Below are 140,276 nucleotides of genomic sequence, written 5' to 3' on the forward strand. Positions count from 1 at the left end.
ACTTTAACCCCCCGAGTGCTTTTTTGTTCCGGGGTAGGTGGGGGCATTTTTTTTGTTTTAAAAAAAAAGGGTTTTGCCTTTCCCCCAAAACCCTCATAAAAATCAAGTTTCGACCTCCCCAACCCCCTCCGGGGCCCCCCCAGGGCCCCCGCCCACCCAAAATGGGCCGAAATCCCGCTAAATCCCGACTTTTTAAAAACTTTACCCCTGAAATGCTTTTATGTTCCCCCGGGGAGGGGACAAGTTTTTAATTTTTAAAAAGGGTTCTGCCTGTCCCAAACCAAAATAAAAATAAGTTTCGACCTCCAACCCCCCTCGGGGCCCCTCCCAGGGGGCCCCGCCCCTCCCAAAAAAGACCGAAACCAGCTAAATCCAAATTTAAAAAACTTTACCCCCGTATTTCTTTTTTTTTAAAGTTCCGGGGTAGGTGGGGGGGCAAGTTTTTTTTTGGTTTTAAAAAAAAGGGTTTTCTGCCTGGGCCCAAAACCCTCATAAAAATCAAATTTTTTGACCCCTCAACCCACTCGGCCCCTCCCCGGGGCCACGGGCCCCTTTCCCCAAAAAGACCGAAATCCAGCTAAATCCAGGGCTTTAAAAACTTACCCCCCTATGCTTTATTTCCGGGGTTTGGGGGGACATTTTTTTTGTTTAAAAAAGGGTTTCCCCGCCCCGTCCCCCAAAACCCTCATAAAATCAATTTTTGCCCCCTCAACCCACCGGGGCCCCCTCCCAGGGGCCACGCCCCTCCCAAAAAAAAACCGAAATCCCAGCTAAAAACCAGACTTTAAAATTTTTTAAACCCCTGTTGTGGTCTTTAAATTTTTCCGGGTTTGTGGGCCAAAGTTTTTAGTTTAAAATGGGTTTTTGGGCCGTCCCCAAAACCCCTCAAAAAAATCAAGTTTCCCACCTCCCCAACCCACCGGGGGCCAAAATCCCCCCGGGGGCCCCGCCCATCCCAAAATGACCGAAATCCCCCTAAAATCCAGCTTTTAAAACTTACCCCGTTTGTGCTTTTTTTTTCCGGGGAAAGGGGGGACTTTTTTTTAGTTTTAAAATGGGTTTTTGCCTGTCCCCCCAAAAACCCTCATAAAAAAACAAAATTTCGACCCTCAACCCACTCGGGGGCCCCCCCAGGGGCCACGCCCCTCCCAAAAAGACCGAAATCCACAAAAAACCCAAAATTTAAAATCTTTTACCCCTGTATTTCTTTTTTTGTTCCCGGTAGTTTTGGGGCATGTTTTTTGTTTAAAAATGGCCCTTTTGCCGTCCCAAACCATCAAAAAAATCAAATTTTCGAAACCCCTCAAAACCCCCTCGGGCCCCCTCCCAAAGGGGCCCCGCCCAAACCCAAAAAAAAACCCCAAAATTCCCCTAAATCCAGACTTTTAAAAACTTTTCCCCTGTATGCTTTTAAAGTTCCGGGGGAGGTGGGGCAAATTTTTTGTTTAAAAAAAAGGCTTCTGCCAGGCCCCAAAACCCCCCCCTTTATAAAAACAAGTTTTTACCCCTCAACCCAATCGGCCACTCCCAGGGGCCCCGCCCCCCTCCCAAAAAGACCGAAAACCAGCTAAATCCAGACTTTAAAAAAACTTTACCCCTGTAGTGCTTTTATGTTTTCCGGGGGAGGGGGACATTTTTTTGTTTAAAAATGGGGGCTGCCCCGTCCCAAAAAACCCTCATAAAAATTCCCAATTTCCGACCCCTCCAAAAACCCCCTCGGGCCACCCCAGGGGGGCCCCGCCCATTCCCAAAAAAAAACCGAAAATCCCCGCTTAAAACCCAGAAATTTAAAAAACTTTAACCCCCGGTGCTTTTTTTTTTCCGGGTTAAGGGGGGAAAATGTTTTTTTTTAAAAAAAGGGGTTTTGGGCCCGGGTTCCCCCAAAAACCCTCATAAAAAACAAGTTTTGACCTCTCCCAAACCCCCCGGGCCCCTCCCAGGGGGGCCCCGCCCCTCCCAAAATGGAACCCAAAAAAAGCTAAAATCCAGACTTTTTAAAAACTTTACCCCTTTTAGTGCTTTTTTGTTTTCCGGGTAGGTGGGGCATGTTTTAGTTTAAAAAAGGGTTCGCCCGTCCCAAAAAACCCTCATAAAAATTCCCGTTTCGCCTCACAAAACCCCTCGGGCCACTTTCCCCGGGGCCACCCCATCCCAAAATACCGAAATCCACCCAAAATTCCAGACTTTAAAATCTTTTTCCCCTTTACTTCTTTTTTGTTCCGGGTAGGGGGGGACATGTTTTTTGTTTAAAAAAAGGGTTTTTGGGCCCGTCCCCAAACCCCTCATAAAAACAAGTTTCGACCTCTCAAAAACCCACTCGGGGCCCCCCCCCAGGGGCCACGCCCCCCCCAAAAAAGACCGGAAATTTCCCGCTAAATCCCCGACTTTAAAAAAACTTTAAAACCCCCGTAGTGCTTTTTTTGTTCCGGGGTAGGTGGGGCATGTTTTATAAAAAAAAATGGGTTTTTTGCCTGTCCCCAAACCATCAAAAATCAAGTTTTTGACCTCTCAACCCATCGGCCACCCAGGGGCCCCCGCCCATCCCCAAAATTTACCCAAAACCAGCTAAAAACCAGAAATTTAAAAAACTTTACCCCCCGTACGGGTTTTTTTTTTTCCGGGGGAGGGGGAAAATTTTTTTAGTTTTAAAAAAAGGCTTCTGCCTGTCCCAAACCCTCCCTAAAAAAATCAAGTTTTGACCCTCAACCAAACCCCCCTCCCGGGGCCCCTCCTCCAAGGGGGGGCCCCCGCCCATCCCAAAAAGACCGGGAAAACCAAACAAAAACCCAGAAATTTAAAAAAACTTTACCCCTGTAGTCTTTTATGTTCCGGGGAAAATTTGGGGCAGTTTTTTGTTTAAAAAAAAAGGGTTTTTTGCCTGTCCCAAAAAACCCCATAAAAATCCCAAATTTCGACCCCTCAAAAACCCCCCTCGGGCCCCTCCAGGGGCCACGCCCCATCCCCAAAAAGAAACCCAAATCCCCCCCAAAAAACCAGACTTTTAAAATCTTTACCCCTGTAGTGCCCTTTTTTTTTCCGGGGTAGGGGGGGACAGGGTTTTTTGTTTTTAAAAAAGGGTTCGCCTGTCCCCAAAACCCTCATAAAAATCAAATTTCACCCCTCACCCACTCGGGGGCCCCTCCCAGGGGGCCCCGCCCATCCCAAAATGACCGAAATCCCCAAAAACCAGACTTTTAAAAAAATTTTCCCCTGTAAATGCTTTAAAAATTTTCCCCGGGGAGGTGGGACCTGTTTTAGTTTAAAAAAAGGGTTCTGCCCTGTTCCCCAAAACCCTCATAAAAAACAAGTTTTCGACCTTTTCAAACCCCTCGGGGCCCCTCCCAGGGGGCCCCGCCCATTCCCAAAAAACCGAAATCCCCGCTAAATCCCGAATTTAAAATCCCTTTTCCCCTGTAGTGCTTTTTAATTCCGGGGTAGGTTGGGACATTTTTTAGTTTAAAAAAGGGGTTTATTTCCCTTCCAACCCTTAAAAAATCAAGTTTCGACCTCTTTAAAACCCCCTCGGGGCCACCCCAGGGGGCCCCGCCCATCCCAAATGGGCCGAAAACCCCCTAAATCCCAAATTTAAAAAAAACTTTACCCCTGTAGTGCTTTTTAAAGTTTCCCGGGGAGGTGGGACATGTTTTTAAATTTTTAAAAAAAAAGGGTTTCTGGGCCCCGTCCCAAAAACCCCAAAAAAATCAAGTTTTCGACCCCAACCCCCCACACGGGGGCCCCTCCCCGGGGGGCCCCGCCCAACCCAAAAAAGACCAAAAACCAGCTAAAATCCCCGACTTTAAAAAACTTTAAACCCCCGTAGTGCTTTTTTTTTCCGGGGTAGGTGGGACATGTTTTAAATTTAAAAAAAGGCTTTTCCTGGTTCCCCCCAAACCCTCAAAAAAACCCAAATTTTTGCCCCCCCAAAACCCCTCGGGCCACCCAGGGGCCAAAGCCCCATCCCAAAATGAAACCCAAACCCCCTAAAAACCAAACCTTTTAAAAACCCTTTTCCCCCCGTATGCTTTTTTTGTTCCGGGGAGGGGGACAAGTTTTAATTTAAAAATGGGTTCCCGCCATCCCAAACCATCATAAAAATCAAATTTCGACCCCCTCAACCCCCCTCGGGGCCCCCCCAGGGGCCACGGCCCCCTCCCAAAAAAGGGCCGGAAAACCAGTAAAACCAGACTTTAAAAAAAATTTTCCCCTGTAGTGCTTTTATGTTCCCGGGGGAGGTGGGGCATTTTTAGTTTAAAAAAGGGTTCGCCTTTTCCCCAAAACCCTCATAAAAATCAAGTTTTTGACCCCCCCTCAAAAACCCCCTCGGGCCCCCCCAGGGGGGACCCCAACCCCCAAAATGAAACCCAAATCCCGCCCAAAACCAGACTTTTAAAAATCTTTACCCCTGTAAATTTCTTTTTATTTTTTCCGGGGGGGGTGGGACATGTTTTTTGTTTTAAAAAAGGGTTCTGGCCCCGGGCCCAAACCATCAAAAAAAATTTCCCTTCGACCCTTTAACCCACTCGGGCCACCCCGGGGGCCCCGCCCCCCCCCCAAAAAGACCGAAATCCCGCTAAAATCCCGACTTTAAAATCTTTACCCCTGGTTTTGGCCTTTTTTTTTCCCGGGGGAGGGTGGGAAAATGTTTTGTTTTAAAAAAAAGGCTTCTGCCGGGCCCAAACCTCATAAAAAAACAAGTTTTTGACCTCTCAACCCACTCGGGGCAACCCCCCAGGGGGCCCCCCCATCCCCAAAAAAAAAAAAAAAAAAGAAAAAAAAAAAAAAAAAAAAAAAAAAAAAAAAAAAAAACCGGGAAAAAAAAAAAAAAACCCAGCTAAATCCAACTTTTAAAATCTTTTCCCCCCGAAATGCCTTTTATGTTCCCCGGGGTAGGTGGGCCCTGTTTTTTGTTTAAAAAAAAAGGGGTTTTGCCAGTCCCCAAAAACCCCATAAAAATCAAGTTTCGACCTCCAAACCCCCTCGGGCCACCCCCAAGGGGGGCCCCGCCCACCCAAAATGACCGAAATCAAGCTAAATCCAGACTTTAAAAACTTTACCCTTGTTTGGGTTTTTTTGTTTTTCCCGGGGGAGGGGGGACATGTTTTTTGGGGTTAAAAAAGGGGGTTTGCCTGTCCCCAAAACCCTCATAAAAAATCAAGTTTTGACCTCTCAACCCACTCGGGGAACTCCCAGGGGCCACGGGCCCCTCCAAAAAAGGGGCCGAAAAATCCAGCTTTAAAACCAGACTTTAAAAAACTTTTCCCCTGGTTTTCTTTTATTTTTTCCCGGGGAAAGGGGGGACTGTTTATAGTTTAAAAAAGGGTTTTTTGCCTGTTTCCCCCAAACCCCATAAAAAAACCAAATTTCGACCCCCTCAAAACCCCTCGGGGCCACTCCCAGGGCCACGCCCCCTCCCCAAAATACCGAAATCCAGCTAAATCCCCAACCCTTTTAAAATTTTTTACCCCGAAATGCTTTTAAGTTCCGGGGATGGGAAAATGTTTTTAGGTTAAAAAAGGGTTTTTTTTGCCTGTCCCAAACCATCTAAAAATCAAGTTTTCGGGCCTCCCCAAACCCCCTCGGGGGGCCCCTCCCAAGGGCCCCCCCACCCCCAAAAAGACCGAAAACCCCGCTAAATCCCCGAAAATTTTAAAAACTTTACCCCTGTAGTCTTTTAAGTTCCGGGGAGGTGGACCTGTTTTAGTTTAAAAAAAGGGTTCTGCCCTTTTCCCCCCCCATCATAAAAATCAAGGGTTTTGACCTCTTTAAAAAACCCCCGGGCCACTCCCAGGGCCCCCCCAACCCCAAAATACCCAAATTTCCCCCCTAAAATCCAGACTTAAAAATCTTTAAAAAACCCCCGGGAGGCTTTTTTTGTTTCCGGGGGAGGTGGGACATGTTTTATTTAAAAAAGGTTTTTCTGGGCCCGTCCCAAACCCCTCAAAAAAATCAAAATTTCGAAAAACCCCTCCCAAACCCCCCCGGGCAACTCCCAAAGGGGCCCCGCCCCCTCCCAAAAATTACCGGGAAAAACCCCTAAATCCAACTTTAAAAACTTTTTTCCCCTGTAAATGCTTTATTTTTCCGGGGTAGGTTTGGGGCCCGTTTTAGTTTAAAAATGGGGTTTGGGCCCTTCCCCCAAAACCCAAAAAAAAAATCAAGTTTCGACCTCTCAACCCACCGGGCCCCTCCCAGGGCCACGCCCCTCCCAAAATACCCAAAACCACTTTAAAACCAACTTTAAAATCTTTTCCCCCCGTATTTCTTTATGTTCCGGGGTTGGGGGGGGACATGTTTTTGTTTTAAAAAAGGGGGGCTTTCCCCTCCCCCCAAACCCCTTTAAAAAATCAAGTTTTTACCTCCCCAAACCCCTTCGGGGCCCCTCCCAGGGGCCACGGCCCCTCCAAAAAAGACCGAAATCCAACTTAATCCCGACTTTAAAATCTTTTCCCCCTGTAGTGCTTTTATGTTTTCCCGGGGAGGGTTGGGAACCCTGTTTTAGTTTTAAATGGGGTTTTGCCAGTCCCCCAAACCCAATTTATAAAAATCAAGTTTCGACCTCCAAACCCCCTTTTGGGGCCCCTCCCGGGGCCACGCCCCCCCCAAAATGGAAACCCAAATCCAGCAAAAACCAGACTTTAAAAAACTTACCCTTTTAGTGCCTTTTATGTTCCGGGGGAGGTTGGGGGCATGTTTTTGTTTAAAAATTTGGGTTTTTTCTTGGGCCCGTCCCCAAAACCCTCATAAAAAAAAAAAATTTTTGACCTCCAACCCCCCTCGGGGGGCCCCTCCCCGGGGGCCCCCGCCCCCTCCCAAAATTACCGAAATCCAGCTAAAAACCAGAAATTTAAAATCTTTTAAAACCCCTTACTGCCTTTTTTGTTCCGGGGGAGGGGGGACGTTTTTAGTTTAAAAAAGGGGCGCCCTGTCCCAAACCCTCCAAAAAAAAACAAGTTTCGACCCCTTTAAACCCCCTCGGGGGGCCCCTCCCAGGGCCCCCGCCCAACCCAAAAAGACCGAAAACCAGCTTTAAAAAAGACTTTTAAAACCCTTTTCCCCCGTAGTCTTTTATGTTCCCCGGGGGGGGTGGGGGCAAAGTTTTTTGTTTAAAAATGGGTTTCTGCCTGTCCCCAAAACCCCATAAAAATCCCAAATTTTTGCCCCCTCAAAACCCACTCGGGGGGCCCCTCCCAGGGGCCAAAGCCCCTCCCAAAAGACCGAAATCCCAGCAAAATCCAGACTTTAAAAAAACTTTAAACCCCCCTATGGGTTTTTTTTCCGGGGGGGGTGGGACCTTTTTTTAGTTTAAAAATGGGTTCTGCCTTCCCCCCAAAACCCTCATAAAAAATCAAGTTTTCGGCCTCTCAACCCACTCGGGGGCCCCTCCCAAAGGGGGGACGCCCAAACCCAAAAAACCCGAAATTTCCCGCTAAAAACCCCAAATTTAAAATCTTTACCCCCGTATTCTTTTTTTGTTCCGGGGGAGGTGGGACAGTTTTTGTTTAAAAAAAAGGCCTCTGCCTGTCCAAAACCCTCCCTAAAAAACAAGTTTCGACCTCCTTTAACCCCCTCCCGGGGCCCTCCCCCCGGGGGGGCCCCCCATCCCCAAAAAAACCCCCAAATTTCCCGCTAAAAACCCCGACTTTTAAAAAACTTTACCCCCCCGTAGTGCTTTTTTTTTTCCGGGGTAGGTGGGACATGGTTTTTTTGTTTAAAAATGTTTCTGCCCGTCCCCAAAACCCTCATAAAAATCAAATTTCCCACCCCTCAACCCCTCGGGGCCCTCCCAGGGGCCCCCGCCCCTCCCAAAATGAAACCCAAATCCAGCTAAAATCCAGAAATTTAAAATCTTTTCCCCTGTAGTGCTTTTATGTTTCCGGGGAGGTGGAGACATTTTTTTTGTTTTTAAAAAGGGTTCTTTCCTGTCCCCCCCCCATCATAAAAAAAACAAGTTTTTTTACCCTCTCAACCCCCCCGGCCACCCCAGGGCCACGCCCAACCCCAAAATGACCGAAATCCCGCTAAATCCAGAAATTTTAAAATTTTTTTCCCCGTAATGCCCTTTTTTTTCCGGGTAAAATGGGACATTTTTTAGTTTTAAAAAATTGTTCCCGCCCCGTCCCCAAAACCCTCATAAAAATCAGTTTCGACCTCTCAACCCACTCCCGGGCCCCCCCAGGGCCCAAAGCCCCTCCCAAAAAAGACCAAATCCACTAAAATCGAGACTTTTTAAAAACTTTACCCCCGGTTTGTTTCTTTTATTTTTCCGGGGTTTTTTGGGGGGGCATGGGTTTTTGGGTTTTAAAAATGGGGTTTCCCGCCCGTCCCCCAAAACCCCAAAAAAAACCAAGTTTTTTGACCTCTCCCCCACTCGGGCCACTCCCCCCGGGGCCACGGGCCCCTCCCAAAATACCGAAATCCAGCAAAAACCAGACTTTAAAAAACTTTACCCCCGGGAAGTGCTTTTTATGTTTTTTGGGGGAGGTGGACATTTTTAGTTTTAAAAAAGGGGTTTTCCTGCCCAAACCCTCCCTAAAAATCAAGTTTTTCCGGGCCTCTCAAAACCCACTCGGGGCCCCCCCAGGGGCCCCCCCCACCCAAAAGAAACCCAAATCCAGCTAAATCCAGGGCTTAAAATCTTTACCCCCCGTATGCTTTTAATTTTTCCCGGGTAGGGGGACATGTTTTTTGTTTTTTAAAAAGGTTTTCTGCCGTCCCAAACCTTTATAAAAACAAGTTTTCCCCCTCTCAAACCCCCTCGGGCCACTCCCCCGGGGCCACGCCCTTTCCCCAAAAAGACCCAAATCCCCCTAAAAACCAGACTTTAAAACTTAAACCCCCGTATACCCCCCTTTTTGTTTCCGGGTTTGGTGGGACATGTTTTAGTTTTAAAAAAGGGGCCCGGGCCCGTCCCCAAAACCCTCATAAAAAACAAGTTTTTGGGCCCTCCCAAAACCCCCTCGGGGGGCCCCTTTCCCCGGGGGCCCCCCCTTTCCCAAAAAAAGAAACCCAAATCCAGCTAAAATTTCCCGACTTTAAAAAACTTACCCCCCCTAGTGCTTTTTTTTCCGGGGGAGTGGGACAATTTTTAGTTTAAAAATTGGGTTTCTGCCTGCCCAAAAACCCCATAAAAATCAATTTTTTTACCTCCCCCAACCCACTTTTGGGGCCAAATCCCCGGGGCCCACGCCCATCCCAAAATTACCGAAATCCACAAATCCAGACTTTTAAAACTTTAAACCCCCGTAGTGGGTTTTATGTTCCCGGGGGAGGTTTTTGGGGTATTTTTAGTTTTTAAAAAAGGGTTTCTGGCCCGTCCCCCCCCATCATAAAAATCAAAATTTTGGGCCTCTCAACCCACTCGGGCCACTCCCGGGGCCCCCGCCCATCCCAAAATGACCGAAATTCCCCGCTAAAACCAACTTTTAAAAAACTTTACCCCCCCCCGTAGGCTTTTATGTTCCGGGGTAGGTTGGGGCATGTTTTTAGTTTAAAAAAGGGTTCTGCCTGCCCCCCCCACATAAAAAAACAAAATTTCCCAACCCTCCCCCAAAAAACCCCCGGGCCAAAAAACCCCCAGGGGGCCACCCCCCCCCCCCCCCCAAAAGGAAACCCAAATCCCGCTAAAATTCCCGACTTTTTTAAAACTTTTAAACCCCCCCGGGGAGTGCTTTTATGTTCCCCCGGGGTAGGGGGGACATGTTTTAGTTTAAAAAAGGGTTTCCGGCCCCGCCCAAACCAACATAAAAATCAAGTTTCGGAAAAACTTCAACCCAACGGCCCCCTTTCCCCGGGGCCCCGCCCCTCCCAAAATTTAAAACCCAAATCCGGGTAAAAAAATTTTCCCTTTTTTAAAACTTTAAAAACCCCTGTAGTCTTTTATTTTTCCGGGGGAGGGACCCTGTTTTAGTTTAAAAAAAAGGGTTCTGCCTGTCCCAAACCATCAAAAAAATCAAGTTTCGGTTCCTAAAAACCCCAAAAACCCACCCGGGGCCCCCTCCCAGGGGCCACGCCCATCCCAAAATGACAGAAAAACCCCCTAAATCCAGAAATTTTTAAAAACTTTTAAACCCCCCCCCCCGTAGCGCTTTTAAAAGTTCCGGGGTAGGTGGGGGCCAAAGTTTTTTGGTTTTAAAAAAGGGTTCTGCCTGTCCCCCCCCAACTAAAAATCAAATTTTCGAAACCTCCCAAACCCCCTCGGGCCACTCCCCGGGGGCCCCGCCCCTCCCAAAATTTTTCTTTAAAACCAGGTTTTATTTTTCGGGGGAAAAACAAAAATCCAGACAGAAGGGGAATCTTAAAAAAACCCGGAAGGGGTTTAATTTTTTCCGGGGATTCCTTTTTGGGATTACTTTTCTAACAACCCACTCAATTTGAGGGAAAAGGGTTCATTTTCCATTTTTTTTAAGAATAATTTATTTCATTTTTTTTTAGGGAAAGGGTTTATGAACGCATTTTAATTCCCATAGTTTAATAAACAATCGAGCCACATTTTTGGATCTAAATTTTGGGCCCTTTCCAAAAATTTCTTTTGATTTTGAAAAAATGAGGGGTTTTAGCCCTCAAAAGACCGAATTTCGAACATGAAAAGAGTTTAACCCCTTTGTTTTTTCGGTGATTCGATTACCTGTTCAGTGTTTAAAAGGGCCCCCCTCCAAAAAGCAAAGGGGAAACCCAAAATTTGGTGACCTATCACATAATCACCCTATCAATTTTGTTAACGAGATACATTAAATGCTTGATAACGTCGTCATTTCAAATACGTTTGGGCTCAATTTTTCAGATCAGATACAACAATTAATTATCTGCAGTAATCTGAAATAAATGGGCGTCTAGCATGTCCGGAAAGAACAATATAGGTGATTTAATATTATATGGGCGTAGTCTTTCAGAGGTACGTATCGAGAATGACTCGGACCGAAAATTTTCTAAGTCACAATTTTTCAAAGTTTTTCTGGAAACTACTTTTGTTCATGTTTCATGCTATCCTGATCATTCTGAGCCAAAAATATTTTTTTCGGTTTTCGAAGTTCGATATACGATTTTGGACTCGAGGGTCCCCTTTGTAATGCGATCTCGGAAGGCAGGCCTCCCGTTCGCAATACGAGCTCGGAAGCGGGAGCTCTGCTTTCAGAGGTACGTATCGAGAATGACTCGGACCGAAAATTTTCTAAGTCACAATTTTTCAAAGTTTTTCTGGAAACTACTTTTGTTCATGTTTCATGCTATCCTGATCATTCTGAGCCAAAAATATTTTTTTCGGTTTTCGAAGTTCGATATACGATTTTGGACTCGAGGGTCCCCTTTGTAATGCGATCTCGGAAGGCAGGCCTCCCGTTCGCAATACGAGCTCGGAAGCGGGAGCTCTGCTTTCAGAGGTACGTATCGAGAATGACTCGGACTTAAAATTTTCTAAGTCAAAATTTAAAAAAATTTTTTCTGTAAACTACTTTTGTTCATGTTTCATGCTATCCTGATCATTCTGAGCCAAAAATATTTATTTCGGTTTTCGAAGTTCGATATACGATTTTGGACTCGAGGGTCCCCTTTGTAATGCGATCTCGGAAGGCAGGCCTCCCGTTCGCAATACGAGCTCGGAAGCGGGAGCTCTGCTTTCAGAGGTACGTATCGAGAATGACTCGGACTTAAAATTTTCTAGGTCAAAATTTAAAAAATGTTTTTCTGGAAACTACTTTTGTTCATGTTTCATGCTATCCTGATCATTCTGAGCCAAAAATATTTATTTCGGTTTTCGAAGTTCGATATACGATTTTGGACTCGAGGGTCCCCTTTGTAATGCGATCTCGGAAGGCAGGCCTCCCGTTCGCAATACGAGCTCGGAAGCGGTAGCTCTGCTTTTAGAGGTACGTATCGAGAATGACTCGGACCGAAAATTTTCTAAGTCAAAATTTTTCAAAGTTTTCCTGGAAACTACTTTTGTTCATGTTTCATGCTATCCTGATCATTCTGAGCCAAAAATATTTTTTTCGGTTTTCGAAGTTCGATATACGATTTTGGACTCGAGGGTCCCCTTTGTAATGCGATCTCGGAAGGCAGGCCTCCCGTTCGCAATACGAGCTCGGAAGCGGGAGCTCTGCTTTCAGAGGTACGTATCGAGAATGACTCGGACCGAAAATTTTCTAAGTCAAAATTTTTCAAAGTTTTTCTGGAAACTACTTTTGTTCATGTTTCATGCTATCCTGATCATTCTGAGCCAAAAATATTTTTTTCGGTTTTCGAAGTTCGATATACGATTTTGGACTCGAGGGTCCCCTTTGTAATGCGATCTCGGAAGGCAGGCCTCCCGTTCGCAATACGAGCTCGGAAGCGGGAGCTCTGCTTTCAGAGGTACGTATCGAGAATGACTCGGACTTAAAATTTTCTAAGTCAAAATTTTTCAAAGTTTTCTGGAAACTACTTTTGTTCATGTTTCATGCTATCCTGATCATTCTGAGCCAAAAATATTTTTTTCGGTTTTCGAAGTTCGATATACGATTTTGGACTCGAGGGTCCCCTTTGTAATGCGATCTCGGAAGGCAGGCCTCCCGTTCGCAATACGAGCTCGGAAGCGGGAGCTCTGCTTTCAGAGGTACGTATCGAGAATGACTCGGACTTAAAATTTTCTAAGTCAAAATTTAAAAAAAGTTTTTCTGGAAACTACTTTTATTCATGTTTCATGCTACCCTGATCATTATGAGCCAAAAATATTTTTTTCGGTTTTCGAAGACCGCACCTACCCTTTCGATATACGATTTTGGACTCAAGAGTCCCCTTTGTAATGCGATCTCGGAAGGCAGGCCTCCCCTTCGCAATACGAGCTCGGAAGCAGTAGCTCTGCTTTTAGAGGTACGTATCAAGAATGACTCGGACCGAAAAGTCAAAATTTTTCAAAGTTTTTCAAAGTTTTTCTGGAAACTACTTTTGTTCATGTTTCATGCTACCCTGATCATTCTGAGCCGAAAATATATTTTTCGGTTTTTTGAAGTCCGTACCTACATTCGGAAGGTTGTGGATGTGAGTGGGTTGAGAGGTTGTGGAATATTGTGGATGTGAGTGGGTTGAGAGGTCGAAACTTGATTTTTATGATGGTTTGGGACAGGTAGAACCCCATTTTTAAACTAAAACATGTCCCACCTACCCCGGAACATAAAAGCACTACAGGGGTAAAGATTTTAAAGTCTGGATTTTAGCTGAATTTCGGTAATTTTGGGATGGGCGTGGCCCCTGGGAGTGGCCTGAGTGGGTTGAGAGGTCGAAACTTGATTTTTATGATGGTTTGGGACAGGTAGAACTCATTTTTAAACTAAAACATGTCCCACCTACCCCGGAACATAAAAGCACTTCAGGGGTAAAGATTTTAAAGTCTGGATTTTAGCTGGATTTCGGTAATTTTGGGATGGGCGTGGCCCCTGGGAGTGGCCTGAGTGGGTTGAGAGGTCGAAACTTGATTTTTATGATGGTTTGGGACAGGTAGAACCCATTTTTAAACTAAAACATGTCCCACCTACTCCGGAACATAAAAGCACTACAGGGGTAAAGATTTTAAAGTCTGGATTTGTCACAGATTTCAAGCTATTTGGGATGGGCAGCCTGAGTGGGGTGGATGTGTTACTTAGATTTTCATATCTTATAAGTGTCTTTAAAAGTATAAGTACGAGCAGTTTATTGAGACTTCTGACTGCTACCGTCGTACTACGACTCTACGACTCGTAGATTCTACAATGATAAATATTGTTAAGTACGTGCGGCGCGCAAAATCCACTACAAAATCCACTACAAAATTCAGGGAAACGTCTTCTGGTTGTTTAAGTACTAGTATACATTCTCCGAAATATAGAGATCTTAGCGCGTAAAACCTAATTACTGCGCGCCACGGCTGTTCAGAACGTCGATTTCTGCGATTCTAATTAGACAGGATTACCCTAGGATTTATCCTAGCGCGTCCGAGATCTCTCGGATTTTATCAATCCTAACGCCGATCCAGTCCCCCCAGGATACCTCCGATGAATTCCTATCGCCGAGCGGCGATAGGATGTGTAAGTTCCGAGAGGCGATAGGATTTGCTCTCGGACCCGATAGGAAATTAAAAACCTATCGGATCCGAGCGCTAATCCTAGCGGAGATAGGATTTAACAATTCCGAGTGCCGATAGGATTTGCTCTCGGACCCGATAGGATACTCAAATCCAATAGGATCCGAGAGCAAATCCGAGAGGCGATCAATTTTCAAATATCAGGACCGATATAATTGGAATACGACGCATATCTAACTGTAGGTTGAAACTTCATGCTTTCTGTCAGTTAACTTCAGGATCATATCATCGCTTTATCTTAAGTTGATCCACGGTTGCCTGCAGGTTACAACAACATGGAGGTTGTTTAGGTTAAATTAAGTAGATAAATGATAACTTGAAGCTAACTTGTAGTTCTCTATTGTTATGAATACTGAGATCAAACTATCAATCTACAGGCTATCGTCAAACATGTTGCAAGGCGTCATCTTCAGTGACATAAGCCCTCAATAAATGAGTTAAATCCAGGATACTTTGTAGTACTCTTCAAGTTAACTTCAAGATACCTTATAGCTAGTACTCTTCAAGTTAACTTCAGGTTACCTTGTAGTACTCTTCAAGTTAACTTCAGGATACCTTGTAGTACTCTTCAAGTTAAGTTCAGGATACCTTGTAGTACTCTTCAAGTTAACTTCAGGATATAACCTTGTAGTACTTTTTGAGTTAACTCTAGGATACCTTGTAGTACTCTTCAAGTTAACTTCAGGATACCTTGTAGTACTCTTCAAGTTAACTTCAGGTTACCTTGTAGTACTCTTCAAGTTAACTTCAGGATACCTTGTAGTACTCTTCAAGTTAACTTCAGGATATAACCTTGTAGTACTTTTTGAGTTAACTCTAGGATACCTTGTAGTACTCTTCAAGTTAAGTTCAGAATACCTTGTAGTACTCTTCAAGTTAACTTCAGGATATAACCTTGTAGTACCTTTTGAGTTAACTCTAGGATACCTTGTAGTACTCTTCAAGTCACCTTCAGGATAACTTGTAGTACTCTTCAAGTTAACTTCAGGATACCTTGTAGTACTCTTCAAGTTAACTTCAGGATACCTTGTAGTACTCTTCAAGTTAACTTCAGGATAACTTGTAGTACTTTTTGAGTTAACTCTAGGATACCTTGTAGTACTCTTCAAGTTAACTCTAGGATACCTTGTAGTACCCTTCAAGTTAACTTCAGGATACCTTGTAGTACTCTTCAAGTTAACTTCAGGATATAACCTTGTAGTACCTTTTGAGTTAACTCTAGGATACCTTGTAGTACTCTTCAAGTCACCTTCAGGATAACTTAAGTAGTACTCTTCAAGTTAAATCCAGGATACTTTGTAGTACTCTTCAAGTTAACTTCAGGTTACCTTGTAGTACTCTTCAACTTAACTTCAGGATACCTTGTAGTACTCTTCAAGTTAAGTTCAGGATACCTTGTAGTACTCTTCAAGTTAACTTCAGGATATAACCTTGTAGTACTCTTCAAGTTAACTTCAGGATAACTTGTAGTACTTTTTGAGTTAACTCTAGGATACCTTGTAGTACTCTTCAAGTTAACTTCAGGATACCTTGTAGTACTCTTCAAGTTAACTTAAGAATATATTCTAATCAATTTAGAGCAGATAAGAATGTTTCAGATAGATCTTAGAATGAAACAACAAAGCCCTTTCAGACAAAACTTTGTAGCTATTCTAAGCCATGTTATTCTGACATTTGGAAACATTTCCTTGCGTTTGAACATAGACTATATTGCTAAGGATAAAATGCTATTCTTAATAACAACTGCAATTCTGAAAAAGCCATTCACAATTTCTTCTGTTCAGTAAAACAATTCTTCGGAAATATAACAAAAGGATACGGCACCGGGAATTCCCAGGCGGTCACCCATCCAAGTACTAACCCGGCCTGCAGTTGCTAACTTCCCAGATCGAACGAGATGAGGTGTATTAAACCGAGTATGGCCGTATCCAATGATGATGAATTTTGCTTCTCTATATTTTCTCATTAATTTTACGGAAGAATGAAAACATACTAAAAGTTAATATTTTAAATTTTTTTTCATGTTTTCGATCTCGATGGAATTTTATTTGAGTTCGGAAACGCGCAACACGCATTTTATCTCCCGGAAATGATAAATCTGAGAGCACACCTCTCGGAAACGTAAAATCCTAGAGCTAGGCTCTCGGATTTTTTTATCCTATCGCCTCTCAAAAATAAAATCCGAGCGCCTAGCGATCAGGAGCGATCGGACGACGATCTGAAATGCGATCGGATCGCCCTAGGACAGCGAACGTCGTCCAACCAGGAATGGCGTAATCCTATCGGATTAGAATCCACGCTAGAACAGCCGTGGCGCGCGCATTCGGAATGTGGGCATAATATAACATTGAGCATGCTGATGATCGATCAGCTCATCCCGTCCAACATCAGACGTCACAGGAGAGAGAACTGTTTACTTGTTGATTTATAATGAGCCATTTTCCTTGTAATAATCTACTGATAATTATTTATCCCAGCTCGCCACACGAGAGCATCAAGAATCACTCTGGAGAAAACAGTTCAACAGAGGAAGACGAACTATTTTACCCTTCTGACGTACGTATTTTAATCATGATAATGGTATCTTACAGTGCTTTCAATTATCAAATTGTGTCAATAATGTTACATTTTGATAATTTACTGAGAAACTCAGGCAACGATGTTGACCATACCTTCATACTTATTGCCTGTAAGTGAATTGTGATACAGCCTTTTTCGCTAAACTTTTCTTAATGTCTTCTCCGGCTACCCTACCTATTCTAAGATAATATTTAGGGTGTATCTAACTTAATGTTTCAGCTTACTTTGTATTATCACCTCTTCTTGGGCTTCTATTTTTGGCTAATCTCTTCCAATTAAAATTGTTGCTTCTAATGATTTATCTCTAAAAAGTGAGAAATATTTCTCTCAACCTCATCATCCTCAAAAGTCAATGTTAAGGGTTCTTACTTCTTTGCAAATAAGACGATGTATTCAAAGAAGATCAAACAACCGTGATAACTTTGAAATTTTGAGCGAAGGTAGCCATAAGTAGCAAAACATTAAAACAAGAACATGTAAAGCTTAGCGAACGTTTATATTCTATTGATAAATCAGTTTGTTTATTTTGTTTTTCATTAAAATCGAATTAAAATTAATTTCCTCACTCTTCGTTACAGAGACTGAAGTCTAAAATGTCGTTCACTGAGCTTTTTAACTCGTTGAAAATAATGTTACGACTCTGCGTCCAATCCTCCGCCTCTTTCGATTAAACTTCACCGAGAATTTACCCGTCAGCATTTTCGTGTATCCAGCAAAACTCTTAATAGTCAGGAGGTATATCAGAGGATTGACCATAAAGTTGACGTTAGCAGCCTGAAGCGAGAACCGGAACAAGGCACTGAACCAGTAAGCTGATTTAGCGTCCTCGTCCAGCACTTCCTCCAGGAGATAGAACACACCTGTTGGCAGATAGGATAGAACAAAAGCTGCTGAGATTGCCATCAGTGTTATCACAGCCTGTCTGTGAATACCCCTAACTTTAGCAACGTAACAAATTATCCAGACAGTGGTAACCAGGATCACCAGCAGTGGTACTAGAAAGAAAATGATGGCCACCATTGGTGCGACTATACGTAGGGGACCTTTCTGGTAGAACTCTGTGAAGCATTTGAAGGAGGCTGAGGAGTACACTACGGTGAAGTTTCCTGGAATCAGAGCTGCTGCTAGGGTGACGGTTATAAACACCATCATCAGGATCCAGATACCATAGGAGATATGTCTCCCTCTCCGATACCGTCTCATGTTGGAGTGCAGCGGGAATATGAGTGAGCTTAGCTTGCTGGCCATGAGTGCACTTAGGAAGATACAGCTTGTCCCCATTAAGAAATGTGAGAGGGTAGAGAGGATGTAGCAAGCCAGATCTCCGTAAACATTTGTCTGTGTGATGATGAGAACGGGGGTTGTCATGATGTAGAGACCGTAAACCAGATCTGATGCAGCTAGATTCCTGATCAGGATTATAGATATCCGGTCTAGTCGTATTGCGTTGTACCTGATAGAGGACACCAGGATGAAGGTGTTACCTGTCACCGCGATGAGAGCCACTACCAGGGTCCAGGTCACCAGGACTGCTTGTTCAGGGGTCGTTAGGGGGTGGTGGAACCAGAATGAGGCATCAGAAGGGAGGTGGTTCGCCTGAGTGGTATCCTCCATTTGGAATGCTGTACTGAACAAGTTAGGAATATGGCTCCGGAATACTGTCGTGTTGTTGCCTTCCATTCTGTAAAGTAGATTTGTATTATTTTGGATTGAAATATGGAAATAAATCATTACCTTTGTAATGATAGAAGAACATAATCTTTCACAAACAGAAGATACAAGAAAGTAAAAATTGTTATCGAATGTAACATAGAACTTTGAAAAAAAATTGCCCATGAAATTATAAACTGCTTGGGGGGGGGGGGGGGGGGGGGGGGGGGGTCATGACTATTTTTGATAGTCCCGACGAAAATGCAAAATTCTCATTCTTGAGTATTTTTGAGGAAAGTTTCCTGGAGAGGCAAAAACTCATTCTCTAAAATTGATTTCGAGTATTTTTGGACCACATTGCACTGATATGAAGAATGATTTGGTATCACTATTTTTGAGTGGACAATTTTTGAATAAATGAGAAATCCATGCTGAATTTCTCAGATTCAAAAATAATTTTTGAGACATTTTTGAGTATTCCTGGCGAAAATGGTCAAATTCTCAGATTAACAAGAATTGCGCCCGTTGTTTCGTTTTGGCGGACGCTAGATTTCCATTTCACATTTACTATAAATTTAAGTATAAGCTCCAATCAGCTCACTTCAATCTTCATGATAATAATATTGATAAATTATCCATCAAATACGGGAAACACTTGAAATTCAGTTCCATTGCCGTAGAACTTAACTTGTATCTGTAATTCAAGAAATTATCAGCAAAGGTAAACTATACTCGTGTACACATCAATACACTACGCGTGCCACGTACAAATTGGCCGTATTACCTAATAGTAATATTATACATTACATGCATCATATACATTAAAACACAATCGCGCCGCGCATTCATAGATCACAGGCTATCTATACATCACATCTCCGCAAGCAATCCTCGCGCGCGCCCAACTTTTTCGTTGCATGGTAACGAACGGAAGGAAGGACACACGACATATTTAAACCCACATCCTGAAAAATCCTGAACATTTACATACAGCTCAGGAAATATTTTCCGATTGCAATATAGATATCAGAATAGATGGTCAAAGGCATTTAGGAGCTGTGCTGGGGACGCCTGAATTCAAGGATACCTACATTAACAACCTTGTAGTTGAGTGGAGTGATATGCTAAAAAAGTTAGTACAGTTTGCCAAATCACAGCCTCAGGCAGCCTATGCTTGTTTTACGCACGGTGTCCGCCACAAATTTACATATTTTATGAGGACATTATATATCAGCTCTTATATGGGCCCTCTTGACAAAATAATCACTCATGAGCTTATTCCAACTATATTTGGTTGTCCAGTATCTCCTATACACCGAGAGCTTATGTCATTACCATTAAAGAACGGAGGTATGGGAATGCCACAGTTGGAGTATCTAGCGAAAAGAGAACATGCTGCATCGCTTTTGGTAACCCGGGGACTGGTAAATTCCATGAAAGGAAAATCTCTTGCTACAACTGACACGGAATCGAGAGATGAGCTTCAAGATATGTTAAAACAGCGTGTTTTGGAATATAAAGAACAACAAGAGGAGATACTTAAAAAGGTTGACAAGAAGACTGCAAGGGTTTTGGAGCAGATTAGCGAACCAGGGAGCTCAAATTGGCTCTCATGTCTACCACTAAGAAAACATGGTTTCGTTCTAAATAAATCTGAATTTAGGGATTCTATCAGATTGCGGTATAACTTAGATCTGGATCGTTTACCTTCACACTGTCCATGTGGAAAAACGTTTGATGTGAACCATTCTCTAAATTGCCATCTTGGTGGCTACATCATTATCAGACACAACGAGATTAGGGATTTTTTAGCTGGCTTGCTGAAGAGTGTTTGCTCGGACGTGGAAGTTGAACCTCAGCTTCAAGAACTAGAAGGAGAGCAGTTCACGAGGTCATCAACACTTACGGGTGACCAGGCAAGACCCGATATAAGAGCTCGTGGTTTCTATAGGCCGGGCCAAATGGCTTTTTTCGATGTTAAGGTAATTAATCCTAATTCTAATTCCTACCTTCAACATTCGACAAAGAAGACCATGGAGAACGCCGAGAAACAGAAATCACGATGCTACAATGAGAGAATACTTAATGTAGAGCACGGATCATTCGCTCCATTAATTTATTCTGGTGGCATGGGACCCCAAGCCAGGACATTTGAAAAACTGCTTTGCAACAAACTTGCTTATAAGAAAAAGCAGAATTACAACGATATTATAAATTTTTATCGGTGTAAATTATCTTTTTTAATTAGGAAATTAATTTTATTGTGTATTAGAGGATCAAGAAATACCTCAAACAAAACTTACGAATTATCTAACATGGATGATTTAGAATTTAACTCTTTCGAATCGAAAGTCAACTAATTTTTTCAGTCCCATGGACTGGGTTTTATTTTTGCAATGATGATTTTCATAATATATAACCTCTGGTGGCAAGAGATTATTTGGTGGCAAGAGATTATTTTTAATCTCAGGGAATAGTGATCGTGTCACCTATAACCTCTCCTATTCCAATGACCATAGTGCGTGATGAAGAATCACATCCTTTTCGAGGTGCTACTATTAAGCTTTGTAATCTGTCCTGGGTGACTCCAGTTTAAACAGATGACGTGCAACAAAACACTATGGATCTAGACAGGCAAAGGTCGATAAAAAACCGGGTGCGAGATGCTGGCAACTTTTCCTCTCTAAACATTTGCTGCAGAAACATCACAAAGTAACAACAAGAAACGGTGTGTGGCTCCCTCTGCAAGGACGGATGATACCAGTATGAAGGTGGCGGGGCAAAGCCTAAGGGACCCCCGTGGCCAGATGAGTGTTGGGAGAACACGTCATTGTAGCAGATTTATTTCTCCACAGATCATCCATGTGGACTCCGACTCTAATAAGAAACAGCCAGCGAATTATTCTAAAACAGGTCTTACATTTGGGACATGGAATGTATTATCTCTGACAAGTAGTTCAAGTCAGTTGTTCCAGCTATCAGAGAATATCTCTGAGTATAAGTTGGACTTGCTGGGTATAACTGAGACCCATATGCCTGGTACAGGATCAGAGCTACTGGATAATGGCTCCTTACTTATTTATTCAGGGAGGACGGACGGTATAAGAAGGCGAGGTGTCGGTCTTACCCTTTCAAAGAGGACTAAAAATTCATTAATTTCCTATCTACCAATATCTGACCGTTTGTTGAGTGCAAGGCTGCATAGTCAACACCTGAACATCTCTGTTGTTGTGGCATATGCGCCAACTGAGGGGGCTTCAGATAATGATAAGGATGAATTCTACCAGCAGTTGTCAAGTGCATTCGATGAGCTACCCCGACATGATTTAAAATTACTGCTCGGTGATCTTAATGCTAAGGTCACATCGGACTGCAGTTCTATGTCAGGTGTCATTGGTGGACACTCGCTTCACAGCTCATCAAATGACAATGGTACCCGATTGTTGGACTTTTGCATTGCCCACCAACTTACCATCGGGGGCACTATGTTTCAGCAAAAGGATATACATAAAGGTACGTGGAGATCACCTGATGGTCGTACTGTAAACCAAATAGACCACATCTGTATCAGTAAGAAGTTTGGAGGCTCCTTGCTAAATGTAAAAGTTTGTAGGGGGGCTGACATTGGGTCTGATCACTATTTGGTAAGAGCACGACTGAGAATGAAGCTTATGTCAGTGAAAAAGAAGCAGGAACGTAAGCTTGAGATTCCTGCTATTGAGCATCTGCGTGATCATTCACTTGTTTCCGAATACAATATTGTTCTGAGAAACAAATTTGACTGTTTGGAACCTGAGGTTGACCTGGAATCAATGTGGGACAACTTCAAGACAACTGTCCAACAAGTTTCCATGGAAATCCTTGGGCAAAGACCTCGAAAAAAGAAGGACAGGCACCAATCTCAGAAGACAAAAGAATTATTGAAGAACCGTAAGGAATTTAAGCGTAAAGACCCTAATTCGAACGCTAACAGGTCAGAGTATTCTAGATTGAATAAGCTCTTTAAAAAAAGTAGCAAGGTGGACGATAACAACTGGGCACGTAGAATGGCCAATGACTTGGAAGAAGCTGCGAGAAAAGGTCAGCAACGTGAGGTATGGCAGAAGATCAATGTCATATCTGGAAAGAAGAAGAAGCAGTCAACTGCAGTTAGAGACGTATCTGGCCAGTTGATTGCCGACCCACATGCCCAGAAAGAAAGGTGGAAAGAGCACTTCTCTAGGCTATTGAACCCTCCCCCGCAAGAGGCCAATATTTCTGACCTAGACAACATCCCTCCGCAACCCAGTTTTGACGACCTTTCCGATTCGGATGAAGCTCCTACAAGAAACGAGATTGTTGATGCCCTCAAAAAACTCAAGAATCACAAAAGTCCAGGAGTGGATGGTATCACCAACGAGCAACTTAAGTATGGACAGGATGGGTTGGTCGATCAACTAGTTGTGTTGTTCAAGAAAGTGTGGGAAGATGAGAAGATTCCTGAGGATTGGTCCAAAGGTGTTATTATCATCGTTGGAAAGAAAGGTGACACCTCTCATTGCGCTAACAACAGAGGCATTACATTAAGATCCACAGCCTCGAAGCTCCTGCAGATGATACTCCTGCGGAGACTTAGCAATGGCATGGAAAGATTCCTCCGAGAAAATCAAAGTGGTTTTAGGCAGAATCGCTCATGTATTGACCAGGTTTATTCACTCCGCTGTATTATACACCAATGCATTGAGTATAATATCCCTCTGTATATTAATTTTGTTGATTTCAAAGCAGCTTTTGATTCAATTGACAGGCAGTTCATTTGGAGAAGTATGCAGCACTACGGCTTACCTGACAAGTACATTAGAATTATGAAGGCGTTCTTCACTCACACAGTTAGTGCTGTTAGGGTCAATGGAGAGGTTACAGGTTGCACAGTGGGGCTCGCGTAAAGGGCATGCTGACATTTGGTTTTTTTGCCCTTTTATGCCTCTGGCCACATCTTGGTGGTGTCAATTTGGATTAAATCGTCAATTATGACTTATTTCAGTGAAATTGGACAACTTTCACTACTTTTTTGGGCAAAAAATCAATTTTTTCGAAAATTTGGCACTTTCTGTCACACAAAAAGCATCTTTTTCGACTAGCAGTTTTAAGATTTCATCGAATTTTAAGCGGTTTCTGTCCCATTTTTCTGCTTTTTCGTATGGAAATGGTCATCAATCATGCTGATGTGATTGTTTAAGGGTATTTCAGAAAGGAGAACCATAAAAACTATGCAATATGACAAAAACATAAGAAAAATCCTATGAAATCAGAGTTGCCCCTGGATTTTCCGAGCTCAAATTGCCAGATTTTGGCTATTTTTGGCTCATATGCACTATTTTTCCATCCAAATATTGCTTATTCCAATTGAACTTTGCTGGTATTAGCATAAAATATCGAAGTGTGCACCAAAAAGCTATGAAATAAATGAAAAAATCAGTTTTTAATCTATCAGTTTTCATTTTTCGCGCTATTTTGACGCGATTTTTCACCTCAGGCTCGTACCAAAAATGGGTCATAATTTTTTTTCCGAAGCGTTCCGAAGCCAAATCTTCTGGGTTCTGCTAGAAAAATTATGGGAAAACATAGAAAACATAATGAAACCCGGGCCATATGGGGCCATTTATAACTTTACCACCCATTTGTGGTCAGCGAATGAAATTTTAAGGCCTATTTTTGAAAAATATTCTAATTTTAGCTACCAAAAATCCAAAATTGACCGAAATCATGGTTTTTTCTTCTTAAACAGTACTAAGAATGCTTATATCCATGTTCAATCAATCAAAAGTTGAAAAACATTGAAAACAAAAGGAACCTCAGCCTGACTCAAAAATGGCAGTGAAATTGAGTTTCTGGGCATGTGCAGGCAGGTTATTTTCAGGCGCGCTTTTCAAATGGTTGTAAATTTTGACCCAACCGAGATATTGAGCTAATTTAAAAAGCATTGAATCCGGTTATTTATTCTCTATCAGAATTTACAACAATCTAAAACATTAGGAAAACTCGTTTTTAGGCTAAATGTCAGCATGGAGCCCCACTGTGGGTTGGTTTGATGTCAACTCGGGTACTGGGCAAGGTGATATACAGGGACCACCAGTCTTCAACTTTTGTTTGAATTTTTCGGCATACCTTATGGAACTGAACAAGGTCATTAGCAAAGGGGCTTTATTACAGCTGCCAGCCCCCGGGGTAGAAGAGAAACATCTTTTGGACACTGATTACGCTGATGACATGGCTATGTTAGATAACTCAAAAGAGGGGCTGCAGGAAACCACTGACCTTCTCTGCAAATACAGTGCCTATGCGGGTCTGAAGATTAATGCTGGCAAGACACAGAGCATGGTTGTCAGCAAAAGTGCATCGCAGAGGCCGTATTCTAAAGACGACACTATGGACATCAATGTGGAAGGTCTCCCAATACAGCAGGTCAGCAATTTCACTTACTTGGGTGCAATCATCAGTGCGAATGGAACAATTGACAAAGAATTTTCAGCTCGAATTCAAAAGGCCTCTGGGGCATTCTATCAGCTCAGCAGTATATGGTACAGTCGCAACATCAAGACTCCAACGAAAATCAGGATTTACAAAGCGGCTGTTCTCACTATACTGCTTTATGGAAGTGAGGTATGGAATACCACACAGACGCAGATGAAAAGATTTGAGGTGTTCCATCATAGATGTCTCAGGAGAATCCTGAAAATAAAATGGTTTTATCATGTATCTAATGCTGATGTACTTAAGCGGGCTAACATCGCCCCTGTTGATACTTTCGTACGAGCAGCTAGACTCCGATGGTTTGGCCATGTGGTGAGGATGCCAGAAGAAAGAATACCCAACTATCTTCTGCACTGGATCCCAAAGCATGGTAAAAGGTCAAGAGGTAGACCTCGGAAAAACTGGTTGTCATGTGTCCGGGAGGATGCAGCGATCTTCACAGGTGTCGATAACATCACGATAGAAGATGCAGAACAACAAGCTACAGACAGGGTTCACTGGAGAGGTCTAATACACCGGAGAAAGGAGTTACTTTGTGGTGCAGGCCACTCCAACGACTAGGAGGAGACCTTTTCAAGTACAAGTACAAGTATAACCTGTAATACTATTTTGTATATATTTAATTTCGTTTTCCAAAAAAAACCTATCTCGTTCTCCAAAATCCACGTTTTTCTGCAAAAACCTCCATTCGTAACCTTTCACTATTGCCTTTTTTCAAAAGGGTGAAAAGGAAAAAATTCTCAAAAGTACTCATGACGTATCAGTTGAATTGCAGGCGGTGGCAAAGCTCCAGCACACTGCTTACATTACTTCGACTCTTACATTACTTCGACCAGTTCCAGAACTTGTCTTGACGGTTATATTTGTCCGGTAAATTTTGTCATAGCAATTGCCCTGTTTGATATGAGCCATGTATTATAGTCGTCTACTTTGATGAACTTCATGACACGATATCAACTCCACCTTTTTCCGCTTGCCAGGCTTAACTCGACGCCCCTTATTGATATTCATTCAACGTTCGGACTGACGAACTATGTATAAATAGAACGCCAATTTCAAATGTCATAGTACCTTAGTTTTATTTATCTAGTAGTATAATATACGTCCCAATTCCATTTCATATTTTCCATACTGATCTCATATAGCTAGAATGAAAGGTAAATATTAAAATGAATTAGCCCTAGCACTTAGCAACACCCGGAGGAGTTTATAACACAAAACCCCGGCACGCTTAAGGATGTATTGAAATAACCTCTCGTGCTAAAGCACGTCGGCGATATTTTTATGAACGGTAAGTTTTTGATCAAATGCGACCTTTTTAATATGTACGGCGTTTTGAAACAATAGAAGTTGTTCTGCAGTCGATAAAACCTCGATATAATGAACAAATGCACCCTCGTGATGCCAGATTGTAACTAATCATCATCTTGCGGCCTCTGTGTATCGTAATATCACGCACTACTCATACAAAATAACTGTGCAAAAAGATCCAATCACACCTTTTTAGAGCGGGTTCACAGGGTTTGGATAAAAGTCGAAGATGTAGTTCAAGTCAATTCCATCATTCGTGGTTAATTTGAGAATCTGAGAATCTGATCACGTCACTGATTGAGAACCTGTTAATGTATGGGAAATCTGCAGTCTTAAATTAGTCTGTAAGACATCTTCTTTCCTTCTAACGTCACCTAGATAACGGTCGAGAATTTAGTTAAAGTCCATCACATAGGCCATTTTAATCCGCAGTCTTAAATTAGTCTGCGAGAAATCTACTTTAATCACTGTATTGGTTAGATCAGAGTGCAATTTCTTAATTATCTTTATCGCCTATAGTAACTTAGTATGGGCTTTGATAGTTCTATGAGGCAAACCATACGAATTAAATAATGTGCCCTGAGCTCTCAATGCCAGATTAGAAGTTAAGTCAGCTGGTCAGATTAAGAAGTTAATCAAAGATAATTAAGTTCTTCAGTCTTTAAACTCTTTGAGTTGAAATAATAAAAGCCTGAAATGAGGCTGTTTCAGGAGGACCTGGACTCAGAAGGCGAGGAGCGCACGAAAAAGAAACCCAGTAAATTTAAAGACGATCTTAAGCTTAAGAAAAAATTCAATGCCCTCCTACGAAAGATGAAGCTGAATGATACGGACGAACCTATGATCGATGATGAGGTCGGTTTTGTAAGTTTGATAATATTATTATTTACTGACATCTTGAATAACCTGTAACTAATACAGGTAGCTTATAATCATCTAATTGAACAAGACGTCTAGTTGTTAGCATTCAATTTATGGATATCACGTTTAAATAAAGTTACCCAATGATAGTCCTTTTAAAGGAACAGACCCAAATGATAGTCATGTCGATTTAATTAATCAAAAACATAAGTTTGATCAAACAAAGATCCATTTACCAATGAGCAAGGTACACCATATTATAAATCATACGGCATATCCGATATCGTTCATATAGTGTAAACCCACGAGCCACCTCTACCATATACCCCCGAGAATTATTATTTACATAATATTGTAATAGAATAAATCACAACACCAGATTTCTGATTTACTGGATCTTTTCTCCAGTAAATCGGTGTTTTACAGTGTCTTGTTCAGGTAACACAGCCGGACCAGTATTCTGCCACCTTCAGCTCTATCATGAGGGACGACAGTGACGACAGTGTACATAGTGACAGTGATAGTGTTGGCACCCTGCCAAAACCTCATCTTCGGTAAGTAGTAGTTCTGGCACCCTGTCAAAACCTCATCTTAGGTAAGTAGTAGTGTTGGCACCCTGCCAAAACCTCATCTTAGGTAAGTAGTAGTGTTGGCACCCTGTCAAAACCTCATCTTAGGTAAGTAGTAGTGTTGGCACCCTGCCAAAACCTCATTTTAGGTAAGTAGTAGTGTAGGGACACTGCATAAACCCCATGGTGTGGAACTGAATTGCTTACCCTTATTATTCAATAAGGTTGATTATGAAAAACAAACTCCGTAATTTTGAAAATCCTGGCTACTGGGCTACGGAACACACCAGCTCGCAAAATTGAACACTAAATAGCTTTAGTTGAGGTCGATACTATTTATTCAAACGAAACCCAATTTTACGCCATAGCAATATCCCGCGTTTCTTTGACGCGTTTATCTGCATTTAGAGAAACAGCAACTTTTAAGATTTAAAGTCTAGCGACTCAAAGAAATATTACAAGTACCTACCACGCGGAGAAATTAATTACATGGTTCATTACAGTTTCCCCTCTTTATGATGTCCATAATATGAATATCCATAATATGATATATGGAAGATTGAAGTTATTTTTATAATACGTATTATTATGAAATAGAAGTGGCGAGTTTTGAGTTAAACAGTTTGTCTATGCCGACCATTATCAGATTATAAAATATTGTATATTAACACAAGTTTATTAAGTATCATATTAACAACACACAGGAGCTTGCATAACTGGCTCTGTCTACATGCTTGTAATAAAATAGTCTCGTCTGAAACTGGAACTGGCTTTTAAACCCACATATCAAGATGTAAATGAATGGAGCGATCCTAGCAAGCTTGTGGAGGAGGTACTGATCTCCTTTTCTTTTCCAGTATGGCCACAGCCCTTTCTGCACAGATTTCACTGCAGCATAGTCGGGACACAACCCCAGGCACAATGCATGATATGCACTCGTGTTATGCCGCTCTAATGGAAGGCTTTGTGAGTGACGTCACATCTGCCCTACAGTTTTGAGATCTAATCGGGATTCGAACTCACTACCTCAGGGCCTGTAGACAAAAGGACTCAAGTGAATCAAGATATTGAGAATAGTACTAATGGGCCACTTTCCTACTTTCCAGCTTTTAGCACGTCTTATAAATCTGGATTCACAGTTTTGATTAATAAATACTGGAAGCTGATTGGTTGATCTGTCATGTGACACATGTGGTTATCCTCTACTACATATGGTTACGACTAAACTACTAGTACTGTATATTATATCAACTCTGTACACGCCCGTTAAGCAGGGTAGTAGTTTTATCCAAGGGTCTTTACATTTCGATATGATAAGGAGTGATTCAGCTCGTCGCTCAATCTGATGTAAATAAAACGCACCATACTTATAAGTAATATTCCTCATACAGTACAATGCTGCCCTAAAATAGATATTATCGATATTTCAAAACACAATGTCATGACCCCTGTAAATCTTCAGGCCCTACTTCACTGATGACTTTCAAAACACAATGTCATGACCCCTGTAAATCTTCAGGCCTTACTTCACTGCTGACTTTCAAAACACAATGTCATGACCCCTGTAAATCTTCAGGCCCTACTTCACTGTTGACTTTCAAAACACAATGTCATGACCCCTGTAAATCTTCAGGCCTTACTTCACTGGTGACTTTCAAAACACAATGTCATGACCCCTGTAAATCTTCAGGCCCTACTTCACTGCTGACTTTCAAAACACAATGTCATGACCCCTGTAAATCTTCAGGCCCTACTTCACTGCTGACTTTCAAAACACAATGTCATGACCCCTGTAAATCTTCAGGCCCTACTTCACTGCTGACTTTCAAAACACAATGTCATGACCCCTGTAAATCTTCAGGCCCTACTTCACTGCTGACTTGCAAAACACAATGTCATGACCCCTGTAAATCTTCAGGCCCTACTTCACTGCTGACTTTGACCGAGATTCAGATAAAGAAAGCAGCACCGACGAGGGTACAAGTAGCAAGAAAGCTGACCACGAGCCTCCTAGTACTGCTACACGCAAAACATCTGAGGAAAACAGACGCGGGTAATTAAATGAGTAGTTCTAGTTTTGTTGTTAAGTAATTGTCAGTAAGGTCTGATATGCCAGGAAGTTTCATTATACGTACGAATCAAATTATATCCAAAATAATCTTCATAATTAGAATATTCATAGCCCCTAATAAAAACGAAATCACTGAATCATGCTATGCTCTTAACAATATAAAATAAGCTTCAAGTAAGCTCGATTAGTCATCAAATACTTTTTCGGCTTCCTGTAATTGGCTGGTTGCACTTGTGTAACAATAAGGCTGTTGGAATACTCCGAAGTAAAATAAGTGTCTTGATAAAAAAAGACCACCGCATCTCCTTCTTTTCACCACATAAGTTCAACACAACCCCCCTCAGAAGCAGCATGCTCGGCAGCCCAGTCTCATAACATTAACCCCCCCTCAGAAGCAGCATGCTCGGCAGCCCAGTCTCATTACATTAACCCCCCCCCCTCAGAAGCAGCATGCTCGGCAGCCCAGTCTCATTACATTAACCCTCCCCCCCCCTCAGAAGCAGCATGCTCGGCAGCCCAGTCTCATAACATTAACCCCCCCCCTCAGAAGTAGCATGCTCGGCAGCCCAGTCTCATTACATTAACCCCCCCTCAGAAGCAGCATGCTCGGCAGCCCAGTCTCATTACATTAACCCCCCCTCAGAAGCAGCATGCTCGGCAGCCCAGTCTCATTACATTAACCCTCCCCCCCTCAGAAGCAGCATGCTCGGCAGCCCAGTCTCATAACATTAACCCCCCCTCAGAAGCAGCATGCTCGGAAGCCCAGTCTCATTACATTAACCCCCCCCCCCCTCAGAAGCAGCATGCTCGGCAGCCCAGTCTCAGTACATTAACCCCCCTCAGAAGTAGCATGCTCGGCAGCCCAGTCTCATTACATTAACCCCCCCTCAGAAGCAGCATGCTCGGCAGCCCAGTCTCATTACATTAACCCCCCCCCCCCCCTCAGAAGCAGCATGCTCGGCAGCCCAGTCTCATTACATTAACCCCCCTCAGAAGTAGCATGCTTGGCAGCCCAGTCTCATTACATTAACCCCCCCCCCCTCAGAAGTAGCATGCTCGGCAGCCCAGTCTCATTACATTAACCCCCCCTCAGAAGTAGCATGCTCGGCAGCCCAGTCTCATTACATTAACCCTCTCTTCAGAAGCAGCATGCTCGGCAGCCCAGTCTCATAACATTAACCCCCCCCCCCCCTCAGAAGTAGCATGCTCGGCAGCCCAGTCTCATTACATTAACCCCCCTCAGAAGTAGCATGCTTGGCAGCCCAGTCTCATTACATTAACCCCCCCCCCCCTCAGAAGTAGCATGCTCGGCAGCCCAGTCTCATTACATTAACACCCCCTCAGAAGTAGCATGCTCGGCAGCCCAGTCTCATTACATTAACCCTCTCTTCAGAAGCAGCATGCTCGGCAGCCCAGTCTCATTACATTAACCCCCCCTCCTCAGAAGTAGCATGCTCGGCAGCCCAGTCTCAGGGGCACAGCGACCCTCAACCCGGACCAGTAGTGCAGGTCCTGCTCCAGTTATAGGGGATTTGAGACAGGACGCAGTGGACGAGGAAAGCAACAGTGTGGCTAGCCCCCTGAGGCAGAGTCCTACAAGTCAGGGGAGTGCGGATGATACCAGGATGGGATCTTTTGATGTGAGTACAGTGGGGGTGGGGGGGGGGGCAGGGGGAATGTTGATATTAGTGAGGTTACTGAGTATAGTGGGGGGGGGGGGGGGGCAGGGGGAATGTTGATATTAGTGGGGTTACTGAGAACAATACGTCAAAAAGTTAGATGTTATAATTTGTGAATAACGGACAGAAGCATAAACGGTACTATATTTCATCTCGATGACACGTGGATAGAGCACTCAGAGCAGTAAAAGATTTCCGATAAGACCTGAAACCATTATCCACTCATAATAGCATCTAACAAATGAGTCTAACAGATTCGTAAAGTATTCATGGGTGTGGTGATAAGGAACAATTGCCACTCCCTCAAATTGAAATACCATGTTTTGTATCTAAATTCACTCCTGATAAAATACCACGTTTTGTTTACCACTAAAATATTAATCCATTAAAGACACTCCCATACAAGTCTAGTCTGTACTGCTCAGTATTAACAAGACTTTCAATGACGCACCTAACAGATTGAACGTGGAACGCAATTGCCAACATTTCTTTCAGCTCACTATTATATAAGTACACTATAAGTACAAGCGCCTCAAATTTCTAACGGCTAACCAGCGTTTTTGGCAGCAAAGGATTCAAAAGTCAATTTCAAATGCTAATACCGAACTTAAGTTGACGCTAAGATTTGCTGAGTTCATCGTCATGTTAACTGGAAATTGAGCAACCAGAGCCAGCTTAGCTATCCTGATCCTTGATATACTGACAAATTGGGGTGTGGTTCAGTCAAGTTAGGGGGTCCAGAAATCATCATCAAAGATCAGCATTAGTCCTTTTAGCACTTAGTCCTTTTAGTACTTAGTCCCTTTTAGCACTTAGTCCCTTTAGCATTAGTCCTTTTGAGCACCACATGGCTTTGAGTTTGACTATTTGTATTTATAAAAATAGTCAAAATAGATTATAATCGAACTGGCCTCGCCCAGCATCTTGACAACTGTCTCCATGTTGTTCAATCAGCCTAGTAGTATAACTATCTACAATAACCTAGATCATACAACTTAATATTCCCACTCGTGTTGTAGTAACTAAATAATAAAAAACTGGAATTTTACTATAAAAACTTGATCTAATTCGCCACTACAGTTTACTCTGGAATAATTTGCGTAGACCGCAATTTAACCTTCAAGACAAATTACCAATTTAACGACAAAACCAGTTCCCCGCGTGCAGGCAGAGGGTTTTAACCCCTGATTGAAGACTACGAGCATGGAAAAAGCACAGTTTTAAATGCCCTCTTAAAGGGGGGGGGGGGGGATCATGTTCCCCCCCCCCCCCCCTTTTAAATGCCCACTTAATTTTAAACCGTCACGGTTTGAAATTAAGTGGGCATTTAATTTGAATCTTGGGCGGCACCATTTTATTATTAGAAGCTAAGTGGACTCTTGTTTGACGGGGAAACGATATGTTCAAGATACTTCACCTCACAAAAGTCAAAACTTGATATTAAATACTTAAGTCGGGACACATTATATTTATAAGCGTTTAGGGGGTTTGGTACAATTTATCTTCGTTAAATCAAAGCTGGTAAAATATCGCTATTTTCGCCACAGATTTTTGGGAATTTTTGGAATAAACATAGCGGAGAATGACTTATATCTAAATCACCAACGATGGCTCATTAACGAAACGCACACCTTCCAGACATAAAGCAATCAAATTTCTAATGGTTCTTGAAATTTAGAGGCTACAAACCATTAATATGTACCAGGTGACTCGAGCAACAGATTCCTTTTAATAACAAAATAATTGCCATAAGATACTTTTAAAACTATAATACAAAAGTCTTGCTATACTAGTACTACTTTTTGTCTATTTGTCTGAACTTTAATATTACGACTTTACAATTATTTATGGCAATTATTTTGTTATGAAAAACATGCACCTGGTATTTAAACACTAAAAATTTCATTGCTCTAAATGGTACTCCTGCTATGGTAAGTAGAATAAAGTGACCTCAAACATTTTACGAAAAATGAAGGTCTGCAAATTTCTAACGTAATACGTACCGTCTAGTCAAAGTGTTTACAGCTTAACCTAAGTGCTGTTACTTCAAATCCCCCAAATCGAAATACTTAAAAACCAAGAAATCTAAGATTTGCTACATCAGAGAGCTGAAAGAGTGATGTCAGGGTCCAATTTTAAGTAAATTTCCTTAGTCAGACGGGGTTTACGTAATGCGTGAATCATCGTGATACAGTTGTTGCAGATCTTCATTTTCCGTAAAATGTTAAAGGTCAAATGTTAAAGGTCAATACGATTATAACATTGACCAATGAAAATAGTGCGGTAATAGTACTGCGGTTCACAAATCCCGTTGTATGACACTCCATGGTCTTGAGCACGTTCAAGATACATTGAGTGCAAAATACTTTGAATTACGGCAGATTGAGGGGAATAATCGACCTCGTTAGAAACCTTAAAAGATGCAGTAAAAACTCAGTAAAGTTCATTAACGCGTGTTGACTGAGTTAAATCTCTAGTGATTATAATTTCCAAACTAATAACTTTAATACCTCAGTTAATTAATTAATTAACACCTCAATTAACACCACCAGGATATGTCGGAGGGTCACAACATCATTGACCAGCTGGACGTTATCTTCAACAAGGGAGACACAGCCAGCCTGGCAGTACCTGAAACTATTGTCTTAGCTTACTGTAAAGATAAAAACTGCTATCATGTGAGTATGATTATGAAATGAAAATGAAAATGAAATGAGGTATTTATATCCCGCTCATATGATTAAGCAACAACACAAGGAAGGTGGTTACTGGTTATTAACCAGTGGTTAACCATGTCAGAACGGCTAGTTGTGAGTGATATGAGCGAATGGGAATAACTTTTAAAATACTATATACATTAAATATATATTTTGATATATAAAATATGTATTTAAATGGGCGAATAGTGCAGACTACTTGTCAACTACAATAACAGGCCACCAAATTACCAATTAAATAATATGATAATAATCAAATTGTAGTGATAAGAAAATATTTGATTGCTCACTTCACACTTATATAAATAATCTCACACATGGTCCCCACTCCGCAAGCGTTACTGCACCTTGTTTTATTATTTCTACATATTATAAGAAGCCCAATATATAGCTAGTCTCATGCAAGCACCAAATTTACATACTTTAAAGTGCAGCTCTATGAGAGTATGAGTCTGCAATGACTGACATATTTCTGAAAAATCGAGACATTCTCGGAATATTTACGGTCGCAGTGGTATACTACAGTGCACGTTCTGCGTGCCTTACAAACCTCACGTTGGAACAATCCCAGAAAACACCTTCTGGGACCTGAAAATAGGAACAGGTTGCACAGAAGGTGAATAAAAAGGATATTTTACTGTATTTTGTCCTGCATTTCCTATATAACTATATAACTAGCACCACACTACAACGGCCCACCTTGCAGTTTAACTAACGCACAATACAAAGGAATTTAAATGGAAAGTCGTCTACAGGTTGAGACTGACCCCCACATTAACCATCGAGTTTAATTATGCTGAATGGGGCTAATAGAGCTGGTAGTGAAAGAGCAGCCATTCTACTTTGTTAATATATTCGGGAATATTGCAGTATTAGCAGCTTTCCTACTATATTATTTTATTATTATTAAGAAACTGTTTACACCATTAAAATATTCAAAACCCCTAAAAGAAATCAAGTCATCCTAAAATGGTGATCAGTACAGATCAAGACAGCTAGAGTTAAAATTTGTTTCTCCAAGCAACTCTATCATCGGCTAATATCTTAAGCTTATTAAGATCATTCAAAGAGTTAAGTTTTAAACCTCTACGGGTCAAATCATTCACAATAATCTTGAACAAATTCTTACGATGCGCACCGACGCGCCCTTTACAGTTTGTTGTGACAGCAAACTTTAACGCTAATGCAGCGGGGGAGTCATCAGCACTACGCAAGATATGACCTAGGAGCTTCCACCTTGCTTTAGGGACACGATCACGATTATTTTATATATAATATTATTAAATATTACTATATTATATTATTACATCATTTAAACTGCGATTTTAATATCTTCAATCACCTCTGACCTCATTGGTTAATATAGTATTAGTAGTTCGAGAAAGTACGGAGATTTTATTATGCAATTCATGTCCATTATATTATAATACGACTAACCTGGCTCAATTTTACCCATATTTTACGAGGTATCCAGCTCAGTAAAGAAATGATACCCGTAAGAGCAAAAAGACGAGAGCACCAGTTTGATCTTTAGAGCATTTAAAATGAAATTGCATACCTATGTTTTCTCCAATACGTTTTATGTAATTTATTGAAGTCTACGAGGTAAACGGCGACACGCAGAATTTATGGAAAGTAGTATAGTAGTATCATATTGTGCAGCATTTTAATATTCGGTCTAGGTCAAACCACTGCAAACCACTGTCCCAGAGCAGTGCTTTATTCAAAGTATTTAACAATTAGTTAGGGAGGGTATGTAATGGCGTGGGATTAGTTTAGTAAAAGCAATTTGACTTCAAGAATCACTAGTTGGAAGCCTAAACTAAAGGATTTTTATAGGTGGCAATTTTTATTTTGGCGGGAACACCCATATACGGGCCACGCCCTTTTTCAGGGTTTCGCGGTCACTCGAATTTTTGTATTTCAGCCCAGGAAGGTCTTAAAGACTATTCCGATACACCAAAATGTGCCTAATAGCCATATTTATATACAACTTATGAAGCAACATATACCTTAAAATGCTTCGTTTCGGAAATATGGCCGAAAAACGGTTTTTGGCTTGACGCAGTTCATAATTTCCGTGATTTTTGGCATTTCCACCTAGGAAGGTCGTAGAGACTATTCTGATACACTAAAATGTACATAATGGCCACATTTATATACAACTTATAAAGCAACATATACCCTAAAAGACTTATTTTCGGAAATGTGGCTGAAAAACGGATTTTTGCCGAGCGAACAATGACAATATTCACAAATGGGCTATTGGACTGTTAACTAGAAAGGTCTTAAAGACTCATGAGCAACACAGCATTTGTCACAAGATGTAAGATGACTCACTTTGTGTCCAGAAACACCTACAAAAATTGGAGAATGATCTACTTTATTGGGCATCTCTCTTAATGGGCCAGGCCAGCAGCATATTTTTGTCTTACGAAAGGGCAATTTTTCAAAATTACTGTTTCTTCAGTAAAGTTCAATGGGTCAGTTGCTAACAGCAAATTGTTCGCAATTGCCGACTCATGCACATCATATACTCAAAAACGCTCACTTTAGGAGTCGTTAATAAATAACTACTACATGATTTGTGAAAACTCCAACAATTTTTCCTTTTCACCAATTTAAATAAAATGTGTGACGTGCCAGACCAAAATTCAACTTCAAATTTTTATTTATTCATGCCATGAAACCATGATATATGTGCCAAGAATACCGGACCTAAAATAAATCGGCACTAGATCCGGGCCAGATTGTTGCTTGACCGCTGACCAGTACCCCACTTTATAATTATGATTGATTTCGCTGCCTCGACCAATATTGGTCTGTAATTCCTGGATTGAGATCTGTTGGCCGCAGTTTAATTTAGCTAATTTCCTATAATACCGCAGTGGTTTGGTTCCCACTTCAGAATGACCCCATATTCTTTTTTTTAGTCGCATAGATTTTCCCATCGTATATGGGTGTTCCCGCCAAAATAAAAATTGCCACCTATAAAAATCCTTTAGTTTAGGCTTCCAACTAGTGATTCTTGAAGTCAAATTGCTTTTACTAAACTAATCCCACGCCATTGATATTCCTGACATATCCTCCCTAACTAAATGTATTTACATACAGTTTAAATAATTTAAATTCCTCAGCCTATAATGAAAGCGATGCTGGCATCAAACGCATGTGTCTTTCTACACACGGGCTCTGACGCAAAAGTGTTCATTTCAACTCTCGTTAACAAGATGCAGAAATGGTTGGTTTTGGAATCTCAAATATGACGAACATTTGATGATGACGCTTTACAAAATTTCAGAAATATTAAAGTTTGAAAATTGTTAAATAGCAGAAATAAAATAACATGATAATAATAAAATAATATAAAAAATAAATAACAGACCAAGTTTATAAAGCAAAACATCAAAGGAAAATAAAATTTATCCCAGCACTCATCAACCTATCCCTAGCACTCATCAACCTATCCCTAGCACTCATCAACCTATCCCTAGCACTCATCAACCTATCCCTATCACTCATCAACCTATCCCTATCACTCACCAACCTATCCCTATCACTCATCAACCTATCTCTAGCACTCATCAACCTATCCCAGCACTCATCAACCTATCCCTAGCACTCATCAACCTATCCCTAGCACTCATAGACCATGAGCAGAATTTAAAGGTGGTCGCCGCGCTGATCACGTGATAATGATCTGAGTATTTAGTGCGACCTCTGACTAACGAACCCTTCTCCCAGTGCGACTAGACACTCTCGACTATCACCCGTTAAGTTAGCTGTAATCGGGGACCTCTCCTCAACTAACGTCATACTGAAGCCTCTAATGGATAGCCTTAATAACAAGAGCCCAGAATGGATCCAGAACTTCCAGTTCATATTCATACCTACAGGTAATGCTTGCGTAGGATTCATACCCACAGGTAATACATGCGGATTGCGGAGTAAATACCACAGTCAAGGCTATAATAGTAGCTGTAGGTGTGATTATTTATTTCAATGGTCGATTGTATGAGAGATATCTTCACGGCCTTTATTTACCAATGCAAATCCGAATACATTGAACAACGAATTTAAAGAATGATGCACCGAATGTGACCATTTTTGAAATAAATTTCGTCGTCAAATTTTTAATGTAAATATTGATCGTTATAATTGAATTAATACTATTTCAGAATATGACGTCAAAATGTCGATACGTTATTCATCTATTTATTTCCATTAGAATTTGTCATCACTGAGTCTATTCAAAAACGATCAGAAATTTGAATGAAAGAACTATCAAATCATGAGACTCTATAACAATACATAGAGAGTTTATAGAGGTTTTATAGAGGTTTTATAGAGGTTTTATAGAGGTTTTATAGAGGTTTTATAGTGGTTTTATAGAGGTTTTACAGAGGTTTTATAGAGGTTTTATAAAGGTTTTATAGAGGTTTTATAGAGGTTTTATAGAGGTCTTATAGAGGTTTTATAGAGGTCTTATAGAGGTTTTATAGAGGTTTTATAGAGGTTTTATAGAGGTTTTATAGAGGTTTTACAGAGGTTTTATAGAGGTTTTATAGAGGTTTTATAGAGGTTTTATAGAGGTTTTATAGAGGTTTTATAGTGGTTTTATAGAGGTTTTATAGAGGTTTTATAGAGGTTTTATAGAGGTTTTATAGAGGTTTTATAGAGGTTTTATAGAGGTTTTATAGAGGATTTATAAAGGTTTTATAGAGGTTTATAGAGGTTTTATAGAGGTTTTATAGAGGTTTTATAGAGGTTTTATAGAGGTTTTATAGAGGTTTTATAGAGGTTTTATAAAGGTTTTATAGAGGTTTATAGAGGTTTTATAGAGGTTTTATAGAGGTTTTATAGAGGTTTTATAGTGGTTTGACTGTGATTTTTATCTACTCTAGTACAAGTACTCTCCCAGCTGTTTCGAAATAATTTTAAACTGACAAAAAAATGGAACCACTTGATGAATTTAAACGGAATGAGTGCTATATTTAACTTCGAATGACAACTTAAATACGCAGGTGCAATAACAATTAATAAAAATTGCTTGGTTAAATTTTTGGATTTGATTAATTCTTTAATTTTGCGTGGACACGCCGTATATTTACCGTATACTGACACTGACAGTAAAGTTACCGTCACGTATAGTGGCCGTATCTTTTCCAAACCTAAACTCTCAATTTCTACTATAGTTAACCAAAAATCATTTTTGAATAATGTGTTATTGCTAAAAAAGGAAGCTGAACAAAAACCAGAACATAAAAAATATAGAAAAATACGAAAAGATTTAAAGATTCAATATTGTTAACCGCGTGATTGTTCACGCGTCTCGTTGTGTTCACGCGCTTCACTTCACACGTGATGTCTAGCCCCATACTTAACTTTAATTGACCAGTTTTTGCACAAGAAATTTTATTTTTACTGGCGGCGGCAAGACAGCAAAGTTAATAATTTAAAAATTTTTATTTCAGCGGTACTGGTAATTTCATCAGTCGGACGATGATATATATGATGTAAATCATTTTGATTGCGATGATTCTCCAACGTTTACATATGAACATTTTCGTGGTAATCACGCCCAGATAGGTCAAAATCATAGGTACCTATGTCAATCCAAACTAAATATATTAAAATTACCTCAGATCCGAACAACCCGATATCTCGATACGTCAGCTCCGTGGACGAGTCGTACACGCGACTACTAGATTCGCTATCAGTGGAATGCGAAACTGATGTCCTTGCTGCTTATCAGGTACACAGATCCATCACTAGGGGCCATCACTAGGGGCCATCACTAGGGGCCATCACTAGGGGCCATCACTAGGGGCTATCACTAGGGGCCATCACTAGGGGCTATCACTAGGGGCTATCACTAGGGGCCATCACTAGGGGCTATCACTAGGGGCTATCACTAGGGGCCATCACTAGGGGCTATCACTAGGGGCCATCACTAGGGGCCTTCACTAGGGGCTATCACTAGGGGCTATCACTAGGGGCTATCACTAGGGGTCATCACTAGGGGCTATCACTAGGGGCTATCACTAGGGGCTATCACTAGTTAGGATAAACTCGCATCTAAAGTGGTAGTCTGACAACAGATACTGTTTTAATGCGGGGGGGGGGGGGGCCCTTAATGCTGTGATTATTAAAATACCTGTTTCTTCAGAGGGACGCTAAAGATATTGTAAACTTGTCCATCGGAAGAGTCTTGGTGACCCAGCTTGTGAACGAGTAAGTACTTTTATGTACATATTTTGACTCTTTCAGTCAGCTATTCCGGGAGGCTATCTGATGTAATTTTAATAATCGACCGTAAAATGCACGTTACTTAAGATCAATTTAGCTTTACTTTAATGTTACAGGACCGATGAAGACACCAAACAGTTTGAGGTGCCGTTTCTAAACTCCGTCTCGATAGTGTTCAACAGAAAGAGTTGCGTGAACTGTGCTGAGGAAGACGATCCCGAAAAGTGCAGGTTCATAATACTCAAACACAAGGATATATCTTATTCTTGATCATTTTATTGTAAATAACTTTTCCAACACAAAATAAAACACAAGTTAACTTGGTAAACAGTTGCTTCCAACGATTAGATCGCCAAACCAAGACTGGATTGTTTTAAAACTGAACAAGATAGAATCGCTTGATGCATTTAATCGCTTGATGCATTTTAACGGCAAGACTTTAATTTTAACTTCGTAGGTATGCACGCGGGTGCAATAATAGTTAAAATTTAAACAAAAGAGGTCAGTTTAGTAAATGATTAAAATAGGTGTTATCATCCACTGCACATTGGACAGGTGGCTGTAAAAAACCAATTTGATTGGCCACCGCTAAACATGACCGTGTAAAGCAAAGTGATTGCGTCCTGCTGCCTGGTCAGCTAAATAGTTTTGATATTTGTAAAAATGTCTACGATACCTCTTTATAATGGCGTCGGGAAGCCTCTATAGACAAACATTCTTATATTACAGTATTAAAATCGCAGTATAATAACGTTGTGCATTTAAACAATGAAGAGCGAGTATTGGTCAAATATTTGACTGCCGTTTAACAGTGTTTAACGTGCATTATACATAATAGCAGGAACCCGTCTTTTTGAGGTTCAGTACCGGCGATGTGAATTCCAAGAATCTCTAGTAAAGTTGATAGCAAGTATAAATTGAGACGGCTACAGATCAGTCAGAGTACCGTCTGTGCAGATATCTTCTTCTTCTTCTTCCTCCTGTAAATGTGCGAACCCCTGCCTCCTGCTTACCACACTGTGCTTCATTTTGTGGTATCCAGCTGATAACATGGACATTAGTCGGTGGATGAGCTGCTTTAATTCCATCCGTAGGGCGGGTTTCCCGAGCGTTATTATCAGGGGAACCAGGACAGCAGTAAGCAGCGGTAAAGTGAATTTAACCGTCATCAGCAACGGTTTATACTTGGTCAGGAATTTTAATTTATACCTTTTAACGTGAGCTAGAGAGAATACCACTACAAATGCGCTGTTGTAGATCAAGTAGAGCAAGGAAACCAGGAAGACGGACAAGTTGGAATGTTGCAGCCAGTTCTCTGTATCTTGTACATACTCAGAACCTACAACATGAGCTTTCTTGTTGGAACAGATTCGTACCATAATGCAAAGTAGGATTACCAAGCAGGGGAGGGAGTAGTCGAAATGTAGTATAATACCACCTGATATGGACTGCTGTTTGTGATTGTGGGAGAAGTGAACTGCCACCCCTTCCCCCGTGTAGCTCACTGCTTTTAGCTTCAACCATTGCTGGAAACAAGAGGAGGTGGAGCTGAGTTGTCTGTTCCAACAGATAACATCACCTACTGCCAACAAGACTCCTACCAGAGTGATCACCACCAGCACTACCCTCACAACTGTGTAGTTGACCCTGTAGGATGGGGTGAGGATCTGCAGTGTGGTGAGGAGAGTTAGAACCATGTTGAAGAAGATGGAGCACTGGTAACTGGAGACTCCGAGGGAGAGATAGCTCAGTACTATCCAGGTTGGGACTGGAATGTTGTTATTTCTCAGACAGGACAGGGAGACTGAGTCCCGGGCTACGTTACTTACTGCTGTCATAACGTTACATACCTGGTGATACGTTGGCTTGTTATTTGTTATTTGTTGATTTAAGATGATGTTTAACATATGGAATATGAGTGACTTAATCTAAAGCTACGAATTTAGTGCAGTTGGTGGAATGACAGCATCATCTCGTTTTTAACTCGGTATACAACGAGTCTTGTTCTTAGTTTTTAGGGCCCATTTTACCTTTAAAAATATGATAAAACTATAAAACAACTCACAGATATAAGCATTAACAAGATGGAGGAATAGCGAGATCTTTCTTTGTAGAGATGATTTATTACCTGTCCAAGAATTCTGTACTAGTGTCAACACAACAAGTTTCAACTTTAAAAGTGATTCTTCAATACAAATGAATTCTAAAGTGCACCATGTTTTTGACGCAGCCTGATAAGACATACCAAACAGTTAAGAGCGATAGCCAATAGAGCGAGGGTGAGGTTGATGGGAGCTTGGTAGCTCAGTGCCCCCTGGCGGAAGGGACCTGATGTTATCATGGTCCGGTAACTGAGCTGTGAGGGTCAAGTAGCACACTCCCAAACTGAATACTGTTATATAATAAAACAGCGTGTAATGTGCAATGTGTACCGAGGAGTAGCAGACAAAGAAGAAGTTATCAAGTTATTATACTGAATACAAGTGCGCTCAGTGCGATCTATTGTGTACTCTTTATCAGTAGTTCACAGCAACGTACCGACTGAAGCGCTATTGTTAATAACCGAGAGAGTGAGGTTGCCGTGCCAAACACAATGTCACTATTAGCCTCTATTCTGCTTAATTCTCTTGAGGAGATATATATACACGTGTTTTACTTCGGTTGGTTGCGAATTATACGGACATATTTGTTTCTTGATTTAAAACCAGATTCTCATCTCTCCTTCAATTTACTCTAATTTCAGTATTCACGAGATAGATATCCAAGTTGACTACACCTCCCTGCACAAGAAAGACGCTAATTCAAAGGTTACTTGCTACTTGATTTCGTGGTTATACTGTCAAAGCTATTTTAGAAAGATATAGCTTATGGAGATGGTATTGTCTCTGGTATCCAATATTAGAAGTTTAATCGAAATTAATTTGCAGCAAATGCAAGTAAAGGGGATATTCCGGGAGCTTGGAGTCACGAGGGAGCTAGGAGATCAATCTATAACTCTCAAAGCTGCTTACAGGGAACGCAAACCTAAGGGTAACTTTACATTTTGGTTTTTTGCAAGCTTGATTGTTCGCAGACATTGGAAATTTATAACATATTTATGATGTAAATTTGTTGATTATTTCACGGTGTGTGTGTGTGTGTCCTTTCTGATATTTTTAAAATTTCTGACCACCGTTCAGTGGCACTGTCAAGACTGAAGAAGCAACAGCAGCCCGATATCAACAGTATCAACTGTCATGTCAACAGTTTCACCTGCATGATACGACCGCACACCTGTCTCACATGTACTGGTGAGTTGAATTTACTTCAATTGTTCACTGTAATTCTTAAATCATCGTATATATCCGTAGTTTTGTAGAGTTTTTTCCAGCCAAAGTTGGTTTTCAAGATAATATCCAGTCAGATTTATCCTGACCACTTTACACTAGAAAACGGTGCGTATTTATTTAGGTTCCATAATTATCTCAATTACAGTCCGTGTTGATGGGGAGGAGTACAAGAACGTGTTGTCTCTCTACGTCTTCCCCCTGTGGAGCCCTAACCATAACTTTATACCACTCCTTGTCTCGTCTCCTGCTACTGCGGGTGTACTCTGTTAAATTGCAGGAAGATACTAGACCGGTTGGGGCTGTTCACATATTACGTAAGCCAGCCTAGTATAATAGGGGGAGGGGGTTTGGGGAAGCTTACTGTCAATTCTACACAATAGCTATTTGTAAAGTGGCTCACGCAGGAGAGGGGGGATATAAAATGGACTAATTATGTGGAATTATGTGATATGCGAATTGTGAACGACCGTTTGATCAAAATCTAAGCTCCAATTCTGCGTTATTTGAACTCTATTATTGTAATTTTTATTGAATTTTGTAAATTATGGATTAATTTGTTGTGTGATGATGCAACTTTAACGTTATTTGAAGGATACTGTAAGTTCAATAACTGACAATAATTGCAATATGCAAGTTACCTAGATACGATTGTTATGTTGTAAGTGTAACTATGAACCCTGCATACGTGCTGACTAAACTTTCTATTTTTGAACTTGAATGTTAAAGACTTAAATTATAGCTTCTTATATTAACGGGTGATACTCGTAAAATATTTGTTCCGATCCATATTGTTACATATATCCAGGACCGTCGACGAGTCCAACTCGGCGCGCGTCCTGGTAGGTTATAAACCTACAACTTCTTATATAATCATAACATGTCTTATGGCCACTGCTCATTGTTATAAATATAATGTCATAGCAGGCGACTTACTCATTGCAGACAAAACTAAACTATTTTGATCCGAAGATTTTTGAAAATAATGAGATAACACCTAAAGATTTGATTAACATTTTGATTTTATCTAAGCTGATCATGATTAGAACAAATAAAGTAGTTTTCATTCGACAGCGCGTAATATCAACAAGATTTCATTGCTTAGCAGTCATATTGTAAATATAACCGGATGTTTTGTAGGTTTACAACCTACCCTACCAGGACGCGCGCCGAGTTGGACTCGTCGACGGTATGGAACAGATATTTTACGAGTATCACCCGTTAACCTGATGTTGCGTTACGACATAGGCCGTATATGATAGAGTACAGTGTACACTGTTGACTGTTCTCGTAACAATTTTCAGTCTGTGTTAGGTGTGGTAAATTATGTTTTTAATCGCTATTTGGACACGTTCATTTGAGTTTGAGGATATTGGTAAATATAAGTGACCCTATTAAAAAGCACAGTGTAGTTGACTTTGTCACACTATGAAATTACACAAACCCTTGATGGTTAGGATAATCGTCTCATCCTCTAGGCTAACTTTGTCACATAACGATATCTTAATCAGGTGATAAGATATTGCTTAAATACGGCCGGCACGGAAATGGTTACATTGTCACACTATAAACATGTGACAGAGTAAATATGGACCCCTTGCTGCCGTTTTTGACCAAAATTTTGAGTGTCCAGTTGATTGGATGGGTACATATGACCATTACCTACATATTTGACGACTTTTTTCGTTAGATGGTGCACTCAGGTTTACTGTGTCACACATTTAAGAAAATATGTGAAGAATGTTTAGGGAACCCTGATAAGCAATGCTGAGTAGTGTAGGTTTATTTAATGGCCTGGAAGTGCTAGGAATTGTTATTATATCATATAGTCGCAAGGAATTAAAACACAGAAGGCACAGACAAGTTTACTTTGTCACATAATCTTGATGATATCTAAACATGTGTGAAATTGAACAAATAATGATATACCAGCTTAAACCCTTTGTATTACGTACTATGGATCAAACAACACTGCTAGTACCATGCACCAGTCACATAAATCATTATCGGGTGGTAATATGTTAACAGTGTCACAATTAAACTACCGCAACATGGCCAAAAATAGGGTAATTTCGTCACAAAAAAATTATTATAACTCTGTCAGTTCCTTGCTGGCAAAATAACTAGTTTATCGAAATTTGTTTGATGATAAAGTTACATAGTATTCTAATAGAGGTATAGTTCTTCAAAATAGGGGCAAGACATGTTTACTTTGTCACATCAGTTATTATAAGAGTTAGGTAATCGTCATCAGATTAACCGATCTTTTTCGTAGTATGGATCGATTAATATAGGCAATAAAGCATCCTAATTCCTATGCCAATTTTAACACACTATCTTGATATTGTTGGGGCAGGAAAAGTTAATTTTGTCACATTTTTAGTGACTTAGACAAATTTAACCTGAAATTGTTAAACTTGAGCTCTGATGTTCTGGACAATATTCTACCAATCGTTTCTGAAAGAATGTTGAATTCTAATACAGTTATAGATAAATAGATCTTCAAAATAGGGGCAAGACATGTTTACTTTGTCACATCAGTTATTATTAGAGTTAGGTAATCGTCATCACATTAACATATATTCTTTTGTAGTTTGGATTGATTTATTTAGGTAATAAAGCAGCCTATGCTAATTTTTACACACTATTTTGAAATTGTTGGGGCAGGAAAAGTTAATTTTGTCACATTTTTAGTGACTTAGACAAATTTAACCTAAAATTGCTAAACTTGAGCTCTGATGTTCTGGACAATATTCTACCAATCGTTTCTGAAAGAGTATTGAATTCTAATAGAGTTATAGATCTTCAAAATAGGGGCAAGACATGTTTACTTTGTCACATCAGTTATTATTACAGTTAGGTAATCGTCATCACATTAACATATATTTTTTGTAGTTTGGATTGATTTATTTAGGCAATAAGGCATCATAAGCTAATTTTTACACACTATCTTGAAATTTTTGGGCAGGAAAAGTTAATTTTGTCACATTTTTAGTGACTTTGACAAATTTAACCTAAAATTGTTAAACTTGAGCTCTGATGTTCTGGACAATATTCTACCAATTTTTTCTGAAAGAATGTTGAATTCTAATAAAGTTATAGAATATATAGATCTTCAAAATAGGGGCAAGACATGTTTACTTTGTCACATCAGTTATATTATTATAAGAGTTATTAAAGGAGACTATTTCATTATATAATCATTGTTTTTAACCTACCTACCTATGTCACCTATGTTGAGATTCGTTAAGCTTTAACAGGGCCATCACATTGTGTGACCACCCCACAGAGAGGAGATCTCTCTGTCATTCCTCCAGCAAAGCAGCGAGTTTGAGTTCTGAGGAGTGTAGCCCCTGATGGGCGGTGTATCCGGAAGAGATAGCATGAACTGGGTGAGCTGCGATTTGAAATGCTCTCGGTCGCCGATGGAATTCAAATGGTAAGGCATTGCATTCCACAATTTTGGGCCTATGACTGCAAATGAATTATCATACAGTGACTGATTTGCTGCTGAGCTGTGTCTGCATGCAGATGGAATGACTGCAAGGTTTCCAAAACGTGGCCTGGAGACAAACTGCACGTTAATGTCGTTGCTGGTATGGTGATGGAAAATCTTCCACATATGAAGTAAAATGAACCGCTCCCTGCGACGCTGTAGAGACATCAGAGATAGCCGTTGAAGACGGTCCCAATAATGGAGATCACGCATTCCAGTAATCCTTGCGGTGAAAGCTTTCTGTACGCTTTCAAGCTCCTGGATGTCACATATCTTGGAGGGGTGCCATAGCGGGCAACAGTATTCCAGTAAACTACGAACCATCGACTTGTAAAGCGTAAGCATTATGACTGGAGATCTTGTCTGAAAGACACTGAAAACCCAGGCAGCTTTTTGTCGAGCCTTGTTTGCTGCGGTCTTGATGTGGGGTTGCCAAGATAGATCGTTGGAGACGAGAACCCCGAGGTCTCTTAGTTGACCTACAGGTGCGAGTGACTTATTTGCGATTTCGTATAATTTTTTGTGACAATGTAAACATCAACTGATCTTAACTTGCATCAACTACATTGTCATCATGTAAAGTTTTCCCGCCTTTCAAACCAAAATCAGATATAAATAATTCGCCCAAAATTTTAAATTCCATATATTTGGAGGTTTGCCGTGTTCCTACTTTAATTTACTTTGCGTTCTCTACTTTGAGAAGGAGCAAACAAAGAGAAACGAGGAGGATAACAACGTTAGAACAAAAGGGTATATTAGGGAATAGAACAACACGTATAAACAAGACCGACTAAAGGGAATAGGGAAATGTGGGGGGAATAGGGAAAGTGTGGGATAACTTTACTCCAAAACTTTTACTATTTATATGGGCTGATTGCTTGCGAGGCAATACTAACGGTGCATCTGAAATATCTAATCAGTGCGTGGCGTTGCTTAACTAAGCTTAAAAACGGTTTCACTAATGAGCCAAATAATTGCTTAAGATCGCAATGGCTATTGACACTGAACATAAAACGGTTTGAACTTGGAACCAAATACCGTTAACTTTAAACCAACCAATATCTGGGATCCCTACATATTGTGACAGAATTAACCTCATTTCCCAATAACCAAGTGCCTGTATTAGCTAACTTTTCAAAGCAACATATTTAAGGGCTATGATTGGTACTCCGTACTTGGTAGATCAACCATCAAATAATGAGTAAAAAGGGTTTTGAGGACACATCACAGAGAATAGAGGTATGGTATTCTGAGTGTGACAAAGTTACCTAAATATTGCCTTGTAACCGTTCAATCCGTGCCCTTTAACCAATGTTGTATCATAATTGTTAGATTGACCTAATCTACTATGTTTCAGGCCAAGGAATGGTAATTAGACAACTGCAGTTAATTAAGTCACACAAAATGTGACATTTGATACATTTTAGTGCCTAACAACAATAGATTTTCTTTCTGAGCAGTGCATATGGGAGTATGGGTTATGTGGCTAATGTTCAGAACTTCTGAACGTGCTAGGTTAATAGATGTCAAAATTAAGCCACTATCGTCAAAAACGCTATTATTTTTATTTACCAATATCCTCAAACTCAAATGAACTTGTCCATTTCTCGAAATTGCTAAGATTTTTAATTTTAATTCGCCGTCAAGTTTTAAGTTTGAATTAAATTATCACCGGTTCATGCAGGGTACAGTCATGTCGTAACGTAACATCTACTACTCCCAGGAAACCTTACTGGCTGGAGCCTAACTTTGAAAGTAAAAGAGATAGAAACGTCTGGTTTTCAATAAAATGTTCGCCTTGTAAAAATAACGTTTCCCCCCCCCCCCCCCCCCCCAGGGGGAAATTAAAAACAACGTATATTTTGAATTATCGCGAAAAGTCATATTTTAGGTCATATAAAACTGCACAGCTTTAACTTTGCAGATTGTTGTTCTCTGATTGGCTGAATCGTATCACGTGGTACGCGGTACAATTGCATCTTTGGAATGTTTGAAGCGTGCAAATGCAATGAACTCACGAGCGCGCGCGGAGCTCAACAAGCTGTGAAAAGGCGATCACCCTGTAGTAATATCGCTAGCCAGTAAGGTCTGCTGGGCTGTTTATATATATATACATATCACCGGAGACTCGCGGGCGGAACAAAATATTGCACGCGCACGCGCGTGCAATATTTCATATGTCCCCGAGGGCGCTAGCCCGAGGAGGACATATTTTCGTATAGCACGGAGGGCCCATCGGGCCCGAGTGCTATACGATTTTTCCGCCCGCGGGTCGAGGTGATGTGGATTATATCCACCAGCGGGCGTATTACAGTTAATATATAATTTTATAAATAAACAATGGAGCTTGTATAAAAGTCAACTCTAGAAAAGGTCGCCACTAATTGTTGTAACCATGGTAACACGTCACGTGTTCAATGTAAGCCAATCATAAAGGGATGTGTCGTATATATAGGGGCTGGAGATGCACTGCATTCCTGGGCCGTGGGAATAATGAATGTAATGTCAGTGACGATGAATATCAATAATATAGGGGGATTATAGTGCTGATGTGTATTATGTAATGTGTTATAATAACTTTGATATAAATCAAGTATCATGTCATCTGCATGAGCAGCCCTATCGGACACAAAAATAAAATGTATTATATAGTCAGTGTAATAAGGAATTTCACATGGAGACGATACAGAAACTGAAAATATTTTAGAGAACTCCGGGCTATATTGCTACTGGTAAAATTAAATGTCACTTGTTAGCGGGCTATATCGTGAGCGGGCTGTAGAGATATCGGGCCCTTTGACAGCGGGCTGGTGAGAGCCCGCTATGCGAAAAAGCGCACGCTGGTGGATATACTAGCAGGAACCTGTCTAACCCTAAAGTGGTTTCAAGACTCGAGAGACTAAAATTAGGCCGTGCGACATCGACAGTAAGACGCGCGCGCTGACCATTGAATGGTTTTTTAGCTCGTATTTCGGCCAGCACATTATTTAGGAAACAATCAAAAAGTTATAATACTTCCCATGTAACAATTTTGTTGAAATTTGGTCAGCTTACGTAAACATGAACACTTATGTTCTACTGAAACTTAATTATTTTGAGCAATTTCGATGGTCAGAATTTGAGTTATCAACGAATTTATATCTATTTTGTCATTTTTAGACCTCTTAATTGTTAATCAAGGCCAATCTCTACCAAATAATTTAGGTTCGGTAGTTGAGTATGATTGGAAGGTTTTGACAAATTTTCAGCATGATTCATGTTCCGGAATCAAAGATATGAGAGAATAATACGACAAAAATCAACGAATTTCGTCAAATTACGCGACTTTTACACCTAATTTTGCTTGCTAAAGCCGCGCACCATCAAATATGGCACATAGGCGAAACTCACTGATCATTTCAAAAAGGCCAAGGTATGACAAATTTGGTACTGCGAAAATTCTCACAGTCTCTGGAAAAAAATGGTACAAACATTTTGAAAATCCGAGCAAGTTTTTTTTAATCGTGCACCCCATACTCAAATAATTATTACCTATTTAATTCGCGTTTTTGGGCACTGAAATTCTTATTCCTTGGCCAATTTTTTATTTTTTCATACTGATTTAAAGGCCATTAAAGCATTTGACCCAGTCAAAAAAGTTTCAGTTGTATATCTTTTACGGTTTTTGCGGAAAGTCGCGTTAAATTTGATGCCGTGGTGTCAGTAAAATGGCACGGATCCAATATCCATCTATCCATGACCATTTATATATATCCACCAGCGTGCGCTTTTTCGCATAGCGGGCTCTCACCAGCCCGCTGTCAAAGGGCCCGATATCTCTACAGCCCGCTCACGATATAGCCCGCTAACAAGTGACATTTAATTTTACCAGTAGCAATATAGCCCGGAGTTCTCTAAAATATTTTCAGTTTCTGTATCGTCTCCATGTGAAATTCCTTATTACACTGACTATATAATACATTTTATTTTTGTGTCCGATAGGGCTGCTCATGCAGATGACATGATACTTGATTTATATCAAAGTTATTATAACACATTACATAATACACATCAGCACTATAATCCCCCTATATTATTGATATTCATCGTCACTGACATTACATTCATTATTCCCACGGCCCAGGAATGCAGTGCATCTCCAGCCCCTATATATACGACACATCCCTTTATGATTGGCTTACATTGAACACGTGACGTGTTACCATGGTTACAACAATTAGTGGCGACCTTTTCTAGAGTTGACTTTTATACAAGCTCCATTGTTTATTTATAAAATTATATATTAACTGTAATACGCCCGCTGGTGGATATAATCCACATCACCTCGACCCGCGGGCGGAAAAATCGTATAGCACTCGGGCCCGATGGGCCCTCCGTGCTATACGAAAATATGTCCTCCTCGGGCTAGCGCCCTCGGGGACATATGAAATATTGCACGCGCGTGCGCGTGCAATATTTTGTTCCGCCCGCGAGTCTCCGGTGATATGTATATATATCGTCTCGCTTTATATATAGTAAAATAATCGCTCCTACTATAAATCGCTCACCCAAATTTTAAGAAAATTCTTGTGAAAAGGCCCTTTGGGTATGATAGCGATATAAATCGGTGTATTTTTGGATGCTGATTCCGAATCACCCCCCATGACGTAGGGTTAAAATGCTTCCCTGGAGAGTTATGGGCAAAAAACTGTTTTGGTCACGTGACAGGCTAGTAAAATACGAATTCGATCGTTTAGGGCTCGGGTTGTAGGTTTACAACCTACCAGGACGCACGTGTTAGGTACGTGTGTATTACCTCAGAACTAGAAGTTAAGTTGAACCCCAGTATGCTGCGTTTAATTCCAGTTTAATTCCTTGGCATAAGGTTTCATAAAGATGAATCAAGTGATAACTTATATGATTAAGATCCGATTGGATAGGTTTGCAGAGCAATGCAGCCATTGGTCAGAAAGGACATTTAGTGTTATTAGAATTATTTACAAAGAAATTATTGGATTAATAGTGTTATTGAATTCATCAATTAGTGGAACAATATTTTAACCAGTTTTAAAAAACCTGTATTTGTATTATTAAACCTGTTTGTTTGCAATAACCTGTTTGCAATAACCTGTTTGTTTGCAACTCTCCTGGATAACGCGTGGACTGCCTCTTCCACTGGAGCTCCTCTTCCACAGAACACCTAGACTACAAAAGATGAACACACAAGATTCTCACTGCCGTTAGCCTTTAGCCTTTTCCCGAACGCCTCTCCTATGATTGGTTTTCTCTACACGGCCCGGGATGTTAGTATGCTGCGCTCTCTCCCACGTCACTAGTTTCATAAATAGGTTTGTAGTCCTTTATTTTAAATCATTGACCTTAGTATTTTGTTCCTAAGACCGTATCAATATCATGCATAATTAGGTTAAGATTAAATCCGTGAGTTCAAGTTCTGTGCAAGTATCATAATATGCGGGTAAAATACTTATCCGTTATTTTCACCAGATTTTCCTAACGTCATGCCAGATCATTGTAATTGGTTCCCGTCGCTTCTGTTGAATTCCTGATAGGCTAGGAAGTTTGTTCCTCGAGGTATAGCTTTTATAATTATTAAACCATTAATTAGATGTTGTTCATTGCAATGTTATTTCCCATTTATTGATTCACATTGTTCGTAATACTAGAGTCATTCCCGATAGGTTAGTAATTAAATTCTAATAGGTTTATACATTTCCTAGGTAATATTGTGGTGACCCTATCCTACCTGTTTGCTTGTCCTAACCTTAGCAGCACCTACATTATTACCTCGTAAGTCATTTGAGCATTTATTGATAAGTTCTTACATATTTCGTATTCTACAGTTCACTCTAATTTAACTTTATCATGTTTAATTTTATCCTAGTTAGTATATTATTGTCTTTAATTAATCCGTCATTTGCTAATAATTTGTCCCTTTCTAGGACATTCCCCTCCCACGGATTCTGCCCTCGTTGGCAGCATTGAAGGAACGTAGCCATGATATAGCAGCTACCTGTCCATCGTCCAGAGAGAGAGTCAGCCAGCCCGTTATAATACACACCAGTTCCCATTGATCACCCAGCTACCCAACTGATTTAGGGTAACGGACTTTACCATGAGATTGAACACTTATTTTATGTACGATTGGATTGGTCTTGCATTATTTTACAGTCCTTAATTAACTTGTTTTAATTGGTTATCTTCCAGATATAAATTCATCTAAAAGTTCGAAGTTAAAACTCTAGACATAATTTCCCCTAAAAGTTCGAAGTCCATAATTATAACATAAATTCCTGTCATAAATCTACCATTGTACACTGAGAGTTTGGGTTTGAACTATGCCCTGAGTGAGTCTCAAACCGGGAGGTATTCCATAATATCGGAACCTGAATATCCATACTCTAGTTAAAAGGAGCCCATTATACGTAGTTAAATTAATACCATCACAATTTAATGAAATATAATAAATAAATAATCTCTAGAAGTCATGGAAAATTGGAGCAGTAAATAGGCCGTTAAGTAAGTTGTCGTGCTAAAATCCGAGTACGCCTCTTAACAGCACGCCGAGTTGAACTCGTCGACGGTCCAATATATGGAACAGATATATTTACGAGTATCACCCGTTAAGGTTCGGGTTAGGGTTAGGGTTGTGGTAAGGGTTATGGTTGGCTCTTACTAATTCGCTCGCCCAAACATTTCACGTGACTTTGGTTTTTATGGTTTTGAAGCCGTACAAAACGGTTTTACATAAACCCTAATCCCAACCCTAACCCTAACCATAACCCCGAAGCTAACCATAACCCTTACCACAATTAGCTTGTCACGTGACCAAAATGGTTTTTTGCCCATAACTCTCCAGGGAAGCATTTTAACCCTACGTCATGCATCATGGGGGGTGATCCGGAATCAGCGTCCAAAAATACACCGAATTAGATCACTTTCATGCCCAAAGGGCCTTTTCACAAGAATTTTCTTAAAATTTGGGCGAGCGATTTAGTAGGAGCGGTTATGGTTAGCTTCGGGGTTATGGTTAGGGTTGGGATAAGGGTTTTTGTAAAACCGTTTTGTACGGCCGCAAAACCATAAAAACCAAAGTCACGTGGAATTTTTGGGCGAGCGAATTACTAAGAGCCTAAGATAATAACATCGTCATCACCGTTGAACTTCCAAATTAAAATTCGCAAATTTCGATTCGAAAGATCCACTATTCCTTAATTGACGATTCCAATTCATCGCAGCTCGTCGAGGCACAGTTAGTTTAAGTTAAGTAACGCATTTTGCCGATCAATGATCAAGCCGTTGCGAGAAGCATAATTGAGTGCGCGGCGCAGCACAGTAAAGCATCGCGCTACAACACTATTCCCAGAAAAGACCATCATACAGGGTGCGTAAAAAATTATGGAAGAAAAACTGTAAGGAGTTGGCACGAATCCTTTTGGAAAGTATCAGTTATATAATGCCTTGAGATGAGATAGCTGCTACAAAATCAAGTGGATTGAAGAATTTGGTCATGCATTTCTTTACGGCTAAAAATAAAGGGCCGGGTTCAAAATTTAAATTCTTAAAATATAGTACAATTCTTGCATGTTTCTGTGTGCGGTTCTGCCTCTGAGTGCTGAGACTGTAGCTCAGCCAAAAATGTATAGTTTTATTTATCTTTCCATGTTCCATACTAGCTTAGACACTTCTCCCATACTAGCTTGGACACCCCTAGGAGTTGGAGTGCTAACAAAGTACTGTGCCGGCTATGTATGTTAAGATATCAATTGAATATTGAGATGTCATGTACCAAAAATGAGCCATATCTAATCTAGCTAGATCGGGTTGATGCGAAGGATTGACATCGTGAATCAAGTCAAACTGCAAACATCAAAGGGGGTTGCCGATTTAAAAAAATGTTTGCAGGCCAATTCCAAAAAACTCTTCGGCTAATACATACGTACTATATATATAGTATAACTGTCAAAAGAGTCTTAACGGGTGATACTCGTAAAATATTTGTTCCAACTCGGCGCGCGTCCTGGTAGGTTATAAATCTATTGACCATTGTTAATGATCTGGCCCGGCGCGCGCTACTTCGCGCGTAGCTCGTGCCATCGCGGGAAGAAAGCGGCACGTACGTGCTACTTCGAAGAAATTTAGACGAGTAACATCCGTCAAATCAGCGAGCGTGCTAAATCACTTTACAGTCGATCTTTGAAATTGTTCTAAAAGGGCCCCCCGACAGTTGAGGCCAACTTCATTCGATGTTTTTTCGGACGCTGATTCCGAATCACCCCTAACATCTGTCAAGTATTATGTTGCACGTTTATAATTATAACTATAAGTACAAGATCAGACGTCAGACGTGGGTAGTAAACAGCTAGAAAATTTATTTAAAGGTCAAGCAGATCATTGTTATTGTGCGTGTAGGGTTTTGGTGTTTTTAGAGGCAATCAGTTTTAGGAAAGGTATTTGTTCACTTAGTACTTCGAATCGATAAAAAGTACTTTAAGTGGATTTAGTTATAGGTAACAAGTGATACAAGTTTGATACATGCTAACTATTAAAGTATTAACTATAAAAGGGCTTTTACTAATTCGCTCGCCCAAAAATTATCACGTGTCTTTGGTTTTTAAGATTTTTCAGCCGAACAAAAGGGTTTTACATAAACCCTGATCCCAACTCTAAGCTAACCCTATACTAACCATAGGCATAACCCCAAAGCTATCCACAACCCTAACCACTACACAACCCTAACCCTAACCACTACACAACCCTAACCCTAACCCGAGCCCTAAACAATCGAATTCGTGTTTAACTAGCCTGTCACGTGACCAAAACAGTTTTTGCCCATAACTCTCAGGGAAGCATTTTTACTTCATATGGGGGTGGTTTAGAATCAGCGTCCAAATATACACTGAACAAAAGTACTTTCATATCCTCAAGGCCTTTTCACAAGAATTTTCTTAAAATTTGGGCGAGCGATTTTAGGGGAGCGTTACTAAACTTAAAGTGAGTTCGATCAAGACAAGATTATGTTCACACGAAATAGTTCGGTACAGTACTGTACTCTGGGCCAAAACACACAAATATACTTTTACATTCCGCGTTCTTCGCGCTAAACTTGCTGCAACGGCTTCCAATTAAGAATCATGTTTCCGTGCACTCAAACAATATCAGCTCGATCAAATCTGAAACCTTTTATTTTTCCCGTTACGGGCTCTCAGGCTTTGATAAACTTCATGCTTCATAAATCTAAATTACTGCACGAGAAAGTTTGATTACAATTCCTGCAGGATGAATCGATCTGCAGTTCACAATACTATTATATCAATTATAAAAAGAGTCCGACTGATTCGAAATACCGGTCAATACCATTTAAAGTTAATCAGCCGTGATGCATAAAATACCAATAATTTAACTTTAATTTAGATGCTAGAGGGGCTTTTCCGTGACCATAAAGGTGCTAACTCCTTGGGAGGTTCCTTACTGATTAAATTTAAAGAGCTAGGTTCTCGGTATTACCGCTTATTAACGACCATATTAAATGTTCAAATCAGAACGGATAATAAAATCAGGATCATAAAGTCACGAATCATAAAATTCCGGATATAAAATACCCGGATCATAAAATCAGGAAGGTAAAGGCCCCATTATGATTAATGCAGATAGTGGTTCTAAGGTGATAGCGGTTCTAAGGTATAAGGATTCATTATGATTAAATTTAATGCAGATAGTGGTTCTAATGTAACTGACAGGAGCCTGACTTGAAATAAAATTACAATCTACAATCTACATCGACAATTTGAACATTGAAACATTTAAACAGAAGTATTTAAAGAAAAGTCAAAGTGTAACTCAATCGTCCATAGCTAATAGTAATAAGATGTGACCACCCCTGGGCCCTGAGAGTAGTACCACAGATCAAGCTCGCGAACATTGACAACTTCTAATCGGACACTCTGTACTGTCCCTAACTAGTATGCAAAATGGAAATTTAAAAGTCTATGCTGTAATCAGAACTTTTTGTGCGGTTCGTCCTGAAATAAATTAGAATTTTAGATATAAAAAAGACAAAAATAGCTATCCGATGTTATGTGTGAACTATTGAGATAAAACATAAAAACCTTTACAAAGCTGAGTCATTAATATGATAGGAATTTAATCAAATTTTCTAATTAATTAACAAAAAATAATGGTAGTAATTAAATAAAATAAAAGTTACCATAACTAGAAGAGCATCATGTAACAGACGAAGATTGCAGCTATGTATTGATAAGCAGATCTAGATCGCGAACTGGCAGTGTTTCCTGAAATTTTGATATGAAGATTATATCGGATCGATTTGGAAAGGATGCAATAATTATACAAAACATACCAAATACCTTACACAGGACTTTATTTTAACGAACACCATTGGCATTTGGTCGCTGGTGGCCGAAGCGTGTATTTTTATGTCCGTTAAAATAAAGTCTGCCCTATTAAAGTCTGTCCACAGTCCAAGTACAGTCCGTTCAAATTTGTTCCCAAACGTATTCCACTACGAAATTATTGTCCAGGATTGACTACTTTTTGGCTCTTACTAATTCACTCGCCCAAAAATTATCACGTGACTTTAGTTTTTATGGTTTTGCAGTCGAACAAAACGGTTTTACATAGACCCTAATCCAAACCCTAACATTATGATTAACCACAACCCTAGCCCTAGTATAGGCCTAACTTAACCCGAGCCCTAAACAATCAAATTCGTGTTTTACTAGCGTTTTACCCTACGTCATGCCCATGGGGGGTGATTCGGAATTAGCGTCCAAAAATACATCGAACAACATTAAATGTATGGCGCAGTTTATATCTCCGCCAAAAGCAAATTTGTAAGCACTCACGCGCATTATATCCAAATGTGATTTTAAATTTTCGCATTGGATCGTTGCGCATTGGATGGTTACTATGCCGCGCCCTGCAGCATTACAATTTATTTGAGACCTTCGCCCCGCATTTAAGCTACTCGTCTGATATGATACCTTTATTTTTTAACAGCTTATTTTTTAAACATTTGATCAATTATTCTGTCTTATTTTGTTCCATTTTAAACTGTACGATTAATTGTGAGTGTGTTTTATATTATATACATTTGATTTCACAGTTGTGAACTTTATTTTCAGTATTTTATGTGACAGAGATTAGTTTAACTAATATTTGCTTCTCCTAAATCAGCTTATTTTTAGAGACATTCTGTCTTATTTTGTTCCATTTTAAACTGTACGATCAGTTGTGTATGAAAATTAAAATGATTGTCACGAGATGTTTGATCTAGTTATTAGAGTTGAGCTATTCCTAGTCCTTGTTATGACAGTATTAAAACTGTAATAGTTGTCACGAGATGTTTGATCTAGTGGCTAGAGTTGAGCTATTCCTAGTCCTTGCTATGACAGTATTAAAACTACAATAGTTGTCACGAGATGTTTGATCTAGTGGCTAGAGTTGAGCTATTCCTAGTCCTTGTTATGACAGTATTAAAACTGTAATAATTGTCACGAGATGTTTGATCTAGTTGTTAGAGTTGAGCTATTCCTAGTCCTTGTTATGACAGTATTAAAACTACAATAGTTGTCACGAGATGTTTGATCTAGTGGCTAGAGTTGAGCTATTCCTAGTCCTTGCTATGACAGTATTAAAACTACAATAGTTGTCACGAGATGTTTGATCTAGTGGCTAGAATTGAGCTATTCCTAGTCCTTGTTATGACAGTATTAAAACCACAATAGTTGTCACGAGATGTTTGATCTAGTTATCAGAGTTGAGCTATTCCTAGTCCTTGCTATGACAGTATTAAAACTACAATAGTTGTCACGAGATGTTTGATCTAGTGGCTAGAGTTGAGATATTCCTAGTCCTTGCTATGACAGTATTAAAACTACAATAGTTGTCACGAGATGTTTGATCTAGTTATTAGAGTTGAGCTATTCCTAGTCCTTGATATGACAGTATTAAAACTACAATAGTTGTCACGAGATGTTTGATCTAGTGGCTAGAGTTGAGCTATTCCTAGTCCTTGTTATGACAGTATTAAAACTGTAATAATTGTCACGAGATGTTTGATCTAGTTGTTAGAGTTGAGCTATTCCTAGTCCTTGTTATGACAGTATTAAAACTGCAATAGTTGTCACGAGATGTTTGATCTAGTTGTTAGAGTTGAGATATTCCTAGACCTTGCTATGACAGTATTAAAACTGTAATAATTGTCACGAGATGTTTGATCTAGTGGCTAGAGTTGAGCTATTCCTAGTCCTTGTTATGACAGTATTAAAACTACAATAGTTGTCACGAGATGTTTGATCTATAGTTATTAGAGTTGAGCTATTCCTAGTCCTTGCTACTCTAACAACTAGATCAAACACCTCGTGACAACTATTGTAGTTTTAATACTGTCATAACAAGGACTAGGAATAGCTCAACTCTAATAACTAGATCAAACATCTCGTGACAACTATTGTAGTTTTAATACTGTCATAGCAAGAACTAGGTGTAGCTCAACTCTAATAACTAGATCAAACATCTCGTGACAACTATTGTAGTTTTAATACTGTCATAGCAAGAACTAGGAATAGCTTAACTCTAATAACTAGATCAAACATCTCGTCACAACTATTGTAGTTTTAATACTGTCATAACAAGGACTAGGAATAGCTTAACTCTAATAACTAGATCAAACATCTCGTCACAACTATTGTAGTTTTAATACTGTCATAACAAGGACTAGGAATAGCTCAACTCTAGCCACTAGATCAAACACCTCGTGACAACTATTGTAGTTTTAATACTGTCATAACAAGGACTAGGAATAGCTTAACTCTAATAACTATAGATCAAACATCTCGTGACAACTATTGTAGTTTTAATACTGTCATAACAAGGACTAGGAATAGCTCAACTCTAGCCACTAGATCAAACACCTCGTGACAACTATTGTAGTTTTAACAAGGACTAGGAATAGCTCAACTCTAATAACTATAGATCAAACATCTCGTGACAACTATTGTAGTTTTAATACTGTCATAACAAGAACTAGGTGTAGCTCAACTCTAATAACTAGATCAAACATCTCGTGACAACTATTGTAGTTTTAATACTGTCATAGCAAGAACTTGGTGTAGCTCAACTCTAATAACTAGATCAAACATCTCGTGACAACTATTGTAGTTTTAATACTGTCATAGCAAGGACTAGGAATAGCTCAACTCTAATAACTAGATCAAACATCTCGTGACAACTATTGTAGTTTTAATACTGTCATAGCAAGAACTAGGAGTAGCTCAACTCTAATAACTAGATCAAACATCTCGTGACAACTATTGTAGTTTTAATACTGTCATAACAAGGACTAGGAATAGCTCAACTCTAATAACTAGATCAAACATCTCGTGACAACTATTGTAGTTTTAATACTGTCATAGCAAGGACTAGGAATAGCTCAACTCTAATAACTAGATCAAACATCTCGTGACAATTATTACAGTTTTAATACTGTCATAGCAAGGACTAGGAATAGCTCAACTCTAATAACTAGATCAAACATCTCGTCACAACTATTGTAGTTTTAATTCTGTCATAACAAGGACTAGGAATAGCTCAACTCTAGCCACTAGATCAAACACCTCGTGACAACTACTGTAGTTTTAATACTGTCATAACAAGGACTAGGAATAGCTCAACTCTAATAACTAGATCAAACATCTCGTGACAACTATTGTAGTTTTAATACTGTCATAACAAGGACTAGGAATAGCTCAACTCTAGCCACTAGATCAAACACCTCGTGACAACTATTGTAGTTGTAATACTGTCATAACAAGGACTAGGAATAGCTCAACTCTAATAACTATAGATCAAACATCTCGTGACAACTATTGTAGTTTTAATACTGTCATAACAAGGACTAGGAATAGCTCAACTCTAATAACTAGATCAAACATCTCGTGACAACTATTGTAGTTTTAATACTGTCATAACAAGGACTAGGAATAGCTCAAATCTAATAACTAGATCAAACATCTCGTGACAACTATTGTAGTTTTAATACTGTCATAGCAAGGACTAGGAATAGCTCAACTCTAATTACTAGATCAAACATCTCGTGACAACTATTGTAGTTTTAATACTGTCATAGCAAGAACTAGGTGTAGCTCAACTCTAATAACTAGATCAAACATCTCGTGACAACTATTGTAGTTTTAATACTGTCATAACAAGGACTAGGAATAGCTCAACTCTAATAACTAGATCAAACATCTCGTGACAACTATTGTAGTTTTAATACTGTCATAGCAAGGACTAGGAATAGCTCAACTCTAATAACTAGATCAAACATCTCGTGACAACTATTGTAGTTTTAATACTGTCATAGCAAGAACTAGGAATAGCTTAACTCTAATAACTAGATCAAACATCTCGTGACAACTATTGTAGTTTTAATACTGTCATAGCAAGAACTAGGAATAGCTCAACTCTAATAACTAGATCAAACATCTCGTGACAAATATTGTAGTTTTAATACTGTCATAACAAGGACTAGGAATAGCTCAACTCTAGCCACTAGATCAAACATCTCGTGACAACTATTGTAGTTTTAATACTGTCATAACAAGGACTAGGAATAGCTCAACTCTAACAACTAGATCAAACATCTCGTGACAACTATTGTAGTTTTAATACTGTCATAACAAGGACTAGAGATAGCTCAACTCTAATAAATTCTATTCGTTGTTATCACAATAATATAACTCAGAATGTTAACAAGTTTTTGAAAAGACTGTAGAAGAAGATATCATGCCTTATTCGTTGGAGTTCTCAGACCCGTCGACACTCTACTGCACAATTTCTAAGAAGAGGGTTGACTTCCTCAAAATGGGAAACAGGAGAAAAAGCTACAGACCATCAAGGCAGAATTAAAAGAATCATTTACCTAATACTTTTTAACAGTCACAGAGTTTTATAATAAAACTTTGTAAGAATTTCGATCGTTCTTTAAAGTTGTGTTTTGTTAACATCATATTTTGTATTTCTCGACTCAAAAAAAGCATTATTATATAACAAACGAATCTTTTATCATTAAAGCATTTCATGCTTTACTGCCGGTTTACTATACAACTGAAGTGCACAATTGTATGGAAAAGAAAATTTATTCTCAATAATACGGGAGGAGGTGTTCTAACCAAATTGTACTAATATCACCCCGTTAGGTATACCGGTACCGGTACACCGTAGGTACCGGTTTATTCTCTACTAAATATCGCCCATGTATAATATCGTCTCCCATGCTATTAATGTGCCAAGTTCGAATTCGGTTTCTTGCACTTTACTTATATATAATATTTTGCTTCCTATAAACTGGTATGTTAGGAAGCAAAAGAGGCTGTTTAATGTAACTTCAGGAAGGCGCGACTGTGAAAATAGTTGAGAGAACTACGCGCATTAATGCTAAAATGTGATGCTTTTGGCGGAGATATATATATATATATATATATATATATATAGATATATGCCTTCTGTCAATTTCTGTCGTCGGATTTTATTGCTTAACGCCTGCCTTTCTTACTTACACTTACAGTTACACTTACTGTACAAAAAATCTATCAAGAAATGTTTACTAAATTGTAAATAAAATTAAAAAACGCGAGCGTGCTTAATCACTCTACAGTCGATCTTCGAAATTGTTTTAAAAGGGCCCCCGTCAGTTGAAACCAACTTCATTAGATGTATTTTCGGACGCTGATTCCGGATCGCCCCGGCCCCATGACATGGTGTTAAAATGCTCCCTGACGAGATATTGGCGAAAAACTGGCTCGATCACATGATATGACCGTATAGTGTAATATGGTAAGCTAGTTGCAGCAGTATTTATATATATATTAGGCTTTTTAGATCTTTTAGAATATTCTAGTATAAGTGTTGAATAACCGTTAGGATTAGTATAAGATTAGATTAGATTAGTGGAATAGATTATGGATGGTTTTGCGGAGGAAGGCACGTGTTAGTCAGGTTAGCTAGTTAAGTTAGGTTATTGGACAGACTGGGCCGCGCGGTGTCACGTGGTTCGCCATGTGATGTCACGTGACCCAGAGCTGGTAGGTTTTGCTTGCCCCGTTAGCGGCAGTTCTTCGGGAAGCATTGAACGGTAAGGTTGTAAAAGTTACCGCTTCCGAGGACAGTGTAGCGTGGCCTTCGAGTCGCTAGTCTTGGTTTATTGATCTAATAGTAATATATTACCTTTCGAGACTTATTGTTCGAACCCCCTGTTTCCTTTGTTCTTACCTAACTTAGGACTCGATCAAGTCATTCGATCATTTAAAGTTGTACGGCACTCAGAAGCCTGTAAGAGTTAAAGTTGCAGAGCTAGAGATTTGCAGGTATCCGTGTACGATACTTCAGTATCGTGCCCGTGTATTTCTTAGTACCGTGTACGACACTTCTCTATCGTACCCTTGTACAGTTTAATTACCCGTGTACGCCACTTCGTTACCGTACCTTTGTGAGCAGGCAGAGTTTACCATCGGTACGCCCCGAGGGAGGACTGTTCTGGTGCCTACCTTATTTTACACTATCTGGAGGCCACGGTTGACAGCGGGTCGGCTGTGAGTATTGTGTCCACGGGTTTTGTGAGAGAACTGGATCTAGAGAGCGGAATCCGACCGTGTGGCATGACATTGAAGTCATTTTCTCAACACAAGATACAAATCAGGGGAGAGTTGGAGCTACAGGTAGTAGTTGCTGGCAATAGATTTGTACACACCTTCGTGGTAACTGATCAGTTAGACACAGAATTCTTGATTGGAGATGATTTCTTGAGGTCAAATAGGGTAACTCTGGACTACAGCAAGTGCAGACTGGTGCTGACTAATGGAGATAGTGTACCATTCACGGAGAAGCCGGAGAATGTCAAGCAGCAGATAAAAGTTAGATGTAGCAAGGTCACAATTATTCCTCCTAACACGGTGCAGTACATCAGGGGAAAATTACAGGCGAAAGGAGTGAATTTTAAAGGTGTGATTAAGCCACAGTACAAGCAAGGTTTCGGGGACACGGGCATTTCATTTGCTCATGCAGTTGTGCACTCTGATAAAAGATTGGTCCCGATAAAGTGTGTTAACTCTACTGATGAGCCAATAACGATCCGCAAGAACAAGATCGTCGCACTATTGAAACCTGTAGGCGGTAAGAAATTTATACACGGCGTGCAGAGGATCAGAGGTCACGATATCGGTGTTAGAGGGACTGCGATTGATAGACAAGCTCAGGAGAACAGGGGTCAGGCAGAAAAGTTCTGTGGTGAAAGATGGACTCAGAATGAATTGTTGGAGAGTCACGGGCTGAACATGATAAAGGCGACAATGTCTAATGCTGAGGAGGACAGACGAAGCAGAGTTCCATTCAGAAGGAGTTTTGCCGAAGCATCGTGCCAGACAGAGGTCAGTCTAGATGAGAGATCGGGAGGAGAGGAGTTTACTAGGTCTGTTGGTGTCAATACCATTCCGAGTCACAACGCTTCAGCCATTAGTGAGTTAGATAGTGTTAGTAACGTAGAATGTGATTATAACGCTTCAGCCGTTAGTGAATCCTTCAGTAATGTTACACGTGATCACAACGCTTCTTCCGTTAGTGAATCCTCTAGTAATGTTACACGTGATCACAACGCTTCTTCCGTTAGTGAATCCTCTAGTAATGTTACACGTGATCACAACGCTTCTTCCGTTAGTGAATCCTTCAGTAATGTTACACGTGATCACAACGCTTCTTCCGTTAGTGAATCCTCTAGTAATGTTACACGTGATCACAACGCTTCTTCCGTTAGTGAATCCTCTAGTAATGTTACACGTGATCACAACGCTTCTTCCGTTAGTGAATCCTTTAGATCTTTCTACACACCCGGGTGGAGCAGAGGGGTTGAGGAACCTACATCCGAGATAGAGGATAGTTTAAGTCCTGTCGAGCTGGGGGAGAGCAACAATACACTAGCTTACTCACCTGATGAACAGAGTACGCCTGTAGCCAGTGGAGTACGTTCTCTAAGAAATAGAGCTCAGTTAAAGAGGCCGGATTACTATAGACCGGTGTCGAAGATTAGTGTTGTTTTGAAAGGGGTGAAGGACTGTTTACTTGGTTTTTAGAGGATTGCTGGTCAAGGGATGCCAGTTAACTACCTGTTGCTCGGGCAGATACGACGATTGTTGTCATGTTTTGCAGACTACCTGGAACCTGTGGAAGGTGGTCATCGTTGCATTTCTTATCTCCCGCCGTGCTTAGGGTATGCCTGGTGTCCTTAATATCAGTTGATATGGTTGAGTGATGTCTGGTTTTTATTTTGAAGGGCTTGTTACCCCGGAGAGTGGAGAGTTTGCTAGAGGTGGAGTTAGTTGTTGAACCGTGGAGGAGAGTAGAGTGTAGAGTGTGGGTCACCTTAGTTCCGGTAGAGCATCGCTCCTGATGCCTAGGTTTGCCTTTAGTTGACTTTTTATCTTGTGCCGATAAGGTCTTAATCTAGATGATTGACTTCATATCTATGTATATGACAGTTTGAGGTGACTAGCAGGTTCGTACCTAAAGCGTACTGAGCATTTTAGATAAGTATGTTAGTACCTAAAGCGTACTGAGCATTTTAGATAGGTATGTTAGTACCTAAAGCGTACTGAGCATTTTAGTTAAGTTAGTTTGTACCTGAGCGTACAGAATTTCTTAGTTAGAGTATGTTCGTACCTAAGCGTACTGAGCATTTTAGTTAAGTTAGTTTGTACCTACGCGTACAGAATTTCTTAGTTAGAGTATGTTCGTACCTAAGCGTACTGAGCATTTTAGTTAAGTTAGTTTGTACCTAGGCGTACAGAATTTCTTAGTTAGAGTATGTTCGTACCTAAGCGTACTGAGCATTTTAGTTAAGTTAGTTTGTACCTACGCGTACAGAATTTCTTAGTTAGAGTATGTTCGTACCTAAGCGTACTGAGCATTTTAGTTAAGTTAGTTTGTACCTGAGCGTACAGAATTTCTTAGTTACAGTAGGTTCGTACCTAAAGCGTACTGAACATGATGAGGAGTAGAGGGTTCGTGACTGGGTGTGCCGAGTAGAGGAGTATTTTTCAGGCATCGATCACCAAGTGGAGAATGCAGGAGACGATACAGATACTACATCTACATTCTACATCAGTCAAATTAACATCAGAGACAGGAGCAGAGACAGCAGGAGGGACAATTTGGAAAGGACAGTTAGGACAATTTAGGAGAGACTAGAGGGTAGCAAGTGTGTATATATATTTGAAATTTTATGTTTGTATGACGTGATGTCGTGATAGTTATCACGGGATAATTTTAATATTTGTTGTTACGAGCATTTATTATATGTGCGTAATTGTTTATTTTGTAGTTGAAAGTTTTTTACACGTGCAGTGTATTACGTGAAATTTTTTGATTGTGTATGGAGTTGGACACGTGAGGTTAGCACGTGGGGTTTTAGGGTCAGTGTTAGTCACGTGAGGGTTTATACGTGCATTTTCTTTAGATTTTTTAGTGGTGTAGGTTTTAGTATTTTAGGATTTTAATAGATAGGGGGGGATTTAGTCGAATTTGTCAATACCTCCTGGAGATATTGACTAAATCGATTAAATTTTCCCGGGGGATATAGTGTAATATGGTAAGCTAGTTGCAGCAGTATTTATATATATATTAGGCTTTTTAGATCTTTTAGAATATTCTAGTATAAGTGTTGAATAACCGTTAGGATTAGTATAAGATTAGATTAGATTAGTGGAATAGATTATGGATGGTTTTGCGGAGGAAGGCACGTGTTAGTCAGGTTAGCTAGTTAAGTTAGGTTATTGGACAGACTGGGCCGCGCGGTGTCACGTGGTTCGCCATGTGATGTCACGTGACCCAGAGCTGGTAGGTTTTGCTTGCCCCGTTAGCGGCAGTTCTTCGGGAAGCATTGAACGGTAAGGTTGTAAAAGTTACCGCTTCCGAGGACAGTGTAGCGTGGCCTTCGAGTCGCTAGTCTTGGTTTATTGATCTAATAGTAATATATTACCTTTCGAGACTTATTGTTCGAACCCCCTGTTTCCTTTGTTCTTACCTAACTTAGGACTCGATCAAGTCATTCGATCATTTAAAGTTGTACGGCACTCAGAAGCCTGTAAGAGTTAAAGTTGCAGAGCTAGAGATTTGCAGGTATCCGTGTACGATACTTCAGTATCGTGCCCGTGTATTTCTTAGTACCGTGTACGACACTTCTCTATCGTACCCTTGTACAGTTTAATTACCCGTGTACGCCACTTCGTTACCGTACCTTTGTGAGCAGGCAGAGTTTACCATCGGTACGCCCCGAGGGAGGACTGTTCTGGTGCCTACCTTATTTTACACTACGTATAAGGAAGTTAGTCTAATTTCTCGTTAGGGTTACGTTAGGGTTTCAGCATATGCTTTTGTTAAGGATTGGGTTAGGGTTAGGGTTGGGATCAGATTAGAGGGTTAGGGTTGCGAATAGTCGTTCAGGACCAGCTAGAGAACGGGTTGAAAAAGTCACGTGACAGTCGAGTGTAGAGTGATTAATCATTCTTTTGGTGAGGCATATACATTATACATGATTAATGATATAGGGACGAATAGAAAAGTTAATATATACTGGCTAAATATCAGTATTTCTTACCTTCGGATTCCACACTTTGTACCGCAAATTTGTACTCTGTTACTCCTTTGTCAAAGCTAAAGTTTATCACCTCTTTGTTTTTTCCCCACGTATCTCTCCAAAACGCGGACCACCCCGTGCACACTGCGTTGGAAGGTTCGAAAGTGATCAGCAACTCGTCGTTGCAACTGATCTTCAAACCATTTGTTCCGTGGGTTTCTACTTTGAAGATCCTAAAGCCATCATCATCTTTAGCGGGCAAATCAACAGGAAGGTCTAAATTTGCTTCGGTTAAATGCGTACACTTAAGGAAACCATATTTTGGTGGATCTGAGAACGTTAATTTGAAACCCCCTGTCGAGTCACCGGCATTGTTTTCATAGTTGATTCTCAAATCTTTGCCATCTCCAATCGCCAGATCAGTCTTCATATAAACATCCGCTCCTTCGGGAATGTCAATATCTCCCATGAACGGTTTGTCCTTCCATTGATCTGAAACTGCGGTGTTTTTAAGACAAATGACAGTTAAAAATTGTACTTCTCAGTTCTCAGCCGAGTAGAATTAGAAAATATCACAAAATCTAGCGTCTATTACCTGGAATACTATTATCATCCCCATCTTCCACAGCAACAATTACTTCTGGAAGAGGACCCACCATCGGAATTACCGTTGCCTGAAATGAATTAGGGTTTGTTTGATTTGTCAAACAAAACAAAGTTAATAAACTAAATTAAAGCAATTTTGTGTACAGGTTCACAATGACGTGGTTCAAGGTGATGTTCAGTATAACTGACTGAACTAAAATTAATTCAATCTGACGTCAAATTTTAAATGTAGTTGCAGTTAGGTATTGATAACCAGATCTAGATCACAAACTGGTCGGTAGCGTTTCCTGAAAAGTTGGTAAATATCAGTATTTCTTACCTTCGGATTCCGTACTTGAGAATTTGTACTCCGTTACTCCTTTGTCAAAGCTAAAGTTTATCACCTCTTTGTTTTTTCCCCACGTATCTCTCCAAAACGCGGACCACCCCGTGCACACTGCGTTGGAAGGTTCGAAAGTGATCAGCAACTCGTCGTTGCAACTGATCTTCAAACCATTTGTTCCGTGGGTTTCTACTTTGAAGATCCTAAAGCCATCTGGTGGTGCTAATAATGCGAGAGGAGCCTTTGCATAAGTGTAAGTGGGCTCTCGTTTAAAGGTTTTCTGTGATTTGATTGAGTGATAGAATGAGAGTTTGGAAGAAGTTGATTTCTGATATTCCATCAGTTTTTGAATTGATTGGATAGAGCTTCGTGATGTTAGGAATTTCTATACTTTTTGCTGCATAGTGGTTTCGATACATGGACTGAAATTTGACTGGATTTTTGAGGGAGTCTTTTTAAAATTTGTTGATCACTTACAGGGTTGGCTTGGCTTTGTTGGTGCATTTGTATTGGGAATTCGGTGCGCGTTACGTGATCTAGTTTGTTAAATTTCATCTAGTTAAGGAGTGGTTTTATGTATCGATACCAGGTAAGTTTAGTGATTTTTGTTCTTTTACGGCTGCAGTTAACAAACGAATTCGACTTTGATTTTGTATTTAGCCTTTTGAAAGTCATTTATGTTAAGCGAATTGATTGATAAATCAGAGAATTCTCCTTGTTTCTCCCCATACCCTACATTTGATGCTTTACGATGGACTCCCAATGCCCATTTTAGGAATGAAATATGCACTCTTTCTTGCAGAGAGGCGCTGATATTTTTTTAAGTAAGTTAGTTAGCGGTTGCTTCTGCGAGTTAATCGTTTTGCAGAGAGATTTGTTGATCGTACTAGTGGGTGTCCAATTGGAGCACCATATAATTAAAATGGGCTTTGATGAGAGAGTCGAACAGTGTAAGGAGTGCTTTAAAAGATAACTTTGAAACGATGACACCCTTTTCAGGGCCAAAAATGCACGCATTGCTGAGGTTTTAAGGTTTGTTGAGCGATCAGCACTTGACACGATTGTATGAAGTTCAAATCCAAGGTAACAATAACTGTCAACAATTCAAGATTTAAGATCCGTTGAGTGTAAGTTTTATGTTTTGTACGTCCTGTTTTAACGGCTTTTTACCCAAAGTGACTGCTTGAGTTTTGAGTTATTGATTTCATTGCCACTTCCTTACAAAAATTACCGAGAATATTAGTTGATTGAAAATATGATCCATCGAACAAAATGATGAACATAGTTATAGTATTTGACATGAATTTTTAAAAATGATTTTGGACACGTTCCGCTTATAAGAAAAGGCAAGCTTCTGTCACTACTATTTTTGGGCACGGCGGTGAAAATTTCGGGAGTAGTGGATGATAAAAGACACCGTCGGTTTTATTACAGTCTAGAGGATTAGAAGTTAAGTTGAGGCTAACTCTCAAAGGCCTCCAGGAGAAACGTTTACGAGATGAAACAGCTGATCAGAGAAGATCTTGTATTTAATTTTCTAAATATTGAGTTTCAATTTTTGTATATAAGGAGATGAAAAAAATGCCCAAATACCATGATTTTAATTTGGAGTACGAAAATATGGCGGTTTCGGAAAAAAAAAAAATCTCTTATTTTGTTCCCAAATCTTTAGGTCCACCTGGAAATTTATGTCGAACCATAAATATGCCTGTTAGGTATAATGTATGATTATGAGATCGGAAGCGGTTTTGGTTCTGAGATTCAATGTTTATTTGTAAGATAACAGTCCATGTATGTAATGAAATCATATATATGGCAGATCGCCAAAACTAAAACCAATTTCTCGTGTTTGTCCCCGGATATCAATATCGAGATCATATCAAATACCTCGGAGAAGTTGGAGAAATGGAAGCGGAAAGTTCAAAAAGCTCTTGTCGGAATGTGAGGCTATACAGAAGAGAAATACCCCAAAACACACAGCAGAAGAACCAAACCATGTTGCAAAGTTTTCAACGGATGATTGCAAAGGGCAAGGTTGCGGCTCGCTCTGAGATGGATAACAAAACAACAATCACAAACCCTGGAAATCAGTCCCCCGAAGTTGTTCAAAAAAAACTGAATACCAAACATCCTGACGCAGCCCCACTAGCAACTGGAGTATCATAACGGTTAAAGGTGCCCATCGTCGAACCTGTCATCTTCGAAAAACATTCGACGCCGAACTGTTTACCAAAGCGCAAAAATACGAAGGAGGCGTGCGGGGGCCCAGTGGCCTTGACAGCGACACCTGGAGGAGGATATTGTGCTCAAAGTCGTTGGAAAATCCTCCTCAGACGCTTGCTTTGTGTTCAAATAAGCCAGGGCATGTTGTAGGAGGCTCTGCACCGAGAACGTTGACCCGCAGCCAATCGCACCCCTTGCGAAAACTGTAGACTTATACCTCTCGATAAGAACACAGGCATTCGTCCTTATAGGTATTGCGTGAGGTCTTGCGACGAATAATGGGAAAAAAACGGTGGTCGATGTTCCTGAAGCCGAAATCGTCAAACTCCGTCGGGGCCACTACAGCTTTCTGGGGTCAAGAGGGAGGATGCGAAGCCCGCCGCTGTCATGAAATGTCCGGACATATTTGCTGAAGTCGACTGCCAGGGAGTCTACTGGTGGACGCCAACGACCCGTTTAACAGCCCCAATCGCCAAGACAGCACTGGCACAACATCAGAACACCTGCCCCGAATTCGCCAGTACCTAATTAACACTACAGAAAACCCAATCGAAACTATTCCTCCGATTGGCAATCACTTATTATTAAAGAAGGAACAAAAAAGGGTGACAAACTGTGCGTCCGGTTTTTATTCCTTTTCCACTCTCATGTTCTACAAGGAGTTGTCACTATCGTCGGCTGTAAGAATATTGGTACGCCGACGACGGAGGAGCTGGCGGCTACTTCTTGGAGTCACTCAAAGCCTGGGGGGACAAATTACTGATAATTGGACCTCCCATAGGATACTTCCCAAAATGCCACAAAGACATGGGTTAGTTGTCAAACAAGAACACCTTAGACCAAGGCACGAGAGCTAATTTGATGGGACAGGAATCCAGATTGACTCAGGAGGGAACTGGGGAATAAATCAGGATGGGCAGAGTACCTCGCGCTTGCTAGGGACACAGTCATTTATCAAGCATATGTACAAGATAAGTGGCAAAATGGGTCACAGAGCTGAGGAGTTATGCAAGATCGCACTAACCGAACCCAGCTGGCGTTACTCAGGTATATCAACTGGATCAGCAAGAGGTGGGACATACGTGATGAGGGAACAATACCAAATATAGCGACCTGTTCGCCCCAATGGAGGCATGTATTCGCTCTAAGTTTTTACCAATAATAGTTGGAAACCATGCCTTTTCACGGACACGATAGGGACTTTACAGCCTACCCACAGATTCGGAGCCTAGCTGTATCCAATCCGTGGAAAATGTGCCCATAGAATATTGCCTCTCCAGGGAATGCCAACAACCTCTCACTGAGGCTTATCTTAACCAGAAACTCCACTCTCCCTGAGGAAACCAATGAAATGAACCAAAGATCAAACATGCGAGAAAAAATGGCATTTTAGTGAGAAAACCTCTTACAATATGTACAAGTGGCCTCTAATAAAGCAAAATGTTACTGACGACATCAGCAGAAACCTGGACCATTCTCTGCAGAAAGGAGCATCGTCATGGCTTACCGCCTTACCGCTGGAGGAATTCCACTACACGTTATCAAAGCAGGAATTTTCCGACGCGTCCTGATGAGATAAAAACACCCAAACAGAGACAGGACCGCAGATTATGTGCATGCTCTAAAGCGAACCACCATAGACCATTGCATATCCTGTGCTATGGGAGGATACAGGGATATGCGGCACAACCAGATCCGCGACTAGAGCCAGTCTCCTGGAGAGGTATCGCAAGACGTTCGGACAGAACCAAAATTGCAACCTTTACAGGAGAAACCTTCAAACTCAAGACGAACTAACACCGACAGATGCAAGGCCTGGACATCCGGCAAGGGGGGGCTGGAACACCGTGGACATGACGTTTTTCGACGTTCGAGTCTTTCATGACGGGAAATAAAAGCAAACAGTGGGGCCTCTTGGACAAAGTGTTTCAGAAACACGAGGCTGAAAAAAGAAGAAACGAACATATACAGCCCGGGTCCTGGAAGTGGAGAAAAGACATTTACACCCCTCGTTTTCTCCATAGCGGAAGCATGGGAAAGATGCTGAAGCTTTCCTTAAGAGAAAATCGCAACACTATATCAAAACAAAAGGGGAACACCCTATCGTGATACGATTTCTACATACGCCGAAAAAACTTCCGCTTCTCATCCTACCGCCACAACCCTCGCCGCCATCGAGGACACAGAGGAAGAGCAGTCAATGGTGCGGACGACACGAACAGCGGACAATCAACCCTCATACCAGGATGGACTAGTAATATGTGTTGGATCTTATCTTTATATTTTCAAATTGTATTGTATTTATAATTTTACACTTTGACCGTCGTTGGAGCTGGTACCTTTCGATATCATTGCAGCATATATAAAACTTTGGTCGTGGGAAAACGAGTTATAGAATATTTGTAGTTTTCACTTTCCACATAGGTCTCTATAAATTTAGCTTTTAAACAGTGTGTGTATGTGTGTGTTGTAGTTACACGTTATATCGTGTAACAAGTAGTAGTAGTTTGATGAGCTTACTCAGTCACTCTTCTCACGTGTTCATATCTAACACACGTGACCATGTGAACACGTGGACCACGACTGGATTAATATGGTTTAGTGGCGTAAGTAATCACGTGACCCATCCGTAGTTCTTTATTATTACACTTTACAGAGAGCAGTGCTAAATAATGATACGATTTACTTACTCTACCTTAGTTTAACGGTCAAGTTATAACGTTAAAAGAAAGTTAAGTAAAGTTTTTATATGTCTGTATTTGTACATTTTTATACATTGTATCATATATTTATCACTTATTTCCACTTACCACTCTTTCTTTTCAGGTATTCCTTCTCTCCTTCTTAATATTATGAGTTGTTGGTGTCAGTATGAAGACTTAAAATATGTCTCTTTTCTACACAGGTAAATAGTGAATTAATAACTATGGTATTTTCAGTATTACAATGTATAATATATATATAGTGAATAGGATATTATTCTACTATTGTATAAAACTATGATATGACGTTTTTATTTTATAAAGTAACCATTGTACTCTATAGTCCACATATGCAAGCTGTTGTATAGTTGGAGTGTACAATTCGCACGAAATTAAAAAGTTGTTAACACGTAAGGCTGAGTAATGTTACGTTATATCGGCTTATTCATTGTGTTCGAACTTGGTAACGAAATTAAATAACAAACTTACATTGTTGCCTGAATGTGCAATAAGTTGTGAGGTTATTAGTTTAACACACGACCACACGGGATTTCAGGTAACTGAAATAGCAAACCATTGTGAGAAGATGATCATGAATGAGTGTAAATAGTCTGTGTATCTGCAGTTATAAGCCATGTTTATATTTATACAGCAGTGGTTAACACAATCTTAACTTAACTTTTTAATTTATAAATTTTATCCCCTTACACATTATTAGCAGTGTTAAAAACTATTTTATTTAATAAATTTATTAGAATATAACTCCCACAGGGTGATATGTAAGCCGGCAAAACGCTCGCAGTTATTCGTGGGTAAGGTAGTTTCGCGCAACGAAGTACCCCGCATCGAGTACGTGTGCGCGGCGCTCATATTCGTCGTGTGGTCAGGTGTCTTTCCTATTGTGCGAACCTCAGGGACTTCAAAGAATTATACAAGGAAAACTACGGTTAGTTTTTATCAACAACTGTTGGTTAGGTTTTATTTATTTTGGAGATGTTTAATTATGTAAATGGTATCACATAGATTTGAATCTGTATAGTGTAATATATATACGTATATAAGCAAGGAAAGTTCTTGGGTATATAAATGTGGGTGCGTATTCCTGTATTATGACCCTACTACTAACTTTTTAATGAAGTAGATAATTAACAATACGATTTTCAGCTCTCAGGGTTATTCATCTTGCTGGTGTACATTAGTGTTTGACACAGTTTCCTCAAATGGCAGGAGAACTTACTCTTCTTACAAGATTGTCATCTTACCAAGTAAATAAATTTTAAAATATGCTTTTTCTTATTTAAATTCATAACACATTTGTGAGGTCACCGCCTTTATCTAAACTTTTTTAGCTTAATAGCATACGGTTATAACGTTTAGAAGTTTGATTTTAGGTTTGACTGTGTCTGGATTACCTGTTTGTGAAGATTGTTTTGCAGTTTGCGAAGGTCCACCCTGATCATTAATCAACTGTGGTTATCCCTGTATTTAGTATAAACTTTGTTAGTCTTTTTACAGCCCTAATTTCACACGTTTTAACAAGCAGGTGCAACTTACATTCCGGAGTTAATTGCACCGGAATGTAAATCGCTTGAAAATACATCTGACTAAATTATTAATATCTCCTAACCAACACAATCAGAATGAAGAAAGGAAAAGCTCCTTTTCTATCCACTCCTTCTAATAATACAAAGTCTAGGTACTACAAATTGATAGATTACCATAATTACACACAGGTGATGTGAGTGTGTTATATTATAACCTACTAATTTCAGTGCATGTTGGCGTACGAACATCTTCTCTCTTCTTTTCACCGGAGTTTTCCCTTTGATGGAAGAAAATGTTGTTCTCTTAATCTCTTCCTCTGTCTCCCAAACACACCAATACTTGCCTAATGATGTAAGCGGAATGGAGCATTTCTCTATGACCGGTCTATTCAGTTTAGTTATTTTATCATTTCAGTCGGGGCTGACTATTTCAACATGATCCAAAAAATAACTTTCCCTGAGAGCAGACTTTATGGTGCACCAAAACTTGATAACATAAATAATAAAGGTTAAAGCAATTTAAGATCATTCAAACTTCGAAATTGGTATTGCAGACTCAATAACATTTAATAATTAAAGTTAAAAATATAATATTGAACGCTTGAACAGACTTCCGTTTCTCTTGTCTTTGGGCAATCGTGAGTTGCACCTATTCCAATACGCTAGAGAGATGTCTTTACCCTTAACACCCCCAAAATTCCCAGGGGTCAATTCTTCATATTATTACTGTTCGAGTCATTGGTACCTGTTGTATTCACCTTATCATGGCGTAAGTCGACAAGGTACCTCAGCATTTTGTCAGCTGCTTCATGTTTCGGACACCCTCTGACAGCCCAGTCATTCCTTGGGCGTCTTATCGTCTTCATTGCTATATTCCTGCGCATCTACGCGAAGCAAGATCAACCAGAGCGTCTAAGTAATTAAGAAATTTAATTATGTTATTTTGGCACATGGCATTTGCTATTACCTGGAATCTGTATTTCTCGGCTGTTAGTAACTGTTGCATGCAAAATGTATCCATTAAATTATTATTGTTTACTATAAAGAGATTATTTAATTCAGTTATGTATCTTCTGAATGGCTAAGGTAATGGTGGTAAAAGCTTTTTCATTGGGGTGGCATTCTGGCTGCATGTAAGCAACGTTGATGCAATCTTAGCCAGAATATTTTATTTGTAAATATGAAGCTGAAGACTTTGATGACGAAATCGGACATGTCAGGACAAGGGTGCATGCAGTTTCAATAACAACAATCGGGGAGGCTACGCTTTTAAAAACATTATAAAACAGCGCGGTTGTTATCGATGTTTTAATGTAATGCGGCGATATTTTTATAATTTATAATTTGTTTCCTTTTTAAGATAATTAAAATTTGTAAGCTTTATTAGCGTGGCTTTTGTTTGGGGACAGCTTTTTTTAATGTAAATAATTAAAATAACTAACTAATTTGCAGCACAAAGGTCTGATATGGTGGATGGTACTTTTAAAAATAAGCATCATAGTTTCATTTACTTGTTTAAGTAAAGTTAAGAAAATGCTGATTTATATTGCTTAATTTTCATCTCAAAAACATCAGTTAATTGCAAGTTTTTCATTTTACAGATTGATCCGAAAGTGAATCGGAAGGACACTGCCAGCAGCACTGTTTTTAAAAGCACTATTGACAAACTAGTCAACTAATTTGGGCTATTATATGATGTGATATTTTATACTAGTGGCTAAGCTAAAGAAGTTCGGTAATGACATTTCAAATTAGTTAATGTATCATTAGAATTCCTGGTTTAAGTATTTTCAGAATTGAATTATAGTATGTGATCAATTTCGCGCTAATATAAACGTTTTCATGTTTTTTGGTAATCTATTTGCAGTTTAACGTGACATTAAACAGAATTCTACCAAACTTCTTTCGATTTTTTGCTAAACCAAAATAAGGGGTAGCGAGATAAATATTATGAAAATAAAATGGATCGGGTAGGTATGAAATGCATGTCTTCATTCCAGTTGGACAAGCACCAAGCACCAAGCTTTTAAGCTCTAACTCACTATGTGACACTACTTATAACGTAAGCAAGATTTGCAACTATCACACCAAGCAATATTATACCAAGCATAGCAGACGAACACATCCACATTCGTTACGCTTTACACTCAAGTCACAGCAAACTAAAACGGTAAATTATAAGTGAGTGTACAACTAAAGGCCGGTACACGCCGCATTGTCAAACCGCACGTGCGCACTCAGATAGGACAAGAGGCGCCAAGGGCCAGCTAGTAAAATGTCTTCTACTACATTCATACATTCAATCGATTTTTAGATCTTTATTCTTGTATGGAGAAATATGCCGATTTTTAATTGTGTCCATATCGGGTTTCAAACAAGTCAAAACAAAATAGCAGTTTGTGGTTTAGTTAGCGGATGCTACTTATCTTAGTTATTTATAAATAGAAATACCTACTATAACTACATAGAAAGCCTTTCTGAGTTACATTTAACTATTAAAGAGAATTATTCGTAACTTAGATCTTGGCTAATTCAGTGCAACCAAAGATACCGCTCTCGCAAACGCCAAAGGTAACACGACGTAATTAAAACAGCACAGAACAAAATGCTGACACAAGCGAAGGGTGCGCGCGCACGTTGGTCTTAACACATAATTGACGTCACAGCCCAAAATTGCTATCAGCCAATAGGAGCGCGGCGTGATATTGCACGAATTATCGATTTCACAGTCCGGCGTATTTTTTGATTCTACACACTTTCACAGGACTTAAACGCGAATATTTGGAAGTAAATTCTAAGGTCCCCTCATCCTTTAAAATTAACGAGAAAGATTACACAGAAACTTTGTATATAATATATTGAATTTATTAGCTATCTATTGTTTAGAACTTAAGTATATCTTTAATCGAATAATGAATGCTCGGCTCCCTCGCCAGAGCTGACCAAGTACAGCTGATATATTACATGTACCCACTCACTGAGGCAACGCAAAATAAAGCTCCATACTTTGTGTGCAACAACATGTTGCTTGCTTACACTAAATCGGCTCTCTAACTCCAAGACAATCGTTTGTGTTAGCCATACAGGCATCCGGCATACCTGATACCATGTTCTTCCTCGTTATTTACCACTCAGCAAAGTAACAGCTAATGGGTGGTTAGCGTCTGTATGGCGGGATAACACGTCCTTGACAAAGAAGCTGTCCATTTAAACAAGCCTCATTGGAATGAAGTAGGTTAACTAATTTACACATTACCCTATCAGATATCATAATAGAGATAGCAGGCACCTCAGAAGATAAATTAGGCAATGGCTTGAGTCCCTCAAGTAAGCACACACGTTAACGTAGAGATCTTATCTCTACAACTCAACTCAAGAGACATTTAGCAATGAACAATGAATATTCATGCATGACCTTTGCATGTACCATCATAAACGTCCTTACGACATCATATGAATACACAGTAAAGAGGCGAGTTTTTGTGGTTCTACAACTTAAGATGTAGCATTGGTGGTTTATATTAACATTACGGGAATAGCATGAAGTAGGAACAAGGAAGTATCTAAATTAAGTTATGCCTACGATATGATGGAAATTAACTTTCGTTTGAAACATAGAGTTATTATACTTGTAAACACTCAAACCTCATAAAGATGAGGCTACTCCAAGAATACGATCAATACTGCGCTAGTAAAGTACCATTTGTATTTTGTAATACTAGTTAAGTACTATTAGCGGTTTATTCAAATACCAGAATCAACTATTTCACTACAGACGAAAGCTTGCATCTGAGAATGGAGAGAGGTGTATGTGACAATTGTGTTGCGGCAAATCTTATGAAGGCCCGAGGGAACTGCTCATGGCTTTCAATTTAAAGTATCAAATAGAACAGATAAACGGTCTTACAATCAGGTTTGATTATGTAAATTATTAAATTATTAAATTATTAAATGCTCCCTCATTCCTAAAATGGGCACTTATACAACCATTGCCAATGTCACTTGTATAGAGTTTCCGGGAATTAGCTTTATAAAAATGCCCGACAATCGCCCATCTGGAATTATACTAAATATATTCATTATTCATCCGGTCAAGTCCTACTGCCTTAATTATAATAACAACGAGTTACAGCTCTGACAATGGTTGGTACCAACAGTTCCAGGGATAAATGATCACAAGTATACGTATCAGCATGTAATTATAGATACTTAAAAATGTTGTGAATAAAGTTAAAGTTGTAGATTAGGAATGGGATAGAAATGAAACAAATAGGAAGGAACAAGGGATAAGATAAGAGAGGGGTAGGGTGATACAGGACAAGGGTCGTTTATAGAAAGGTAACTTACAGCGAATCAAACTGTAATGGTTGATTTATCGGTAACATTTAAAATCTAACGTATGGGTAATAGTCGTGAAACGGTTTATACCGTCTATTTTTCACATATTGCTCAAACTTTTAGCACCAGACAATCTGCCTTTTAAAGTCTTTTAGGGTAATTTTGGAGACATTTCTGAGTATTCATCATGCGCGAGGGAGATCTCAATTGATCAATACATTCCTAGACGCGGTCAAGGTTACTGTTGAAACTGCAGAATATTTCAGGGTATAAATTAGGATTAACAAATAATAAGTCCACCCTATTCTGCTGTATTCTAGTTTAAATGGGGAGATTCTTGGGACCAGTATTAAAGTTGGAGGCAGGAAACAATCAGTAATAATGAATAGTTAACTGATAATTACTAGTAGCCCGTTGCAGCTGTTACAGGGACCCATAATGCATATATATTACAAGTGCGTGTCCAGTATAAGCTGTGCTATGATAATACATCAATTTCAAAGTTATCTATTAGAATGAGATAAGAATGAGACAAAGAGGAAGCGACAACGAATGGTATAGAGGTACCCCTTAATCGACCCAACCAAATGAGATGTATTCTGAATCGAGTTAATTAGGGCGATATTAAAGGTTGGTGGTAGAAATCAATCAGTTACTGGAAGTGACCTTAACGTATGATGATACTTCACACATAGCATCAGGTTCGATTATTAAAATTGATATTAGGATGCAGTGAAACTATCGGACTTGCCAAACTTTAGAGGATCCCTAATCCCTAATTCATAAAGTCATAAATATGAGCCCCCATACCACTGTCATGAATTTTTCAATAGAGAGATGCGAGGAATTAGCTTATGTTAATAAGAATGCCCGACAGTCGGGCACAATTTGAATTAATGCTAGAAATAGATGAATTCATGCGGTTCATCAGGCCCAGTCTTGTTGCCCTATTAATATTAATAAAGAGTTATAGTAATGTCAATCACTAGTACCAATAGTTATAAGGGGATACATGATGGAGTAAAGGTGAGAATATTCTCGTAACCCCAACTTCACGTTCTAAAATATTAAACATCGCACACTTGGTTTTTTAGAGCTGTATAAGTCAGAATATTGTCATAACCTTAAAAGTTAAAAGTTAAACGTTTAAGTTAGGGTCCTACCTAATTAAGCTACAGCCTACAGTTTCCTTAACATGAAACCAGCACAAAAATTTCCTGTACCATTTTTGTGTAATAACATTTAGTGGTGAACTATTGTTCCATTATTGATTATAGACTATATTTGTTGAAGAATTGTTCCACTTTGAGTAAAGTGCTGTGCAGTTTATTCCAATTAACATGAACGATGTTTCTTATCCAATTGGGCACTTTCCACAATTCAATCTTCTATGAGGTCTGTACGATTTCTCAATTTCCCGATTTCTTTGTTTTTACTGCCCATTTTATAATTTTTAGAACTTCTGAGAAAAGAAATTTTAGATGGTTTCTTGCAGCCTCTCATATACAGTATATTAGAACAAACCTTTCGTTAGCTATCTCTGAACAAGCATCTCTGAGCTGTTGAGATAATCTTTTGGAGTGCTTTACAGAGGGTAACATGTTTTTAGAGTGCTGGTATAACTCCTCGCACTGGACTGTGTAACTGCTTACAACTGACAAAACATCTTCTGTCGAAATTTCTTTGTATCTGAAATGTTAGGGAAGGTGGTTATGTTTGAGTGGGGTTGGAAAGGGACAAAAAGTGATGGATGAGGTCAAATATGTCCGAAATTAAGATGAAGTAACTCGTGAAAGCTACCTAATACTTACACTTTGGAGAATCCTTTTATTAATGAATTAGCAGAGGTTATTTTATTAACAGTAGCAGCAACTTCTGGATGTTGGAGCACAGATTCCGAAATTGATATCTGACTAAGCTCCATACCAGTAGTTCCCAAAGCTGATCGTGAAGGTGTTAAAACGTTTTGATGATCAAGAAGAGCTATGGAGTCAAAACTTTGTCTGTTTTTTAATGGTGTACCAAACATTGGGGACAGGCCTATTGATTTGTTCCCAATCCTTTTAGAAGGAGTAAGAGACTCATCTAATGTACAAATTGCTCGTTTTATGTCATGCAATCTGTCGGCATATTTGAGGGAAGGTTTTTCTTGGAGTGGTGTACAGGAGTATTCAGCCATTTTGTTGCAACACCTGCACATAAAGTAGAGGAAAGTTATAGGATAGAATTAAAATTGACACAGCTAAACACAATTAAGATCTAATTAAAATAATATGATGAAGACATAGTTTCAGTTAAACAAAAAAATTCAGTTAAACAAAAATTTCAATTTTATGCCATTTATTAGTGAATAAATTACAGAATAAACAAGTCTACAATAAATCAATTTGATATTTAATTCAAAGGAATCCTAATTCGATGTGTAGTATGGTTGTCAATCTTTGAATAGATTAGATATAGGTTGATGGGGCAAAGGAGTGTGTGTGCTGTTTACTATTGAAGGAGAAGTTGGGTTTGAAGAAGATAATTAAAGAAATTAACTCTCCTATTCAAATCAATACATTTAGTTGGCAGCAGCGGACATATATAATACACATGAGTTTTTTATTAACAGCTTGTATTTCAGCAATCTTTTCAGCATATTTATTGAATACACGTTTAATGCCAGAGGGAGACTTTACATTTTCTTGTCTGATGTCATTGAGACCATCGCGTCGTATAGTTAGTTAATAGAATTTTCGAATTCACAACCAGCTATATTATGTATAATTTTTTAATTGATTTTTTTAATCAATAAACTTTCAAAATGTTACACAAATACATCATTTTATTTCAAAGAGAATTTCGCCGAATGACCTTACATACCTTGACAAGTGACCGAGTGTAAACAAAATTAGGCACACCGAAACACCAGTTGACCAGTAAACTGGTCATAAGATCTTTCAGTTTAATTTGGGTACATTTCGTTTTATGACGTGTCGACTACGTTTACTTAGTTTCAGTATACTTTATCCCTACCGTTTTATTACATTTTTGACTTTATTTACCTATCACTATACATATTTAATCTTAAATAATCATTTTAGTGGAACTATGTAAAAGGGGATCGTTGCTAGCGTCGAAACTGTTTTAACCCTGCCTTAGTCAGTTGAAAGTCTGATAGCATATGTTCTGTTTGATTTGACCAAACTAATGCCTTTCATTGCTTTATAACAATTACATCGGGCCCTATTATATGCACCTATAAGTGAAGCGATACTGCAACCAAGGTATGCTAGGTTTAGGCTATGAGAGCTTCTATCAAGATACCTTTGACTCGAAAGTAAAAGGCTCAGGAGTAGCTCTATATGTCCTTAACTCCTTTAATGCTGTTAAAAATAACAACCTGTCACAAGTAACAGAAAATCTAGAAACCCTCTTTGTAACCATAGGAAGTATAGGAAATTATACTTCTATAGGAGTAATATACCGCCCTCCAAGTGGCAATGCTGAGCAAGCTCTCCAAGAATTGTCGTCAATCCTTGATAAAGCACCAAAACATACACACATTGCAGGTGATTTTAACATTAATCTCCATGGTAAACACAGTAACATTATTGCACAGTATGAAGACGTCCTATTCAGTAGAGGCTTCTTCCCATTGATATCATTAGCAACTCATGAAAAGCCTGGATGTAATGCCTCGTGCATCGACAACATCATTACAAATGACCTAGACTCTGTTACTGCCTCTGGAGTCATAACTGACCACATATCTCACCACCTCCCTATATTTAATATATCTGACTGGAAAATTAGCAAGACCAAAAATATTCATAAGCACACTCAATATTATGACTATTGTAAGTCAAACACTGATAAATTTGCTGAAGTCTTGGGTAATAAACTAGATAATGAACCAATTATAGATTTTACCAACTTTCATGATATCTTTAAAAACAGCATTGACGAAACCTGCAAACTAGCTGTACCCAAAACCACTAAGCGCACTATGCAGAACAACCCCTGGATTACTGGCGGGATTATAGCCTCAGTAAACCACTGCCATGGACTGTATGATGCCTGGGCGAAAGTCAGGAAAGTTAAGTGTAAACATGGCGAAACTGACACAAAAGGGGGCACATGCCTGTGTTCTATCTGCTGTAATAAAAGAAACCGTTATGATGACTACAAAGAATATAGAAAGGCTCTAAAAAAGGTTCGTAAAAAGGCTGTGTCTGAATATTATTCTGACAAGTTTCTTGAAACTCAGGGAAACTCCAAGAAAACCTGGGAACTTATAAATAAAATTCGTGGCAAACAGAAACGTGATATCAGACCTATATTTACCATAGACAATGAAAAGATAACTAATCGCAGAGTTATAGCGAATGAATTCAATAAGTATTTTGTATCCCTAGCATCTAACCTTAATGCAGCCTACACAGAACTAGGAGAAATACAAATTAATCAGCTTCCAAGTTTCTGTGACCTCTTACCTAAATCGAATACAGCTAATATATATCTACATGACTGCTCACCTGAAGAGGTGGCTAAGATCATATCGGAACTTAAGAATGGCAAGGCTAGTGATATACCAGTACATATAGTAAAGGCAGTATCAGGTATAATTAGTCCACTACTATCGGTATTGTATAACGAATGTATGCAACAGGGAGTTTTTCCAGACGACCTAAAAGTAGGTAAAATAAGTCCAATATATAAGAAAGAAAATGCTGAGCTTCTTGAAAATTACAGGCCTATCTCAACCTTAGCGATATTTGGTAAAATACTTGAGAAGATCATATTCTCCAGGCTTTACAGTTTCTTTCAGTCGCAAGGATTATTATATGAAAATCAATATGGCTTCAGAAAAAATCATTCCACAAGCCATGCACTTAACTTCTCTGTCGACTACATTGAAAAATCACTAAGAGATAAAAATCATGTACTAGGCATCTTCATTGATTTAAGTAAAGCTTTTGATACAATCTGTCATGATAAACTGCTTAAAAAACTGAATGATTATGGAATTCGAGGGACTGCAAATAAATTAATAGCCAGTTACCTCTCTAATAGACAGCAATATGTTTCAGTACTTGGAGAAGAATCCGAAAAACTGTCTGTAATATTTGGTGTGCCTCAGGGGTCAGTATTAGGTCCCTTGCTTTTCATTATCTACATCAATGAAATATATAGAGTATCAGATCTAGGTAAGTTTATACTTTTTGCCGATGACACCAACATATTTGTTGTAGATAAATGTATAAAAACACTTTACTGCAAAGCTAACAAAATTCTTAAACTTGTTCATCAGTATATGAAGAGTAACTTGCTGCATATCAACACAAAGAAATGTTGTTATATCCACTTTAAGCCGAACTGTAGAAATGAACCAGATTCAAACACCAATGAATTAGAACTGACACTGAATAATATAATAATTAAAAAGGTAGAGGAAACTAAGTTTCTTGGAGTCATTATTGACCAAAAACTGAACTGGGATGCTCACTTAAGAGAGTTAAATAGTAAATTGAAATGTGAGATTGGTAGACTATGTGGAATTAGACGCTGTGTACCTAAAAAACTATATAAGGACCTGTACCACACCCTTTTTGAATCACACCTATGTTATGGAATATCTGTTTGGGGAGGTGTATCAAATAATAAACTAGAAGCCATATTTAAAACACAAAAGAAATGCATAAGAATTCTCTTTGGTGATAATGATGCGTACTTCAATAAGTTCAAAACATGTGCCAGAGTAAGGCCTATCACTAGGGATAAGACCGGTAAAGTTATCAAGCAGATGTTAGGCAAAGATTTCTTTGAACTAGAACACAGTAAACCAATCTGTAACGAGTATAACTTCCTGACTGTCCACAATCTTCATAAGTTGCACTGTTTACTGGAAATGTTTAAAATTAATAAGTTCCAATCACCAGTCTCAATGTTCTCTTTATTCAACAGGTCACCAAGACGAGACAACTACTTCATCCCACCCACTCCGTCCTCACTATTCATCTACCAATCAACCAGTATTTGGAATCACTGCCGTAAGTCAACAAGTGAAATAGACTTCTCCACTCCTATCAGTATATTCAAGAATAATCTTAAGAAAGCTTTGTTAGAACTACAATCTAAATATGACAGACAACTATGGTGCAGTTACAACTTTGATGCAAATGAATTATCATTGAAATAGGTTAATTAACTAAACTTAATCATATGAGTAAACCACGGTGTTATTGCAAAGAACCATGACAAGGGTATCAGACCTATATTAATCTAAGAGACGAAACAAAACGAATCATCATACAACAAATTTTAAAATCCTGCGGCACAGGATCCTGTTGTTTTCCTACTCTGCCTCTCCCAAACCCCTCTCTCCTTCTCCTTCTTCAGGTTTATTCTACAATTTTTTAAATTAGATAGCAGATATATTTTCTTTCGAATGTAGTAATGGCATTATACATTATTTGGTATCGTATGTATGTTGTGTTTAGTGTTTGCTAACTAGGTATGTGCTATATATTTTGAAGAATTTTGAGGCTCACAACGTCTCGTCCCATGGGTTGAGTTGCAAGCTGAGTATATGTTCAAATCGCCTTACTTCGTATGGTGAAACATCGACAGGTTTGCCTTGACCTTTCGGACGAGTGTTTGCCCACCGGGGATCCAAAAATATGATCACCATGAACATTACTTTGACACGTGAACTTATCAAACGACTGTAATGATTCCATTAAATTTTCTTAGTACATTTAGCTAGTTTATAGTAGATACACACGGTCACAGAATAGAGGAGCACAATTGGGCTCTTTGTTCTGCGACCGTGTTTCCTCGGTGGGCCGACAGGTTTTTGTTGTGTAGTAGTGCTGGGGAAAAAACACGCTTTAAATATCAATGAATGTAAATATTGTTAATTGACATTAGTGCCACAGTTTATGTGGTAAAAACAAATTTATGGTCAAACATTATATATCGTAGAAGGGCATGATTTACCCACATCACTAAGCATCTGGATGGATAATTAGCACACAAGGATAAACTGAGCTTTAAACATGACCACCATCAATAGCATATAACCATAGCTCCAAAATAAATAAATTGCTCTACATAGAAACATCTGGCCTGATCTTATCACATTGTGGTCCCCTGGGGTTCGGTAAAGCCCTTACAGGCAACTGGGTCCTTTTACCAGCCACAATAAAACTAGTCATGCCAGTACTGTCATAAACTGTAACCAACTATTTAAAAATAAGATATCTTTTGCTAGAATTTTAAATTTTAAGCCATAGAGCAATCTTCTCAATTTTAAAATTTAAAAATAACATTTTACCCTAACTATGATGTGGTGGCATTTCATACTTAACTAAAATTCAACTTTGAAAGTCAATAGATTATTAGTCACAACAAAATTATAGTTTAAGACATCCATTTTGCATTGTGTTTCCATTATTAGAATTTATGATATGTATTGATTGAATAATTGGTAATAAATTTAACTTTTGTTTTATTAAACTTTTGTTTTATTATTCCATTGAACTAATAAGGTTACAGCCTAAAATATAAATATAATAAATAACAATGTACCATAATTATAAACACACTTGAACATATTTTATTAATTACACTTTTTATCAATTTATATTTAGATAATTTAGTTACTTTAAAGATAACGAAAACTTTCAATTATCAAAATATATAATATCGTGATCTATAACAAGAAATTATAATTACTGATTAAGGATTTGCAGCATTTGTACGGGGTTGTAAAGTACAAAAAAATATAATTCGTGAGAATAATGCCAGGAATGCGCACAGATCTTTAATCAAGATCGAAATTGTACTGAGGTGTTTAGCATTGTGAAACTGCTCGAGGTTATTCATAATTCGTCTTGATAGTAAAGTATTATTTCGTTTGTGTTATCAAAGTTTGTGTGTCTGATCATTGTCAGTCAGTTAAACAAAAATTCAGTTAAACAAAAATTCAATTTTATGCCATTTTTTACAGAGTAAACAAGTTTACAATAAATCAATTTGATATTTAAAGGAATCCTAATTCAATGTGTAGTATGGTTGTCACTCTTTAAATAGATTAGATATAAGTTGACGGGGCAAAGGAGTGTGCGTGCTGTTCGCTATTGCTCGCACCAAACGGCAACCTAGTAAATGTTTTGTATGGACACCGGTCTCCATCACGATACAAAATTAGGATTGTAGAATTTATTGTATAACTTTTAGTGCAGTGGAGGAAGCGGTGTGGTGCATTATTAGAGTGACAGCCTACTGATTTAGAGTTGTTTTTAAGTGAGCATAATGGGTATATTTTTGGACCTAAACGCTTTACTATGGCAACTTTAAAATTGGTTCTTTTAATCATTGTGAAAGTTTAAGTAAATTGTTTAATTGTCAGAAGATGTTATATGGTCGTTTAGAACTGTCCAGAGGTACTGAATTAAATGGGTTTTAAATAGTTGCAAAAATTGTTAATCTATTTTTTCATTTCTTTAAAAGATATAAATAGCACGAGCCGCTTTATTTTTGAAATAGTACTTAAGGCAAAGCAAAGTGCTGCAAAAAAGTTAAAACGCAAACCGCGGGTCTGCAGTCCATTCACCATTAATAATGGACAGTTCAAATATAAAATCATTAATAAGGTTCACATTGGATATATAGATAACCAATGATATCGTGGTTTAAAGTCATGTGATACCGCGATGAGCTAGCTGGCGTCTGCCTAAGATCATATAATATCGATGCTTCTCCTCTTTTATCACTCGATAGCGGTAACTCTTTACACATGCTTTTTTGTTCAACCTGTTGTTCAATTTGTTTAACATCTCTCTGGTTATTTCAAACCACTTCAATCCCCAAATTTATACATCTAACCATCTCTCTGGTTGCTTTCATCTCGTTAAAGCCAAGGCTCGACCGGGACCGCTTTTTAATCCGGGACTGGGAAAAAGTGCCAGGACCGGGATTAAGACCGGGAACGGGATTAGGGATCAGGATTAAGCCGGGATCCTGGTCTAGCTTACCACAAGTTGGGCTCTCTCCAGTACTGTTTGGCTATTATGGCTAATCACCTCCAATCCAACCTCATGTAGTAGAATCTACTTCTAGTTTTCTTCAATTCTGCTACCTCCATTCTAGCTCTTTCTAGCAATCTCTGAATGCTACTTCCTGCTCTATCTAGCTTCCACCAACGCTCAATAATTGTTGTATTGCTACCACTAGCACTTGTAAATGTAAGCCCTATCCAGCAACCTCAGACTTATTCCTACTCTGTCCAGCTATCACCAGCACCAGCAAATTACAAAAATCATATTTTTGCACCTGAGGGTAATTTAGAAATTTCCCCCCTTGGGTTGGAACTACTGATAAAATTTGCGTACATTATCAATTCTGATCCAGAATGACCATACAAAGGACCTGGTTTCTAGAAAAGTTGTAGACACTAAACTGCATACTTGATTTCAATTAGCTTCTAGAGTAGATTTTTTTCACTTTCGCTCGAATGTTAAGGCCACTAAGTATTCCGAGTTGTGTTCTATGAGTAAGCTAGATGGTAGCATATTTATTTTAAAAGGCCTCCCCCAGCCTCGGATCTTAGGATTGGATTTGCAAAAATTCCTAAGACAAACTGCTTAAGAAAAGCTAAGACTGCAAAAAAAGCTGAGACAAAATTTAAGCGAACCTGAGATGTCAAAATAAGCTAAGACAGCGAAAAGTCTTAAGACAAAATTTAAGGAAACCTAAGACAGCAGATAATCCTGAGACAAAATTTAAGGAAACCCAAGACAGCGAAAAATCCTAAGACAAAATTTAAGAAATCCTGAGACAGCGAAAAATCCTGAGACAAAATTTAAGAAATCCCGAGACAGCGAAAAAACCTGAGACAAAATTTAAGAAATCCCGAGACAGCGAAAAAACCTAAGACAAAATTTAAGAATCCTGAGACGCGCGAAAAAACCTGAGACAAAATTTAAGAAATCCCGAGACAGCGAAAAATCCTGAGACAAAATTTAAGAAAACCTGAGACAGCGAAAAATCCTGAGACAAAATTTAAGAAAACCTGAGACAGCGAAAAATTTTTAGATACAATTTATACAATAGCCACAAGAATATACATGGATATTACATCTTTTAATTTCTTGCAAAGAATATAATAAATACAATATTACTAGGTATAGTAGGAATGTCAATAAGTCAATAGAATTTGTCTGAAACCTCTATGTGCCTGCTAATGAAGTGAGTATCCCAGATCATATCTTTCCAGATCATATCCCAGATCATATCTTCACAGATCATATCTTTACAGGTAGATCTGTATAATGGGGGCCCGATGTTATAGCGGACATCATCTCCCCCCCCCCCCCCCCCCTTACCCCTTCTTACCCCTAGTTCCATAGCGGATATTATGCCAAATTATTAGACGGAGGTCCATTTCTACGGTGATGATTCTCCGGCTCCGTCTACTGTATTATACGGAGATGAAGCTCTCCGGGAATTTCTCGGAGATTGTAGCAGTTTGTGGCAATTTCTTTGCACTTTGCTCTGTGAGAATCAACAAAATTACCGTAGATGGTCTCCGGATAAGGTTATGGAACTGCAAACCGGAGAAATATCCGAAGAAATATTAGTTGACGATCTCCGTCCAATAATTTGGCATAATATATCCGCTATGGAACTGGGGTAAAAAGGGGTAAATATATATTTACATCAAAAATTTCACAAGTACATCACCCGAGTAGCTTAGCGGCTAGGCGATCGGCTAGCTCTGCACGAGGTCGGGTGTTCAAACCTGCGTGAACACCGTGTAAACTTTTACCCAGCACAATTTTTTTTCTTCATGATAAATAGGAAATAAACCTTTGAACCTAGCGAGCCAGTAGCTTGAGCAAATAATTTAGATAGTAGCAAAAACTTAAGTAGTCCCAGTGCTCAGGTTTGAGGACATTGAAGAATAATCTGAAAATATCGCCGAAATCCACGACTATTTGCCGAAATCCACGACAATCCGCAAAAGCACTTGCAAGTTACAAAAAAGCTAGGCTTTGACTAGATAACCGACTCCAGTACTCAAAACTGAAATGGGCCTGGCTAGGTAACTCGAGCAGCGGTAATTTGCCGATGAATTTTAGCAAGCTAGTCAATAACTCAATAAGTAGATTTCTCGGAGATTGTAGCAGTTTGTGGCAGTTTCTTTGCACTTTGCTCTGTGAGAATCAACAAAATTACCGTAGATGGTCTCCGGATAAGGTTATGGAACTGCAAACCGGAGAAATATCCGAAGAAATATTAGTTGACGATATCCGTCCAATAATTTGGCATAATATCTGGGGGGTTAATCTGATTAAAAGCTACAAAAAATTCCAGAAATGAGATGACTGGTTAAAACCTACCTTTGGAAAGCTCTGATGAACCTGCCCGTGGAGAAATAAACACACTTCACTTCACCTCAATTGAGCAATAACTATTTATCGCTTATTATTTCATTTATTTTGGATGTACAGTGTGCTTCGTAACTAATTTATTATTATAAAGTTTAATTTCTAATAAGCTAAAACGACAACTAATCTTTCGTTTTACTCCCTACTGTACAGGTTTACTCGTCAATCCAGGTATATGAGAATGTGTGAGAATGGTCTTGAAACTCTGAAAAGAGGGAAGCAGTTTTGGGGACGGGGAGATTGAAGCGGGTGGGCGACAAATGAACCCCCCCCCCTATTGTAAGCCCCCCGGCTTACAATTGACCCCCCATGCAATTACACTGAGTCAATTGATCTCAGTATAATAACATGGGGGTTAATTGTCGGGGGTCAATTGTCGTACTAAGCCCTAGATTGTACCTGCTAATGAGGTGAATATCCCAGATCATAGCTTCACAGGTAGGACTGTATAATGGGGGCCCTGATGTTATAGTGGACATCACTTTCCCCTCCCGTATCTGATTAAAGGATACAAAACAGTCAAGAAATGAGATTGGTTAAAACCTACCTTGGGAAAGCTCCGATGGACTAGCCCGTGGAGAAATAAACACACTTAACTTCAGCTCAATTGAGCAATAACTGCCTATTTATTGCTTATAACTTCATTTATTTTGGATGTAGATTGGGCTTCGTTGTGAGATACTATACCTGAGTGATTACTCCGAACTTTCTAAAAAGCTACAAAGTTAACTTTCTGAAAAGCTACAAAGCTAACTTTCCTACTGTACTGGATTACTCGTGAATTCAGGTATAGGAGTATGTATTAGAACGGTCCTGAAACTATGAAAAGAGGGAATTAGCGGTTTTGGGGACGGGAAGATTACAGCATCAAAAACGGGTAGGATGTAGGAGCCTAGGAGGGTAATTATAATAATAAAGGTACTGGGGGATTGAACAACTTACTTACTTTCGGCGATCCTCGATCGAACTCCCATTCACTGTCTGCCTCCACACGTCTTGATCGCACATAACAGTTCGAAGGTCGTCCAACTGGAGCCCAGTGTCACGAGCTACTACGTAGTGACGGAAGTGATGTCCACTATAACATCATGGCCCCCATTATACAGTCCTACCTGTGAAGCTATGATCTGGGATATTCACCTCATTAGCAGGTACAATCTAGGGCTTAGTACGACAATTGACCCCCGACAATTAACCCCCATGTTATTATACTGAGATCAATTGACTCAGTGTAATTGCATGGGGGGTCAATTGTAAGCCGGGGGGCTTACAATAGGGGGGGGGGTTCATTTGTCGCCCACCCGCTTCAATCTCCCCGTCCCCAAAACTGCTTCCCTCTTTTCAGAGTTTCAAGACCATTCTCACACATTCTCATATACCTGGATTGACGAGTAAACCTGTACAGTAGGGAGTAAAACGAAAGATTAGTTGTCGTTTTAGCTTATTAGAAAGTAAACTTTGTAATAATAAATTAGTTACGAAGCACACTGTACATCCAAAATAAATGAAGTAATAAGCGATAAATAGTTATTGCTCAATTGAGGTGAAGTTAAGTGCGTTTATTTCTCCACAGGCAGGTTCATCAGAGCTTTCCAAAGGTAGGTGTTAACCAGCCATCTCATTTCTGGAATTTTTTGTAGCTTTTAATCAGATTAACCCCCCAGTTCCATAGCGGATATTATGCCAAATTATTAGACGGAGGTCCATTTCTACGGAGGTCCATTTCTCCGGCTCCGTCTACTGTATTATACAGTTATACGGAGATGAAGCTCTCCGGGAATTTCTCGGAGATTGTAGCAGTTTGTGGCAGTTTCTTTGCACTTTGCTCTGTGAGAATCAACAAAATTACCGTAGATGGTCTCCGGATAAGGTTATGGAACTGCAAACCGGAGAAATATCCGAAGAAATATTAGTTGACGATCTCCGTCCAATAATTTGGCATAATATATCCGCTATGGAACTGGGGTAAAAAGGGGTAAATATATATTTACATCAAAAATTTCACGAATACATCACCCGAGTAGCTTAGCGGCTAGGCGATCGGCTAGCTCTGCACGAGGTCGGATGTTCAAATCTGCGTGAACACCGTGTAAACTTTTACCCAGCACAATTTTTTTTTCATGATAAATAGGAAATAAACCTTTGAACCTAGCGAGCCAGTAGCTTGAGCAAATAATTCAGATAGTAGCAAAAACTTAAGTAGTCCCAGTGCTCAGGTTTGAGGACATTGAAGAATAATCTGAAAATATCGCCGAAATCCACGACTATTTGCCGAAATCCACGACAATCCGCAAAAGCACTTGCAAGTTACAAAAAAGCTAGGCTTTGACTAGATAACCGACTCCAGTACTCAAAACTGAGTGGGCCTGGCTAGGTAACTCGAGCAGCGGTAATTTGCCGATGAATTTTAGCAAGCTAGTCAATAACTCAATAAGTAGATTTCTCGGAGATTGTAGCAGTTTGTGGCAGTTTCTTTGCACTTTGCTCTGTGAGAATCAACAAAATTACCGTAGATGGTCTCCGGATAAGGTTATGGAACTGCAAACCGGAGAAATATCCGAAGAAATATTAGTTGACGATATCCGTCCAATAATTTGGCATAATATCCGCTATGGAACTGGGGGTAAGAAGGGGTAAGGGGGGGGGGGGGGGGGGGGGGGGGGGAGATGATGTCCGCTATAACATCGGGCCCCCATTATACAGTCCTACCTGTAAAGATATGATCTGTGAAGATATGATCTGGAAAGATATGATCTGGGATACTCACTTCATTAGCAGGCACATAGAGGTTTCAGACAAATTCTATTGACTTATTGACATTCCTACTATACCTAGTAATATTGTATTTATTATATTCTTTGCAAGAAATTAAAAGATGTAATATCCATGTATATTCTTGTGGCTATTGTATAAATTGTATCTAAAAATTTTTCGCTGTCTCAGGTTTTCTTAAATTTTGTCTCAGGATTTTTCGCTGTCTCAGGTTTTCTTAAATTCTGTCTCAGGATTTTTCGCTGTCTCGGGATTTCTTAAATTTTGTCTCAGGTTTTTTCGCGCGTCTCAGGATTCTTAAATTTTGTCTTAGGTTTTTTCGCTGTCTCGGGATTTCTTAAATTTTGTCTCAGGTTTTTTCGCTGTCTCGGGATTTCTTAAATTTTGTCTCAGGTTTTTTCGCTGTCTCAGGATTTCTTAAATTTTGTCTCAGGATTTTTCGCTGTCTCAGGATTTCTTAAATTTTGTCTTAGGATTATTCTGCTGTCTTAGGATTATTCTGCTGTCTTAACTTTTGCACCTGTGTCTCAGGAATTTTTGCAAATCTAATCCTAAGATCCGAGGCTGGGGGAGGCCTTTTAAAGGGATTAGATTTATTTATGTTTTGTTTTAGAACCATCTACTTCTGAGCTGCCCTGTCAAAACTATAAGGGCATATAGGTTGTCCCGGCAAAAGCCTCCTTAAATTATTAATATCGATCCTAAAGACCGTAATATGGTCATGAACACTTCAGAAGAATTGAATGAAATAAAGGATATTGCCTTTAAGCTTGTCATACGTTGTATGACCCGCCGCGCGGCTCCCCCTGTAGCGACCCTGGGGGTCGCAACATGATACAACTGTACAGTGGCGTAACGTTGCCTGTTGGCGCCCCCCTGCCGAAAAGGCGCCCCCCTGTTGGCGCCCCCTCTCCTTTTGGTGCCCCTCCCTAAAATTGAACAAATTAGGCTATTTAAGAGGATACGCCGGTAAAATCTCGAAAAAAGTGTGTATCTAGAGCAAAACGCGCAGTTTTGCTAGTACTTTAGTTAAGTTTTCGAAATTGTCCCACATTCAATCGACGATTTGGCGCCCCCCTAAGACGGCGCCCCCCTGCACAGCGGGGTCAGCAGGGCCCTTCGTTACGCCACTGCAACTGTAGCGACCCTGGGGGTCGCAACGTGATACAACTGTAAACAATGTTGGAGGAACCGTTTGAAGCTTTTGCACATTTTACGGTGTGAAGATGTTTTTACCATGGTAAATTCGGTACACGTACTCAAGTTCGACAAGAACTCTAGTTCGTCACCTACTGTAGTTCGACAAACCCTGAGGTTCGACTCTGTCGAGCTAAAGTGCTCTATCTGGACTCAAGTTCGACAAGCACTAAAGTTAGACAAGAGAACTTTGACTGTCGGACTACAGTTTTGAAATATCCAATATCAAGCAACGATCCTTTATGAGCTTGAAATCTATTCGTTTGTTTGTTTTCCACTTGTCTCATGCTGTTCAATTATGTGTTTATATAATTTCTATAATCCATATTTATGGACATTTAATTGACCTCATGATACTCAATTGTTAGTTATTAGAATTTTAGACAGAGGTGCGAGAAAAAACATTATTGATATAAACAGTCTAGATCTAAACTTGGAGCCACAAGGCCGAGAGTAATTTTTGATTGTTAAGGGAATTTTTTGAATTCTTAAAGGGTTGATTTTATATAGGGTTATTGCTATATTATGTGTATATTGTTTGAATAATTTTATATTTAAAAAAAAAGAATTGTAGGCTTAACGGAGAAATAAAAGAGTAACGTGGTAACTCTTACTTCCTATTATAGATATAGATTGTAGATTATGCTAGTTAAGTAGTAAGATAATTAATGATTCACTCCCGGCGCGAGAACAAAGCACCAGGAACTACTACTACTACTACTATGTCGGAGCTAAGTCCGATCTACGCCAGAAAACCCCCTCCATATATCCCTGTCCCGCATCAGGGTTCGCAGTTCCTCTTTAGAGTTTGTCCCAACTTCCTTCAGTAACATAGACAAGTAGCTTTGTCTTGGTCGGCCTTGCTGTGCTCTACCGTGCGTAGGTTCCCATAAGACTAAATCACTGGCAAGTAGCTCAGGATGTCGGATGCAGTGTCCCGCCATTTTTAATCTCCTGCTTCGTAACTTGTTTGACAGCCTTGGGAGGCTACCATACAAAGTTATATTGCTGACCTTGTCCTTCCATGAGATACCCAGCACCATACGCAACATCTTTGTGTATGTCCCGTCCAAACTTTTCTCTTGAGCCTTTGTCAGTGTCCAGGTTTCTGATCCGTAGAGCAGTACTGATTCACAAGCCGCTATGAACAATCTAATCTTTAGGCTCTTTGAGAGTTTGGATTTCCAGATATCCTTCAGTCTATGTAGGGCACCCCACGCTTTTCCCTTTCTAACCCTTATCTCCCTATCTGTGCTCTCAATCCAGGAGCCTAAGTAGATGAAATCATCTACATTTTCTATGGCTTCCCCGGATCGACTTTGTAGGTCGCTAGATCGATCCTCCATATTCAGTGTCATGACCTTGGTCTTGCCTTCGTTTATGTGTAGTCCCACGCTTGCTGCCGCTGATTCTACTCTGAGCAGGAACTCGTTAGCCTTGTCCATGTCCTCAGATATAAGTGCTATATCATCTGCAAAGTCCACATCGGTGATGATCTTGGGCCCCACTCTTCTGCTTTTTCTACGTTCGAGGGTGAGTCCAAGTCGCTCCGCATCATCGCCTATGGCTTGCCTCATACAGTAGTCGATGACTATTGCAAAGAGGTAAGGTGCTAAGGTATCACCCTGTAACACACCTGCAAGTATCTCGAACAATTCAGTTTCTCCGTCTGGAGTTAGGACTTTGGCCATTGTCTTCTCGTACATGAGCCGTATAAGCTGCACGATTTTGACTGGAATGCCGTAAGCTTCTAGAATCTTTAGCATTTTCCCACGATGTACACTGTCGAAAGCCTTCTTAAAGTCTATAAATGTCAGAACAGCTGGCAGTTTCCGACTCTTGACACCCTCTATAAGACGTCTCAGTACCAATATCTGTTGAGTTGTTGACCTTCCTGGTCTGAATCCATTCTGGTTTCTACGCAGAATTGTCTCGATTTCTGGCTTCAACCGGTTTAGAACCATCTTGTTTAGAGACTTGGCAACTAGGGATGACAAGCTTATTCCCCGATAGTTCATTGGTTCGCTAAGGTCGCCCTTCTTTGGAATTGGTATGATGTTGGCAGTTGACCATTGGTCTGGTTTCTCACCTTTCAATAGAGCATTGTTACAGAAGTCTAAGACAATTTGATCAAGGTCGCATCGTTTTAAGACTTCTGGGGCTATGTTGTCGTCACCCCATGCTTTCCCTTCCTTTATGCTGGACTTTGCTTTCCTGTACTCATCCAACGTAAACGGTTCTGTTCCGATATTCAGAGGTGGGTGGACTGGATCAATATCCTCTTCCGCGTTCTCTACCGTCGGTGGTGAGCCGAGAAGAGTAGCAAAATAGTCCTTCCATTTCTGAACCCTTTCCGTTGGTGAGTTTCCCTTGATTTTGCCAGTATATGATGGAGCTTTACCTGTGATCTTGTTGATCATGGTCCAGCTTTTAGCATGTCTGCCCTGCCAACTTGCTTCCTCCAGTTCCCGGACCTGCCCCTCCAGCAGGTGCTCTTTGGCTGCTTGATAAGCATCGCCTAGCTTCTGTTTGCCCTCTTGAACAGCTATTCGGTTGTCTTCTGTAGCATCTGAGTGGTATTTTATGCTACATTCCCTCAGCTTCAGCCTGGCAGTCTCAACACTTGGAGTCGCTGAGATTTTACATCTTTTCTTTTTCTCCTTTTCAGGTAGTAAAAGTCGAGAAGTTGTCCTATTCGCATCAATAAAGCATTGGTACCTTTCTGTTGCCGTCTGATCATCCTTTTCAAGTATGGAAAAGCGGTTTTTAACTTCCACTGTGTACCTCTCTTGTAGAGCGATATCAGTTTTAAGTTTAGACCTGTCCAGAACCGGAGCCCTCTTCTCCGTCTTGCTTATCCGTAGACTAAGCTTTACCCTTGCTACGACTACTCTGTGATCCGAGCCAATACTGTGGAAACTACCATATGCTTCGGAGTTCTTGACGGAGTTCCGCCATTTCTTCCGGCAAATGATGAAGTCGATTTGAGATTTACTTTGACTCATATCTGAGAGATATGTCCAGAGTTTACCTCTTCGCTTCTGAAATCTGGTGTTTGTGATTTCTAGCTGTCGCTCCAACAGCATATCCTCTAGCAGTCTACCATTTCGGTTTGCTGGACCCTTGTGGAAGGATGTCCAGTTTCCTGATGATGAGACATGCGCATTGAGGTCTCCTACAACGAATAGTAAGTTGTGGGCTGGTATCTGGTCGATGGCACCACCAAGGCTGTCGTAGTAGTTTTCTGCTTCGTCGACAGTCGCCCCCTCTGTTGGGCTATAAGTCACAATAACAGTTGTGACCGGGTTCCCTGCAAAGTTGGCTACCATCGTCCTCCTGTCATGTGAGTATACACTAATCAATGAGTTGAATACTGTCTTTTTGTCCAAGACAATACCAACCCCACCAGCAGCCGCCCCATTGCTGGTTCTCCATGCCGAAGTTGTTATTTTTCAATCTTTTGAATCATTTTGACTAATCCAGTTTAAATACACTTTCATTGTTTTCCACAACGGAACATTTGAAATTGCTATCTGCTTTTCTTTCTTTCCAGGGAGTGTGCTGGTTGGACGTGAAGGTGCCCCCTGGATTGCCTGGTACCCCCAATTGCTTCTACGCCATGAACGATACACCCACTGACTCTTCTCAATCTGTTCCGGACCAGACTTCAACTACTACGGTTCCGGATCAGACTACACCTGCACCCACGACTCCTACCATTATGGTGGAAATCGACGAAGTACTGAAGGATGTTGAAAATATAATTCTTTCAGAATACCACGAATCAGAGGAAAATAAAGATTGTAGCAGCCTCCTTAGTTTCTTCTCAGGGTCTACCCCCCTTGACAACTTCCTGTTGACTCACTCGCAGAGCCTGCGCTCAGAGGTAGATATCATTAAGCTCAACATCTGTAACATTCTAAAACTTGATGTGAACAAATTTGCAATCATAACGCCATCTATGGTTAAGAGCTGCCCATCTCTTAAAAAACTCACCTTAGCAGAGGGTCTACTATCCCTGCTTGGCCTTGCAGAAAATGTCTGTGCTGTAATAAGTGGCAAGAGATGTGACCACGAGGTTAAGTCCCCTTCTTATTTGTCAGCCCCCTCCAGTATTCCAATGGGTCATACTACTTCTAACGAAAGCTCTATACACAAGTCCTTAGAAGATATTCAAACATCCATTAAAAACTTGAAAGACAATGATAGCCACCTTAGGACTCTTGACTCCATAAACACCAAGCTTGCTGAGCTCAAAGTTGATATTAACTGTTTCAAAAATAGCAGATCCTCAAACGTATCCACTCCTGACCTGCCCATGCCTCCTTTTATCATAGGGCCACCAGCAGCCTGTGAAACAGACCATGAACAGCTCCTGCTAGATGCACAGAAGCCTTCAAGTGCAGACGACCCAAAGTCTAAGCACATCATGTCTTATTTACCAGAATTCATTGATACAACCTTGAACTCTCAGCTATTAGATTTCCTTGCTCAACAGAACGATGATTTTGTCAAGAACACAGAAAACGGGCATGGAGTTATAAGCTTTGGTGAACGATATGATTACCCCGGGGCAAAAGCTGCTAAGCCCATATCAGAAGACCTGCCTGAAGTTCTTGCTGAACTTGCCTCAAGGATAAAGAAGCTTTGCCCTGAAACAGTTATTAATCAATGCCTGATCAACCGGTACAATGATGAGAGCAGTTTTCTCCCTAAACACTCGGATAACGAGAACTCGCTTGTGCATGATAGTTCGATTTTCACTGTATCGTTAGGAAGCCAGTGTTCAGTTAAGTTCTCAATGAAAGGATCAGAAAGTGGGGAAGTCATTGAGACAATAGAGGGACGCAGTCTATATATCATGAGCAAGCAGTCTCAGTTCCTCTGGGACCACAGAATAGATAAGAGCAGTGAAAGGAGGGACGTGAGATTCAGTATAACGTTCCGCTACGTGAGCAGCAGTAGCAATGCAACATTGATTATTGGTGACTCAAATACCCGGTTCCTCCGATTTGGTGCTGGAAAAGGGACATTCGGTCACAAACTGCCTGGAAAAAGACTTGAATGCTTCACAATAGATCAGTTAGACCCTGCCCTTTGTGTAGGATATAAGAATGTTGTAGTACACTGTGGTGTAAATAATATTAAGAGGGGAGGGTGTGATGTTAAACACTGGGCTAATGAGCTGACGAAGAAGCTCACGAATATTTGTGAAATTTGTCCTTACTCTAAAGTTATAGTTTCACCAATCCTACCAACTAGGTCCTCCTGGCTAAATGAGAGAGCCATGGAGTTTAATAGTATATTGTTTGGGTACTGTAATACCAACGCTAGAATAGGAAATTTAGATTTTGATAGTTTTGTCGATGAGGAGGGTCTACTGAACAAACAGTTTTGTAGGTACAAGAAGCCGGATGACCCAATCCACCTGGGGTCAAGCGGTATCTTCAAACTCTCCCGGGCAATTGCCCATAAGATTCTAGGTAGCCCCGTTGATGGGAGGTTGTTCAGTGATGTTACCAAGGCCCAAAATAGATTTTCCCCACGTTCTCGTAGATCTGTAATCCAGTCATGGTAGTCAAACTGATATGCGAAATCTGCTGCTGTTGCAATAGACCTGTGCGTGCTGGACATCCATTTTTGATTTGTCAGATGTGTGACAAAATAATGCACAAAAAATGTAAAACTGATGATAACATAACCAAATTTCGAGATGCAACATATTGCAAAATATGCACTGATGCCAATGATATTGTACGGTACAACCCTTTCTACCAAGCACCACACTTTGCAAACAATGGCCTCATTGATGATGAGCCAGTTAATTATATTGAATCTATCTACAATAGCTCAAAGATTCTTGAAAATTGCAAAACATTCTCCATAACTGAGTTGAATGCTACCGTCCTACCTAAAAATTCAGCTAAATATTTGTCCAAATTATTCCTAAATATTGATGGAAATGCATCAAACTTTGACAACTTTGCAGTTGAGCTGTCTTGTATCGACCACAAATTCTCTGTTATCGGTCTTGCAGAAACAAATACTAATCCCGAAAATGGAACTCTGTATCAGCTTAACGGATACTCCTCCTGTTACCAATCACGTTATTTTTGTCAAAAGAAAAACCAGTTCAAGGGTAAAGGATCAGGAGTGTGTCTTTACCTGCACAACTCCTTTAACTTTAACAAAATCCCTGGCTTATCTCTCTGTAATGAACACATAGAATCACTGTTCGTATCCATCACTAGCTTGCAAGACCCAACTGTTGTAGGGGTTATATACCGTCCCCCAAACGCATCACTTGAACTGTTCAACGAAGCATATGAATGTATTCTCTCAAAACTGAATGGCAAAAAAGTATATATTCTTGGTGATTTCAATATAAACATGTTGAAGGACCCATCTCCATCAGAGGACAAATTCCAAGAAATAATATTCAACAACGGCTTCATACCAACCATATCAGTACCAACTCACCAAATGCCTGGCTGTTCCAGGACCTGTATTGACAATATCCATACCAATGTAGTAGATCAAACCCTTATTTCTGGTGTGATATCTGACAAGATCTCCCACCATCACCCTATATTCACTCTTATTGAACTTTCCCCTGACTCTGTGCCAACACCTGATTCATCAGACAAAATTACTATACACTACGACTATAGTAATGCTAACTTAGAAAAGCTCTGTCTTGAAATAGAAAACGATGTAGATAGGTTCCACCACAGCTGTAACACATTTGATTCTTTCATGCAGTTATTTCAAGAAAAGATAGATTTGTCTTGCAAACTTCTAACTCCTAGAACCACTAAACGTAACAGCATAACCAACCCTTGGATTACCCAGGGCCTAATTAATTCCATCGATAAGAAAGCTAGGTTGTATTTCGAATGGAAGAAGACTTGTACATTAAAACTACCTGACGGGGACCCAAACAAGCACATCTACTACAAGGAATTCGACAAGTTTCTCAAAAGGTCAATAAATATGGCAAAGGCTATGTGCTATACTCAAAAATTCGAGAAGTACAGCATGAATTCGAAAAAGACTTGGGAAGTTATAAATGAACTCCGTGGTAAAAATTTGTCTAGATGTAAGGACGATTTTGTCATAGATGGCCAGAGAGTTACTTGCAGACGAATAATTGCTAACAAATTTTGTGAATATTTTACATCTCTTGCAAGTAATCTCAATAAAAATGTATTGTCAAACAATAGTATTTCTCTGGAACCAGTAGAATCATTTGCTCAGTCCATGTCTAATTCAGTATCTGACTCCATATACCTAGAAGAAACTAATGAAGACGAGATTGTCGAGGTCATCAGAGATTTTCAAAATGGCAAGGCGAGTGACATACCTATAATCGTTGTAAAAAAATCGGCAAAGCTCATTGCTGGTACCTTGGCCAGGCTTTACAACACATGTATACAAAGTGGTACATTCCCAAGTATATTTAAAACTGGTAAAGTTATTCCTATTTACAAGAAAGACAATAAGGAATGCATTGAAAATTATCGGCCTGTATCAATATTACCTTTATTTGGAAAAATCTTTGAGAAGATCATTTACAAACGCCTTTATAATTTCTTCACATCTAAAGGTGTACTAACAGACTCACAGTTTGGATTTAGAAAAGGCCATTCTACCACTCATGCTCTACACAAATCTATAGACTCCGTTACAAAGTCTCTGGCTAGCAATAAACATGTATTGGGCATATTCATTGACTTGAGCAAAGCCTTTGACACCCTTGATCACAATATTCTTCTAAGCAAGTTAAATTCCTACGGTATTAGGGGTTCAGCACTTACCTTACTTAAAAGCTATTTGACTAACAGAAAGCAGTATGTTATGTATAACGATGTACCATCAGTAACAATGGACGTGAAATTTGGAGTACCACAAGGGTCAATTCTTGGGCCACTACTCTTCCTACTGTATATGAACGATATAGTAAACTGTTTTTCAGACAGTGAGGTGAAATTTGTACTTTATGCTGATGACACTAATATCTTCATATCAGGACCATCTAGAGAAGCAACATATAAAAAAGCCAACTTAGTACTTAAACATGTCTCGATTTACATGAAATGTAATCTACTTCATATCAACATGTCCAAATGCTGCTACATACATTTTAAACCTGCCTCTGAATATGATGACACCTGTGCGCGGACTAGACCATTTGCTAACCTACTAGATGAATCTAGATCAATATTCATCGATGGTAAGGTTATCACTAAAGTCAAGGATACCAAATTCTTAGGTGTTGTTATAGATAGTAAGCTAAACTGGATTGCCCACATGCACTACATCCGTAAAAAGCTGCGGACCATGACTGGTGCAATCTGTAGAATCCGGCACTCTATACCTGCTGAACTATACTTGAAAATATATAATGCTCTTTTTGAATCACATCTCAGTTATGGTATAAGTGTTTGGGGTGTTGTCATCAAGGAACGGTCCAATGACAGTCTTTTTATCACTCAGAAGCACTGTATAAGGATCCTTTTTGGTGATCTCGACTCATATCTAGATAAACAATCAACATGTGCAAGAACTAGACCATATGGTATGCAAAGATTAGGCCATAAACATTTTGAAAAGGAGCATACAAAACCCATTTTTAATAGACTAAAAATTCTTACAGTTCAAAACTTGTTCAAGTACCATTGCATTTCAGAATTCTCTAAGATTATCAAGTACCACTGCCCATACTCCCTTTATGAGGCCATCAACATTTCAAACCGTACAACGAGTTTAACGGTTATTCTTCTTAATAAATCAAATACTTTTTTGTTCACTGCAGCCAAGCTTTGGAACACTGTTCATAAAAAAATTCTAACCTCAAGCAATTGCCTAGAAACTTCCATTAACTTGATAAAATTGAGAACCAAGGCACTATTATTACAAGTACAGGCTGCTGATTTAAAAGATACTTGGAATCCAAACAATTTTAAATTGCAGTAATCTATTCTAATCGCAGCAGCACACACTTAACACACTTAATATTACTATCATGATTGTATTATAGACTGAAAAGCTCTCAGATCAATTTTGGGCGTTTTTAACCACTTGTTGTAATGTTTTTAATTATTTAATATCTTAACTTAACTAAATTTTTATTCAGATCGAATTAACAAATAATATTTGATAATTTATTCGATAGTTTAGTCTGATATTGATATTGACTATATTGATATTGTTATTATTGAATGAAGTTAACTCCAGACGTACATAATATTACTTCTTTTAACAAAGGGACTTGGAGTATAAACGACCAAGTTAGCATACATTTTCAACCAACCAAGAATTCTGGAGGCAAAGGTGGGTGCGTAAACTTTATGGTCTGTACTCTCCGATCCTGTATCACCCAGGATTCTTTTCGACGTTTTTGGTAAAAGGTATATACCTTCTAGTCAATCTCTTGCTACTCCAAGTCCCCCAAGATTTCTAAACTAAAGTTCGTCCTAGTTATATTATATTATATAAAATATATTTTTTTGTTTGCTGTAACTGATACTAAATAAAATTGTTGTTTTCCTGAAATTGTTGTTTTCCTGTTATGAGGTGAGAGCTTCCAAGATCTTGATACTCGATTTCAGTGCTATGTACTACCCGATGCTCCTGAATGCCCAAAATATGTACGCCACTATCCCTCATGCATACACCCAGCTCATCCCTCTTGTATTGTTCTCTTATTGTTCGTACATTAAGAGTTCCTACAAGAATTTCCTTCTGGCCACGTAGTAGTAGGGTACCAGCCTTTGAAAGAGTTGGAGCAGGAGATTTGGGTGTGACCCGCCGGTCGAGAGATTAAGGTGTGTGCCCGAGGTAAATACCCCACACACCATGTGTTGAGTCTACGGCGGCGCCCGGCCAATAGGCAGGTCACAAATTGTTTTGCCAGACTTGTATAACCGCATCATAGTACTCAAGCGAACAACCACCCCCCTGTTCGCTAGGGCCGTTACTGCAGAAAGCCTCACGTCTAGAACAATTGATCATTTGTCGCTCCTGATCCTAGAGCATCCTTGTCTCGTTACTTGTCACATGCACTTTTTCTAAAGAGGAACTGTATAGTGATATACAGAAAGAAAATCTGTAGTAGATTTTCAAAGGCGACTGATAATATTGCGGACGCCACACCAACAATATGACAACCATACCATAATCCAACATTCCCATGCACCTTTATAGTTTAGAGTGCTTAGCACTATCCCAACTGCCAATATATTGCCAAAACGTTTTTGTCCAACAGAAATGCCAACTATAGTTATAGTGTTATACACTGTGCCTCAAATTATTTGATCAAAGCCGAGGATATGTGGGATGGTAGGCCGGTATATGTAGTGTAGTGCTGACACCTAACTAGGACTGAGTGCAGTAGGACGGTAGAATGCAAGTGTGGAAGGAAAATAACACAATTTTTCGCGCGAACTTGTAAATTTACTTACGCCGCGCAGAAATTTACAACCTACCAGGACGCGCACCGAGTTGAACTCGTCGACGGTCCAATATATGGAACAAATATTTTACGAGTATCACCCGTTAAATGAAATTCACAGCCGAATTTTCATCGACAATCGTGATGCCAATGGGTCGCGCGCGATTAAATTCAAAATTATGACTGTTTTCCTTGTATCATGTCGAGACCCCCAATGTCGTTTCACTTCACCTAACCATGTGCTTTCGCGCCACTTCGGGCGCGCTTGTTTCACAATTAAGTCAAGAGGCGGGCGCGCGCTACTGCAAGCGCAAGGGCTCTGGATAGAGTAATCGTTTCACTATAATAAATTGACACACGCTGTAACCCCTTTTGAGCGCTTTGCGTGCACGAGAGGTATACAACGTGTAGCAAATAATAAAGTTTTTACGATACAGGGGGAGTTGCCCACTCGTGTGCGGCGGGTCATACAACGTATGACAACGTTTTCCTACATGCTTATACGTTTTTGTTTTATGAGTAAGCGGTGGGATTGCAAACGTAAACTATATCATTGTATTTTGTACGCTAATTTCGAATCAGACCTATTACATACATATATAGCATAAAAATCATTTCTCGACAAGTTGTGAGCAAATAAGCATTTTCTGAGACGCGCACACGTGACAGGCTTGTAAAACGATATTTGAGCTGTTTTTGCTGTACATCACAATTTAATTACGTTTTCTTATCCTTCAAAATGAAAAATCATTAAAGTAAAGTAAAGTAAAGTAAAAATTATGACGTAATATCATCACTAATATTTACAAAGTATCATCGCACTACATAAAAAAATAATTATTTCTCCATCAAATTTAAACGTATATATATATATATATATATATATAACTCTAAAACTCTGGTCACAAGAGCAACTGCCTAAACGTGCAGAAGTGAAAACAAATAAATAAAATATACTAGCAGTCCTTAATACTCGTAATAAATAGATTCATTCAATGTCATAAAACTCTTAACCATACACGTGACCAGTAAAATAATTTAATTGGTCTATAGACTACTGTATAAAATTCTCAATATATAAACTTTATTAACAATAATAAATTAGTTAAAATAACACCAACCTTTGGTGTATAAATGAGTAAACAACCTCTATTTGTCGTAAAATATCTTTCATGATATTATAGTATATGCTATAATATCAAAACTGTTTATTAGAGTTCAGGTAACAGAATTTAACTGTAATGGCACCTCTGTAGTATTATCCGTTGTTGAGATGTAACCATTTTTTCGTCCGGTCTTGATTAACCCGGCTCACGATACATATGCTTCGTCCGGTCTAACATTGAACCCGGCTCACTAATCATAGGGATGGTGTAGTAGTTGGAATATGACACACTGTTTACAGTTTTATCTCTGTTCGAAGGAATTCTTCTGCATCCCTTGTTATTTCAACCGCTAAATCAAAGAACTCGCGAAGTCTGCTCCATGATATTAACATTGAATTTCCACCATAGCCCTGGTTAAAGATGTTGTGGAATGGGTGTCTTTTGAGAAGCTCACTCATGCTGTTCCTTTTATTTAGTTTTATATCATGACAGAAGATAAGCAGGTGAAGTGAGTTTTGCTCCCCTCGTCCACATTCACACAGTGGAGAATCAAATTTGCTGCTGTTGAACCGGTGAAGAAATTCATTCATGATGTTGTTGGGGTAGAACAGACTTAGGAATAGGGTTTCAAGTTGCCTTGTTGTTTTGGGCGGAAACTTAAGCTTTGTGGTGCTCACTGTAGGTGCCTCTGTATAACCTTCCAACTGATACTGGCTGTTTATGGAAGATTGCCAAAGCTGTTCACTGTAATGTTTCATAACCAATTTACTGTAGCTGCATCCTTTTGTTGATAAACTGGAGAATTTCTCAAGGTCATGGTTGTTTATGATGTTTTGATCCTCCTTGGTGAAGTGTTCAGGGTGTATCGAAGATTTCCACAATAGAAACTGAAATACATCTTTTATCTTTCCAGTGAGTGGGCTATAACTGCCTGATTGGGTTTGGGCATCGATGAGTTTTTTCAGTGGATCCTCTTTATCAGGAAATATATTTAGTTTTAGGAGGTGCTTCACCGAGTTCACTTTGTTTGATATGGTTAGTGGCAACACACCTAATATCATTTCAGCTGTGGACATTCTTACATTGAACACTGCACCCAAAGCTGCCTTAATAGTCCTATACCAAGCACTTTCGACTTCTTTGATACTTCGATTATTGATCCAGACAGTTCCAGCGTAATGAATTCGTGAATATATGAGAACTTCAATTAGCCTGACGATGACATGTTGTCTGAATCCCCAGTTGCGGTTTGTATATTTGCATATTGTAGCCCACCGGCCAAGTATCTTTCTGTTAATATCCTTTGCATGATCAATGTAAGTGAGCTTCCTATCCATTATCAAGCCTAATACTTTGGTCTTTTCGACAAACAGGATCTTGTTGCTGCCAAGATGAAATGACACTGGAAGAAGCTTTGCATCGTTTTCTGCGGTACCAAATCCAATTAGTTCAGTCTTTCCAGGATCACAGTTTATTATCATTCTCCACGTTATACTCCATTTATAGATAGCATCGCATGTCATTTGTAGGTTCAGAAGACACTGGTGTGTGGTTTCACCTCTGACTCTTAATGTTCCATCATCTGCAAACTTGTAAACCCCTACATCTGGGTTGAGAGAAAGATCTTGTGCAAGGTCATGTAAATAGAATTTAAAGAGAATTGGAGACAGTGCCGAACCTTGTGGTAGACCAAATTCTCTACATGCTCTAATGAACCCAGTATAGTTGTTGAATATAAGGCGAACTTTTCTGTTGAACAGAAAGCTGTTTATAAGTTTCCATAAACTTCCCAACACTCCAAAATCCGACAATTTTTTCATGAGACCTTTTTTCCAAACACTATCGAAAGCCTTTTCAAAATCTATAAAGAGACAGATGACCGTGTATTTCTTCTGAAGATGACTACGAACATCATTATCTAGTCTGTTTAGATAGCGAACAGTGTTGCGCTTTTTAGTGAACCCTTCTTGATACTCATCACTAAATAACGTAATAATTTATCAAATATTAATCATGAATAAAAACAACATTAAAAATTTTAATTTATTCATACTTTCCAGTGGAGTAAAAATTTATAAAACATTCCAAAAATGAAAGTCATTTACAATACATTTAGAAATCATATTCTTTTTAAAACTTTCCAATCCAATTTTGAAACTCAAAACTGTAAGCAGTTCTTCACCTCTGAAGGGAGTTTGTTGATTGATTGATTGGGGGACTGGTCCGTAGTACCAGCCAATGTTTACTCAAAAGTAATATATAATTGAAATAAGTTAAATATTCATCCCCGAGGGGCACGCAGATTATAATTGTGATGTTATCTATTAAAACTATTCGATTAAAATTTTATTGGTCGAGTCGACTGGCCCTGATCTGCAAACATATTTGATATTGGTAACTTTATGATGCTGCCTCACCGCAATTAGGTGTGTTATCAGTGTAGATATGCACTATGTGGCAGTGAAATAAGGAATGTGCTGTTAGAATGGCAGGTGGTTAGAAATGTTGTCCTGATTCAGATTGTTTAATTTGAGCTGTATGAGTTTGGTTTTGAGTGATTATTGACTATGTTCTTTGTGATTTACGTAATCCAGGTAGGTTGTGGAGTAAAAATGGTGGCCATTCGTCGTTGCAGCCAGCACTTTGCAAGTCTAGTAGTACTTTTTTTGACGAATTCTTATATATGTTGATAGAAAATATACTGGATGGGCATGTAATGCGAGTGTTATGCTCTGAAATAGCGAGCATTGGGCCTTTATAAAAGATGCTAGATCTCAGGTCAGTCTGTGAGTAAATTGATAACCAGTCTAAGTTTTGTTCGTGTGTCGTTCCTTGTTTGGGTGTGTTAGGAGGGAAAAGTTCTGAAATCGATTTAGGTAACAAACTAGACATATTTCGAACTTTGTGCAGTAAAATAAGTGCGTTTTTAACGATAACCCCTTGAACGGTTAAGACCTCGTGTTCTTTAAATGCTAGTTTTGTGTGCTCTGGCAGTTTTCCGTCCTTGTAGTAGTAGTTCACATTTCCGGCCATAACTCAATGAAACTAATAAATCAATGAAACTAATAAATCAATGTTTTAGCTCATTTTACAAAGTCAAATATTTAAAACAATTAAAATTGTATAGTGCTCAATTTTAATAAAACAAATAGATTTTTGGAAACTAGAAGGACTGAAAACTAAAATTGTTTTTGATGGAGGCTGAGGCATGTTTTTGAGAGGGACGGTATAATAGCTTGTGGTAACAACTGGCCTTTACTTTAATAGGATGAAGTTTTAGTTTTAGGACAGGAAGAAGGCATTAAGAAGATTTGCTCTTTGTTTACAAGGCAGAATATAAGCAATGTTGGTTATAATATGTATCAATATCTAGATCTTCGTTTATCAATTTTCACTAAATGGGTTTAAAATTTTAATAGGGAGGGAAATTCATCAACTTTATTAAGTACCTATCAAAAATAAATCTTATATCAATGTAATATATTAAAAATCATAATCCTAAGTCTAATAATAAATCTGTTAAAAACACTTTCTCACTACACTGCGCTCACACACGTTAGTAAGACAAAGGAAAATGCACACCCAGCTAATTTTCAATTTCAAGATAATCATTTTGGATGTGTGGACCCTAGGGTAGACTTAATGTCAAAATTTAGATTAGAGCATTCGAAATCTTTGTTTGTCCAATCAAGATCAGCATGGTTATGCTGGTTGACGAGCAGTGATTGCTTCATCCTAGACTTCAGGCAGGCCACACTTAGACAGTAGTCACGTATACCAAGCTTAGGCACAATTACGTTCCAAATACGAGTCGTTCTGCTATTGAAGTTGTCAGGGGGGTCTGCTTGGCTTAGTATAAGGGTGGGTTTCCTACTTGAGCAGGTGAAATTTTCATGGAGGGAAATCGGAGCACGGAATTTCATGATTTTATAGAGCTCAAGGAAACAATGGTAAGTGTACAGGTTTTGGACGGCAAGTATTCCGTGTTCCTTGAACAAAGGTTTCGTGTGCTCTTTCAAGAAAAATTTTTTGTTCAGATTTTGGTTGCCAAACGGTCGAGCACGAGCACAGGTCTTAAATTTATCTAGGTATGCCTCCCTGTCGCCAAACAGTACCCTGAGACAATATTTTTGTGCTTTGAATACAGAACTTATACGAGTTTTGGCTGCCCCACCCCAAACCGTGATACAATAGGAGAGGTGTGATTCAAATAGAGTGTAATACAACTGGCGGTGTAAGAAATCTGGGAGGGAGCAGCGTAGGCGGCAGAGAGTTGATGTTGCATGGCTGAGAGAACGCCTAAGTGATTTTATATGTTCTTCCCAGGTTAGCTTTTCATCGATGACGACTCCCAGAAACTTAGCAGATGCAACTTGTTTTATTGGAAAGTTATCAATGGTTAGAGTATATTCAGAATTATTGTCAGTCTGGGAGGACGATGCTGGTTTAAAGTGAATGAAACAGCATTTAGACAAGTTGACATGGAGTTTGTTTGCTCGCATGTAGGAATATAAACTAGCTAAAAGAGAATTACCACGCATATATGCCTCCTTTTTAGATTTCCCAGTCACAAATATATTGGTGTCATCAGCGAAGGTGACAAATGATCCCAAACTGGAGCTGTTGGCGATATCATTAATATATAGGAGAAATAAGAGAGGTCCAAGAATCGAACCCTGAGGGACTCCAAACTGTATTTTCAAGGCGTCAGATTTCTCACCAACAACTTCAGTATATTGTGATCTATTTGTTAAGTAACTTTTTATAAGATCATTTGCCACCCCACGTATCCCATAGCCCTGTAATTTGACAAGTAATGTACCATGATCTATTGTATCAAAAGCTTTGCTAAGGTCTATGAATATGCCTAAGACATGATGCTTAAGTTTTAGAGATTCAGTTATAAGGTTTACTGAGTGATTAACTGCATGTGAAGTAGAGTGTGACTGCCTGATAACTGCCCTCATACCTTGTTTTTGTTTAGCAAAAAGAGATTCTATAAGAGATTTTGAAGCAAATCCCCAGACAAGTGAGCAGAAGTTTAAATGGGACTGAACAAAACTTTGGAAAATCTGTAAACGGGCCTTCATTGGCAATTTATGTTTTATCCTGTACATCACCCCAATAAATCTTGACATCTTGCTCCTCAGTGCTTTTATGTGGCTACTCCAGTTAAGCTTTTCATCTACAATTACACCAAGAAACCGGGCTTCAGTTTTACGTTCTAATACTGTATTTTCTATTTGTACTTTAATCAATGATGGTTCTATGCGCTTTTTCGAGAAAATCATATAACACGTCTTTTTTAGATTTAGTGCTAATCCGTTGCTATTAACCCACCGTGATAATGTTTCCGTTAGTTGGTTGACCCTTAGCATTAGTTCTTGGACATTGGAACCGTTAATAATGATATTTGCATCGTCTGCATAAAGTATGAATTTTACCATCATGTTAGAAATACCGGGAAGATCGTTGATGTATATGACGAAAAGTAAGGGACCTAGTATGCTCCCTTGTGGAACACCATGCACAATAGGCTTGTGGGACGAATGTGAATTGTTTATTGCTACATATTGGCTTCTATCACTTAGGTATGACTCAAACCACTTTAGAGCTATTCCCCGGATGCCGTAGTGCTGTAATTTATTTAGCAGTGTAGCATGATCCAGGACGTCAAACGCTTTACTGTAATCTAATAATAGCAGTAGTGAAATTTGGTTTTTGCTAAGAGATTGTAAAATTGTACTTTGTGCATTAAGAAGAGCATGTTCACAGGACCTTCCTGGACGGAACCCATACTGATTTTCGAATAAAGAACTATTTTTGTTGAGAAATTCTAAGACACGTCGGTGCATCAGTTTTTCGTAGATTTTTGAGAAGGAACCTAAGAGAGAGATGGGTCTATAATTTTCAACGTCAAGTTTAGAGCCTCCTTTATGGATGGGAGTTACTTTGGCAATTTTAAGGGCCTGTGGAAATATGCCTGTACTTAAGGATTCGTTGATAACTTTTGCTAATATAGCAAGGAAACTATCGCTGGAACTGGCTACTTTTAGTGGTTCAATTTTTGTGTCAAGGGTCGCTTTGTTCTTCAAACCAATAATAATTCTTTGAATTTCGATCGTTTCAGCAGGCTGGAGATAGATTGATTGAGAACAGGATGTGGGCAGATATTCCTGGAACCCCCCAGGGTCAAAGGTCTGACGGGCACTTATCTGAGTTTTGATGTTCGTAGCAATGTTCGAGAAATAGTCATTAAACCTTTCAGCCACGGTATCTTCAGAACTCAAAATCGACCCGTCCGAACCTTTAAGTCTTAACTGCTCTGTTTTCCTGCTTCTACCAAGTAAACCGTTGATTATTTGCCATTGTTTTTTGGAGCAGTCCTGGTATTTTTCGAATTGTTTTTTATAGTATCGTTGTTTGGCAATGTTGACATGTTTTTTACAGAAAAGTTTTAGCTTTTTATAGGCCTCTATATTATTCATTGTAGGTTCAAGTACTTTACTATGATAACTTTCTTGTTTCCGCGCACATGCTTCTTCAAGCCAGGGTAATATCCAGGGTTTAGTATTAGAACGCTCATGTTCACGGCGAATATGATTGATTTTTAGTGGATAGGCAGTGTTATAGTGCTTGGTGTATATATCTGCAAGTTTTCCGTATTGCAGACTAGCGTCGTCTGTACTTAATATCTCGTCCCACGTTTCCCCATCGATGAGTTCCCTAAAAGCAGCATTGTTGGCTTCATTTATGACACGTGTTTCATAACTAAGTTTAGGTTGTGTGTTAGTGGGTAGCCTGAGATGTTGTTGCGAAGAGTTACTTAGTTTAAAAGTGGTAACGATAGCAAGATGATCCGATAAATCCACCGTTACAACGTTACTGCTTACTGTGTTATTTATATTATTTGTGTAGACATGATCAATTAAGGTAGCACTATGATCGGTGACTCGTGTCGGCCTTGAAACCGTCTGAACAAATCCATAACAACTATATAAACTTGAATTTAAATTGATAAACAATTACTAAATAACACATTTAAAATTGTGTGATGTTTACAATTTATAAAATTTGTTGTGTTGTCATTTAAATGTTTAAAAAAAGTTCAAATATAATTATACATGAATTGATTGCCATATCCTTCAACATCATCACTCAAAAGCTAAAACGAGCTTTTAGGTCTGCTAGATTTGTTAATAGTTTATTTGTTATTGTAGTTTTTATGTTGTATGCAAATATTTGCTCTAACCAGAGCCCTCTCGCTTGCAGTAGCGACTCATGGCAATACACATTTTACGGATGGAATGATTGCAGGGGGACTCCCAACCCACTGCTTCGGCGGGTTACACTCCATCCATAATATAATCAACTGATGGGAGAAGTGCTTTAATTTCATTTTGCACGAAAAATCTCCCAGTACAGTAGGATGTATTCTGTGTGACATCTTCTCAATAATTTGGACTCGATGGTAGACAACCCTCGGGATGTCGCAGTCCATAATAATACAAGGCTGAATCCAAAAAACTGAACTTAATCCAGAATATATGTTCAGTTATAAGCTTGATCAATGGATCAGAGGGATCCCATTAGACCTCAGCCAAGTAGGTGGACGTAACATTCTCCCTTAGCCCTTAGTTATTGAGTTAGAGCCACCGACCAACAATCATATAATAGAGTGTACTTTACAATAATAATAATACATTAATGTTATCTTTATACAACACCCAAAAGGTTAAATAATTTAAATTTAATCCTTATGCTCAGCTGTAAATGACACTATGTATGTACTACGATTAACAGTAAATTGCATGTCAATGATTTCCCAATCAAATATTTCCCAAACATTCGGCCAAGCCGACTGCAGCATAAAAATTAGAAGTCCAGAGAGCACCCATAAAATATTCTTAATGTCTTACACAAATCGGACGTTTTTTCTTTGATCAGACTCCTTTTACATTTAAGAGTTATTTGAAGTAAAGTAAAAAGAGAGGAGCTCCTCAAATTCTGTGTCCTCATCTCTTCTTTTCTTTATGTTGCATGTCTTTCTTAAAGTTAACAAGTTAAGGGGGCAGGGGGGGGTCTTTATGAAATTTCTCTCGAAATTGATTTTATAGTTGTTTCTGATAGAGGGGAGTGATATCTATATGCTGATTTTGGTCCAAAAGCAGCAGATAGATATTACTCCCCTCTATCAGAAACAACTATAAAATCAATTTCGAGAGAAATTTCATAAAGACCCCCCCTGCCCCCTTAATAGTAGTGAAACAAATTTTTAGTGAAACAAATTTAAAATTTTATCCTTTATTTTACAATCATAATATAATAATATTTATAAGCCTCCGTTTTGAAAGTTTTAAATTTTAATACATTCACAATTCTATTTAAAATTCAATTTTATGTACAAGTCAATAACTGGCCGCCAAAGCCGCGCATTCTTGAAAACAGGATTAACTTGATTATAGTTATACGACTATGTAAATTTAAAACTATCCGTGGTTTTTTCTTTTAAATAAATAAATTATAATTTTACCTAAGTCAACTTTAAATCGTCAACTTTAAATATTTACAATGCAACAATTCATTAATTTGTAAACACGCGTACTCCAGCCCCTAAACGCATAAATTGTTATGCGGCGCGGCTCAAGCCGCGCACGCACGTATTATTTTATACTGTTTGCTTTCTAATAAATATCGTGCCAATGTGTACGTCTAAATTGTAAACGTTCATGTTTTGTGCAGAGTGAATCCAATTGGGACTAGTGACAAGGATAAGGACCCAAGTGCCTGTGCGGCTTTTTCGGGCCCCTGTGGACCACTACTCTTGAAATCACTCTACAACATTGAACATCTATATCTACTACGTCATTTGGCAATTGTTGTCATTAATCTAACTTTCTAATTAATTGCCGAGGGGGAAGAGTAAACGCTTCACATTAAAATTCAATATACAAAATTCAAAACCATCAATACGGTATTAAATATTATGGACAAGTCTATAGATCTATTTCGTAGTCATATATTCACATGATTTGCTTTATATTATCTTAATACTGTAATGAAGTACAGTAGGATTTGTGTTTCGAGAAAGAAAGGTTGCGGTCAAATTATTAACAAAAGTAAACAAAAGTCCATCAGGGACTACGTGGAGTCGAAAAAGGTACACGGCTGCTGTCTGGTGCTGCTAGGCATTTATTGATCAAGATGTTTTATTGTATTGATTTATAATGATTCTATTGTTCGTGACTAATCAAGTTCTAAGTGGAGGTATAAAGTGCTGCTCAAGATACTTCGTCATCTCATGTCCAGTATAATGATTAAGATAGTATACAATGCAATGTAAGAATATAGTTCCGTGTCAGGGTAGATAAATAGATTTTTAGATAAATAAGTCACGGGAGAGGAAAAGAATAAAACTTCTATGTACATTTCTTAGTTCAAGGTTCACCAAATTGTTTAAATTTAGCTATTTTTATTTTTTTAAATAGCTGCAAGGAATTTGATCTGTCCAATATCGATTAATTTATGCGTGATACTCAAAATAAATATGCTTTAGTGATCAATAATGGCTAAAAGTAAGTTTGAATATGTTCGACTGTACGAGCTGGATGATAAACTGTTAAAAAACGTGTGGATGGTTGTGAGAGTTGATGGAAAAGGATTTCACAAGTTCACCAACGACCACAACTTTGAGAAACCCAACGACTTGGCTGCTCTGAACTTAATGAACGATGCTGCTAAAGGGGTTATGTCAGAGCTACAAGACATTTTCATGGCATATGGACAAAGTGATGAATACAGTTTCATTTTCAAACGGTCCTCAACGCTGTATGGACGTCGGAGCAGCAAGATTCTATCTACAGTTTGTTCCATGTTCACATCACATTATTTGTTTAATTGGAGCAAGCATTTCAATGATCCATTGTTGTATCCCCCTAGTTTTGATGCTCGGGTTGTTCTTTATCCAACAGTAAGAGATGTTAGGAACTATTTCAATTGGAGGCAAGCGGATTGTCACATCAATAATTTATACAACACTTGCTTTTGGGCACTTGTTCAAGACGGTAATTTGTCTAACTCTGAGGCTGAGAAGCGTCTTAAAGGCACATTTTCTGCAGATAAAAATGAAATACTTTTTGCAAAGTTTGGAGTAAATTACAATGAACTTTCTGAAATTTACAGAAAGGGATCAACTATAATTTGGAATGAGAATAAAAGTGAAGATGGTAGAAAGAGAAAAGTTTTGAAGTTGTTGACTTGTGATATTATTGGAGATTCTTTTTGGGAAGATCATGCTTCATATCTTGATACTTCTATTACTGATTAGATCTTTAATCATTAGTGATATTTTAGGTTGTCTAATGTATTGAATTATTAAGATATGTAATCTTTTAAGAAAGGCCAGGGTTTAATCGTTTTATTGCTATTAATTCCTTTGGAATATCAATTATTAGTGGTGTTAAGATTTTATGACGTAGCATAGTTAATGAAAATATTAATAAGTATTGGGTTCCCAAAGCAGTAGTATCTGTTTAAATTAAATTTCCGCCACAGATTTTCATCTAGAAAATCTAGAATACTCAGCTCTATTTATTCATTTTTAACAGAAAATTTAAAGAACACTTAATTTACAGAAATCGAGAGTTTCTCTGTCGACTAAATCACAATAATCCTGAGTTTTAAACCTCCAACCCAGCAGCTGTAACCTAGCAACTGTAACCTAGCAACTGTAACCCAGCAGCTGTAACCTAGCAACTGTAACCTAGCAACTGTAACCCAGCAGCTGTAACCTAGCAACTGTAACCTAGCAGCTGTAACCTAGCAACTGTAACCTAGCAACTGTAACCCAGCAGCTCATGACCTCCCAAGTATTACTACACCCGGATGATGACTTGACCCAGGACGATGAGCAGATCTGGAGCTCACTCATTGACCAGGTCAAGGTCGGGGATACTCCTCGCAAATCTCAGGAGCTCGAGGTGTGTGTAATTATAATTCTATTGCATACTATAATTATATTGCATACTATAATCATATTGCATATTATAATTATATTTTTAATCATATATATTGGACATGTGCATTGTTCATTGTGTGAACGTGAAGCATTTTTATCTTTGATTCTCTGGTTTGATTGGTCAATTGTATATGCTGATTGGTTAATTGCTGTCACGTGTCAAAAAAGATAATCTGGATCTACTGGTGTATATCAATATTTTGAAGGTAGCCCCAAAGCCTACCTTTTGTGTAAAGACCAAGGACAAAGAAGGAAACAAAGTTTTCATCAACATTTGCACCACCGACTCTATTCCAGAGCCCAAGTGAGCTTTTAACTTACACACATTATACACATAATACATATTATATACACATTACATAATATTACACATATTTACAGGTTAATACCTGTGAAAAATAAAACCATTGATCAGAATGAATTAATGGCGGAGAGGCCCTGTTTTAACTTTTATATGAGCGTTTTCTGTACTCAGCTTTAAATTGGAGCAATATTGTCTCTTCTGTAGCATTATGATCGACGATCGTTACTTTTACTTGCTCTACTTATTAATAGTATCAGTGATCGTTACTTAAATCAAAATAGCAATTTTATTTTACGAAATATCGATTTATGTTTCACAGTGTCACAAAATATCGGCACTGAACAGAAAGTTGTCTCAGGAAGAAAACTGTAGACGATTTGGTAAAGATGTTGGATAGTGAAGAGGAAATGTTAGCGGCTGACTACAGAATACCAATGAGCATTGGGGAGACTCCGCATGCAGAGGTTTAGTTCCCCCTTTAAAGAATATTTTAATTTCTTTCTAATTAACAGAAAGTACTCTATTAACAGTTCTTGACTGATTTGAATCTCCTGCACAGCAGATCGAAGCATCTCTAAATTATTTACTATTATTATTGTATTGCTGTGTAAATTTGATTCTAATTCTAATTCTAATTCTAATTGTAATAAATTATTTTGGAAATTGAAATTGAAATCTGATTTATTCATTACAATTGTCACAATTACTAATTAAAATAAAAATTAATGTTTCTTCAGGTGGACAAGAAAGGCCAGGGTTGCAGTGTGCACGATATAGCTATAAACCCTAACTACGTAAAAACCATCAAGGAGGAACCAGCCTTTATGAACTTCTTCCTTCAAGTTGTATTTGAAGGTCTTACTGCTAAGTTTAATGTAAGATCAAAGTTTTTAATGCAGCTATAGCTTTTCTCTGGATTAATAATATTCCACTTCAATATAATAATGGTCTGTTTACGGTTTGAAAGTTTAAAGCCAAAAATTCCTAATTTGTTAGTTAACAACTGATTTCTTGCGATTTAATTTTTTTAAAGCAAGTAATAATAGCTGTTGACCTTATTTACTTCCCACAGATTGAACTCGAATGGGACTGGTTGATACTGAAGAACCGAACGCACGTGGGCCGTGTTAAACCGCACATGATCAGAACCTACCGTAAACCAGTTATACAGGAGATGGAGAAGACGGAGAGTACAAGTAAGAGACCTGTCAAGAAAACCAGTAAACACACTCAACCCGCTCCTAAACCCGACTACATCCTCCTTCAGGTTAGTAAAACATACATCCTCCTTCAGGTTAGTAAAACATACATCCTCTTTCAGGTTAGTGAAACATACATCCTCCTTCAGGTTAATAAAACATACATCCTCCTTCAGGTTAGTAAAACATACATCCTCCTTCAGGTTAGGGGTGTTCAGTAAAACATACATCCTTCTTCAGGTTAGGGGTGTTTAGTAAAACATACATCCTCCTTCAGGTTAATAAAACATACATCCTCCTTCAGGTTAGGGGTGTTTAGTAAAACATACATCCTCCTTCAGGTTAGGGGTGTTCAGTAAAACATACATCCTCCTTCAGGTTAGGGGTGTTTAGTAAAACATACATCCTCCTTCAGGTTAGTAAAACATAACCTGAAGGAGGATGGGTGTTCAGTAAAACATACATCCTCCTTCAGGTTAGGGGTGTTTAGTAAAACATACATCCTCCTTCAGGTTAGGGGTGTTTAGTAAAACATACATCCTCCTTCAGGTTAGGGGTGTTTAGTAAAACATACATCCTCCTTCAGGTTAGTAAAACATACATCCTCCTTCAGGTTAGGGGTGTTTAGTAAAACATACATCCTCCTTCAGGTAAGGGGTGTTTAGTAAAACATACATCCTCCTTCAGGTTAGGGGTGTTTAGTAAAACATACATCCTCCTTCAGGTTAGGGGTGTTTAGTAAAACATACATCCTCCTTCAGGTTAGGGGTGTTTAGTAAAACATACATCCTCCTTCAGGTTAGGGGTGTTTAGTAAAACCCCAATTTACCGTGCCCCGATTTAAATCTGCATGTACTTAGATATTGAGACTAACTTTTTCTGTTTTGATCAGGCTAGAATCAGTACACAATATCAAGGGAATCTGTATAATTATTCTGAGGGGTTCTTATTTTTGTTCAAGCCTGATTTTAGCAATTATAAAAGATTACAATTTAAATAATGATACTTTCAGGAGCCGATAGAAGGAACCCCAAACTACCTGATAATAGAAGTGTGGCTACCAGGAATAGAGTCCTCTTCTAAACTAACTCTAGATGTAGGAGAAGACAGACTGACCCTGCATGCTCACCCTGCCAAGTACTTCCTGGACATTGAGCTGCCCTACGATGTGGTTCCCATGGAGAGTGGTGCTCAGTATGATACAGAGGTTCAGCTTCTTACTGTGGCTTTAATGACCACGTGTGCTGTGGAGCTACCCAGCAAGCCTGATAGAGTTATTTCTCTTGATAGAGAGAGGTTCTTACGGGATTTGAACAAGAATGATAATTGAGAAGGGTGTGTGTTACAGGAGATTTTCTCAGCTTTGAAGCATTTTTTACCCGAAGGGTTGACTCAAAGAGTTTTATAACTGTCAAGTATTTGTAAATAGGCGTTGTAACATTTTCAGATATTTATTATTTATCTTTACAGAAAATAAGCCGCTTTTAATCTCATTTCCAAATCGGCACCTGTAACGTTAGCAGCATCTTCGACTACGCATACTATTGAGTTTTTAAAGTTTCCCTCGTGCCCATAGTTGTTCATGCTAGCCCAGATAAACTTCCCGCTCAATTCCAGTTACATCTAATAACATAATTACTAAACCCTAAATGGCTCTGTTTAGTTATATAATCGATTGATGATATTGGTTTAATAATTAACGACTAATTGGCCAATTAATTGATTATTGAATTAATATATAATTAGCCATTTAATCAATCAATTTGCCAATCCATAACGAATCAGACAGGCTATTCGATCAACTGATTGAAATTTTATTTGAATAGAAGATGCACGATGAATCTTTGATTTTTGTAATAATAATAATTGAGAATGCGGATGGGGCAGGATACAACTAATTGGAAAAAATTCTCTGGAATTTTACGACAAAAGGTCTACTAAAATTTATGTTGGAACGCGCCAAGAGACTATTGATGATACCGTTTATTTTGGCGCGCAATTTATTGTTTAACGATATCATCGAGAGTGATCTGACGACGAAATTTTCATTTTAATATTACAAGTATCCAGTTTAAAAGCATCAGTAGTCACATAATATTATTCAAACTACCGATATCACCTAGGATATGGCTCTTGAGAACATCTCCACCCCACGTCTGATGACAGATTTACACGGTGTCACGGGGAAAATAGAACTTCCTCGTGGACAGAGACATATCGCTACTTGTAACCTTCCTGTCAGGTTTATATAACCATTAACCATGCTTCTATTTATCTAGACTAACTCCTTTCAATAATATCAATGCAAATTTTTTACGATCTTTGATTCCTTTAAATAATGTTAAAAAGAGGAATTTTAGGGGGCCGAGTTATGTCACAATGAGCGACTGGTAGGTTTTATATAGCCTCTAACTGCTGATGCTACAATATTTACAGCACAGGCCAAAATTGCTGACTATCCCATACAAAGCATTTAGACTTTTAAACTTACGGTAATTTTCACACTGCAGTCTGCACGTATTACGTACTTTGAAACAAGTTTAGCAAAGAGGCAATTTTAGAAGAAGTGAAAATTGTTGGAAATATTTGACACTTATCCTTTATCATAAATAAAATGGTCATATTTGTTGGCAAACCTGAAAAACAAGATCAAGGTTTAATCAAGATTTGATAACATTCACTAATACAATTAACCGAATTATCAGGAGTGGCTTCTCGGAGCCGTTACCGTTAGCAGAACAGTACTGTGGAGATAGTGATGCCGTACTTCAGGCTCAGTACCAACGCATTGCGTACCAGAAATACCAAGTTAGTCCACAAACATATGCCAGAGTTCATTAGGATTGAAAATATTATATCATTTTTTAGTCTGCATCATATTATATGTCTCTAGAATCACGATTGTTTTAGGAGGAAAAATATGTTGATCATGAACAAGGCTATATTTCAGGCGGAAAAAGAGAGGAAAATAGCGGAATTCCAACTGAAAGTGAAAGAACGGTTGAGAGTAATGAAGGTGCGGGAACAACAAGATATGGTCGACAGAACCCTGCAACTCACTGAGTCTGAGAACCTGTTGATGAAAAGTGTTGACCCGGTTAAGAAGCCTCCTATCGTAGCTTCACCTCTTGTGGCCATCAACTCTCAGGTAACAGTCTGCTAATTAAGTCTCTTTTTTTCGTTTTGGTTAAAGTCTCTTCAGAATAAGGGGAATAATCAATTGATTTTTTCCAATTTCTTTAAAAGTTGAGCAATCAGCAAATCTTTTTGGGTAATTTGCAAATCTTTTTGGTCAATCTGAGAGTTCTTCTTCACTAAAAGAAAAACTATAACGGTACAAGCTAAAATCAAGATCGCTATGGCCAGATTCTCACCAGCCTCCAATTTTTCTTCTTCACCCCTCCGATCTATAGTTTTGCTGCTGCCGCTACTATCTTGTCTTGATCTACAAGAGATGTAGATATCCTTGCCGTGAACACAATTGTGAGACGTAGTGTATCCACACGTCCTCCACTCCCCCGCAGTGCAGTTCATATCATCTAGTGCTATACGGTAGTTGCCCCAAGACATGGCAACTCGCCAACTCTCAGCTGCAGAATAACCCATGTCCCGACAGGCTGCATCAGCCGAGTTGTTGGAGAATTGGTCCCCGCAAACTGTCCCACCGTTATAGAGCAGTAAAAATTCCTGGCTACCTGGAATATAGATTATGGCTGTCTCAATCCATGGGAAATTTCAACAATTTTCAATTCTTAAATCTTATCTTTTTCTAATCTCAAACTTGAAACCCTGTCATTGATAAAACGTTAATAAGAACCAATTACCTGACACAGTGTACCCTCTCTTGTCGACTAAAGAGAACGAACTGCGGGACCCCGAACATGTTATAAACACGTCTCTATCATGACCGAGATAGTGAGAATCAGAGTGGTTGCAGGTTGACCAATCAGCCAAGGAACACTGAACAGTGTCAGTTAATACTGGGTAGGTTGTTTGGATATGCCACTTCTGTCCAGATGTCCACTGGAGCGCTCCTGTAAAGCCCATAACTTTGCAGATAGCATGAGCTGCAGTTGAGTTGAAGTTATTGCTACCAACAGTACCCTCGTTGTGCAGAAGTAGGCCTTCTTGTTCTCCGGTTGTGATGTAGTTACCGGACGAGTCTACCAGTTGGAACACTGATGCTACCCCTGAAGGTGGTAGATGTGTTAACTCTTTTGGTAGATGTGGTAGATGTGGTAGATGTGTTAACTCTTTACTTAATTTTTCTAGTCTCTGCTCAAGAGGCTTAGAAATTTTGTAGGCTTAATCTTTCTTCAAAACAAAAGATGTTGTTTTTTGGTGATATCTGCGTATTCTGATATCGGCCTAATTTGGCAGTGAGACTCACTTGGTAAACAGGTCACAAAAACATCCCCCCCATGATTACAACGGTTTGGTGTATTGATGTAGCTGCAAGATGACCAATAGGGCAGTCGACAAATAACGTCGTCTAATAATACGGTAAAACTATTCTGAATCTGCCATTTCATTCCAAATGTCCACTCAAGGGCACCTCCAAATCCCATTTCTTTGCAAATAGCATGAGCAGCAGTGATGTTGAAGAGATCACGACAGACGGTCCCTCCGTTGTACAATAGTAACCCTTCCTGTCTTCCGTAAGTAATAGTGTTCCCTGAGATATCTATACGCCGGAATTCCGCATCTGAAATACTCGTCCGTTATCTTAATAAGTTTATACTTAATTAGTTTCTACTTTAATAGTTTATACTTAAGGGGTACTGGTAGCAGGTAGCAGCTAACCAAACTGACTGGAAATGTTGTGCAAATTGTATTATTATCTTGTTGAAAAATTACCTCATAGTTCAGTTATCTTGATGTCATAATATTAACGAAGCAAATCATATCTTACTATATATAAAGCGAGACGATATATATATTGACGTATGTTTTGCGCGGTTTTGCAACGCCTTTGTTCCTCTGTAAAATGCTAACAGTAACAATTTTAATCGACCAGCCCTCCACAACCTGGAGAAGGAGACCGCCAAGAGGAACTCTGTTTATGCCTAGTGATTCAGCTAAGTCAAACTATCATAATATGCACTACCGAAGTTTACACAATGATACTCGTTTTGAAGATTACTTAAAGCTCTCAGACCAGTTTCCCACCCCCAGTGGTTACAGAGCTCAGAATACTAAAGCCGGGAAGAACAAGCACAGCACTACAGAACTAGCCGGACAGAACACAGGAAACTGCACACACAGTGCAGAACTGATTGTGATAACACGAAGTCCCGACAAGATCACGGAGGACACTGCAATTACATCCACAAACACTACAAACTACTTGAACTTCCGGGCAGCCCCACTAAATACAAACACTAACTTGAACATCCGGGCAGCCCTTTTGAATATGTTAAATGCGAATGTGTACTTGAAATCATACTGTATATTAATATATCAATATATCCGTTTGTATTATAGTACTGCTATTATAACTATATGTTATTACATCACACAAAATCTCACTAAAAGCTCCAATTTCACACACTTACACCGCCTGTCTGCTCAAGATTTATTTTGTTCTTTATACAGCAAAATATGTGTCAATGAAGGCAAAAGTCAAGAACTCGGGCGGAGTGTGGCCGCAGTCTCGCCACCCGGAGGTCTAGCGCGTACCATTGCACCACCGTCCTGGGTAACTGATAAGAAAAACAGCACCTCATATTCCAGCACTCCTCTTACTAGCATTTCCGGGAGTGTGAGCTGCTGCTATACACGACATGTATCCCAAAATATACATGATCCAAGTTATACACTGTGTGAGAGTTATATCTTGCAAAACTCAATAAATGTTGAATTGCTTAAACTAATATTCCTTTTACCCCTAGTTGCTGCTGTCATCGAAAATGAGGAAAGAGACAAGAACAGTGCCAACAACTCAACGAAAGAATCAACATCTGCAGGGAGGAACTCATCTATATCCGGAAGGAGGCCCCTGCGACCGCGCTCTGCTATTAACAATAGCAACTCGTCATCAAATGGTGATGGAGGAGACGATGAAGACGAGGGATTTAGACGGGAGAAGCTGAAAACGCAGTGCGAAAACGATGCAGTAGCCCCTTGCCCTACTTCAACCGAATTAATGAAGGAAGGAATCGATGAAAATGATGACAGTTTAAAAGTAGATTTGACAAACGACCTTCACGATAAAAGAGATCAGTGGACTCCTTTACCACTACCTGTTAATTCTACCTATATCAATCAAGGTTCGGTAAACTTCATTAATATCAGAGATATGTCAATCGTTAGAGGCATTTCCAGAGTATGGGACATCGCACGTAACGTGAGTGGGTTTAACGCCACTCAAGTCAACAGCACTGTTAACCTGAACATCTCAGTTGGGAACACTATCGGAGACATCTCATATCTATCTGATATTTCTCAGGAAACTGAATATGATGATGATGATAAATCAGAACCTGCAGGCAGTCCTTCACCCTCCCCCCTTTACCTGACACCGACCTCGAAAGTACCAACAAGTAGAGGAACACCCCCGAGGAAACATGTCGAACTGGACTACACATCCCCAGTGAGGACGAATTTCAAAAGCAGGTCACGCTCCAAATCTGAGAGCTCATACAGACGTGATCCGTACCACAAACCAACCCCAACAGCTCTTTTGAAACGAAGACTCAAAGAAAAGATTGCGCTCGAAAGATCCGCGGCTTTCAACGAAACACCAGTCGCGAGGATGAGACATAACTCTGAACCAGCCACCACTACGATTTCCTCAAATGATTCACATAATCTCTCCTTTTCACAGGGAGTTGTTGGATGCACTAGAATAAGGGAAAGTGGCACTCACGACTGTGGCACCGACGGTGCCGGTATACATTTGGAAAATGATTTACTGAACATGAATAACCCATTCCGCTTGAATATGAGCAATATTTCTAAAGCGGTGGAAAGAGCTCTGTCAACTGACCTAATGCAGATTGACAACTCAAACCCGACAGTTACCATAACGTTCTGCCGAGAGGAGGTTGATCGAGTAACACGAATCAGTTCACTGGACGAACATCCACGTGACCTGATCGAACAAAAGTCTCTCCTCTATCTGCTCGGTCAAATAAACCGTCACATGTCCCGCACAACATCATGCAATCAGAACTTTAACGGTCTAAAAATCACCAGCATGTCGAACAGAGCAAAACGAATGAAACTAGATGATGATAATTGCTACCCGCTTGGAATCTTGCATATCGGTAGGAGCAGGGGACTCGGCCTGCTACCTAAACGTGCTGCCCGCTTATCACTCAACGTCTATGATGTCGAAATGAGAAACTGGTCGTTCTTAACTATATCTTCGAAAACTCGGGCAACTATGATACCAAGTTTTGCTCCCGAAAGGAAGTTTGAAATGCATATACCTGATTACCACATAGTTATCATTCCATGCAACAGTGATGAAGGCTGCAATTTGTCACGGTCTTGTCAAAATTGCGTAGTTGTTGAAGATGGAAAAATACATGATGCCAGTGACGATCAGGGGAAGGAGACCACATGCCATCAAGAAGAAACAATGGCGGAAGACAACAAAAAGTGTGTGATAGCTGAAAATAGCAAGAACGTCACAACAGAAGATGAAGAAAAGAAGACAGACTCTGAACCTTTTCACGAGAAGAAACTCTCAGTTCCTGATCATGCCGACTCTGACAGTGAGTACGATTCATGCGATCAAGAACCAGAGGACTCTGGAACAGAAAAAGTTGGAATTATGAATCACTCTGAAACTGACTCTATTTCAGAAAATGATGTCAATGTACCCAACGACAGAGATGATGAAGATGGATATCTCGCCCAAGAACGTTCTTCAAATGTTGGTATCGCAGTCAATACAGAAACAGAAACGGATAAAGGAGAGGGAAGTGTTGCTGAGATTGCTGTGGCCCCAAATGAGAAACAGGTCAATGACGAACTTAAGATGGGTAAGGTAGAGGTGACCAATCTGCCGGAGGAGACAGAGCAGGAAACAGCAGGAGTTGGTAACCCTCCGCAATCTGACTCTTTACCTGGCAGTAATGACAATAACAGTAAGATTACAAACATTACCATTCCGACCCCATTCTTACAAAACAACGCCCACGAAGAAGTTGTCAGATTAAGGAACGGGGCCGTGGTTAAAGGTTGGCTAAAAGAGTGCAACATAAAATGTTACAACAAAACGGCAGACTGGAGCCGAGTGTATTTCATTGAGTACCTGGGCAATGTGGCATCAAGTAACTCTCCGTTGCAAAACAGTGTTACAAGTGATAGATATGCCCTTCACCCGAAAGTTATCAAAGAACTGATCGTATACCTGACAGACGATGCAGTAGTGAAAGAACTTAGCGCTCGAGGTGCATCTATCGCCGGAACGCCTGAAAAGAGAAAGAACAAGCTCACAGGTCTGTTCATTGATCTATACGGTGCCAATAAAAGCCCGGTCAAAAACAAAAATGCTAAGAAGGGGAAACATGGGAAGAAAGGAAAGACGAAGTTGGGCCAGAACCACAAAGACGACTATACTAGTACAGAACCGGTCTGTGCACAACCTGGCCCGGGAATAAAGACAACCATAATTAAGCAAACACCTGAGCCTCATGATATTAACGCAACAATACTAAGCGTTGTAGAAAGCCCCCTAAAAACGCTGGAAAATTGTATGCTGAAGCTAGATGATCGGTTATTAAAGCAAGAAAGTATGGTTGCAGCACTATCGAAGAAGATGGATGCCATAATACAAAACCCACTTAAAAACAACACTGAAATCGCTGAACGCTTCCACCTTCTGGAAGAAAATGATAAGACCCTATTCATCAATATCAAAGCGCTAAATACGGATAGTCAACGGTGCTCTGAAGAGACCCTGAATAAATTTAACTCAATAGCCCAAACGGTTGATAGGTTGGAGTCCTTGGTTAACATCTCTCCAAAGCCTGTCCTCTGCTCTTGTCACTGTGATGCAGAAAAAAGCCGAGATTTAAAAATGAATAGTCCCCTTAAAACAGCAACCATCTGCCGCTCACAGGATGCCGACTCTCAACGAGAAACTGTAACAAATGAAATTTTAACCCATGAAGAAACTGGTCCATTTACAGTGGATATCGGCGTCCAGACAGAAACCCTAAGAAACAGTTTATCTACAAGTCCGTCGACGACGGATAGTTGCGCCCAGACAGAAACAACTGTGTACGAGATTGCAACTCAAACCGAAGAAATGATCCCTCATTCTCTGAACGGTGCAAATGAAACAGCCGATATGGAGGAACCATCTGCTCATGACGTTGAAAGAATCACCTTTGGCCTGCAACAACTCATAGAGTCAGTTAAAGATAAAGAAAAGATGATAATGGATCAGCTAAGCGACTTTACTTGTGAGCCAAATCAAAATGATACCATCAATTGTCTGCAACAACTCTTAAGGTCAACTAGAGATAAAGAAAAGGCGATATCAAAGGAAGTTGAGTCAAATCACGATGAAACCATTCATAAGTGCTCATCATCTACCACGTTGTACTCGGAGATAATAGAGGCTAATGCGGAACCTATGGCGTCGATAATTGACCAACCTCCAGGCGAGGCTGAAGGGAATTTGCATGAAGCATCTCCCGAAGTAACTCATAAACCACAACAAGCATCACTCACAAAGTCAAGTCACGAGTATCAAAGAAAAAAGAAAGTACTCCTAGTGCATGATTCTTACCATGAAGACTTCGACCAGCGAAAATTCTCCAGAAGTTATGATATTAAAAAAAGTGCAATACAGCTCAGTTAGTGACTTAGTGGAAAAACGGAAGCTCATATCCGAAATCAAAAGCTTCAACCCTGAGATAATCTTTATTCACTTGGGAATAAATGACATCAAGAGGGGGCTAACGTTCCCCACTTTCATAAGAAACTTTAAAAGTATCCTTCGATTGGCCTTAGAAGAAACCAATTGCAAGATATGTTACTCGCTCATAATACCAACACCAGGTAACCCTAACCTCAACACAAGGATTCAAGCTGCCAACCAATATATGGGTGACTTTATAAAATGGCTCAGAGAAGAGAACTACTATGAAGACCGAATATGCACAGTCGGTAATGACAACCTCAGCGGCTACTTGGAGAGATATGTTACAAAAGACGGTGAAGCACTGAGACTTTCGCCCAAAGGTTTAGCTAAACTATGGCTCAGATGCCGAGATGCCCTTAATAGAACGTCAACCCTAACTAGGCAAACTTTACATGAGTTCACCCGAAGCAACGATCATAATGAATAATACAGGGAGCGTAATTGTGGGAAAACTGCAGAGAGACAATAGCAGTAAAGTTGATGAACTATCCCACACCGCAGCACAAAACCATGATCAGGACCTCTCAGTTGTGTCATGGAACATCAATAACATATCTCACCACTCACTAGGAAACAAGACCGAGATCGATGAGTTTCGTGAGATCATCGAGATGTCACCGATATTTTGTCTACAAGAAACAAAAGGAGAAGTAGTGGTGCCCAACTACCGCTGCTTTAACAAAAACAGGGTATCCTCAAGATCAGGAGGCCTATGCATCGGTGTTCAACGGTCGCTCGAAAAGTACATTAACCAAATCGAAACAGGTTCAACAGACATCCAAGCAGTATCCATTTCGAAAACGTACACAAAGGCCGAAAAGAACATCACTCTGATAAACATATACGACTCACCCGAAAATTCCTCTTATAAAGTCAGGATGAAGAGTCTTGGAGTTGAGGAGAATACTCTTGAAGCTCTTCTCCACTTTATCGGAGAGCAACTTGGTCACTCTGACATCATGCTAGTAGGTGACCTAAATGCTCGTACAGGTGGTGTCAACTTCATCCCAGTGACAAAAGACTGGATGAAAAAGAAGAAATCGAATGCACCCAGACCTTGCCGAGCCAGTAAAGATTCTGTACTAAATGAAAGAGGTAATAGATTCCTTCTGTACTAAATGAAAGAGGTAATAGATTCCTTGACCTTCTGGGCAGCTGTGATCTCACTCTATTGAACGGCAATGTCATTGGTGACATTTTTGGTGAGCTCACCTGCTATCAGTACAACGGACAAAGTGTCGTTGACTACATAGCAGTTTCACCGAGCATCAGGAATATGGTGAAACGGTTCAAAGTTCTTTCCTTAACTAACCTATCAGATCACAGACCTATCCTCTGTCAACTCTCAGTTAGAATCCAAATGATAGCCGCTGAATTAATTCAAGAGCTTCATCAAGATGCACCTAAAAGACCGAAATGGGATGGAGATGCAACGGCCCAACAGTTTACTGATAATCTTAACAAGGCCGAAATAACAAAACAGCTATTGGATATTTCGACCTCAACCTTTGATTCTGCAGAAAACATTTACTCCACAAACGAGAAGTTCGTTCACATTCTTGAAAGCGCACTTTGCACCGATCAACCCTCAAACTGTGCCAATAGTGAGCAAAAGATAAGGTGTTTTTCTAAAAAGAAACGACGCAGTAAACTCCGCCCAAAACAAAAGTGGTTCGATGCCGAGTGCATTACAACTAAGCGAGAGCTTAATATTCTAACAAAGAAGTACGGGAAAAACCCCTCGGACGCCCTTCTACGAATCCGCTTCTACTCTAGGAAGAAGGACTATAAAAAATTGTTAAAAAGGAAAAAGGCTGTTTTCTTCCAAGAGTTAAACCAGGAAATTCTGCAGGAAAATAAGATTTCGTGGAAGAACTTGAAGAAACTGAAGAAGTTTAACGAAAAACCCTCCAAGCTGGACATATTCGACATGGCGAAGTTCTACCAATTCTTTCTGGATCTCTACAAAAAGAAGGATACAAACTTCCCACAGAATAGAACAGTGACTAAAGCAAATGAACAAATAATGAGCATACTAAATGATGAGATATCATCGAAAGAGGTTGTACATGCGGTGAAAACACTTAAGAACGGTAAGGCAGTTGGACTAGATTGTTTACTCAATGAGCAGCTTAAGTCTGCCGCCCAGAACCACTGCGCTCTCTCAGTGTTAGTTAAGCTCTTTAATGGTTGCTTGGACCTTGGTGTCTACCCATGGAACACTACGATTGTGAGCCCACTCCACAAGAAAGGATGTATCTACGACCCCGATAACTACAGAGCCATTGCGATCGGGAGCAACCTTGGTAAACTTTTCGCGACAATCCTATTGGACCGTTTGCTAAAATTCAGGAAGGAACATTGCCCGGACACAGTAAACCAGCTTGGCTTCTGTAAGAATGCTAGAACTGTGGATCATCTGTTCACCCTTTCCACTTGTGTAGACAAATACGTGAATAACAAAGGACAAAGACTCTATTCTTGTTTCGTGGATTTTCGCAAAGCTTTCGACTCCATCAGTCGTGAAGCTCTTCTGTACAAGCTCTCAACCCTTGGTATAGATGGAAAATTCCTAAAATGTCTAGAACATATGTACAAGAATTCCAAAGCTAAGATCAAGCTGATCGCTAAAATATCAGACTCATTTGATATTCTTGCAGGTACGGAGCAGGGCCACCCAATGAGCCCCGAACTATTCAAAACTTACATCCACGAACTTTCGGAACGACTGAACAGTGTTCAAGACATCTCAAGTCCATTGCTGAATGAAACTATTCTGACCCACCTCTTGTGGGCAGATGATCTTGTCCTCCTCGCACTTTCGAAAGAAAGTCTTCAGGTCATGATCTCTGAACTTGAGTCATTCTGCAGAGAATGGGGGCTCACGGTGAACACCAAGAAAACCGCCATCATGATTTTTAATAAAAGTGGAAGGCAACTCAAAGAGAGTTACGGTTTTCAGTACATGGGAGCAACAATCCCATCAGCAAAAACATATTGCTATTTAGGGATCACCTTCTCACTGTCGGGCAGCTTTAAGACAGCACTAAACCTTCTGCGACAAAAAGCTCTCCGGGCATACTTTGGACTGAAAAGTGAAGTCGACCTTAACAATATATCCAAGGTCGCAGTTCTTAAACTGCTCGACTCCCTCATACTGCCAGTTGTATCGTACGGAGTGGAAGTCTGGATCAGCAGTAGCTCAGGAATTAAGGCTTTTGCCAGCACAACTGACAATCCGAAGCAATCCCCACTGGCAGGCATTGCAGCTGACCCATTCGAAAGAATGCACCTCGCCATCCTTAAATGGACCCTTGGAGTTGGCAAATCGACATCTAACGCAGCTGTTTGGGGAGACTGCGGAAGAACCCCTATTGTAGTTCGATATGTTAAACAAGTCACCGATTTCCATAATCGCCTTGCAAGACTTGAACTAGAAGACTCACCAGCCCTAGCCAGGCACGCTTTTGCTGAGCAGAAGAAACTTGATTTAGGTTGGTTCAGAGCACTGGAATCAATGCTAACGATACTCGACGAGAACAAACTTGAACATCAACTATACAACCCATTGTTATGTCAGGAAAGGGCACATAACCGATTTATCAATCTATGGGAAACAGAAAGAAAAAGCAATAAGAAGCTTACGTTCTATAATAAAGTTAAAGGTGCTTTCGAGCAGGAGCCGTACCTCACGCTACCGTCGAGAACTGGAAGCAACTTAGTGGCTAGGATCCGAATGAGCGGACATAAGCTAAACGTAGAAACTGGAAGATATGGGAGCAGAACTGGAAGTCAACATCACAGAATTTGTGAATTCTGCAGCGAAAAGTCAATGATGGAGCTCTTTGTTAATCTTCCTTGTGTTGATCCGATAATAGAAGATGAAGAACACTTCCTTAGAACATGTCCCAGGTACCATTCCAGTAGGACTAACATGAAGGAGCCCACAAAGTCATTACTATTTCATGACATGAAGAGCCTCTTTCTACCGGAGCACATAGTGGAATTCACCAAGTTCGTCGCTCAGCTATGCCGAACACGATTCCCTATAAAGAAGAAACACGAACATTAGTGTCTCAGTACGGGATATCACATTTCCTCCACAGCCCCTTCATTTTCACTTTTTCTTTACACTCATCAAACATTTTAATGGTAACGGATTTTCTATTTGGATTTCGGACTTTGACCTTTAGCTATGCTGATCTGACATTATCTCACTGTAATATAGATCTATTTTTTGTAAACCTTGTAAACCTTGTAAACCTTGTAAACCTTGTAAACCTTGACAACACCATTATATATATTTATCTGTGCCATTTTACTGACACCACGGCATCAACTTTTACGCGAATTTCTGCAAAAACCGTAAAAGATATACAACTGAAACTTTTTTGACTGGGTCGAATGCTTTAATGGCCTCCAAATCAGCATGAAAAAATAAAAAATTGGTCAAGAAATAGGAGTTTTAGAGCCCAAAATTTGGTACCCCAAGTGGTGTCAAAAACGCGAATTAAATAGGTAATAATTGTTTTAGTCTCTTGAGTCTTGACACCATTTTAGGGTTAGACGGGTTCCTGCTAGTTATCATAATTCATATCAGCGATATGCAGTTAAAAAAGTATCTTAAACTAAAAAACAAACCTGCCCGTGTCAGAATGAGAAAGGTAATAATCAAGATAGACCCTCTAAACATCAGGCACTAAGCAACAAACTGCAGAACGAATATGGGAGTTTGAATTATCAGTAAGGTAGCTGGTGGTTTAAAGTATCCTGTTACACAATCTGATACTGCTGATATACAACTCAATATTAAAGGTTCAGGTTATAATTCATATTATGTAATACTTTATTAAAAGTCAAAATACTCATGTTGTTAATGTTATTTGGCAAGTCAATTTAACGTTTTTAAGGGAGCAAAGAGTAGAATCGCAGCACAAAAACAAGAAACGGACATGCTGGTTAAAAGCAATAAGTTAGCAAGAAGTAAGCTGGCTGGGGAGAAGACAGAAGTAGTCACCATATCCTGCACAGCCTCAGACAATGGTGAAAGTGGAAGTGAAAGTGAAGCTGCTGTTGACAGTAGAGATGGTGATAAGGAAAATGCGGTTTCTAGAGCTAAACCTAATTCCGAGGCCGTGAGGTTCGTTTAGAGTTTTAGACAGTAAAATACACTGACAAATTTGTTTATAATTTCGACTTGATCTGGATTTTTTTTTAATTGATTAAATCGACTGTCAATAAAAAGGGAAACTTTATGTAATGAACTGTAGGATACACCGACTGAAGGAAAGCCGGAGAGCGTATAGTATTCTGGAGAGACAGCGTATGAAGGAGAGATCCAGAGAACTAGAACACAAAGCTGCTGCCAACAAACTGAGACAACAATCAGAGAGAGATCGGACTATTGCGGAGCAGCTCGTTAACCAGGTCAGAGGGAGGGAAATAGGAAGCGAGATAGGGGAGGGGTGATGGTCGCTGGGTTGTAACGGATAGAGACTATACTAAAATGGAGAATAACGGAAGGGTTTTTCCATTTTCTCCATAGAAAAAGTCTCAAAACAAAATTCCGCGATTTATAAGTTTTCATGTTTTCTATCCCGATTTCGGTCCTCAAATCACTCTCGATATACGATCTTAGAGTCGAGGCTTCCCCTTTGAAATGTAATGCGATCTCGAAGGGCAGGCCTACCGGCCCTACCCTATGCAATACGAATTCGGAAGCGGGACCCCTGCCTTCAGAGGAACGTATCGAGGATGACTCGGACCGAAAATTTTTTAGTCAAAATCTTTTCAAAGTTTTTCTGGAAACTGCTTTTGTTCACGATTCATGCTACCCTGATCATTATTAGCCCAAAATACTTTTTCGATTTTCAAAGTCCGCACCTACCCTTCAATATACGATTTTGGACTCGACGGTTCCCCCTTGTAATGCAATCTCGGAAGGCAGGCATCCCCTTTGCAATACGAGCTCGGAAGCGGGAGCTCTGCCTTACATACCGAAAATGACTCGGGCCGAAAATTTTCTTTAAACAAAAATTTATGCCATTACCCCCCCCCCCCCCCCCCCCCCCTTCGGTGTTTCAATTTACTTGCGAGTTTTTCATGGAAAGTGTTTTCAGGCTATCAATCAAATGTAAAGCAGAATCCCCGGGCAGGTAGTCTCTTAGAAAAGCGAATTCAGGAACCGTACAGAAAAACAAGAAAATTCTCATCTCAGAGTTGGACAGCCTTATAAAACGGTAAGTTTTTTATGTTCATCTAATTTTTGAATAGTCTAATGTCCTATGTTTAGCAAATATAGAGCTAAAGTGTAGTTGCTTTCAGTATACTACTATTTTGTACGGGAATCTTAGGACAAATTATAGCCAAAGATTAAATAATCATTTCCGTAATTACTATGGTATCGAAATTATGGACGTACAAAAAAGAATTTTTAAATAAATTTTATCAACGGTATTTTACGTTCGCTTATATTATTTCAAATCCTGTCACGTTAATAGCATTACCTGACCCGAATAAAACCATTTCCTGCGCTGTTGTATGCAGGATACTACTTTATGAGGCGGTGTTGTCATGAATTTAAGATTAAAACTCACGGAATTTAATGAATAAACACTCTGATCGGCACTGGGAAGATCTAGATAACAGCGGGAGTGATAATTTCGCAGTCTTCACAATTAAGTAGGCAGGATTTTAGGTTAAATTCGCAATGGCAATGGCTGGAAAGGGCCTTGTTAAGTAAACAAAGGAAAGCAAACTAACCAAAATGGAAGTGTTGGCTCCATAATGATCTGAAGAAATTGTTTAAAATTTTAATAACAAAGTTCTAATATAATAATCTTCTAATATAATTAATTATACTTAATAAGATTAAATATACTCTTAATACAATACTTTAGGTTGCACGAGTAAAGATATCAGTGATTGTGACCCCCGACCTCCCGTCCCTGTGTCCTGTGACCCGGACATTATGGCACAGGCCTGGGTTGTGTGCTACAAAACTGTTCCTTCAGTGATATCGCTAATGCTTTCGCTCACGCTCTGTCTTCTCTTGTTAATTGTTTTACAGTAGAGTTTCGTTACTAATATTATTAACTGTTACATAACTTTATGTTTACATAGTATATGAAACTATAGTGGATACAGGACCGTTGCATTGGTTGTATTGTAAATTGATTAGGAAATTTTAAACTGTTGATACTTAAGTTTTTATATTTAACTTGACATTATACCTCAGCAGGATGGAGTTTAAAGTTTATTTTTCAGATAACGATCAGATTTGTATATAAAATATTGTTAAATATTTGCTTACGGGTTCACGGTAAATATCCAAGTTTTTTATTCTATCATCAAATATCCTTTATTTTTCCTTAGTAGTAATGTTAAATTAAATACAGATATGTAACATATATTTATTATATTTCGGAGTGAATACAAGTTTTACAATTTACAGTTTATACAATGTAATCCTTGTTAATCGTTGTCTATTGGTGATCAGAATCAGTATAGCAGTGAACTTGGAATTTATTGTTAGATGTTATATATTCCAGATATATGAGATAAACTTTACTTATACACTATATACAACTTTATTTGCAAGAGTTTCTTTACTTACTAATTTCCAACGGCCTAGTCATATTGAAATCGGCGGTGATACTATTTAATTGTATTTATATTTATGAATAATATATCTTATTTGAAATGAATTGTTGCTTTTATTTTGTATTGTATATTTCATTTAAAAGTGATTGGACGATGTCAATCTGTTTCATGCTCGTGCTCCGTACGATCTCGTAACGGAAAGTGAAGCAAGCATGGACATTGCGCGAGGCATGGTCGAAGCGGCGAAGTCCTCCAACTCTTCGCATTCACATATTTTATCATCATCAATATCATATCACTATCAGAAAAGATGGTTTTGAAATGATAACACTAATTTAATGTCGAGTTTCTATATGATAGTTATGATCGGTGATACGACACTAGTAGGTTTTCGTTTATAACCTACCATGCATGAAGACGCGCGCCGGATTGGTCTCGTCGACGGTATTTTATTTTTACGACTATAACGAGTATTAGTATATGTATCATTTTACACCCGGTTAGCAATAAACCCGATATTAAACGCAGTTTGCTATTTGTATTGTTAACGATAACAGTAAAAATTAGACCGGAATTATGAACCAGGAATAACAAATTTGGTGATTGTTGTTTAGTTGTTTCCATTATCACAATAATGGAAACATTATTTAACCTTTTTTTTTTAGTGCTCAAGTGCTCCATTATAGTGCTTTGATGTCCGAACGATCATATTAAAACTTTGATTTTGAATTAAACAGAACACAATAAATATTAATTATTCTTATTGCTTATAGAATTACAAAAAGAACTAAGTCTAACTTGACTTGATTGTATTACCTCTGATATGTCGTAGCTAAGGACGAAATGAAAATCGCAATTATTTTAGGCAAAAATCGCGGCGCCGGATATGTTTGGCATCTAGACAAAAATCGCGGCAAAATAAAATACTTTCAAAAATCCGGGCGATTTCAAAGAAACTTTCACAGTTCTTTCGAGTGCGAAATGTTGTTCTTAGGCACGGTGGTTCTGGAACAAGTAGTCCTATGGCATACGCATGAAGTTTGTTGTCCATATTGTGTTCTCAAATGCAAAGGTATTAAGCTTTTCTACAAAGTTACAAACATGAAAGTCTTCATAGCATGTTTACAGTTAATGTTAACGTATTATGGGGTTTGGAATGGACCGGATAATACCACGTTAAAATATTTCCATCGCGCTTTTACGCTTACAGTTAATAATAATGTTTTATTAATTTGATTTTTACAATTTGTCCAAACCCTTTAAATCATGGATTGAGTGAAGCTGCCAGTGGTCTCTCTTTTTCCAAACAAAAGATAAATGTTATTAATTTGAGAACCGTCCGCAAACGCAAATTGATACCAAGAATGAATCGGGTCGCTCGCTTTTTCCCATTCAATTTTCTGGGGACCCCCAGGTATTATGTCTTTAAACATAATAGAGATTAGGCGGAATGACGGGTAGCGCGGGCAGTAAAACGGGACTCCCAAAGTTGTTATTAATCGTGAAAATAACAATTTTCATGATTTTAGCATTTTTAAAATCATTTGGCGTGTCCCCTACATTATGTGCAACGATTCGATTTTCAACTTTTAAACTAGCCTATAAACTATATGATATAAGACCAATTTAGACCTTAAACAGATGAATAAGGTTTTGACCCATGATAGGCCCCTCACTGGTCCGCTGCCACTAGTTACGACCGAACACATTAGATTAATTATAGTCAACATATCTCAAGTTTGGCCACAATTGGTTATTTGCGTTAATATTCAAGTATATTCAAACAAAGTTACAAGATAATGGCGGACTATGCACATAATTACTTCGGGTTCTTTTCGTGTGTTCATTTTTGTTCCTTTAGTCGTTTTCTCTGGATAGGTCACTTATTTCTGTCTTTAGGGTAAATCGGACTTTTTGATAACTCTTGACTCCTCAGTTTTAACAAGTCTATCAGGTCTGTTAATCCTTTACTACAATAACTGTAAGTTCGCTTTAGGATGACTATGCGTGAGTTGGGTAACTTTCTTTAGATTGATAATTTGTACATCAGCTGTGTAAAAGATAAAATTTGCGATTCTACCGTAACAAGCGGAAATATGTTATGTTGGGCATTTTAACATTTATTCCTACACGTAACCTTGTAAGTAATATTGTGTATTATTTTTGAATAATAAAAGTCTGATTTTTGTGTTTTAGTTTTTTATTTGTGAGCCCAAATTTTTAGAGATTGGGTATATTAGGGAAAGCTTAATTTAAGGTGCGATATGGTAGCTAAAAAAGGGGGTTTTTCATACTGCAACAAAAGGATGAAGCTTTGAGTTTAACGATAATTACAAGTAGTAGTAGTGTAGTACCGGTTAAGAGCGATCCGGTACACACATTTTCCTCTTAAATCTTTTATTGTTTTAACCACTGTGTTAATTTTCGACTTCTATCTCAAAAATTATGATGATAATACTAATCAAAAATTGCAAGTAATTCACTGAAGTTGATTCTAAAAATTTGAAAAAATAATTGTACCTTACAGTGCCTGTACGGTACGTACCTTTAAAAGTAGCTGTACCGTACGTACTTAAAGCCCTGTACCGTACGTACTTGCCATCTAAGATGGCCACGTGCAGCTTCGATCGATAGGCCAAAACGATTTGATTAGTAGCACTGGTAACATCTTATTCTTCCGTTCAAAAGACGAGCTAGCAATATAGCTATATATTATAGCTATATATTAAAGTATTAAGTTAGACTAGCTGGCGACTATTTTTATTCCGAACATGATCACCAGGGTTCGCAGCATTTTACTACCGTAAGAATAAGATTTACCGGAAATTCTACAACTGCTGCTTGACTTTTACATTTAACGTACCCCACAGGCCAGGACCCGACCATCTTTCAGTCTTATCAAATTTAAAACATGTTGAAACATTGCCATGCTGCAACGATTGTTATAATTTGGTTAGTTAAAACACTGAGCCAAAACGATGAGCGCTGGTAATATCTCTCATTCGATTCGGTTATCTGTCAATGGTCACATATAACGGTTAAGGCACGGTTTATAAGGAACGTCTTGCTCTAAACAGAGCCCTCTCGCTTACTTGTGAAACAAGCGCGTCACGCAGTACGCGTCACGCAGTACGCGTCACGCAGTACACGTCACGCAGTACACGTCACGCAGTACACGTCACGCAGTACACGTAGACTCATGACAATATGAAAGGAACGTCCGTTAAGTGTGCCTTAGCTGCTTAACTTTAAGTAACCATTGTGGCTGTGCCTTAACCGTGCGTTATAATATGTGACCATTGACACTGACAGATAACTAAATTGCCCATCTCTTATTCAAAGGAAAAGCTCGCATTAAGTTAGACTTAGAGTTAGACTAACTGGCGACTATATAGTATCCAACTACAATCTACATCATTCATATGAGTATGACCACGGAATGGGCGCGATTAGATTTACAACTTTACTAGGCCTAATCCTATCCGTAAGCTTTGAACGCTTACGGTGAACAACGAAATGGATGTTTACAAACGTACACGGATAAGCCAAAACGTAATTGCGCCTCTGTGGGATTTGCAACATTTAGCTTTCGTAAGGACAATGGAACCGATTAATATTGTTAGTGTTACAATTAGTCTTACAATCTTGAAGACACTTGAAATCTAGTGTAGCTGGGTTGTCAGTTTAACTCAAAAGAAGTGGTAGTCAAAAGTTCACCTATTATACTAATTACTAGGCCTTACTTGCAAGTTATCTAATTGTATTGGCCCAGAGCGGGAGTAGGAGTAGGACTATTGAGCGGTGGACTGTTGAGC

General features: G+C 39.3%; 7 protein-coding genes, 1 long non-coding RNA gene and 1 pseudogene across 10 annotated transcripts; 5 read left to right on the forward strand and 4 right to left on the reverse strand.

Moving 5' to 3' along the window:
• Nucleotides 1-15,901: 15,901 nt before the first annotated feature.
• Nucleotides 15,902-16,019, reverse strand: LOC134819051 (5S ribosomal RNA; annotated as a pseudogene).
• A 440-nt stretch (nt 16,020-16,459) lies between these two features.
• LOC134818203 (phosphofurin acidic cluster sorting protein 2-like) lies at nt 16,460-44,661 on the forward strand. 2 transcript variants are annotated; one of them, XM_063827647.1, is made up of 15 exons: nt 16,460-16,645; nt 26,855-27,007; nt 27,443-27,558; nt 29,492-29,626; nt 31,089-31,284; nt 33,876-34,001; nt 37,178-37,281; nt 37,785-37,936; nt 39,686-39,795; nt 40,210-40,274; nt 40,406-40,519; nt 43,033-43,096; nt 43,217-43,319; nt 43,469-43,579; nt 43,764-44,661. In XM_063827647.1, exons 1-15 carry the CDS (start codon nt 16,520-16,522, stop codon nt 43,886-43,888), a joined length of 1,800 nt encoding a protein of 599 aa, XP_063683717.1. In that variant the 5' UTR covers nt 16,460-16,519; the 3' UTR covers nt 43,889-44,661. The 2 variants fall into 2 exon arrangements, with proteins under 2 accessions (XP_063683717.1, XP_063683718.1); XM_063827648.1 differs by having other exon boundaries at nt 26,855-26,998.
• Nucleotides 40,612-42,710, reverse strand: LOC134818205 (uncharacterized). Its single transcript, XM_063827649.1, has 3 exons — nt 42,535-42,710; nt 42,355-42,417; nt 40,612-42,139 (listed from the first exon to the last, which is right to left on the reverse strand). Exons 1-3 carry the CDS (start codon nt 42,628-42,630, stop codon nt 41,216-41,218), a joined length of 1,083 nt encoding a protein of 360 aa, XP_063683719.1. The 5' UTR covers nt 42,631-42,710; the 3' UTR covers nt 40,612-41,215.
• Nucleotides 44,662-51,941: 7,280 nt separating the features above from the next.
• LOC134818312 (uncharacterized) lies at nt 51,942-53,286 on the forward strand. The gene is made up of 4 exons (XR_010160624.1): nt 51,942-52,438; nt 52,596-52,682; nt 52,829-52,898; nt 53,051-53,286. It is a non-coding gene; the product is annotated as an uncharacterized LOC134818312 (long non-coding RNA).
• Nucleotides 53,287-55,641: 2,355 nt separating this feature from the next.
• LOC134818469 (uncharacterized) lies at nt 55,642-68,897 on the reverse strand. Of its 2 annotated transcripts, none has more exons than XM_063828039.1 (5): nt 68,681-68,897; nt 68,351-68,429; nt 67,777-68,253; nt 57,316-57,400; nt 55,642-57,130 (listed from the first exon to the last, which is right to left on the reverse strand). In XM_063828039.1, exons 2-4 carry the CDS (start codon nt 68,412-68,414, stop codon nt 57,321-57,323), a joined length of 621 nt encoding a protein of 206 aa, XP_063684109.1. In that variant the 5' UTR covers nt 68,415-68,429; nt 68,681-68,897; the 3' UTR covers nt 55,642-57,130; nt 57,316-57,320. The 2 variants fall into 2 exon arrangements, with proteins under 2 accessions (XP_063684109.1, XP_063684110.1); XM_063828040.1 differs by having other exon boundaries at nt 67,777-68,247; nt 68,681-68,891.
• Nucleotides 68,898-116,021: 47,124 nt separating this feature from the next.
• On the forward strand, nt 116,022-116,783 carry LOC134818207 (uncharacterized). The gene has a single exon (XM_063827651.1). The coding sequence runs from the start codon at nt 116,022-116,024 to the stop codon at nt 116,781-116,783; it is 762 nt and encodes a 253-aa protein (XP_063683721.1).
• Nucleotides 116,784-117,035: 252 nt separating this feature from the next.
• LOC134818206 (PIH1 domain-containing protein 1-like) lies at nt 117,036-120,446 on the forward strand. The gene is made up of 6 exons (XM_063827650.1): nt 117,036-117,435; nt 117,680-117,777; nt 118,136-118,241; nt 118,515-118,652; nt 118,850-119,044; nt 119,989-120,446. Exons 1-6 carry the CDS (start codon nt 117,313-117,315, stop codon nt 120,304-120,306), a joined length of 978 nt encoding a protein of 325 aa, XP_063683720.1. The 5' UTR covers nt 117,036-117,312; the 3' UTR covers nt 120,307-120,446.
• Nucleotides 120,447-121,103: 657 nt separating this feature from the next.
• On the forward strand, nt 121,104-134,370 carry LOC134818316 (uncharacterized). The gene is made up of 5 exons (XM_063827829.1): nt 121,104-121,218; nt 121,682-121,784; nt 121,927-122,124; nt 133,770-133,999; nt 134,130-134,370. Exons 1-5 carry the CDS (start codon nt 121,136-121,138, stop codon nt 134,326-134,328), a joined length of 813 nt encoding a protein of 270 aa, XP_063683899.1. The 5' UTR covers nt 121,104-121,135; the 3' UTR covers nt 134,329-134,370.
• Nucleotides 122,085-133,583, reverse strand: LOC134818315 (lysyl oxidase homolog 2-like). Its single transcript, XM_063827828.1, has 4 exons — nt 133,501-133,583; nt 123,367-123,681; nt 122,801-123,166; nt 122,085-122,671 (listed from the first exon to the last, which is right to left on the reverse strand). Exons 1-4 carry the CDS (start codon nt 133,550-133,552, stop codon nt 122,193-122,195), a joined length of 1,212 nt encoding a protein of 403 aa, XP_063683898.1. The 5' UTR covers nt 133,553-133,583; the 3' UTR covers nt 122,085-122,192.
• Nucleotides 134,371-140,276: the final 5,906 nt, after the last annotated feature.

Source organism: Bolinopsis microptera, chromosome 7, assembly GCF_026151205.1.
Source record: "Bolinopsis microptera isolate Bmic1 chromosome 7, MBARI_Bmic_1.0, whole genome shotgun sequence".
NCBI lineage: Eukaryota > Metazoa > Ctenophora > Tentaculata > Lobata > Bolinopsidae > Bolinopsis > Bolinopsis microptera.

Bases quoted from the DNA above. Each gene is read 5' to 3' on its own strand.
- LOC134818207 (XM_063827651.1), top strand. From the start codon at position 116,022: ATGGCTAAAAGTAAGTTTGAATATGTTCGACTGTACGAGCTGGATGAT.
- LOC134818206 (XM_063827650.1), top strand. From the start codon at position 117,313: ATGACCTCCCAAGTATTACTACACCCGGATGATGACTTGACCCAGGAC. The intron at 118,653-118,849 runs GTAAGATCAAAG...TACTTCCCACAG, and splicing joins GTCTTACTGCTAAGTTTAAT to ATTGAACTCGAATGGGACTG. The intron at 119,045-119,988 runs GTTAGTAAAACA...TGATACTTTCAG, and splicing joins CCGACTACATCCTCCTTCAG to GAGCCGATAGAAGGAACCCC.
- LOC134818315 (XM_063827828.1), bottom strand. From the start codon at position 133,552: ATGTTTAGAGGGTCTATCTTGATTATTACCTTTCTCATTCTGACACGG. The intron at 123,167-123,366 runs GTGAGTCTCACT...TACCACCTTCAG, and splicing joins TTTTGTGACCTGTTTACCAA to GGGTAGCATCAGTGTTCCAA. The intron at 122,672-122,800 runs GTAATTGGTTCT...TCTATATTCCAG, and splicing joins GAGAGGGTACACTGTGTCAG to GTAGCCAGGAATTTTTACTG.
- LOC134818203 (XM_063827647.1), top strand. From the start codon at position 16,520: ATGAGCCATTTTCCTTGTAATAATCTACTGATAATTATTTATCCCAGC. The intron at 27,559-29,491 runs GTAAGTAGTAGT...GTAAATCTTCAG, and splicing joins CTGCCAAAACCTCATCTTCG to GCCCTACTTCACTGCTGACT. The intron at 40,275-40,405 runs GTAAGTACTTTT...TTAATGTTACAG, and splicing joins GTGACCCAGCTTGTGAACGA to GACCGATGAAGACACCAAAC.
- LOC134818469 (XM_063828039.1), bottom strand. From the start codon at position 68,414: ATGGTGGGTCCTCTTCCAGAAGTAATTGTTGCTGTGGAAGATGGGGAT. The intron at 68,254-68,350 runs GTAATAGACGCT...AAAACACCGCAG, and splicing joins GGATGATAATAGTATTCCAG to TTTCAGATCAATGGAAGGAC. The intron at 57,401-67,776 runs GTAAGAAATACT...TCAAAATTTCAG, and splicing joins ACAAAGTGTGGAATCCGAAG to GAAACACTGCCAGTTCGCGA.
- LOC134818205 (XM_063827649.1), bottom strand. From the start codon at position 42,630: ATGATAACATCAGGTCCCTTCCGCCAGGGGGCACTGAGCTACCAAGCT. The intron at 42,418-42,534 runs GTATGTCTTATC...ATTCTTGGACAG, and splicing joins CTATCGCTCTTAACTGTTTG to GTAATAAATCATCTCTACAA. The intron at 42,140-42,354 runs GTGAGTTGTTTT...ACGTATCACCAG, and splicing joins TCTTGTTAATGCTTATATCT to GTATGTAACGTTATGACAGC.
- LOC134818316 (XM_063827829.1), top strand. From the start codon at position 121,136: ATGACAGATTTACACGGTGTCACGGGGAAAATAGAACTTCCTCGTGGA. The intron at 121,785-121,926 runs GTTAGTCCACAA...GCTATATTTCAG, and splicing joins TTGCGTACCAGAAATACCAA to GCGGAAAAAGAGAGGAAAAT. The intron at 134,000-134,129 runs GTTCGTTTAGAG...AATGAACTGTAG, and splicing joins CCTAATTCCGAGGCCGTGAG to GATACACCGACTGAAGGAAA.